The 144179-nt window shown below is 35.7% G+C and overlaps 1 protein-coding gene across 4 annotated transcripts; it reads right to left on the reverse strand.

The window, feature by feature from the left end:
* Positions 1 to 34994: 34994 nt before the first annotated feature.
* On the reverse strand, positions 34995 to 114194 carry LOC149543000 (nuclear pore complex protein). Of its 4 annotated transcripts, XM_089797927.1 has the most exons (11): positions 113676 to 113814; positions 113500 to 113588; positions 99469 to 100096; positions 99284 to 99337; positions 99047 to 99106; positions 98783 to 98893; positions 72647 to 72712; positions 72463 to 72549; positions 35901 to 36002; positions 35582 to 35728; positions 34995 to 35494 (listed from the first exon to the last, which is right to left on the reverse strand). In XM_089797927.1, exons 3-11 carry the CDS (start codon positions 99991 to 99993, stop codon positions 35306 to 35308), a joined length of 1341 nt encoding a protein of 446 aa, XP_089654053.1. In that variant the 5' UTR covers positions 99994 to 100096; positions 113500 to 113588; positions 113676 to 113814; the 3' UTR covers positions 34995 to 35305. The 4 variants fall into 4 exon arrangements, with proteins under 4 accessions (XP_089654053.1, XP_089654054.1, XP_089654052.1 ...); XM_089797928.1 differs by lacking the exon at positions 113500 to 113588 and having other exon boundaries at positions 35582 to 35725; positions 113676 to 114194; XM_089797926.1 differs by lacking the exon at positions 113500 to 113588 and having other exon boundaries at positions 113676 to 114194.
* Between the last annotated feature and the right edge of the window lie 29985 nt (positions 114195 to 144179).

Raw genomic sequence — 144179 nt, forward strand, 5'->3', positions numbered from 1 at the left:
CAAAGGGCTAGTTTGCATTTGCACCTGATAAAGTTTCATGAACCTAAAACTTTTGGATTTTTTAACATGCATATCAGAGAGCTTATGTTTCCATTTTTAGGTCATTACCACATACTCTGATAGGTTTTGTATCTCCCCAAAGTCAGTTGTTCATCATTCTATCTTAGCAAGATTTTATTAGCAATTTTTGGGTCGACATGTTGTAACTAACTATTACCCTAAAGTGGAAAAATCTTGTATAAAATAGGTTAGGGTTAGGGATTTCATAAGTGTGATGTGATAATAGCTCTTGTGGCGGTATTGAGTTGTAAGGGATTACGTATTGTAATGATTGGAAAATAAAAATATTGCACTCAATTTTTAGTAGACGTAGCCCAGAGATTAGGTGAGCCACGTTAAACCTTTGTGTCTTGTTCTCTTTTGTGTTCCTTATTATTTTTTGATATTGGATATATTTTCATGTAATTTTTATTTATGTCTTGTTAATCCTAACAAGTGGTATCAAAGCCTAGTTGTTTCAGTTATCCTCTGCATGAAAGTCTCATGGTTGAGTGGGAGCCTTATTATTGAGTGGGAGCGATGGAAGATGAGGGTAAGCTTAAGGTTGAGAAGTTTAATGGAAAAAAAAAATAGTTATGGAAAATTAAAATGGAGGACTATTTTTATTAGAAGGATTTATGGAGACCATTATAAGGAAAATCCAAGAAACCAATCACTATGATAGATGAGGACTAGCATATTTTGAACAGAAAGGCACTTGAAAATATTCATTTTTTCCTAGCACAATTGGTGGCATTTAAAATTATAAAAGTAAAGAGTGGTATTTAATATTATAAAAATAAACATGAAATAAGTGTTGATGCAAACCCTAGCAAGGTTGTATGAAAATCCATCCACTTCAAACAAGGTATTTCTCATCAAGCAAAAATTTAATATGAAGGTGGCAGAAGGTAGATCTATTGCAGATCATTAAAATGAGTTTAATATAGTTATCAATTATTTATCTTCTATAAAAGTTAATTTTGATGAAGAAATTAGGGCTCTCTTAATTATGTGTTCTTTCCTTGAAAGCTAGAATGGCTTTGTAATGGTTGTGAGTAAATTATGTTTTTGGATCTAATACCCTAAAATTAGATGATGTGCTTGGTGTTATTCTGAGTGAGGAAACTCATAGGAAAACCTCAGGTGGATCTACATTAGGAAGTGTTTTAAATGCACAAGGCAAAGGCAGGACAAATGAAAGAGGAAATAATTCTAAGAATTGTGGAAAATCAAGAGAAAAATTGAAGGGGTAGAGATCTTAATCTAGAGAACCAAGAGATTTTTGGCACTATAGGAAACTAGGGTAGAAGAAGAAATATTTTTGGACTCAAAAGTATAATTAAGGAGACAAACAAGAAGGGAAAAAGGAGGCAAATGTGGTAAGTAATAAATCTAAAAAGGATGATTTTCTTCTTTCTTTAGAAAGTGTTGATGGATAATGGGTTTTAGATTCAGGGGCTTCATTTCATGCTACTCCCCATAATGATTATTTCCTTGATTATGTCCAAGGGGATTTTGGGCTTATTTATTTGGGGGATAATGAACCCTGCCAGATTGTTGGAAAGAGAAAAATTAAGATTAATTTTTAGAATGGGAATCATTGGCTACTACAAGATGTAAGACATGTTTCAAGGCTGAGAAGGAATTTAATACTAGCAAGGCAACTAGATGATGAGGGTTGCATGATTACCTTTAATGATAAAAAATAGAACATTTCAAAAGGTTATCTTGTAGTAGAAAAAAGTGTGACAGTAGTCACGTTCTATCTTTGTATAGGTCATATTGTTCCTTCTACTTTAATTATTTTAAAGGAAAATGAATGTTTAGGAACAATTATTGTGGTTAAGCAAGGAAAACAAACAAATATTGTAGGTTCTGATACACCACTATGGCACAAAAAACTTGGGCACATGAGTGAGAAAGCTATGAAAATGTTTCATTCAAATAAAGTTTTATCATGTCTTAAATGTGTCAATATGGATTCCTATGATAGTTGTGTGTATGAAAAACAAAAGAATTAGTTTTGTGAAGAGTGCAAATTAAAACAAAAATAAGAAATTAGAGCTTGTGCATATTGATGTATGGGGACCAACTCAAGTATCTTCCCTAGGTGGATTTCATTATTATGTTACATTTATTGATGATGTAACTAGAAAAGTAGGGGTTTATTTCCTTAGACAAAAATTTGATGTATTTATAACTTTTAACAAATAGAAATGTTTGGTTGAAAATGAGACTAATACAAGATTCAAATATCTTACATTTGATAGTGGTGGTGAGTATTGCACTAATGAATTCAAATATTATTGTTCTACTAATGGTATTCATAGGAAGAAAACTAGTCCAAGGACTCCACAAGAAAATAGAGTGGTTGAATGCATGAACAGGATAATAATTGAGCATGCAAAGAGTATGAGGTTTCATGATGGGATACCCTTAAACATGTAGGTGGAGTCTTTCAATACTATTGTATATTTTATTAATGGAGGTCACTCTACTCCTTTGGGTTGTGGCGTTCAAAAGGAAGCATGGATTGGTAAGAAGGTGTGTTATTCTTTTCTTATGACCTTTGGTTGTGAAGCATTTAAACATATGGGTATGTGCAGGATCATGGTGTAACAAACTATGACTTTAAGTGGCAGTGAAAAATTAGCAAATCAGGGTTATGTCAACTTGACACATGATTTTTAAGTGGTTATGGACTTTATATCAAAAAGTTGTAAGAAAATAATCTGTAGTAAATTGAATGTAGTTTATAAACTACTAGGCCTTATCTGGAGAAAAAAATAACTGATTGGCCAAAAGTTTGGATTTTAATGTAGTACTACGAAAATTTCAGGGCGAAAATAAAAAGTAGGTGTATATCTAACCATCTTAATCAAAATCAAATGATAATATTTTTTTAATATAATTATAGATATAAAAAGTAGACTCATGCTTGGATGTGACGCATATTTTTGAGTATTTTTATTCCAAATAAATAATCAAATATGAATTTTCTACTAAAACTTTTTTGAAAAAAAGAAACTCCCGTGTCTGACCACCTTAACTAATAAAAAATTTTACCAAATTTAATTTTTTTAAAAATTTTCTTATACTAGGCAAAGCATAGAATGTGACGCAACTTTTGGATTTAAAAAATGTTATACCATTTGAAAGTTATAGCTATTTTTCAATCAGTATGTCAATCAGCACTTTACAATAATCTTCATTGAAAATTAACTAATAAATACTTATCGAACTTAGAATTTGATAGCAATTATATCGATAGAATCTCAAGAGTGATATAAAAAAACCCTTTTCATTTTATTCAATTTCGATGAAAATAACATTGTCAAATGGCTACCAAAAGTCTAAGTGCATTAAAACCCTTCTCAAACACCTTTTTTGGGTTGACCGAATAGGCTTGGTAAATACTAGGCCAAATTGGATATCTGATCAAGCCCGGCAATTTTCCACACCATTTTGTAGCGAAATTTGAGAGGGGGGATTTTTTTCAAGTTTAAATTTAGAGGGAGAGAAATTTAAGAGGAAATAAATTTAAGAGGGAAACATTAGACTATTTTAGAGAGAAATTTATTTCAAGAAAGTGTGCACATTAATATTATTATTATATTATAGTAATATGTATGATTATTATTATTAAATATAATATAGTTATAAATATAATTATTATTATAACTAAATATAATATAGTGATATATATTATTATTATTAAATATATATAGTAGTATTATAAGACTAAATTATTATATAAAATAATATATATAGTTATTATTATTATTAAATCTATAATCTAGTAACATATATGATTATTATTGTTATATAATCTAATATTATATTATTATTATATTAAAATATAAAATATTATATAATTATTAAATATAATATTGTCATAAAATGCATCATTTCGACGCATTCCAATCTGGTCCCTAGGGGTCCTAGGGATATACATTGTCATGGAATGTGTTGAAAGGGGTCATAGATCACCCTATGACCCCCTTTGACCCATATGAACAATTATAATATGTTCTTAGGGGTCCTAGGACCCCTCGAGACATATGTCATCATGTAATGGGTCGAAGCTTCAACCCATATGAATGATTCTAATATGTCCCTAGGGGTCTTAGGACCCCTAGAGACATATGTCATCATGGAATGGGTCAACCTATGACCCCCTTTGACCCATATGAACGATTCTAATATGTCCTTAGGGGTCCTAGGACCCCCTAAGGACATATGTCATCATGGAATGGGTTGACGGGGGTCATAGGTCATCCTATGACCCCCTTCGACCCATATGAACAATTTTAATATGTCCCTAGGGTTTCTAGGACCCCTAGGGACATATGTCATCATGAATGGGTCGAAGGGGGTCATAGGTCTCCCTATGACCCCCTTCGACCCATATAAATGATTCTAATATATACTAGGGGTCCCAAGACCCTTGGGGGCATATGTCATCATGGAATGGGTCGAAGGGGGTCCCTCCCTCAACCCATATGAACAATTATAATATGTCCCTAAGGGTCTCAAGACCCCTGGGGACATATGTAATCATGGAATGTATCAAAGAGGGTCATAGGGTGACCTATGACCCCCTTCGATCCATATCAACAATTCTAATATGGGGGTCCCAAGACCCCTAGGAAAATATGTCATCATGAAATGTGTTGAAGGGGGTCATAGGTCACCCTATGACCCCCTTCGACCCATATGAATGATTCTAATATGTCTCTAGAGGTCCTAGGACCCCTAGGGACATATGTCATCATGTAATAGGTTGAAAAGGGTCATAGGTCACCTTATGACCTACTTTGACCTATATGCACGATTCTAATATGTCCCAAGGGGCCATAGGACCCTTAAGAATATATGTCATCATGAAATGTGTCAAAATGGGTCCCATTTGACCCATATGAACGATTCTAATATGTCTCTAGGGGTCCTAGGACCCCTAGGGACATATGTCATCATGTAATGGGTGGAAGGGGGTCATAGGTCACCCTATGACCAACTTTAACCCATATGGATGATTCTAATATGTCCCTAGGGGTCCTAGGACTTCTAGGGACATATGTCATCATGTAATGGGTTGAAAGGGCTAATACGATCACCTATGCCCTCTTTCAACCCATATGAACGATTCTAATATGTCCCTAGGAGTCCTAGGGCCCCTAGGGACATATGTCATCATGGAATGGGTCGAAAGGAGTCATAGGTCATCCTATGACCCCTTTCGACCCATATAAACAATTATAATATGTCCCTAGGGTCCTAGGATGCCTAGGGACATATGTCATCATGGAATGTGTCGAAAGGGGTCATAGGTGATCTTATGACTGCTTTCGACCCATATAAACAATTATAACATGTCCTTAGGGGTTCTAGGACCCCTAGCAACATATGTCATCAAAGAATATGTCGAAAGGGGTCATAGGTCATCATATGACCCCTTTCGACCCATATAAATGATTCTAATATGTCCCTATGGGTCCTAGGATCCCTAGGGACATATATCGTCATGGAATGTGTCGAAGGCGCTTAGACCCATATGAATGATTCTAATATGTCCCTAGGGTCCTAGGACTTCTAAGGACATATGTCGTAATGTAATGGGTCGAAGAGGGTCATAGAATCACTTATTACCCCATTCGACCCATATGAATGATTCTAATATGTCCCTAGGGGTCCCAAGACCCCTAGGAACATATGTCATCATGAAATAGGTTGAAAGGGATCATAGGTCACCCTATGACCCTCTTCAACCCATACAAATGATTATAATATGTCCCTAGGGGTCCTAAGACCCCTACGGACATATGTTGTCATGGAATGTGTTGAAGGGGATCATAGGTCACCCTATGACCCCCTTTGACCCATATGAATGATTCTAATGTCCCTAGGGGTCCTAGGAACCCTACGGACATATGTTGTCATGGAATAGGTCAAAATGTGTCATAGGTCACCCTATGACCACTTTCAACAAATATGAACAATTCTAATATGTCCCTAGGGGTCTCAGGATCCCTAGGGACATATTTCATCATGGAATGTGTTGAAGGGATTCATAGGTCACCCTATGACCCCCCTCGACCCATATGAATGATTCTAATATGTCCCAAGGGGTTCTAGGACCTCTAGGGACATATGTCATCATGTAATGGGTCAAAGGGGGTCGTAGGATGACCTATGACCCCCTTTGACCCATATGAATGATTCTAATATGTCCCTAGGGGTCCTAGGACCCCTAGGGACATACGTCATCATGGAATGGGTTGAAAGAGGTCATAGGTCAACCTATGACCCCCTTCATCCCATATGAATGATTCTAATATGTCCCTAGGGATCCTAGGACCCCTAGGGACATATGTCATCATGGAATGTGTTGAAGGGGGTCGTAGGTCACCCTATGCCCCCATTCAACCCATATAAATGATTCTAATATGTCTCTAGGGGACCTAAGATCCCTAAGGACATATGTCATCATGGAATGGGTCAAAAAAGATCATAGATCACCCTATGATCCCCTTCGAGCAATATAAACAATTCTAATATGTCCCTAGGGGTCCTAGGACCCCTAGTGACATATATTATCATGGAATGGGTCAAAAGGCTTCCACCCATATGAACGATTCTAATATGTCCCTAGGGTTCCTAAGACCCCTAGAGACATATGTCATCATGGAATGTGTCAAAGGGGGTCATAGGTCATCCTATGACTCCCTTCGACCCATATGAACAATTTTAATATGTCCTTAGGGGTTAGGGGTCCTAGGACCCCTAGGGACATATGTTGTCATGAAATGTGTCGAAGGGGGTCATAGGTCACCTTATGACCCCCTTCGACCCATATGAAAAATTCTAATATGTCCCTAGGGGTCCTAGGACCCCTAGGGACATATGTCATCATGAAATGGGTCAAAAGGGATCATAGATCACTCTATGACCCCCTTCACCCATATGAATGATTCTAATATGTCCCTAGCGGTCCTAGGACACCTAAGGACATATGTTGTCATGGAATGGGTTGAATGACCCCTTTTGACCCATATAAACCATTCTAATATGCCCCTAGGGATCTTAGGACCCCTAGGGACATGTCATCATGGAATGCGTTAAACGGGGTCATAGGGCACCCTATGACCCCCTCAAACCCATATGAACGATTCTAATATTTTCCTAGGGGTCTTAGGACACCTAGGGACATATGTCATCATGGAATGTGTCGAAGGGGGTCATAGGTCACCCTATGACCCCCTCTGAACCATATGAATGATTCAAATATGTGCCTAGGGGTCCTAGGACCCCTAGGGACATATGTCATCATGGAATGGGTCGAAAGGGGTTATAGGTCATCTTATGACCCCCTTCTACCCATATAAACGATTCTAATATGTCCCTAGGCATCCTAGGACCCCTAGGGACATATGTCATCATGAAATATGTTGAAAGACATCATAGGTAATCCTATGACCCCTTTTGACTCATATAAAAAATTATAACATGTCCCTAGGGGTCCTAGGACAGCTAGCAACATATGTCATCATGGAATATATCGAAAGGAGTCATAGGTCATCCTATGACCCCTTTCGACCCATATGAACAATTCTAATATGTTCTTAGGGGTCCTAGGACCTCTATGGACATATGTCATCATGGAATGTGTCAAAGTGGGTCATAGGTCACCCTATGACCCCCTTCGACCTATATGAATGATTCTAATATGTCCCTAGGGGTCCTAGGACCCCTAGGGACATATGTCATCATGGAATGTTTCGACCAGGGTCATAGGTCACCCTATGACACCCTTCGAACCATATGAACAATTCTAATATGTTCCTAGGGGTCCTAGGACCCCTAGGGACATATTTCATCATGGAATGTGTCGAATGGGGTTATAGGTCCCCCTATGACACCCTTCAAGCCATAAGAATAATTCTAATATGTCCATAGGGGTCATAGGACACCTAGGGACATATGTCATCATGGAATGGGATGAACGAGGTCATATGTCACCCTATGACTCCCTACAACTCATATGAATGCCCCCTTCAAGCCATAAGAATAATTCTAATATGTCCATAGGGGTCATAGGACCCCTAGGGACATATGTCATCATGGAATGGGATGAACAGGGCCATATGTCACCCTATGACTCCCTACAACTCATATGAATGATTCTAATATGTCCTTAGGGGTCCTAGTACCCTTAGGGACATATGTCATCATGCAATGGGTCGAAAGGAGTCATAGGTCATCCTATGACCCCCTTCAACCCATATAAATGATTCTAATATGTTCTTAGGGGTCCTAGGACCCCTAGGGACATATGTCATCATGGAATGTGTCACAAAGGGTCATAGGTCATCCTATGACCCCTTTCGACTCATATAAACAATTATAACATGTCCCTAGGGGTCTTAGGACCCCTAGCAAAATATGTCATCATGAAATATGTCGAAAGGGGTCATAGGTCACGCTATGACCCCTTTCGACGCATATGAATGATTTTAATATGTAGATGTCATCATGGAATGTGTCGAAGGGGGTCATAGGTCATCCTCTAACCCCCTTCGACCCATATAAATGATTCTAATATGTCCCTAGGGGTCCTAAGACCCCTAGGGACAAATGTCATCATGGAATGTGTCGAACGGGGTCATAGGTCACCCTATGACCACCTTCGACCCATATGAACAATTCTAATATGTCCTTAGGGGTCCTAGGACCCCTAGGGACATATGTCATCATGAAATGGGTCGAACAAGGTCATAGATCACCCTATGACCCCCTTCAACCCATATGAACAATTCTAATATGTCCCTAGGGGTCCTAGGACTCTTAGGGACATATGTCATCATGGAATGTGTCGAAGGGGGTCATAGGTCACCCTATGACTCCCTTCGACCCATATGAATGATTCTAATATGTCCCTAAAGGTCCTGACCCCTAGGGACATATTTCATCATGTAATGGGTTGAAAGGGGACTGATATGAACTATTCAAATATGTCCCTAAGGGTCCTAGGACCCCTAGGGACATATTTCATCATGGAATGGGTCGAAAGGGGTCATAGGTCACCCTATGACCCCCTTCCACCCATATGAACAATTCTAATATGTCCCTGGGGTCCTAGGACCTCTAGGGACATATGTCATCATGGAATGTATCGAACCCTTCGACCCATATAAATGATTCTAATATGTCACTAGGGGTCATAGGACCCCTAGGAACATATGTCATCATGGAATGTGTCAAAAGGGGTCATAGTTCATCCTATGACCCCCTTCGACCCACATAAATGATTCTAATATGTCCCTAGGGGTCCTAAGACCCCTAGGGACATATGTCGTCATGGAATTTGTCAAAAAAGTTCATAGGTCATCTTGTGACCCCCTTCGACCCATATAAATGATTCTAATATGTTCTTATGGGTCCTAGGACCCCTAGCGATATATGTCATCATGAAATGTGTCAAAAGGGGTCATAGGTCATCCTATGACCCCCTTCGACCCATATAAATGATTCTAATATGTCCCTAGGGGTCCTAGGAGCCCTAGCGACATATGTCATCATGAAATGTGTCGAAAGTGGTCATAGCTCATCCTATGACCCCCTTTGACCCATATAAATGATTCTAATATGTCCCTCGGGGTCCTAGGACCCCTAGGGACATATGTCATCAGGGAATGTGCTGAAAGGGGTCATAGGTCATCCTATGACCCCTTTCGACCCATATAAACAATTATAATATGTCCCTATGGGTCCTAGGACCCCTAGAGACATATTTCGTCATGGAATGTGTCGAAATTCGTCATAGGTCATCGACCCATACAAATAATTTTAATATGCCCTAGGACCCCTAGAGACATGTGTCATCATGAAATGTGTCGAAAGGGGTCAGAGGTGATCCTATGACCCCCTTCAACCCATATCGATGATTCGTATATGTCCCTAGGGGTTGTAGAACCCCTAGAGACATATGTCATCATAGAATGTGTCGAAAGGGGTCATAGGTCATCCTATGACCAACTCTGACCCATATAAATGATTTTAATATGCCCCTAGGGGTCCTAGGACCCCTAGGGACATATGTCATCATGAAATGTACCAAAAGGGGTCATAGGTCATCCTTTGACCCCCTTCGACACATATAAATGATTCTAATATGTCCCTAGGGGTCCTAGTACCCCTAGTGACATATGTTGTTATGAAATGTGTCGAAAGGGGTCAGAGGTCATCCTATGACCCCCTTTGACCTATATAAATGATTCTAATATGTCCCTAGGGGTCCTAGAACCCCTAGGGACATATGTCATCATGGAATGTGTTGACAGGGGTCATTGCTCATCATGTGACCCCTTTGACCCATATAAACGATTCTAATATGTCCCTAGGGGTCCCCTAGGGACATGTCATAGAATGTGTTGAAACCATTCGATCCATATAAACAATTTTAATATGTCTCTAGGAGTCGTAGGACCCCTAGGGACATATGTCATCATAGAATGTGTCAAAAGGGGTCAGAGGTCATCTTGTGACCCCCTTCGACCCATATAAGCAATTCTAATATGTCCCTAGGGGTCCTAAGACCCCTATTGACATATGTCATCATGGAATGTTTCGAAAGGGGTCATAGGTCATCTTATGACCCCCTTTGCCCATATAAATTATTCTAATATCTCCCTAGGGGACCTAGGACCCCTAAGGACATATGTCATCATGGAATTTGTCAAAAGCCTTCGACCCATATAAAAGATTTTAATATGTCCCTAGGGGTCGTAGGACTCCTAGGGACATATGTTGTCATAGAATGTGTCGAAAGGGGTTATAGGTCATCCTATGACCCCCTTCAACCCATATAAATGATTCTAATATGTCCCTAGGGGTCCTAGGACCCCTATGGACATATGTCATCATGGAATGTGTCAAAAGGGGTCATAGGTCATCCTATTACCCCCTTTGACCCATATAAACGATTCTAATATTCTTTAGGGGTCCTAGGACCCCTAGGAACATATGTCGTCACTGAATGTGTCAAAAGGGGTCATAGGTCTTCCTATAACCCCTTTCGACCCATATAAATGATTCTAATTTTTCCCTAAGGTTCCTAGGACCCCTAGGGACATATGTCATTATGGAATGTGTCGAAAGGGATCATAGGTTATCTTGTGACCTCCTTCGACCCATATAATGATTTTAATATGGCCCTAGGGGTGCTAGGACCCCTAGGGACATATGTCATCATGGAATGTGTCGAAAGGGGTCATAGGTCATCCTATGACCCCCTTCGACCCATATAAACAATTATAATATGTTCCTAGGGGTCCTAGGACACCTATGGACATATGTCATCATGGAATGTGTCAAAAGGGGTCATAGGATGACCTATGACCCCCTTCAACCCATATAAACAGTTTTAATATGTCCCTAGGGGTCGTAGGACCCTTAGGGACATATGTCATCATGGAATGTGTCGAAAAGCATCATAGGTCATCCTATGACCCCCTTCGACCCATATAAATGATTCTAATATGTCCCTAGGGGTCCCAAGACCCCTATGGACATATTTCATCATGGAATGTGTCGAAAGGGGTCAGAGGTCATCGTATGACCCCTTTCGACCCATATAAATGATTCTAATAGTAATAATATAGTGAAAATATAATAATATTGTAAAAATAATAATAATATATTATAATAATCATATATATATATATATCAATATATATATTATATTTATAGATTATAATAATAATAACATTATATATTATTATATATTAATAACATATATATATATAATATATTACGTTATTATATTTAATAAAAATATAGTAAAAATAATAATAATATAATATAATAATATATATAATGTTTATAGACTATAATAATAATAACATAATATATTATTATATATTAATAGATTATATATTATATCTTTACGTTACGTTATTATATTTGTATTATATATTATATTACTTAAAATAGTTACGTTATTATATTATATATTTATAGATTATATATTATATCTTTACATATTTCATAACTCAAATTAGTCACACAACTCACAAATTCATTTTTCCCTCCAATTTTTTTGCCGCCAGTATCGAATATTTGATATGAGATCAGATATCTGATCTAATATTGGATATCTGATCTCTGATTGGATATTCGATAAGGCTTGGGCCTTACTTTCCAGGTTTGGTACTTGGATAGGTGAAAAAAAGTCAGAGCAGATTTTGAGACACTTTTAGACATCTTCAAACTCTATTTTTTTCACATCGCCACTTTTTAGCACATCATGATCCTACACATACCCATATAGATTATGAAAATAGAACCAAGTTAGAAACTAAGTTGAAGAAATGTGTGTTTGTTAGATATGACATTTATGAATTTGGTTATAGGCTTTGAGATTTTGAAAATCATAAAATTGTAAGAAGTTGGGATGCCATATTCAATAAGTATTGTACAAAGATTTGTTGCAGCAGCATGAGAAGAAAGAAAATAATTATATAGTGTTGCATGATGTTCCAACAGTCCCTCATATTCCACAACAACCACAACAATACCAGAAACCCCATTGAATGCTAGATGGTCAACAAGGCTAAGTAGACCTCTAGAAAAGATTTTCTCCCTCTTTATATTCTATTCTATTAACAAGTTCTGGTAAACCTGAATATTATGATGAAGTTTTATGGGTGGATACAAAGATTCAGTGGGAGTTTGTAACGATAGAAGAAAGGGATTCCTTACTGAAAAATCAGATTTGGAACTTATGTAAGTTGCATGTAGGTAAAAGGGTTTTACAGAATAAATGGGTCTATAGGTTGAAAGAAGAGGATAGAGGAAAGAAAATATTTTAAACTAAGTTATTTGTAAAAGGATTTCCATAGAAAAAGGGCATTAATTTTGATGAGATATTTTCTCATGTTGTTAAAATAATTTCTATTCACATTAATTTAAGTATTATTCCTATTGAAGATTTTCATTTGGAGAAGCTTGATGTTAAAACAACTTTTCTTCATGGTGATTTAGATGGAGAGATATATATGACATAGCTACAGGAATTTGAGGTCAAAAGTATGGAGAATTTAGTGTGCATATTGAAGAAAAGTTTATGCGGCTTGAAGCAAGCACCTCGGCAATGGTATCTTAAATTTGACATTTTTATGCATGAGAATTAATATACTAGGTGTCATTCAGATTGTTCTATTTATTCTAAGAGGTTGGATGACAAGAGTTACATTGTTTCATGTTTATATGTTAATGATATGCTTGTAGATGGGCCTAGCACGGATCACATTAAGGTATTAAATAATAGTTAGCATATTCATTTTCAATGAAGGATTTGGGGCAGCAAAACAAATCCTTGGTATGAAAATTTGCAAAGATAGAAAGAAAAAAAAATTGACATTATCTCATACTGATTATATTGAGAGGGAGTTGCAATGTTTCTCTATGGAGAATGTGAAAGTTGTCAGCACACATTTTCCTGGTCATTTAAAAATGACTAAGGAGATGAGTCCAAAGACACAAGAAGAGGAGGATAAGATGTCTAAGGTACCTTTTTCTTTATTATATGGGACATCACAATCAATCTAAGGCTTACTAATGTTGGGTATCAGGAGATATTGATGAAGTGTACAAGATAGACATTTTGAGGTGGTACCCACTCATCTTCAACCAATCAGAGAATTTTAGTTTTGTCATGGTATGTACTAGGTAAGATATTGCACATGCAATGGGATTTATTAATAGGTATATGAGTCATCCTGGAATTGAGTATTGGAATGTAGTCAAATGGATTATCAGATATTTGAAAGGAAAATTCAGTAAATATTTACATTTTGGGGGCTCTACTACTGATTTACAGGGCAATGTTGTCTCAGATTTGGCAGGGGATCTTGATACTAGGCCGAGTACTATAGGTTATGTATTTACTATTGGTTGGGCAACAGTGAGTTGGATTTCTCAGTTATAGAAGGTGAATGCTCTATCCACTATAGAGGCAGATTATATTTTTTCTACAAAGGTAGCCAAGGAGATCATATGGCTTTAATTATTTTTGGAAGAATTGGAACATCCACAAATAGATAGCTATTTGTATATAGATAGTCAACATGTAATTCATCTTGCTAAGAATTCTTCTTTGCATTGAAAGACAAAACACATACAATTGTGGTATCATTTCATTCAGTTTGTTTTGGATGATTGACAGTTAAAGCTGGACAAGATACATACAGATAATAATCCAACAAGTATGTTTACAAACATAGTGACAAGGGATAAGATGAATTCCTCTTCGGCTTTTCTTACTCTTCTAGACTAAATAGAATAAAGGAACATCTAAGTCCATGGTGGTTCGACTCAGTGGGAGCATCGTGGAGTGTCAGTATTGCTATAGGGTTAGTCTCCAAGTGGGAGATTATTGTCTAGAGTGGAGCCTGATCAATCCCCAAGTGGGAGATTGTGAGTTTGTGGTGACTAATCAATAAAGTACTATACACTATCCATAGTTTAGACCTATTTTATCGATAATTTTTTGGCTAACATGTTGTAACTAACTATTACCCTAAAATGGAAAAAATATTTTATAAAATGGCTTAGGGTTAGAGATTACATAAAAAGTGTGATGTGATAATAGCTTCTTGCAACAATATTGAGTTGTAAGGAATTACAGATTATTATTAGGTAGTAATCATTTGATAACAAAAAAATCGGACTCATTGTTTGGTGGATATAGCCCAGGGATTGGGTGAACCACATTAAATCTTTGTATCTTTTGTTCTCTTCTATGTGCATTATTATTTTCTAATATTGGATATATTTGCATGTAATTTTAATTTATGTCTCTTTAATCCTAACATGATGTGTTTGACAAGAAGATGAGCTACTTATTGAGGGATAAAGAACCTAAGACATTATACCGAGCATTTATGACTACAATAGATATTGAAAACAACATGAAGTATGGGTTAATTAGAAGTCACTTTTCTAGAAGTATTTTCTAGAATGATGCATCTGAGGGTAAGTATCAATTTCATGTTGATGCTTCAGCTACATGTCCATGTGATACTACTTTTTTTGTGGCTCCTAATCAGGTTTTAAATTTAGATTTGGATAGGGATTCATTCTTGCAAAATAGGGATGCTCCTAGTGTTGATGAAAATGTGTACATTCATAATGTTATAAGAGTAAATGGTATTTCCAATCCTAATCTGTATGAACCACATAATTAGTATCAAATGTATGAAATATTTGCAGTGGTTTCTTCTCCTTTTAATGATTTTTGTTATGTTTACAATATTACTAATCAAGAAGTTTTAGCATATATACCACAGTCCCATGATGAAGAGGATGTTTGAACTTCTTATTCATGAAGTGAGATTAATGACATAGATGGTGTTAATTCATCTTCATATGAGTCAGATGCAATGTGGGAGGAAGATATTAGTTATAAGAATGAATCTCTCTCAACAAGCAGATATATGAGTCACTCATCTAAATTTGAAAATGCACTTCCATCTTTGCATTTTTCAAATCAGCTTCTAGTTGAAAATATTGAAGAGGTTTTGTTTCCTAAGTATGAAGATAAAGAAATGATAGGTGAGTGCATTATACATGAGGATGATTCACTTAATCTTGTAGAGGAGCCTCATGAGGTTATGCATGAAAGTCATGATCTCAAACCATTGGTTGAATCATTTTTAGCATGTGGTAAAGTTTCAAATGAACATACTTCAACCTTGTCATTCTATGATGCAATTCCTACAGCAAATGGTTATGAATTTCAACAATATTTGGTTTCAAATTTGTGTACATCAGCATATAGTGATAAGTTGAAGGATGATTGGTACTCTTTTTCAATTAGTCATATTGAAGAAGACAATGAAAATAATTCTGATTTATATTCTACATGCTTAATTGGTAAAGTGGATGTTGCGTGTTCATGTAGTGATGATTCTGATTTTTCCTCATGTGGTGAAAGTATTCATGACAATGATTTTGAAAATGACTTCAAGTAATTTGATAATGCTTTGTATGATGAAGATTTTGATACCAATCATCCCAATGGTATCTTAAATTTGACATTTTTATGCATGAGCATTAATATACTAGGTGTCATTCAAATCATTGTATTCATTTTAAGAGATTGGATGACAAGAGTTAAATTATTTCATGTTTATATGTTAATGATATGTTTGTAGATGGGCCTAACATGGATCACATTAAGGGGTTAAACAATAGTTAGCACATTCATTTTCAATGAAGGATTTGGGGCAGCAAAACAAATCCTTGGTATGAAAATTTGCAAAGATAGAAAGAACAAAAAATTGACATTATCTCATACTGATTATATTGAGAGGGAATTGCAATGTTTCTCTATGGAGAATGTGAAAGTTTTTAGCACACATTTTCCTGGTCATTTAAAAATGACTAAGGAGATGAGTCCAAAGACACAAGAAGAGGAGGATAAGATGTTTAGGTATGTATTAGGTCAGATATTGCACATACAATGGGATTTATTAGTAGGTATATGAGTTGTCCTTGAATTGAGCATTGGAATGTAATCAAATGGATTATCAGATATTTGAAAGGAACATACTGTAAATATTTACATTTTGGGGGCTCTACTACTGATTTACAGGGCTAGGTTGACTCGGATTTGGTAGGGGATCTTGATACCAGGTCGAGTACTATAGGTTATGTATTTACTATTGGTTGGGCAACAGTGAGTTGGGTTTCTCAGTTATAGAAGGTGAATTCTCTATCCACTATAGAGGCAGAGTATATTTTTGCTATAGAGGTAGCCAAGGAAATCATATGGCTTTAATTGTTCTTGGAAGAATTGGGACATCCACAGAGAGATAGTTGTTTATGTACAGATAGTCAACGTGCAATTCATCTTGCTAAGAATTCTTCTTTGCATTGAAAGACAAAACACATACAATTGTGGTATCATTTCATTCAGTTTGTTTTGGATTATTGACGATTAAAATTGGACAAGATACATACAGATAATAATCCAACAAATATGTTTACAAACATAGTGACAAGGGATAAGATAAATTCCTCTTTATCTTGTGTTGCTCTTCTCAACTAAATAGAATAAAGGAACATCTAAGTCCATGGTGGTTTGACTCAGTGGGAGCCTTGTGGAGTGTCAGTATTGATATAGGATTAGTCTCCAAGTGGGAGATTATTTTCTAGTGTGGAGCTTGATCAATCCCCAAGTGGGAGATTGTTAGTTTGTGGTGACTGATCAAGAAAGTACTATACACTATCCATAGTCTAGACCTATTTTATCGATAATTTTTGGGCTGACATATTGTAACTAACTATTACCCTAAAATAGCAAAAATCTTTTATAAAATGGCTTAGGGTTAGAAATTACATAAGAAGTGTGATGTGATAATAGCTTCTTGCAACAATATTGAGTTGTAAGGGGTTATAGATTACAATTAGGTAGTAATCATTTGATAATAAAAATATTGGACTCATTGTTTGGTGGACATAGCCCAAGGATTGGGTGAACCACGTTAAATCTCTGTATCTTGTGTTCTCTTCTATGTGCATTATTATTTTCTATTATTGGACATATTTGCATGTAATTCTAATTTATGTCTCTTTAATCCTAACATGATGTGTTTGACAAGAAGATGAGCTACTTATTGAGGGATAAAGAACTTAAGACATCATACCAAGCATTTATGACTATAATAGATATTGAAAACAACATGAAGTATGGGTTAACTAGAAGTCACTTTTCTAGAAGTGTTTTATGGAATGATGCATCTGAGGGTAAGGATCAATTTCATGTTGATGCTTCAGCTTCATGTCCATGTGATACTACTTCTATTGTGGCTTCCATTCAAATTTTGAATTTAGATTTGAATAAATATTTGGATAAGGACTATTTTTGCAAGATAGGGATGCTTTAGTGTTGATGAAAAATGTGTACATTCATAATGTTGTAAGAGTAAATGGTATTTCCAATCCTAATATGTATGAACCACATAATGAGTTTCAAATGTATGAAATAGTTATAGTAGTTTCTTCTCCTTTTAATGATTTTTATTATGTTCACAATATTACTAATCAAGAAGTTGTAGAATATATGCCATAGTCCCATGATGAAAAGGATGTTCGAACTTGTTATTCATGAAGTGAGATTGATGACATAGATGGTGTTAATTTGTCTTCATATGAGTCAGATTCAATGTGAGAGGAAGAGATTAGTTATGAGAATGAATCCCTCTCAACAAGTGGATGTATGAGTCACTCATCTAAATTTGAAAATGCACTTCCATCTTTACATTTTTCAAATCAGCTTCTAGTTGAAAAGCTTGAAGAGGTTTTGTCTCCCAAATATGAAGATAAAGAAATGATAGGTGAGTGCACTATACATAAGGACAATTCACTTAATCTTGTAGAGGAGCCTCATGAGGTTATGCATGCAATTCATGATCTCAAACCATTGGTTTAATCATTTTCAGCATGTGGTAAAGTTTCAAATGAACATACTTCAACTTTGTCATTCTATGATGCAATTCCTACAGTAGATGTTTATGACTTTCAACAATATTTGGTTTCAAATTTGTGTACATCAGCATATAGTGATAAGTTGAAGGATGATTGGTGCTCTTTTTCAATTAGTCATATGGAAGAAGACAATGAAAATAATGTTGATTTATATTCTACATGCTTAATTGGTAAAGTGGATGTTGCATCTTCATGTAGTGATGATTCTAATTTTTCCTCATGTGGTGAAAGTATTCATGATAGTGATTTTGAAAATGAATTCAAGTAATTTGATAATGCTTTGTATGATGAAGATTTTGATATCGATCATCCCATTATTTGTATTCATGTTCATAGGGGTGCATTGCATGGAATTAGTAACCCACTTTTTGAAGAGCGCATCTAAGATTCAAATTCAGTTAGTCCTTATATTAATGGTGACACATTGTCATATTGTTGTGAAAAATCAGGTTGCTCTTCTGCTAAATGTGACAATGACTTAGAGGTTGATATTGTGTGAGTCTACTAATTAAATTTATGATGAGGATTCTGATATGGATCAGCTAGCACTTTGCAATGGTTGTAATATTGAATATTATCTTGAGATTGGTAATCCATTGTTTGAGTGTGAAGACGCATTGGGATACCTTGAAGTTGTTTTAGACTTTGGTGCTAATGACATTTGTGAGTACAAGTTAGAATGCTCATTCATATGCCAGTCAGTTATACAATAAGAGATGCAAGTTCATGGTAAGTATGGCATACATCATGAAGTTGAGTATGAGTCCTTCATTTTCTAGCTTGATAGCATGCATGAATCATGTGTTTAAGAAGATTTTCACTTTGGGTATGATGTCTTTGAGCATGTTGATCCACACTTTTATGATCAATGCCATTTTGAAGTTGATCCTAGTTTGTATGTACATGATGAAAATGAAGAGGATAATGTCTTTTTGCCTAATTAATTAAATGAAGGAGTTGGTGTTTTTTATGGTATTGATGTGAATGAAATTTCTAGTTAATCTCAAGAAGATATGAATGAAAATCAGGTTTATGACAAAGGTAAGAAGTCTCTTTGAAGTTTTGGTGGCTCAGGGTCATCATTTGTATAGTTAGAAGTAGATTTCTTGCTTTCAATAAAACTATTGTTTAATAAAGTCTTTTGGAGTGATCTACTTCAACCAAGAGACTTTGAATTTTTTTCATGCTCGTAAGGGGCATGCATCCCCAAATAGAGCCAATGTTGGGACTCGAAAATCTATAAGGATTTCCAATACCATATTTGAAAATTTTACAAATAGAACCCCTATAAGAGCTTTAATGCCTATGTACCTGAGCTATCATTTTGAGGCCTATGATATGTTTCGGGTATTCCACACCTTGCATTTATTATGTCCAAACATCTGAGGTCATTGGTTTCAAATTTTGAGTCATTCAGGGAGATGTGTTTCTATGCACTTATCAAATCTACAAATTTGCCAAAGTGTTAAACATTGTTTGAAGGGCTAGTTTGCATTTGAATAGCTTGCATCTGGTAAAGTTTCATGAACTTCCACTTTTGGATTGTATACAATGCATAGCGTAGAGCCTATGTTTCAATTTTTTAGGTAATTACCACATGTTTTAATAGGTTTTGTATCTCCCCAAAGTTAGTTGTTCATTGTTGTCATGTTGTTGCATTTTGTTTAGAAATCTAGGAAACCATGTTTGACTGAATGTAAATTTGACCCCATTGACCCAAATGTAGAATTTCCTTCGCCACTACATTCTAGAGGTCAGAAATATGTTATGTTCCATATTTGAGATCTTGATGAGTCTGTTTGATTAGTGTTCAAACGTGATTCTATTTACATTTTTTTATGTTTTACTGATGATCACTTTCACAGATTGATTAATAGCCCTGTTTGAAATATTATAAGTTTGAATCCATGATGGATGAGCCTAAACCAATTATGCCACTATGTCCTACACTGAAAATACTCGAAGTATGACAATTTGCAAGTTTTCACCAATCCATTTGCACACTTTCCCGAGTCCATTCCATATGCAAAAAAATTGTTTTGTCAAGTTACCTAAATCTGCAATTTCCAGTAGCCAACTTCAAAGGCTTTCCAAACTCACCCAGTTATTTTTCATGAGACCAAAACTTGTTTGCATGCTATCCATATAAAAGATAGCATATGTCCTAGATTTCAAATCCCCACGTGTTCATTTGACCTATTTTTTAAGGTCATTCCAGATGCATTTTCTTGTTTTTGACAAGTTGTTTGCAGGATGTTTTTTAGATAGGAAACTTCAGTGGTCAATGTCTTTTGACCTAAATACTGTAATCATCTGAGAACTTCCAGAATGGATCTTTGTGAAACTAAGAATAGATGTGCCTAGTGTCAAACTGTGATTGTTTGATGTTATCAGTTTTTGAAGTTAGTTCGAGATTTCCTCAGCACAAAAGTGGCATATTTTTAAGAGAGTAAAAAGGTGATTTTAAGTGAGCAACCAATTTTCAGACTTGATTTCACGAGTGTGGGTAGGTATTCAAATGAGTTTTCCTAAAATCTAGTTGTTTGAAATCATTTTTTTAAAGTTGGGTCACTGATTGACCCAACTTGCTTTTAGCCTGAATTCATTTTCAAAGACTCATTTACAACCAGTAAGAATGGCATCTTTTAAGGTGATTTGATTATTTTTAACATGTGGACGAGAGAAATGGTTCACAAGATGAGGAATACAATTTCCTTTTGCAAGTTAATAATGAGTCAACGGTGAAAATGAAATTGAATACACCAGTGAATCTCCAAGGCTCGTAATTGTGAGAACATCTTCATGAGCAATATTCTCCTATGTTTAATGAGATGAGATGTGCAAGGTACGAGTCAAAGAAGAACAGTAAATGGTGAATTGTATCTTCTTCTAAGTTGGAAGCTTGTATATGGTAAATAAATCAGGTTGGAAGACAAGACTTTCAAATAAATATTGACTTCCAAGTACACTATGAAGAATAAATATAGAGACTCCAAATATCAAGGAGGAAAGTATTCTCCCTTAAGGCATAGAGATCCACATTGGATATATGTGGGGTACTACCCCATAATCAAGTTAAAGAAAGATGTTATGAGATAGGAATAGTCAACATCGGAAGAAGCCAAATCAGAAGGACATTATTATGAAGGTTGTGTGTGTCCCGCTCGGTGAACTTTATCATTGAAGTTATAATATGAGTGATGCCAATCCTGGAGCGGCCATGTCAGATTGAGGGGCAATTTGTGCAGGTACAAAATACTATCTAGAGCACTCGTTCTCATTCTTGAGCAATGCTTGGTATTTGCTATAAAAGTTTGAAGTTTCTTTGGTTAACGCTGGCAAAGTTTAAAAAGGTGAATTTTTTGATGGAGCCCAAGCCAGGCAGTCGCGTGTCACCCTTATTGTGACATTGACCAAAGTTGAATGCTTTTTTTTCCTGAATTATCTCCAATCTGCTCACGAAAGCACACAGAATGAATCAATTGTTTTAATTATTGCCCAAACTCAATTTGCCAGATACACCATCTTAGTGTTTTGCAAAACCTATTGTGGAGAGCGATAGTGTTGACTTCTTATAGTCACAGGAAGATTCTAAGGAATCCACGAAGGATAAGAGTGTAAAAAGGTGATATGACAGTGAGGCGACTTGGGAGGCACCTCCGATTTTAAGCGGATGATACGTTTTTCTTGTGGCAAAGATAGGTGAATGTGCACTATTCTTGATAATGTGTCATCCAAATGCTTAAGATATGGCGTGATCGAACTATTTTTATGGGAGACTCTTAATAAAATCAAAGGGCTCGCGTCTAGATAAAGCACAGGGTAAGACTTTTTCTGAGTTATCACACATTCGTTGTGCACGGGAATACAAAGTTGTGTTTATACATGGGAGATAACATAAAAATGCTTGTGTGGGTCCCAGCGAGCCGAGCACATATAAGTAAATTTTCACTACCAACAGTATGAATGTGATGTAGCGACCAACCAAGGAGATAGAAGGTGATCCTTTGACTAGTCAGGCCGCAACATGTGGCACAGATCTTGAGAAGGCGAATAGGACATGTGGCACAGATTTTGAGAAGGCCAATTAGGCGAATAGGACATGTGGCACAAATTTTGAGAAGGCCAACTAGGTGAATAGGACATGTGGCAAACAATCGTGTTTCAGTAGGAGTTGAGGTAGGTGTGGCAAGGTGGTGACCAACTAGCGACAAGGCAGAAGAGCCGGCAAATCGGAGAGCGATACATCGCGGGAGACCTTGTGGATGGTGATGCCAGCAACAGATACATGGCAAGATCTCATGATTTTTCAAGAACATGTGACATCATCGTGAAAACACGAGATTGTGACAGATCTTGAGAAGGCCAACTAGGCGAATAGGACATGTGGCAAACAATTGTGTTTCAGTAGGAGTTGAGGTAGGTGTGGCAAGGTGGTGACCAACTAGTGACAAGGCAAAAGAGCAGGCAAATCAAAGAGCGATACATCATGGGAGACCTTGTGGATGGTGACGCCAGCAACAGATACATGGCAAGATCTCATGATTTTTCAAGAACATGCGACATCATCGTGAAAACACAAGATGTGATAGATCTTGAGAAGGCCAACTAGGCGAATAGGACATGTGGCAAACAATCGTGTTTCAGTAGGAGTTGAGGTAGGTGTGTCGAGGTGGTGACCGACTAGCGACAAGGCAGAAGAGCAGGCAAATCAGAGAGGGATACATCGCGAGAGACCTTGTGGATGGTGACGCCAACAACATATACATGGCAAGATCTCATGATTTTTCAAGAACATGTGACATCATCGTGAAAACATGAGATTGTGACACGTGGTTGCAAGACCCAAGTGGTTAAAGCTAAGGTGGGCATGACGTGTCCAGGTCAACCAATCAGGGGACAGCACATGGCATTAAGATGATGCCAAAAGATGGTGACACGGATATGACTAGATTTCACAAGCCAGTCACAGAGCAACACATGGCACCTATAGATTGACTGAGGGTTCGACTAGGTGATTAAACTAGAGGGAAATCCAAAGTTTGAAATCAATGTTCCTCCAATGGTGCACATTTAATTTATTAATGCCCAAGTAAGTTGAGGGCTCATGTATGGAGCAAAGACATATTAAGGAGAGGTGGATCTCACAAAAAATGTAACCAATACAAAATAAGATTCTTCTCCACCAATCAGAGCACATGTGCAGACCTGTCGTCAGTTTCTTGAAGGGAAATGAAATTTGCATTTTGTATAATTCCTACTATACAATAAATTGGAAATATTTTGATGAAGGGGCCTACACATTTTTTTAGTTAGATTGATTGTCTTTCCAAGAGGGTTTCTACGTCACATCTTGAGTAGTATATCAAAATCATATATTTTTGGAAAGGTCTCAAGACAAACTATTCATTTTTGTAGGTAGAATGAGTGTAGGTCTTAGTGACAGAGACATATTCCTCGATTTGTTCAGCAAGGGCTTTTTCCTTGGCATCTTTGTGGTAGTTAGAGGCATCATTTTACAAATCCCCCGTTTGGGTTGGAGAGGAAAGTGTCAACACCATTAATTTACCATTGCGTCCATTTGGTAGGCATTTTAGTGGGGTTTTTAGCAGCAAATATGGTATTCTTCCGGAAGGGTTTTCTCATCATTTTGGGGATATTTTCTCAATTTGTTGCAACCAAATGATGAGATCTTATCCATTTTTAGTTAAGGAGAGAGGAGAGAGGCTTTGTTTCAACATACGGAAGAGATTCAAGTGGACAAATGACATTATTAGATCATATCTGGGATTTCTTCTTCTACTACTTATTTTTCTCTTCTTTCTTTCTCCAAGGTTGGTTCCAGTTTGTTAGCCAAGTTTCCACAACTTAGTTTTCCACCATTCTTCAACATTTTTCTTGTTTTGAACAGCAGATGTATTTTTCCTTGAGCAAATGAATGAAGCAATAGTTACAATCCTAGTTTATTTTGTGTTGCTTTGAGTTATCAAATGCATCTTGATGTATTTAGTTTCAAATAAATAAATACAAAGTAGCTATCAGCGTATTCTCATTTGAATCGTGTCTCTTGTCTTTGAGTTGTGCAATTTTATGTATAATGTGGACAAAGAACACAAATCTCAGTTATAGCTTGTTTTGAGTTGCATGCCATAGTAGATTTTGGTGTTAATTCAAAGGATTGAGTAAACGCTTAACATACTTTCACAAAATTGTAGATCTCATGGAAGGATTTTGATGAGTAGAGGAATTATAGTGAAAGTTGATGTCTCATTTACAAAGTAAATGGATAGATCATACGGGTCATGGTGTATGTTATAACTTATGTAACACTCAATGGATAGGACCTGCTCATGCAGGATCTACATTTTTCTTATTGTTTGGTTCATGATTCTTACTAAAATCTTAGAATTATCAAAATGATTTTTCCTTTTATGTTGAAGAGCTAGAAGGAATACCCTCACTTAGCTTGTGAATTCATAGGTTTTGTAACTAGTTATTGCTTACCTATTGTATTACATAAGTATAGAAGAATCGATGTATTATCTGCTTTGTTTGGATTCTAGAATATGTTTTACATTGGTCATGTTTGTGTGAATCCAAGGTAAGCCAGCCTAAATCTTGTAGAGTTTGAAGTGGAGAAGGAATTGTTCCCTAGTTAGTTGGCCCAAGTTATATTCAAATGCATCCATCCTTGGAATTAACTACCCTTAGATGTATTTTGTTTCAATGTCCTGATTATTTAAACATTGTTAAATTAGGAGCCAACATAATCTTTTTCCCACACCTGCTTTGATACCATGTTAAAATTTGGTCAAATTTGTATTAATAGATGCAATCTCAATTTTATAAGATTTGATGCAGGAGCATCCAGAGGTATAAGGGCAATCCTGTGTCACCCAAAAAATGTACTTAGACTTAGTTTCTATTTTATGTCTTTGCATTTTTGGATACCCATTTGGCTCAAATAAAGGTTCCAACTCTCATAGTTCAACTATCAGTGCATTTAAAAATCTCGAAAAAATAGGAGCATGCAATTTGACCATCATTTTGGTGACCTAGAAGGTGTGACTTGGCCAGATGAATGTAATCGAGATTTAGAGCATTCCAGAAAAAGAATCAGGTCAAAAGGCCCCACGGTTTGAAAGTTATTGCAGTTTTTCGAGTTTTGGAGACCCCCTAAGAATGCTTCAAAGTCAGGTTTGGGGCATTAAATGACCTCGAAAAGGGTCGAAAAATGGGGGACGAGCGAAGCTGGTCCATAGGGCTATAGAGTGCTTCGAGAGCTTTCCGAAAATGTAAACGATTCGTCAATCGGAGTTACGGTTCAAAAGTTATGCCTCCCGAAAGTTCGGCTACCGTTTCTGGATTCTTCTAGAATTGCACCGACTTCTAACGCAGCTTCCGGAACCTTCTATTTTGTCGGTGGATGCCTACTAGCACTTTCTAGAATGTACTCCTAGTCCTTAACCCTCCGAGGTCTATTTAAGGAGATTTCTGGCATTGTAAAAGGCAGTTCAGATTGGAGCTTGAGAGGAGGTGCTAAAAGGAGAAATATTCTCCAGATTTATGCTATTGTAAGCCCGCAGGGAATGTTTTGAGTTTATTTTCTCTGCACTGTTTGTACCAGCTTATTTTCTCAGTTAATATAGTTTTCCCCTTTCTATTGTGGCTATTCTGGTTGTTGGGTTGTGTCCCCATCAAGTGGTATCAGAGCGGGTTTTCCTGAGTGTGTAGACAGAGCGCCGATTGTGAGGCAGTTTGCACCAGGACTGTGTGGTTGTGGGTTCGAGTTAGAAGATGCCTCCACGAAGAGAGCGTGGTGGAAGGGCCAGAGCTGTTGATCCTGAGGAGGTTAGAGCCCTCCAGAGACAGGTACAAGCATTGCAAGAGGAGCTTCGTAGAGGAGCAAATATTGCCGCAGATGACAATAGTGAGGATGACAATGAAGAGGAAGTAATGGAAGTTGACGGGGAAGTTCTGAATCCTGTAGAGGAAAGGCTTTTTAGGGCCATTTCTAGGTTTGGGAAAAGACCTACAATTGAAGTGGGTATATTTTCGGGAAATTTGAAACCAGATGAGTTGATCGATTGGATCAATGAACTGGACGAATACTTTGAGTATGAGGATATAAGGGACCCAGATAGGGTTAAGTTTGCAAAGGCCAAACTAAAAGGCCATGCCAAAATCTGGTGGCAAGAGATTCAACTGGAAAGACTTAGACGAGGAAAGGAGAAGATCACAAGATGGGATCGCATGGTGGACAAATTGAAGAAGCAGTTCATTCCTGTGGACTACGAGCTTGATCTGTTTAAGAAGATGCATGGGTTAAAGCAAGCAGGAAGATCAGTCCAAGAATATACATAGGAGTTTTACCGACTCCTGATTAGAGCGGGGCATGCAGAAGCAAATAAGGAGAAGGTTGCTCGTTATATTAGTGGGTTACGACCTAGCATCCAGGAGGAATTAAGTCTGGTAAGAATGACCAGCGTTGAAGACGCATACCAGTTTGCCCTACGAGTTGAAGAGAAGCTGAGTAAAAGGTTTGAAGGAAGACAAAGAGGGCGCGGCCAAGGAGGAAGGGGAAGCGGTAGATCATCTGGAGGCCGCAATGAAACTCAAAAGAAAAATGAAGATGAGAATACTAGCAGGAACCAGAGGAATGAGGGTTTCAACCGCTCCCGCGATCAAGACTTTGGAAATCAAAGAGGAAGAGGTAGAGGACGTGGGCAAGGAAGAGGAGGCTTCCGTGGTACCTGTTTCCATTGCAATGAAGAAGGTCATCGTGCCTTTGAATGCCCTCAACGACAAGGAAGGATAGATAGGAGAGCTGAGGGCCAAGCTAGGGTTGCTCATGTGGATGAGGATGCACAATCATCACATTCAGAGGATGCAGAAAGAGGAGAGACCTTGGTAAATGAAAGAGTCCTACTAAGTGGTGAAAATGAACCAGGACAACGGAGGAGTTTGTTCCGTACCAGATGCAAGTGTGAGGATAAATGTTGTGATGTGATCATTGATGGTGGTAGCACTGATAACTTGGTATCCGAAGAGATGGTCTCTAAGCTGAAGCTCAAGAGGGAGAAACATCCCCAGCCCTATCGGATTTCTTGGGTAAAAGATGATCATAAGGTCCTGGTAAGTGAACAATGTTTAGTAAAATTCAAAATTGGGAGTTACCATGATGAAGTTCTTTGTGATGTTATTTCGATGGATGTTTGCCATCTATTGTTGGGTAGACCATGGCAGTTTGATAGACATGCAATACATGATGGACATGCAAACACATACTCTCTGACAAAGGATGGAGTTCGCCACAAATTGAAGCCCATGAAAAAGGAAGGTGAAAAGGTATGTAGCAGTGCTAGGATTTGTCTTGTTGATGGAAGGAAGTTTTTAGATGGCATGAAACATCAGCGCATGTGCTATGCTTTGATTCCTAGAAAAGATAAAGAAGGTAGTAGTGAAATACCATTTGAAGTTTCAGATTTACTAGGAGAATTTGGAGATATTATCTCTGATAATGTTCCAGATGGATTGCCACCAGTAAGGCAAATCAGTCATCAAATAGATCTGATTCCAGGAGCTAGTTTGCCTAACAAGGCTGCTCACAGGATGACTCCTACTGAAACAGAGGAGCTAAATAAACAGGTTCAGGAGCTGTTGAGGAAGGGCTTGATTCGAGAGAGCCTGAGTCCATGTCCAGTACCTGCAGTACTTGCACCAAAGAAGGATGGAGAGTGGAGGATGTGTACAGATTCTCGAGCTATAAATAGGATAACCATCAAGTACCGGTTTCCTTTACCAAGGATGGATGATCTTATGGACTGCTTGAGCGGAGCTCAGTACTTCACAAAGATAGATCTGAAGAGTGGCTATCATCAGATACGGATTCGAGAAGGAGATGAGTGGAAAACAGCCTTCAAGACCAAGGAGGGTCTTTATGAGTGGTTAGTCATGCCCTTTGGATTGACGAACGCCCCAAGCACCTTCATGCGGCTCATGAATGAGGTACTTAAGAAGTTCTTGGGAAAATTTGTTATTGTCTATTTGGATGATATTTTAATTTTCAGCAAGACTTTGGAAGAACATTTACTGCATATTCGTAGTGTCCTTGAAAGGCTAAGGGAAGAGAAACTGTTAATTAATCTAAAGAAGTGTGTCTTTGCAAAAAGGGAGTTAGTCTATTTGGGATTTGTTATATCACCTGAAGGTCTCAAAATGGATCCAGAGAAGGTTAAAGCCATCTTGGAATGGCCTACTCCAAGGTCTGCTACTGAGGTAAGATCATTTCATGGTCTGGTTAGTTTTTACAGGAAGTTTATTAAGAATTTCAGTGGCATATGTACACCTCTAACTGATACAATAAGAAGGGATAGAAAAGAGTTCAAATGGACTGCAGCAGCTGCGAGAAGTTTTGAATTGCTGAAGAAGAAGGTGACTGAACAGCCTGTGTTGGCACTTCCAGATTTCAGAAAAGTATTCCAGGTGGACTGTGATGCTAGTGGTAGCGCTATTGGGGCTGTATTAAGCCAAGAAGGTAAGCCTATGGCATATTTTAGTGAAAAATTGAATGATGCAAAGAAGAAGTATTCTGTTTATGATCAAGAGTTCTATGCAATAGTTCAGGCCTTAAAGAAATGGAGGCATTATTTATTGCCAAAGGAATTTGTTTTGTATACTGATCATCAGGCATTACAGTACCTAAATAGCCAAGGTAAATTGAATCAGAGGCATATGAAGTGGGTAGAATTCTTGCAGAGTTATACATTTGTGTTGAAGCATAGAAGTGGAAAATCTAACAGGGTTGCAGATGCATTAAGTAGGAGACAATTGTTGCTTACAACAATGCAGGTTGAAGTAGTTGGGTTTGATGAACTCAAGAATTTGTACCCCGAGGATCCTGATTTTGCTGAAGCATGGAAAGCTTGTAAAGAACCTGTTGCTGTAGATAGAACCAAGTGGTTAGACTATTTGATTCAGGATGGCATGCTGTTCAAAGGTAGTCAATTGTGCATTCCAAGGAGTTCCATGAGGGAAAATCTGATTAAGGAGAAACACAGTGGAGGGATGGCAGGACATTTTGGTCGGGATAATACCATTGCCATTCTTAGAGAACATTATTTTTGGCCTCAAATTACACAGGATGTGAAGAAGTTTGTACAGAGTTGCCAGGTTTGTCAAGTTGCCAAGGGTTTTAGTCAAAATACTGGCCTATATCAGCCACTGCCTGCTCCATCAAGGCCATGGGAGGACATAAGTATGGATTTTGTTCTTGGATTGCCAAGGACACAAAGGGGTAATGACTCAGTATTCGTGGTGGTTGATAGGTTCTCCAAAATGGCACATTTCATTCCATGCCACAAAACTCATGATGCTGTCCATATTGCAGACTTGTTTTTCAAAGAGGTGGTGAGACTACATGGTCTTCCAAGGACTATAGTTTCTGACCGAGATACTAAATTTGTGGGGTATTTCTGGAGGACATTGTGGAAGAAGTTGAGAACAGACTTGAAATTCAGTTCCACGCATCACCCACGGACTGATGGTCAAACAGAAGTGGTAAATAGAAGTCTGGGCAATTTGCTGAGATGTTTAGTTGGAGATAAGCCCAAGGGATGGGATTTGATTCTACCACAGGCAGAGTTTGCTTATAATAACTCTGTAAATAGGAGTACTGGAAAATCACCATTTCAAATTGTATATGGGAATAGCCCAAGGACTGCACCAGAATTGAGGAAGATAGAACAAGGGGAGAGAACAAGTGCTGAAGCTGAGGAATTTGCTGAACACATCAAGCGTCTACATGAGGAGGTTCAAGCACACATTATCAAGATGAATCAAGAGTATAAAGCTAGGGCTGATGCAAAGAGAAGACATAAGGAATTCCAAGTAGGGGATCTAGTCATGGTGCACTTACGAAAAGAAAGATTTTCAGTTGGTACTTACAACAAGCTGAAAATGAAGAAATTTGGTCCCTGCAAAATTTTGAAGAAACATAACTCAGGAAATGCATATGAGGTTGAGCTGCCAGATGGTATTCACATTTCTCCCATTTTCAACATTGCAGATTTGACAGAGTATCATGATGATGGTACTGATGAGGAGCTGGTTTTAGAGCCATGTCCAATTCCTGCTTCTAAGAAGGAGGAGATAGAAGACATTCTAGATCATCGTGTGGGTAGGAGTACCAGAAACAGGCAGTATGAAGAGTATTTGGTCAAATGGAAAGGACGACCGATCGAAGACTCAACTTGGATTTCAGCAGCTGAGGTTTCCCATTTGGGATTTCCTCTACCATCCATAAAGTGACAGGGTCACTTTTCAATCTACCCTGGGTGTCTGATGCAGGAGCATCCAGAGGTATAAGGGCAATCCTGTGTCACCCAAAAAATGTACTTAGACTTAGTTTCTATTTTATGTCTTTGCATTTTTGGATACCCATTTGGCTCAAATAAAGGTTCCAACTCTCATAGTTCAACTATCAGTGCATTTAAAAATCTCGAAAAAATAGGAGCATGCAATTTGACCATCATTTTGGTGACCTAGAAGGTGTGACTTGGCCAGATGAATGTAATCGAGATTTAGAGCATTCCAGAAAAAGAATCAGGTCAAAAGGCCCCACGGTTTGAAAGTTATTGCAGTTTTTCGGGTTTTGGAGACCCCCTAAGAATGCTTCAAAGTCAGGTTTGGGGCATTAAATGACCTCGAAAAGGGTCGAAAAATGGAGGACGAGCGAAGCTGGTCCATAGGGCTATAGAGCGCTTCGAGAGCTTTCCGAAAATGTAAACGGTTCGTCAATCGGAGTTACGGTTCAAAAGTTATGCCTCCCGGAAGTTCGGCTACCATTTCTGGATTCTTCTAGAATTGCACCGACTTCTAACGCAGCTTCCGGAACCTTCTATTTTGTCGATGGATGCCTACTAGCACTTTCTAGAATGTACTCCTAGTCCTTAACCCTCTGGGGTCTATTTAAGGAGATTTCTGGCATTGTAAAAGGCAGTTCGGATTGGAGCTTGAGAGGAGGTGCTAAAAGGAGAAATATTCTCCAGATTTATGCTATTGTAAGCCCGCAGGGCATGTTTTGAGTTTATTTTCTCTGCACTGTTTGTACCAGCTTATTTTCTCAGTTAATATAGTTTTCCCCTTTCTATTGTGGCTATTCTGGTTGTTGGGTTGTGTCCCCATCAAGATTGTAGATATGTGTCCCTAAAATAATATTTCATAATCTTTTAATGTTTTCATAAAACCTTTATTTATCCTAGAGGTAAATTATATTTAAATACTAAACTTGGATTGAAGACAAAAGTAAAACATCTTGAAGACCGATATCTTATGTGTTTGTTTGTAGTTTTACTCTAGTCGCCGGATGCAAATATATATTTGTGGAGGATGTCATTCGTGGAGACACGTCAACAAATGAAGACATGCACATCAACATGAAGGACCATCATATGTGCCACCAAATGAAAGCATGTTAGGTGGAGTCTAATTACAGCATAGTTATGGACAGTTGGAGAAAGATTAACCATTGCCCACTCATCAACAATGTTGTTACACATTAGACGACACATACTTTCTCAAGGGAGTTGATTGTTTGACACATCACAAAGATGTTGATTTTCAATTTGGTTGAACCTTATGGAGACTATTGAAAAGATTAGGCTACAAAATGAGGTCCAAGTAGTGATAGACGCAACACGTGCAAAGCTACAAAGAAGATTATTGAGGCAACCTACAAACATATATTTCGGACTCCATGTTTAGTGCATATAATGAACAATGCACTCAAATGCATGGGAAAGATTGACAAGATTAAAGTAGTCAAGAATGTAATAGATACCCAAATGCTTATCTACATAAACACCACACTTCACATGCACAAGCAATTCAAGAAAGAGATCTTAAAACTAGTTGATACTAGATATACATCTTCTTTCATTCTCTTGGAGAGAATGATTGAGTTGCAAGAGGCACTACAACTCATGGTTATGACTTTAGAGAGAAATTGGTGGGTCAAGGCCAAGACAAAGAAGAGGAAGAGGAGATAATCAAGAGTGATATATTTTGAGGTGATGCAAAAATACAATCTCTATCCTTGCTCCAATGCATGAATCCAACAATTCTATGGTTGACCAAATGAGGGTTGTTATGTGAAAAATTGACCCCACTTTAGCAATCTACAATGTACACATTCAGCCAATCATAGCACATGGCACAAGTTGAATACCCCCTTAGATGTGGTTGTTGATGCATTGAATCCCCATTGATAAATGTCTAATACTCGTAAAGTTACACAATTTAGAATGATGACATGGAGGCAAAGTTATTCAAGTACATTTGTAAGATGTATGATGCCAATACTACAAGCATGATTCAAACTGAGTGGATGAAATTTCTCATAGAGGTATCTATAAGTCATGGCTTAACCGCCTCCTATGTTCTATAAGTCTAGTGGTTGTATGGGCATTGAAAGGTCGATCTTTTTGGTGTAACGACAACTCTAGCTTGTATCAAGTGATATCAGAGCTTGGTCGCAAGTTCAAATCCCCTCGAGTAACGTTGAATAGAGGAGTGTTGGACTAATCGCCAACGAACCCCTTCGGGATTCATGACATGGCTTAACCGTCTCCTATATTCTATAAGGCTAGTGGTTGTATCAAGCATTGAAAGGTTGATCTTTTGGTGCAACGACAACTCTAGCTTGTCACAATAAGAACTATGGCACACAAGGACACAATTTTTTGGTGGACCTTTCGTAGATAAAAATCAAAGACTATTACACTAAGCATTCATTTTCTATCCCAAGTTTCTAATTCTTCAGTTCGAAAGAGGGACTAGTCTTCTAGCTTCATCCACTCTCTTGAGAGGAATAGACTTGCCTCCTGTCAAGTAGAAAAACTCATGGCTTCACATAGCGTCTTGTGTCTCATTGACTGAGACATACATTTGTAAAGAAAGTCGAGCCATACATTGGGATGTAGAGGCATAGGAGCCATTGCAAATTGACAAGGATTAAGATGTTATAGATTCACATGTAGGATTGGTTGTTGTTCCTTTAGCAAATCTTGAATGTGAGGAGTCCAATAGTTCCAATGATGAAGAGTTTTCCTTCGAGGAATATTAGAGTTTTCAATTTTATGATATTTTTTATACAATAAAAATAATCCATTCATTTTTGTCAAACTTAAATTTACAAAGAGAGTAGAGCTATATGTAAGGATTAGAGCCATAGGAGCCATTGCAAATTGACAAGGATCAAAGGTGTTATAGCTTCAAATGTAGGATTGGTTAGTGTTCCTTTCGCAAATCTTGAACGTGATGAATCCAATAGTTCCAATGATGAAGAATTCTCCTTCGGGAATATTAGAGGCCTCTACTCACTAAATTTTATCGTTTTGTACTTGCTCTAATATCATGCTACTTATTGTAATCATTGTCATGATATTTTTGATATAATAAAAATCTTCCGTTCATCGGCTCAACAATTTCATTTGTCAAACTTAAATTTTATTCAGTATTTTATTAATATTCAATCTTCATCATTCAATATTCGAGTATTGAGTATTTACAATTTTGTTATTGTCTTATATATCCTTTTAGGCCATTTGTCCCTCCATCCCCAAAATCTGTACCCCCGTCCAATTGTGTAGCACTATATACAAGTAAAGAAGCATATTATAGGATCTCTAGTAATTACAAAATGGCTAGGGAACAGTAGAGGAGGATGGAGATTCAAGAATATTCTAGCTAAACAAAATTATGTTGTAAACCCATGGCAGTCAATGAACCTCAAATATAAGCCTGCAGGCATGTTGATATTCTATTTTCAATAACACAAGTTATTGTATCCTTGCACTCAATTTCTCTGACCGTGTTTTGTGTGTTTGGCTGCAAGGTTGGGCAGTCTTCTGAAACCTCTAACCTTTCATCCATCCTTGAGTCCACCAGTTAAAATTCTAGTCAAATAAGTTATTTGACAGCTTGCATGTTCTAGGGTAAGATACTAATCTCAAGCCTGGGTTGCATATCAGAAACAAGTCACTTTCATTTTTGTGCTTAATAATTACTAATGACAAACAATAACATGTTCAAATGATATGGAGTTGAACAATTATTTTTTGCAGCTTTTTATTTGCATGTTACAAGGAATTTGTGGGAGTCGAGTTTGATCCAGGTAGTTTTACCTATCTAGAAGTTCCTTGTCTGTTGTTGAATCAAAAACATTACTATTTGAGAGAAGAATGCTGATCCAAAGCAAAGATGACTGCACAGAGTCATCGAGTCAACAAGAAGCCACTCATATTATGATGATAAAAAGTTCAAATACAAGAGTGGAAAACTAGATCATCAAAGAATAACATTCAGAACCCATTCATTGCTTACCATGGAGACACCTACTGGAATAGAAAAAATAGGAAAGAGTTGCCAACAATTTGCATTCAGAAATGGAAATTTTCACTGGATCTTTTGCATGACAGTAAGATCATCTAAGTTGTTAAAATGACACTTCAGTCACTTTTGTTTGAGACAGAAAGGTTTTAGAAAACTACAATGCATGCAAAATCAAATATCAAGAAAACCACAAATACCTGTTCTAAAATATTACAGATATAATTATTGGAACATTTAATGCAACATTCTGACACTTTCTCAGAACCAACTTAACCATTGTAAGAATGCAAGCACAAAAGTAGCATTCGTCAAAGATTCAAATTCAATAGCCATTCAAGCTATTTGTATTATAGGCGTGCAAAGTTCCATTTCTTCCAGATCTTCTCAAATCACTTTCAGCACCTTCATCTCTCATCTCAGTATCTTCTGAAACTAAAATTTCTATATTTCTTGTATCCTTCCTTAAAATGCTAGCAAGACTAGAAATAGCATCTGTTTGCTGGCGCAAGAGCTGAAATGTCAAATAACAAACAAGTCAAATTTCACAAATTTCTCATCTCCAAAGAGACATCAGTTTAAAATATCAAATTGCTATTACCTCATGCATGTCACCCAGACTTTGTTCATCTATTTTAGCCAATCCAGGGAGCAAGGTCTGTGCTCCTTCAACTTGAGATTGTACTCGAGAAATCGACATAAGAGTATAGATCCTGCGTGGCAATTCTGCACCAGGTCCTTGAAGCTGCTACAATATTTAGTCTTTTAAACTAGAATTATATTCATATTCTGAAGTCCAGATACTAAAAAAATTAAGCTACCCTATCAGGATAATTTCTGCAAGCAAAATTAAACTGTGCATAAGAGAAGATATTTAAAAACTGTACAAACTAGAGTCAGTCTCGAAGGTCAAAACTCACTTGTCGGGTTAGTGTACGCAATTGCACACCTAAGTAGGTTTCCCCTCTTGTGGTTGGAATATGAAATCCTTTTCCCTCTAAAGCCTCCACAATCCTCATAGCCTGCTTTTTCATTAAAATGTTTATTCATCGCAGAAAAAACATACATACATTATATTATTAAAGGAAAGAAATTTGTTGTGTAGACAAATAATCTGAGACAATGATTTCATGGCCATAATAATTTAACCATCAAGCAAAAAGAAAACAATATCTGCAATATCAAAAGTAAAAATATATTTATAAATAATCAATACACATACTTCAGGTCTAAAAGTATGACAAGGCGGAAAAGTAATCCCGGAGCTCATAATTCATAGCCACTTAAATCAAAACTCAGTTTAGATAAATGGCTGGAATCAGGAATTTTCAGAACACCAGATAGCACTCTACAAGTTTCACAGAGTGCAATAGCCTTATCCTGATGTTTCATATCCACTTGAATCAACTCTAGGTTTCAGTAAATGGCACCTAGCTTCCTAGCAAATATCATGCTTGGCATATTTTTATGTAATTATGTTTAACATTTGCACCTATCCTCTCGCAGGTCCTCAATAAGTATGTGTGATTACCATACACACTAACACAGATTGTGGACATGAATTGTGCCATTTATTTATGCAAGACAAATACAGCAGGATATTTTTGGCAAATAAACTGTTTGATTTTTATCTGTTGACCTAGGAACAACCACCCAAGGAGCTTAATAGTTTGAGCCAATCAAATCGATGCCATCGTGAAGATCTCATTGACAACAGGAAATATACAGGATTACACATGCCTCTTAGAGAAGATGGACGGCTTCCCAAAATATTTAAATAAGAACAAAATCCAACCATTAAGTTTTCCAACAAAGAGTTAATTCCCGTATTAATGGTCCTCTGAATCCTATGCAATATATATCTATATTTGATAGAGGACATCTCAGTGAACCAGACAGATCGCACATATCCTTATGGGGATCATGAAAATTCAGACCAATTCATGGGAAAGGGTTATCTTCTATAAACTTTTGGCTCTGAAATGTCAAGAAAGGTATCCATAAGATTTTGTATTTGAAAAATTCTTCATAAATTTGATGGATCTGCAAGTGAATTGAAAAGAAGATCAATTCTCTGACACTAACCCCATTATCAATTTTCTCTTTGAAAAGAATATCAAAACCTTAGTTCTGCCATAATGAAAGAAATCCTATAAATCTTTCTCCTGATGCAGACTCTCCAGATGCTCAAAGGGTACCCAAATAATGATTTCCATAAAGCTATTACAGATTATCTTGAGGAATAACTTAAATGCTATATTCCATGGCATTTTGGGGACTAGAGATGTGTTTCAGTGATGGCAATCAATATAACTAACACTATGACTGCTAACAAACTCAACAACAATGTAACAGAACTATGTCATATAATGGTGTCATTAAGACAAGTTATGCTTATATTGAATAAGCAAGGTTAGCGGGAGACGGAGAGACTTGGAGGTCTCCAGTACTGGTACCAGTATGACTATTTTAAAAAAATAGGAGATGGGGGTACCTAGGGACTAATTTTTTTTTAAGCTTAAAGAGTCTCATACTAAATACAGAATAGTAAAACCGTAAAACTAAAAGACTAGAGTAAATACAAATAGTAATGTCACATTAATATAGAGTCAAATAGTTCAAAACTCACATAATCACATTCATGTATCTCATAGTCGTATCTGATTTCTGAATATCGCATTGATCATAATCATATCAGAATAATAACCACTGAGGTTATCATTACATATTCAAATTTTAAATTCAAAGAAGTATAGTTTTATGCTAAATTGCTGATATGCAAACAAAAATGAAGAAACTTAGCACTATAAACAAAAATCAGAAATCTATCTAGTATCTAGTATAATGATGATGTTAATCATGAATGTTTAATATTGTTGTATGGGGAGTTTGTCAACATGCCAAAAAGATGATTAAGTACTTATGTGTTGCATTCATGATAGTGTTTGCCATTAATGTCAACATATTAATTTTCTGAAGAGTTCAACCAGAGTTGCAGAGGAAGATTTGTTTGGCAAGGTTCGTGGTCAGAGAGTTTTGTTATGCGCACTAAGAGGAGTATTCAGGAATGTGTTTGAATGTTGTGTCTATGTTCACAGAAAGAGATATGAAGATTTGCGAGAGTCGCAGAAGATTTCATGGAGACTACTCTAAGAGCGAGTTTCTGGTAAATAGTTTCTGGTATTTGTGTTGTATCTTTTCAGTGAGAGTGAGGATCGTTCAGCGGGCTTGGATTTTGGTAGAAGACATGTTCAGGATGCTATTGTTAGCATGGCAGAATCAGATGTTCATTTTGTGATGAGTAGTGAAGTCTATTCAGCATGTTGTTCCCAGAAAGCCAACTTATGTTAATATCATTGTGGGAAGTGTTTTTTGTAATGTAACATGTAAATGTAATATCTTAATGTGGATTATTCATTGTAATTGAGAAAGCCTCAAGGCCGACTCAATTAGTTATTAGGACTTGGTATAAAGGAAAGTTTGTTTCCTTGTGGTAAAATGTCCATGTGATCTAGTGTGGATGGTTATGTTATTCGAGCTTTGGATGCGAATTATGTATGATCAAAGCAGAAATTAATGTTGTTGATGTGTTGTGAGCTTCAAAGGAACTGTATTGGCAAAGGAGGAGTTGTTTAGTCAGTTCAAGAACTTGGATATGTTATCCTGAAGATTGTTTAGTGAAGACAGTCTAAAGCTATTTGAACAATGGGATTAGTTGTCCTCCTTTCAACTCCTAACAGGGTTGGAATCTCCTGATAGGGATTCAAAGTCTCCTAATAGGGACTCATATGTCATGATTGTATTTCATTTGACTCCTAAAAGGGTCACATCCTTTCACAAGGAACTTAATTTTATCAATACATCATTTTGTGGGCATTATTCCCACCGGGGTTTTCCCTCTGATCAAGGGTTTCCCTAGTTAACATATCTAGTGTTATTGTGCATGGTTATCTTTCTATGGTTGTTGCATCTTTTGATTTGATAAAGTTATTATGAGTTGTTTATAATGGATTAACAACCACCACCTCCCCGCCCCCACCGCTCCTCCCCCCCCAAGTTATTTTCGTGGACTTTATTTTCTAACAAAAAATACTATCATCTACTCCACAAGGTTGTAATCATTCATCTCAAAGTTTTCAGCTATCATTAAATTGTCGTTGGTTTTAATTTTTGCATTAAAAAAGAATAAACTGAGGGCCAAAATACATAAAATAATTTAATATTATATTTTACATTGATTCTTTTATTAGTAGACTCCAGGGAGAATTTACTTCTTGGATTTGGACACTATGAAACTCCAAGAGATTTCATCATGAAGTCTTCAAGCTTTTATGAAGTCTCCGGAAATGCAAAAAGTCTTTTGAGACACATCTCCTAGGGGGGAGAGAAATCTCCCCGTAGCACTGTAAATAAGTAAAGTTTCTACAAGTGCAAGTTCAAGCACAACATTATAACTATTAGCAACATAACTATAGTATAATAGAAATATTTTGGAAAATGCTGTCATTAATACGAGACTAAATGTGTCTTACATAAAACGCACACGCACATGTGTGTGTGTGTGTGTCAGATTTATACAAGTTTGAGATCAAAAACAACATCATAACTGTATATCAGAAATATATTGTATAATGCTGCCACTAATACAAAAATAGTTGAGCAGCACAATGGGATGTATAGCATGAAGAGTCAACACAAAATTGATAAGAACCAGGCTACACATATAGGGTTAGTGAAGGTCAAGTTACAAGAAGATAAGTCAAGAGAATCCAGCAATGAGTATGTCACAGCATTTTGACCAGACAATGACTTAAATAAGCCCCTTATTTTGTGTGTTACTTTGTACATTGTATCTTTCAATTCATGAATAATATAAATATTATACTCCTTGCCATTGTTCATTGGATCAATTGATTGTTAAATTGTCAAACTTGCATAAATTATTATTTGCATCCTTTTCTATTGCTTTTGGTGATAACTCTTACAAATATTAACTTTCATATAGTTTTTTAATAGTTGGTAAGGCCCACCTATGTTAGCTCCTGCCCTGTCCTGGTCTTGTGTTAATGCTTAAGCTAGAGTATGATTTGGGAATTGCTCTTTAAGCCTTTGAAGGGCTATCTATGTCCGATTCAAGCAAAGTCACAATTGTCATTATATACTTGTATCTGTAATGTTCCCTCCCGGCACTTAAACAATTCAATTCAATTAATTAAATGTTTTACCCTTTTGACATTTAATAAATCAAATTATAAGGTGTAAGTATATTTGCAAGCAAGTTGGAGTTAGTGTATGATGAAAATACAAATATATTTACAGTAAACTTTACAAAAGGGACAAAAAAGACAGCAGGTAACATCTACGTGGATATGAAGAAGGCAAGAAGGTTTTGACAGCTATGGACTGGCAGGAAATAAATGGGGGGGAGGACCGCTCAGAGAAAAGAGGAGAAATTTAAACAGAGGAAGAGTACATGCATGTGGGAAGATTGGCCTGCCTTCTGCAGGGGCAGAGTCTTGTCAGTGAAGACTATCTTTAGTGGTGAAACATATGCTCAGGATAGCCACGTTTGGAAGGTTATGAATTGAGTTTCAGTCCCAAAGGGAAATAACAGGTTATTAGAAGGGTTGGCAGAATGGGGTGAACCAAAATATTGTTAATTGACGCAAGGGAATAATTAGAACATTGCTCAGATATGATGTGTCACTGTTTCTAAGGGACGATAATCTTTAAAGCATTGTTACAGAGCTGAGAGATGCTCTCTGAACAAACTAGGGAAGTGCAACATTTCTTTTAGGAGAGGAAGTTTGGTTAGTGGTTTTCTGAAGTTTCACGAAGACCTTTCCAGGAGGTGCAGTTTGAAACAGACTGAGAAAAATTTCATAGTTTTTCTCTGAAAGCTGGAGTATGTAGTCCAATACGGGAGTTGTGAAACACACATTTTCCTAATTTCTGGAGATGTCTTACATGAAGTTGGGAAAAAAAGGATTAAAATGGCATTCATATCTTCTCAGAGCTAACTGAGAACTGTCATCAGCCAAGAAGACGAGCGTGGGTGAGATTTTTTGAGTTTGGACAACATGGATAAGCCTCAGTGTAGAAGGAATGTGTGGCATACACAGGAGATAGTCAGCGCTCTTGGTATTTGCTTGAATACCTGGTTTGTTATGAGGGAAGGTTGAGATTTGTGCCAACAAGGCACATGGAACACCGACATTAATTTGGGCAGAGAAGACAAGGAATGTCTGTTGCAGTTGGGAGGTAGGTCTTTCACACAGTCTATCTCACTGATTGGCTACTGAAGACTAACGTTGTCCGAAGGGAAATCAGACTTTAGTTCAGACAGAACCATTTGGTTCGACATCGTGACACAGCACAAGTATGGTTAAAAGATCAAGTGCCTTTTACTCCAACAGTCAAGTCAAGAACTGTGAACTAAGCAGTGAGTGATTCAAACTGCCCATTTAACTAGCTTTATATGCAAGAGTTTCCTTATAATTACAATGAATTAATAAGGAAGTGGTGAATGTCTTAAGCTCCATTGGTGTATTAATGTCGGATGATTGAAAATCTTTTACCAATCGATTACCTTTCTCAAAGATACCAGTTAAGATATCTTGGGATTTTGATTAACATTCTGGAGCTATTTTCTGTTTCTTTCTCTCTATCCGTCTTAATTCCATTGTCATTCAAATTCTATTTTGATTTTTTCTTTCCAATATATTCCTCTCGATCATCTTTTGTCTGTACATAATCTTTATATGGCTTTTGAGCCATTGACCATATATATGGTTTGTTTTTCTCTGCATTTTTGTCCATGTTTCTTTGTTAGATTTGGTGATAGAGCTTGATCTCGATAGTCATCTATCTGCATATGTGACTGCACATATTTGTCTATAGATGCTTTATCATCGCCACTGAGCCCTTTTTACTGTGTGTTTTTTATCTGTGCACACTCCAATTGACCCATCAGCCTCTTACCATGATGTATTTATGAAGGTAATCATTCCATATTTGAGCGCTGGCCTTCCTGTTAGTATCTGCAGTTTGGGAAACTAATAGTAATGTTTATATTATCTTTTTTGCCTCCCAAGAGTGGACCTGCTGAATGTACACTGCCAAAACAACTTTACTCATTCTTCACATTTCCTCCTTAGTTTGCTACTGAATATTAGCATTATAAGATCTCATTTCTTTTATTTGATATGAATTTTTTTTTTCTTGTCTGATACAAATAGCCTTTGATATGAATTTCCGACATTATTTCACAAATGGAGACCCTTATTTTTGCAAAAAATTAAGGCTCCATCAGAGTACTCAGATGATATGTAGTTTTCTTACCAAAATTCCTCTATTATACTCTATGTTCCCCCATTGATTGAGATTGAACTTAACTTTTATATCTTCCAAACCAAGAGGTGGCAGCTTTTGGAGTTGAAAAGTCATTTCCATTCATTATATTTGGTTCTTTCATTAATTATATTATATTATAATTGGTTACTATTCATTTATTTTTTATATTCTATATTTATTATTATTCAATCTTCTTTTCAAATAGGGGACATCACATTCTCAAACAACTCCTAGTGTTGAACCTCAGAAAGGTTGATGTCTTTCCCCTCTACCACCATCTAATATGCCACATTATTGGAAGGTGTCATGGCACAATCTTCAATCGCTTTAGTATACTTTGTATGTGATACCCACAGTGCCATATATTGTTGTAGGGTTTATGATTTTTATAGCATTCAAACCCTATCCATCATAGGTGGCCCCAGTAGCTTTGTGTTCTCTGCATTCTTTGTTTCATTCTTCCGTGGCAATTCCCAATGTGCATATGGCCTTGTGACAATTTGAATGGCCTCCTCTATTATCCGGTAGGGTTAGTCTAAGTAGTATTCATCATGGATCCTACTCAGGATTATCCAGATCCATCCTCCTTTTGTGAAGTTGAGGAACTCCATCAACAAAATGAGATTCTTTTCTACTATGTAGCTATATTGTAGTCAATAGTCTTGTATCTCAATCTCTAATAGTGTGAACCTTAGGGTTTCAAACTTTGTGTGGTCAATTTTTGTTAAGGAACCATGTATCTATTTCCAAATGTCTATAGTGTAAATGACATCAGCAAGGACTTTAAAAGACACTCCGGCTAGGTTTGTCTCCATGGCTTTGTAGCAAAATATTTTATATTTTGGCCTTGTCTTCTGAGAAATATCAAAAAGAACAAGAGCTACCCTTGCCATGCAAAAGCTAGGAAATGCAAGGATTTTTTATTGAAATATGGCATAATGCAAGGATATAAAACTAATCGGAAAAAAGTCAACTAGTGTGACAATAACCCTCAATATTTACTTATGTGAAGCTTAAGGGAGTGTATTAAATCTAGTAGCCATTTGTTTGCCCATTGTTGGTAAACAATTTGTTCTCCTATTATATTTGATAATCTTGACTCTTTAATACCCAATGTTTGGAGAAACAAAAGGATGTTTACCAACAAATGGGTCAACATATGTATCTGTTAGGATTAAACCACGGACAAAAAATAACAATTACACGCAAATATAACCAATATCAGAAAATAATAAATCACATAGAAAAGAACACAAGACACCAAGATTTAACGTGGTTCACCCAATCCCTTGGCTACATCCACCAAACAGCAAGTCTGATATTATTATGATCCAATGATTACAACCTGATTACAATCTGTAATCCCTTACAGCTCAATACCACCGCAAAGACCAATTTTTGCATCACAACTATGAAATAATCCCTAACCCTAAGCCCTTTTATACAAGTATTTTTACCGCTTTAGGGTTACAATTAATAATTACATGTTAGCCCAAAATCCCAATAAAATAGGGCCCAAAAAAAATTTTTATGAAGTATGTACAATACTTTCCTGATCATATGCCACTTGTTAGGATTAAACCACGGACAAAAAATAACAATTACATGCAAATCTAACCACTATCAAAAAATAATAGATCACACAAAAAAGAACACAAGACACCAAGATTTAGCGTGGTTCACCGAATCCCTGGGCTACATCCACCAAATAGCAAGTCCAATATTATTAAATCCAATGATTACAACCTGATTACAATCCGTAATCCCTTACAGCTTAATACCGCCGCAAGAACCAATTTTCACATCACAACTATGAAATAATCCCTAGCCCTAAGCCCTTTTATACAAGTATATTTACCGCTTTAGGGTTACAATTAATAATTACATGTCAACCAAAAATCCCAATAAAATAGGGTCCAAAAATATTTTTTGGGGCCCAAAAAATTTATGAAGTATGTACAGTACTTTCCTGATCAGTCATCATAATCTAACAATCTCCCACTTGGGGACTGATCAGGCTCCACACTAAACAACAATATCCTATCACTACCCTCTAAATTGATTAGGTACAACTCCCTATGGTTCTTGCAATAATATGCAATGAATATGTCTTTATGTGATCAGAAATTCTTGATATTATAAGCTCTTAACCTGGGAGCAATAAACAATAACCAAGTTGTTTGTAAGCACAAATAGCTCAGGCAAGATGTATATGAAAACCTATCACACTCAATGGAATGATTGTAGTAGATTATCTTGATATTTTCTGACTTCTAATTCTATTCTAAATGCAAATTACTCATCTAAATGCATAAGTAGGAAAGAAAGGATTATACATATGAGGGCAAGTAGAATTGCTTTGGCTATTAGCCTTGACTATAATGGAATTCAACAAATATCCAATAGATTCGCATACATTATCCTTTAGTTCCCAATGAAATATCTAACATTTATGAAACTATCAAGAGAAGAAACAGAACCATATATCAAGCAGCAAATGGAATTACTGTACTACAAATATCAAAACGAAGTGGAATCCATCTAATTATTTACAAGATCATACAGATTTGTCTTTCAACTCTAAGTGCAAAGCTATCCAATGCATGGACTACAAAACATGAAAAGAAAAAATTGTAAATGGAATTACAGAACCATTCCCTCTCAAGTTTGCCGACCCCTGTTATGTTAAATGAAGTTACATTTATAGTTCTCTATCATTTTTTAATTCTGGCAGAGCAATAGTCACAGAATAAAAAGAAAATCAAATATGAAATTGTCCAGTCATACGAACAGATGGCATCTTCTCCACGACTGATTTTGAATCCATTATGTTTCTAAAACACACGATGACCATTCAGCTTCTTGCAATCTTCAGAAAATCCTGTAGAAAAATCACTTTTATTTTATTTTTTGTTGTTTCACACCAAACTGCTTATTTCATATTCCAACGGTCAAATTCTGACCGTTGATGTTAAATCAATGATCGTGATTTAAACATCAAGACTTTCCTTTATAATTTCCACCGCAGGTCCCTCCTTGTACACGTGTTGGATTGTCGCTTTGTCGCATAGAATAATGACCGAGCAACTTTTTATAGTGAGATAGTGACGATGGTGGATCCATCTCAATTTGACGATGGTAATAAAACAACGTTATGTCTCTTTGTTTCGTAGCGTGGGTCCCTTTTTCCAACTAGGCACATCGTGGCAAACAGTTGGCACCATTTCATTGCTTGGAGAATCTGATGTTGACTTTCTTTCATGGCACCTCGTGACTAGATTCTGACTATGCTTCAAAATGTGATGGCCCACCAGACACGTGTCTTCACGTTGCTTTATCGCATAAATTAACAAACGAGCATCTTTATATAGCAACATTAGGACCTCTGTAGATCTTCTTTGATCTGACGGCTGAAGGCATCTAACTTTCGTTTAATATTTTGAACGGGACCCAATATGACAGGTAAGCATCTGAGTTTCAACTTGCTAATAGCATGCATTCTTTCATTCAACTAACTTTTCAGCTTTGTCACTTGTACGTGCAGATCAAATATTAACCGTCGATTTTATTTTCAAAAGGAGTCATATCACCTTTGACTTGTTTCCTTCACCATTTCTACATTTTTAAACATTCATTCTGTATTGAATTCAACTAAACTTGATTCTAGTAAACCCCGCAGTGAAGGGGGATTGGGAATCCAGAAAATCAAAGGTATGAATAAAGCCCTTTTAGCCAAACAGGGGTGGAGAGTTTACCATGACAACAAAGAATGGAGTACCATGTGGAAACATAAGTACCTCTTCAATGCTAAATCCCTTCCTGATTTCTTCGCCTCTCCTGATGTTATTCATTCTTCCTCCATATGGGGAGCTGTTCAGGGGACCAAGAAAACTTTAGAAAAAGGATGCTCCTGGAAAATTGGTAATGGGCTAAAGGTGAAATTTTGGGAGGATATCTGGCTTAAGGACCATCCCTTGATTGGAGACTTTCATGACAAGGCTTTAGTTGACCGATGCAAGCAAAGATTTGGCTTTCTAGTAAGTCATTATTGGTAGAATGATTCGTGGGTGACTTTAACTAATGCTGATCAAGGTTTCAGTAATATCCAACTATCCCTAAATGCTGTCTCTCTTTACCCTTATCTGGAGGATGAGATTATCTGGCATGCTGATCCTAGTGGTCAATTTAAAGTCTCTTCTATCTTTGCTTCAAAGGATAAGGGTAATCAACCTTTCTGGTCACATGCTTGGATTAAGGGTCTCATACCCAAAATTAACATATTCTTTTGGATTCTTCTCCAAAACAAAATTCTGACCCTTGACAACTTGCAAAAAAGAGGTCTAATTGTGGTTAATAGGTGTACTTTATGCAAAAATGGACTTGAAGATAGAGATCATATGTTTTTGAGTTGCTCTTATACCCAAGAAGTTTGGACTGAGATTTTGAATTTTTGGGGCATGACATGGGTCCATCAAACAATGTGGATCTTTCTTTCAAAAGTTGGAGCTGCCCCTCAAAGGATCCTGATGCTCAATTTCTTTGGAAATTAACCCTCCCTTACCTTTGGTGGGGCATCTGGAAAGAAAGAAATAATAGAATATTCAGAAATAAAGATCTTCCAGGATGGGTGCTTGGTCAGAATATCATCAGAGCCTTCAACGAAAATTTTAAATCCCAGAGGAAGTCTGGTCAAACCTTCCAACTTGATAACCCTTTATGATCTCAAGGATCTAAGTTGAAAATTGATAATCCTAGATTGATCATAAAATGGTTTGTTCCTCCTAGTGGATGGATCAAAGGGAACTTCAATGGAGCTGCTAAGGGAAACCCGGAAAGAGCAGGATGTGGAGGTGTTCTTAGAGATCATGTAGGAAATGTTATTGATGCTATAGCAATCCCTATCGGTCACTCGAATAGCCATATTGCTGAAGCTACTACAGCCCTCTATACCATTAAATTAGCTGTTGATTTGGGGTACTCCAAATTATGGTTGGAAGGTGATTCTCTAAATATTATGAATACCCTAAATAATAAAAATTCTATCTCATAGTCTATAGAGGCTACAGTTATGGAAATCAAAACCTTATTTCAAAAATTTGAAAAAGTGGTCATTTCCCATACATATAGAGAAAGCCAGTGGGGCCGCTGACTGGATAGCCAATCATGCAGTTCAAACGAGGCATAAGGTGAGGTGGCTTGATGAATTAAACAAGCACGTGGATCTTAAAGCGATTATTAATTATGATGCTATTCATTCCAAGGTGGGAAAGATTTGCTTGGATTAGAAATTTAATGATTGGGGGGAGTGGCCTTATGACTGCTAGATTACCTTCCCCGAGGAGGTACATTCATATGAAGGTTATGTGCTCTTTGCACGTATCATTGAAAAGGCGACCTCGATCATGAGTTACAAAAAACTGATCTCATTTCAAACTCTGCTATCGGTATCTGGGTGTCTCTGGTTTTTTGTTCGCTCTGTAAAATGGGGGGTGAACTGAGGAAGCAGGAGCCCAAAAAATTTGATGACTGAAAGGCTAGGCAGGACGTTTGGAAGATCCTCCAGAAAGGGAAGGTGGTCAGTTTTCTGGAGCATTTGCATGGATTCAAACCCCATGTCACCACCGCCTTCTTCAAAAATTGGGTCGATGACAAAGTTACTCTCCATGAAGTCACTGTGAAGCTTACTGAGGAATTCATAGCCGAGGTTACTGGGCTCCCCATGGAAGGTATTAAATTCTCAAAACAAACCAGCATTTCCAATGCGGCCTACAAAAAATTCTCGAAGAGGGATGATGAGGAGAAGAAATTGGAGAAGAATGGAGACTTCTTTGATGTGCAATAGATTAAAGATATTTGGCGTGATGTGCTCGGCTATATCCATGAGTACTTTACCTTGATGGTAGGAATAAAAGAGTGCACAAATTCCACTTTGTCTTTCTTAACCATTTTAGGTATAAGGACAGAATTTCCTTCCCTTTCTATTTGCATTTCTCTTTGCTTCAAAGCTTGTATGCCCATAGAAAGAAAGAGTCACGACCCATTCTACATGAAGGTCTGATATTGCTCATAGAGGGTTTTTGTAAAAATAAATCCATTGCTTCGTCTCCCTCCACTGGCAAACATAAGGATTCTCAATCCATAAAATGTAAAATTGATGAAAATGTTAAAGAGAAAGATAAGGCAAAACTGAAACCCTCTAGCTCTCAAAGACAAATTGTTGAAGAGGATTCTGAGGCAGAGAGTACTGAAGGCTCAGATAAGGATGTCCCAAAGGAAGAGGAAGGGACGGATGTTGGGGAGTTTAGCTCTAACCTGGAAGGTTATCTGGAAACGAAAGGCAAAAATGAGAAAGGGAAAAAGGAAGAAACAACTGAGGATAACTTGGAATAGAGCAAGTCTGATAATGAGGGTACTCACACTGTGTCCGAGGGAGGTGATAAAGATAAAGATAATTTAATTAATGATCCAACCATTATGAGTGAGGAGGAAAACATGGGGAAGGCTTCCACTCCTGCAAAGGAGACTGAGGGACAAGATAAGGAGGCCCCTAGTCAACAAGACCCTGTGGAGACTGGAGAGAAGGAGATGTTGGATGGGGAGGAACAAATTGATAAAGTTGTGTCCCCGCCACATGCCATTGCTGAAGACGCGGGTGACTCCCCGGAGAGGGAAACCAAGCTTTCCTTCCTGCATTCTGCCAAACTTAAAGCTGATTCTTTCCTCCAAGTCGATTCTTGGATTTATAATGAAATAATGGGGTTGAAGAAAAAAGTGGAAACTTTGCAACATAACCAAGAGGCTGACCGGGCTATTATCAAACACTTGGACGTGCAAATGGGAGACATCCCAAAAAAACTTAAGGATTATGAGCAGAATCTTAGAATGCTTATCAAGGAAAGTGGAACAAAAATGAAGTAGGTTACTTCAAGCATCTGTGCTGCTGCGGCAAGCCTAGGCAAAAGAGCAAATGAAGGAATCATATCTTCAAAGGGTCCTAGCAAGAGGACAAGACAGAGTTCGAGGAAGAAAGCCTTGATTGTTGCTGCTTCTTCGACCGCTAACTCCATCCAAGATACGGCTATGATTGGTAAGGAGGCAGTTAAGATGATCACGGAACTGCAATAGTTTCTTTGGGTCTTCTTTACTGGGTGGGATTCTGTTCAGGTCCTTTTTGCTGGTTGTTACATCCGGTTCCTGTGTTTGGTCCTGTTTTCTGGTCTTTAGTTTAATACTGTATTGGAGGTTCCAGGTCCTTGTAAAACCTGGGTACTTTAATTGGACTATGTAAGTGGTTTCAAGTCCCTGTAAAACCTGATTTTGGTGCTGCTTCTAGTAGGTTTAAGGACTCTTTTCCTGATGGCTGTCTTGCTTTTTCCTTTTTGAGGATGTGAAAGGGTTTCGGGGTCCCTTCAAAACCTGTTTTTACCGTAATCTAAAACTAAACTTGATTCTAAACTATTCTCACAATCTGTATATCAATCTTCAACTTCAATCTTTCGTGTTCTATTCTGCATTTGCTCTATATATATCTTTGAAAATGTATCCTTTTCTAGATATAGATCTTTGACCATGGAGTTAGAAACTTTCAGAGATGAAGAAATGCTTTCATAAAGAATTGCTTCTCAACATGAATCTTGTATTCAACATGATTAGGAACAAAGAATATGAATCATTAGAAATATTCAGACCTTCTCATCAGGAAAATGCATAACAAACCCTCCCAAACCTAATCACGTAGCCAAGAATCAATGTATTGCTCACATGATTTTCCGCGTTAGATTATCTCAAAAGGAAGATGAGAAGAAAGGCCATCCTATGGGCAATCTAGACTCAAACTCAGTACATTGACACTTGACTTTAAACCCTAAAGCAAAAACATATGGACTGAAACTTAGGCAACACCCATTAATTTTATTATAGCTCTATTTTGGCCAGTTACTTTTGTTAGATTATGACACCCTTGTCATACACTACTACAAATATTGTATTCCATGTGTTATCATCATGTGATATATTAAGGTGTTTTTAGAATGTTCTTCAATGCCTTGTTTTATGTCCTTAGCATTAGGTCAAGGAAATGGGTGGTCTAACTCAGACCTAACTGCTAATATCCACCTCATTTGGAAGTGATTTGTATTTGGTGGGTAGTATATGGTTTGCAACCCCTGTTATGTATTCTCTTTAAACTTTTCTAATAGCTATTTATCTAGATGTACCCGTTGCTTATATGCTACCTGATTCAAAGGACGGCAATATATGTGCTCTTTTGTCTTGGCATTTGTGAGGAAGTGACTAACAATGTTGTATTGGTTTTAGGTTTTTGCAGCGTCATCTATCTTTTTACGCCAATTTACAAAAGAGTTTTTATACTAGCTTTGCATCAAAAATGTTCTCCCAAACTCAAATACTTTCGAAGAAGATATCTCTAGCGTTGAACACAACTAGGTGTTGAGATTGGATGGATGAATCAGCACAATAGTATTTTTAGCAATTCTATCTCAGCTTAAAGTTAATCCACTCAATAATCAACAAAAGATTAAAAAGTGATTCTAGCAATGCATGAAGACCGGATTTGCGTGGAAAATGAAAGATGGAAAAAACCACAGTGAAAAATGTACTCACTATATCCAATTATCTAATTACAATGTTTTAGGCCAGAGGCCAAGGAACTCGCTGTCCCTAGTAATTTAGGCACATTCTGAAGGATTACATCTGTCCTAAATGAACAGAAATATAAAATCACTAATTCAGCAAGGATAAATCTAAACACCTAATCAACTGTAATGACTTTCCAGACTGATTCTTCAATCACCTTCTCAGTTCAGCCTTGTTCAAACAGACTCGCCTTCACACCTGAGTCATACAAACTTCGCAATTCTTCTCACTAGTATTCTTTTCATTCTCAATTCTTTCTATCAAAATGCATAGTGACTTGTGCATTGGAAAAATCAACAAGGTCAGCCACAAGAAAATAATAAAATATACATTATTAATACAAGGTTGGCCACCTTGAATAGAAATACTCAATGCGGTCCACTCCAGGAAATAGAGTGGACCCAAGTACATCCTAAAAAATCTTTATCAAACGATATAATTAACTGATAAGCATCACAAGTCCTTCCAAAGCCAGTCCAAAAAGTAACATGTGAAAATGTATTAAAAAGAGGTTACTCGTCAGTTCAAAAACATTCTCCAATGCATTAAGTGCAATCTGAAGCACAACGTGTAATGGCAAAAGCATCTTTTATCTCTAAGCTCATGCCAAAGACACAACAAAATAATCATGTCAAAATCTTCAGCATGGGAATGCTTGTATTGAATGTAATGATAAAAGATCACAAATCAGCCTGTAAAAAGGAAGGGGTTGGATCTATAAACCACAGACCCGCCATGTAAGAAGGGGATCAGCAATAATAACTTTTAGAGTTTAGGAGATTAGAGGATAGTATTATAACATTTGAGTTTTTCAATATCTGGCTATGAGCCATTGTTTATCAGTTTGAGATGTATTTTATAGCATTTGTAATCTGTAGCTTAATTTCCAGCCTTAGCATGTTTTCTCTTAATAACATTTGGAGACTGTGTTATGCTACTAGCCTTTTTCTTCAAATTTGTGAAACTGTTCTATACTGATATCTTTTGTCTCATCCACTTTACTCAATCTTTTTTTGACTTCTACTTACCTTGAGGACTAGTAAGTCATGTAACCTTTTTCCCCTCACTTTTTCCTTTAAAAAAGAAGAATTGTATAGTTTATAACCCGCTTCTCAGAAGGATAAACCTCAAGGGTGTTTGTGCTCTCATCTTACCCTTATAGGAACTGTTTCTGTATGGAAATCAGAGATACTTCAGGGTGTCATTTGTCATGTTAGTGGAACCCAAAGAAAACGACTCCAAAGTGCCCTCAAAAACATCTGCTCATTCGGCATCTCAAGTCGCATAATTGAGGGCAATGGCTCCATGTCGTATGGACAACGGCCCCATGTGATATGGACAACGAATATTCTCGAACACACATCATTGGAACCTGGTATGTTCATCTCAGGAGTACCTATAACATTGGCTACCCATGATTTAGTTGATAATGATGATGACATGATTAAAAACAATGCTCCTGTAATCCATATGACAGTAACTGCTGAAGAATAGGAGCTAATGAATGAAGAAAATAATGACGATATGCAGATCATTGATCAACCTGAGGAGATATAAGTGCACAAACAAAAGAAGAAGATAGTGACAAAATAAAAGATCATGATGAAAAGGAAAAGGACAAAAGGGTTAATCAGATAGAGACACATGAGGAGATAACCAAGCACATTTTCAGATTCAAAAGATGATATATTGGAGGCAAAAGAAACTACTGAGACAGTGAAAGACTTCATGGATGATGAGAACATAAACCTGGAGGACATGCAGATAACAGAAGGTGAAAGACTTCGTGGATGATGAGAACATAACCCTGGAAGACAAGCAGATATCAGAAGGTCAAATTCAATTTGACACACTCAGTCCAGTTCAAATGATGAAGCTTGAAGAGGTTGCACAAGCTAAGGCAAGGAAGAAAATTTTGCAAACTCATATGAAGGACAGTGAACTCTCTTGGAACATGCATCCAGTGTTTTGAACAGAATAATGATGCTTATACTCTCAACAAATGAATCTTCATCAGAGCAACATGAAATTTTGTTGAAGGCAGTGTTGGTTCCCAAAACCGCAGATTGGAAATCCAAGAGCCTGCCACTTCTCCAATAGGATTCTGTAATCAGTTCTAGTGAATGAACAAGAATCACCTTGATTCCCCTGCACTTCAGGTTCTGCTACACCTAGGTGGGTAGACCTTCTCCTCGAACCAAATCACTTGGTTCAAAGCTTTTCTAAAGCGAATTTAAGCTTTGGAGAGTTCTTTGGTTGGAAAAGTCCTTGAACTCGATTAAAATGATACTAAATGCTGAGTGTTCAAAATGGTTGGATGTTTTGTATAATGCTTATCAATAATGAATTTGGTGCTTGTAGGAAGGAAGATATAAATTTTCTAACTTCAATAATAAAAAGACCAGTTCTCTGCTTATCCAAGCAATAGAGTCAACTAAAATGAAGATTTTCACGTACAACTTTATAAAATTCTACGCATTTATATTGTCAACAATTAAATAATCAAGATGCGACAGATCAAATATATATGCAATCTTAAATTAGTCCAGATTGAACTTTAACTCCTTTGGTAGGGAGACAAACTGGACATAGAGACGGAAACAATTTGATATTTCACAATATCTATGATAATTGAGTTTAAGATGCTAAATCATTGTGTCCACTTATCTGACATTTAAATTGTACACAAAATTGAAAAAATAATTACAAAGGACGAATCATCTACAATTTAAATCTCTATGCCATTTAAAAACAAACAAAGGACCTTTTATTTTATTATTAAAATTAAAATATGAATTTACACTATGAAGCCATATTATAAGCACCTTTTTCCTCCTTGCAAATAAATATATTACATCTTTTTATAATTGCTCGTTGGAATTTGTCTTCTTGTTGTTTTGCAAATAATGCAGCTTCCTTTTATATCTTCAAAATAGAAAGATATGTCTTTTCATTTTAAAACTTATATCCCTTCATGGATTAACCGCACCTCTTCAAATGAACTGAAACACTAACAATGTTAATCACACCCTTAGTTTATTCTGGATTGCGATAACTATTCTTTGAAATAAAATATGAATTATTGTGCCATGTTTTAAGATGATTTCGCAAAGACTTGTCCTATTTCCCCTCGAAGCGGTGTGTCAAGCTGCTCACGATGCCATATACTCTGTTAATTATGTAGCGGCACTCACAAGTATAGTTTGTTGCATTGTCCTCATATCCATTTCACGTTAATTCTGGTGGTCAAGCACCACATTTCTAATGTTCCATGTTTAAACTCAAATCGCCAATTCAAATCTATTTATATATTTCCATTGTATTGATATGGCTTCATGTATTAAATCATTGCTCGATATTATGGTTTGTGTTATCTCTAGCAGGGCTCCGTTCACACTCACTATGGCTTTCATGTCTGCTTCATACATCCAATGACTGCTCAAGAATGGATGATGCGTTTGGCCTGGATTGTCATCGCCAATCATCTCTACATGCCAACTTCCTGCCATATGTTTCTGCTTTATAAGATTATCGGGTTTCTATGTTTCTCTTTATAATTTCTGAAACCGTCGTTTTGCTTTCACATATCACATTTATTAGGTATCATCCTAAAGATGCCATTGCCACACATCCTGATGTATCCCTGACAGATATCAAACCTCTAGTGAAGATACGCTACCCAGTGTGTCGAAGTCTAGCCCGTATGCAATTTCAAAAGCCTGATGTCTCACAACCTCCCATCAATTATTGATCATGACCAATGCGTATAAGTGTTTGTTGTGTATATATTCGTTTATCAAACTCCAAGATGGTGATGATGGTGCTTCTGTGTGGTTATAGAAATGGCACTATAGATTTTGTGGCGGGTTTGACTGAGCTGGGCGATCATTTTGACACTTCAGTGATTGTTGATGTCACGATGTGTGGAACACTTCTTAATCATAGATATAGCAAGTGTTTATAGCAGAGCCTTTATTATGTGCCTAATTAGTCATGTTCTTACTGCATATTGTCAATGACTTCATAAATTGTATCTCCAAGTTTGCTACCTGTCATGCCACTTATCCATACAAAGTTGGGTAAAGATGAAACTTCTGTAAAACACTGAAGGCTCTCTTAGGCCATGGACACCTCTGATCACAGAGTTATCCTTGCTCCTATCACATACGCACAAACACAAATATAGGCAGTAGAATATAGGAAGCTCCATCAGCAACTCTAACTGTAGGAGCAATGTGCAGAATCTAATGCGGGTGTGATTGATATCTCCTGCTGCTGCAAAATATTAATTAGAAGTAGGGCACACATAGGGTGTAGTATACTGATATATTTATAGGAGAAAGTAGCAAAGAAAATATAGGAATATGAGGAAGGTAATTAACAAAGGTAGGAAGAACAATGATTATGCAGAACATAGAAGGTTTATATATATAATGTAAGAGATAAGTGAGCTGGGACATAGAGGTGAGATGCTTCTATAAATTTAGGCTCATCATTCTCCATCTTGAATCTGTAACAACACTTCTTAAATGAAGATCCTAAATTTTGCTAAAAATTTTGGCTCCATCAGGCAGTAGACTCTCATTTTGAATCATTGGAACAATTGGCAATGTTGAAAGTACAGAGTGATTTTGATGGGAAAAGGTGCAGACAACTTATAGGTATGATCTCACATGACAAAATTTCATTGGGTGTTACAATTGAACATTTCAAAGATGCTCTAACTGAAGGAAGCAAAGTATACAAATCCTGCATAGAGTATCCAAGTGTCTACATGATATTGAGAAAATAATAAGGGAAGTGAAGATAATCTATCAAAAATATCAATGGCATATGATCCGGTGACGACTTTGGCATCCAGTCATGCAGTCCACGTGGTGGCCCTCAATCATAAAATACAAACACTACCGACTGAGAAAGGAAGAATGAAGGCAATAATCAATGAGCTGCAAAGTTTGATTACACCTAAATTGGATATATTACTCAAGGGTGCAAAGGCAGAAGAGGCAGTGTAGACACAGACAGATCCAGCTGATCTAATTAAGGTAGAGAAGATGGCCAGCAAGTTTCGCAGGCATATTGAGATAGCACAAACAATTAAAGGAGAGTTGAGATACGGATTTTGCCCCTTTGAGAAGTAATTTCACAAATACTTTCAAGTTTTGTAAGTATTCATGCCTTGTATATATGTGGAGTTGCATACTTCGAATTTTGGTAGAGGATTTTGGTGTTTATCCCACCTTTGTTGTTGATGTCAAAGGGGAGAAGTATGAGAGAGAGAAAAAAGTTATTCATGAATCATGTCAGAGGGAGCATAGATTTTTAGGTAATAAGCAGCAGGATTCCAACAATTTTGTTATAGACAATCATTTTTCATCAAGTATAGCCATCAATGAAAAAGGGGAAGATTGTTGGCAAGAGATTTTGCATTATGGCTTGTAAGTTGTCATTGATGGCAACATTACATGTCCATGGTGACTTATCAGTATGAAGAATTACAGAAGGGTTACTGAAGGTCTGAAGACAAATTCAGAACAGGGGCACTGAGAAGGGTATAGTAAAAGCTTCGATACAAACAAATGCAGATGAATTATGAAGAGTGAACCTAGGGTGAGCTTCAGGACAATCTACTCTACCAGATTCTAGCTTAGTTTCAGTTGGGGACGATCTGTAAGAAAGTTATGACAGTTTGAATATAGGTGTTGCAGAGAATAGTGGTGAACAGAGAGTCAATTAATAACTCGATTATCAATCCTAACAGGTCGAGGATCTATGTTGTTCCTTGCATTTGATATGATAGAGCTGACCTAGTAGAAGAGGCATGTGATGATAAACAAGGTTAGGTCAATGTTGTTTAAAAATATCTAATCGACTCTTTACACACATTGCGATTTGTTATTGGGTCGACAAAGTAAAGAATATTATCTTAATGAATGGTATATAAGATTGAGTTTTTGGGTTGATCAAGGTATGCAAGTGTGGGATAAAATAATGTAATGATGGATAATGTTACTAGTGATGCAAGAAAGCAAATGACCAAGGATAGAGGCGCAGAATCGAAGAGTTTTGGAATGTGATCAAAGCATATTATTCTATGGAACTATTCAGGTAGAAGTGATGTTGCCATCCAGTGCATCTCTCTACTTGTAATCCATATTTGTAGTGTAAGGTAATGAGACTTCCATATTGTGATCTGAGCAGTGAGCCTATATGCAAGTACATACCCCTTGTGTTAAGGTTGTAGCTTCAGTCGGATTGAATTGACCTGGAGATACTTCTTTTACGGTTATTGGTAAATCATCATTTAGACAAAGACTCTTATATATATATATATATATATATATATATATATATATATATATATATATATATATGTTCTCTAATGATGATTAACCATAGAGACATGTCTCCTCTTATATTTATAAGTCATTTAAATCTGCATTTGGAATACACAGAAATAAAATGGCAGTGCTTAGCACATTTGTAGCAATCTTTTTACTTAACATAGAATTATAGCCTAGTTACAATCTAGGGACTTGTGAGGATTCCTTCAGAGATCGACTTACGAATTGTGTAGCAGCTCGTATAATTTTGATATGCAATCAGCAAGAATTATTTTTATATAAAAGTCTATACAAATTTGATCATCCAAAATTTAGAAGAGACTCTAAAACCATGTGAGACCACCATCATATATTTATGACTTGATGAAGAATTATAATAGGTTGTCTTCTAGCCATTGGATCTAGATACACATACATCTAATGGAGAGAGTATAATTAGCACCTCATTGCTATAAAAATGATCATCATTGCATTTTACTAGAAGATATGCTATTGATGAGTCTTCATTAAGTATCATAAGTGTGTTATGAGAATAGGAGAAATCTTGATCGAATATCATCATCGTGGAATAATAACCAACAATCAACATAAGGACAACAAATATCCAAATTGCTTTAAGGAAGATATTCTTTGAAAATCTTGGGCATGATATGTTAATCAGATCAGAAATTATTTGATTAACAGAGGCAACATATGGTGAGATGTGATTTAATTAAGTAGAGTTTGAAAGAAAAATTAGAGATAGCACCTTTGTTGCAAGAACATAATAGCAACATATCAATATAAGCGATATTTCCATACATATATTGCATATACTGAAGGAGTGAATTAGAAATAGCAAGTGACTATAAGATGCTATTATAGAATATCTTCCACTATCAAACCAAAGAAAGATATTGAATATCAAACTCCAATAAGTCATATCAGATATCACAACAATTACCTTATTGAAATGAGTGCAATTATGAAGATCGATTCATCCAGCATATATCAAATTGTTCAATCAGTGGTAGTAGTGATATTGATATTAACCATATAATAAGAGAAACTATCCTACAAGTGATATCATTGATGAGTGTCACAGATATTTTCATTAATTCCAGGGTGATATGACCTTCATTGGAGCAACTTACATCAAGAAAGATATTGACTTATGTTTTCATTGTCAATTCTTTCAAAAGAAGAACACAAAGAAGATTGTCACGATTGATGTAATGCGAAATTGTTCAAATAATATAAGAGTGGGAATTTTACATTGTTGGGGGCAATAATATTCAATGGTCCATTCCCAGTGTTTGACAAGTGCTTATATGGAGGCATTTTCTGGCTTGATGGATATGGACCTTCATTAAAAGAAACTTGTATCAAGGATGCACAAATAAGTATTCGTTAGCTTTGAGTATTACATTTATCTACTTACTATATTCTCTCTCCTTATTGTATTCCTACTAGAAGAGTTATTTGCCTTGATCTTTTCTTTTATGTGTAGGGATGTTCTTGCAAGAAAAGAAGGTTGGTACCTTATAGATGCTACCAAATATTGTGTAGACTCAATCTTAAGACAATAGTTTCAAAAGAAGTTTTGATCTAGAATTCACTTGTCATCTAATGGTCTAGCCGGATTAAGAGACGCTCATGAAGCAAATATCTTCAATGATTGAGATTATGAGCATCCTTTCGTATCAAGAGGGAGTCTGTACTTCATCAAAAATAACCTTATACGAGGAGCTCAAAAGATTGATATTTAGAGGGAGTCTAAATATACATGTGTGTGATTGCATGATTTTGATGGGCCTACCCCTGTGTACATCATGAGGAAGTGAGGACTTGTCACTAGAAAGATGGAAAATTGATATCAGATTTAGAGAGAATTTGACAGTTTATCATAGGCATCCTTGGACAAAGAGAGTCTTCAAGGGAGTAGCTAGAGGATCTGACTTCCTCGGATCTTTTCTTCAAAGGGAGAAATTAAAAGGTGCAATTCCTTGTCAATGAGTTCTCTACAAAAGGAAAGTTTGAAGTGAAATTTCTTGAGGGAGAAGTTTTAGGTGAAAACCCTTGTTCCACCCTCTAGGAGCAGCTATGGTGGATCCACCCTCTGACTTGGTTCATGGTGAATATCATATCAGTTACTACATGATGTTGTTGTGATTTATGTCATGAAAGGTGACAATCTTTCATTTGATATATGTGTGAGGTCGTTATTGTAAGGTCATCGACGATCTTAGTAATAGCTTCACCGTGTTATCATGATAGACTTCATTAAGTTGTTATCTCGCAATGTGCTGGTAATCATGTTCACAAAATGTATCATGATTGACTACATTAAATTGTTGTCCTGGAATGAGTCAGAAATCATGATACTAGTGGTTATTGTGTTGTATTCTTGATCCATTGTCATGATAGACTACATTAACTTTCTGCCCTAGACTATGTCAGAAGTCATGACAATAAATAAATCATGATAGTCTTGGATTGAGCCAAAAATCATGAGATCAAGATTAACTATCTGATCGACTATATTTGTGTCCTAGAATGTGCCAAAAATCAGATAGTCTATAATCTTAAAAGGATATAATTAAGTATAAGCATTTTTTCAATGCAAACTCGAATATGAGATTATTGAGATTAAGAAATTGATCATATCCTCTCTTGCCAAGAGGGAGTGTTGAAGTAATAGCTTCGGTTGGATGTAATATCGATATATGGAACACACATATATGTATGTATATGTACATACATGCATATGTAAATATATATACATACATATATGTATAAGTTTGAATTACTTCAGATATCATCACATACTGATATCTCATGTTATTTGACACTTTATGACCGTGCCCGGATCGAGCTATATATATTACTATATATGTTATGATAGTTCCTCTCATGTATCAAGCATCGATTCATGACATTAACGATACTATATTTGTTGCTCTTGACATCTTGATCCAAAATGTGTCGGAGATCATGATACTTGTCATAATGGAGACTACTTTGTTGTCTCGGAGCACCGGAGATCAAATAACACATATCTTTCTAAGATGTAACATATTCTTGTTGAATCATACTTCGAATTATATTGAAAGATAACATCTAAGTTGATGGATATATATTGATATCCTTAAATATGTCATTCTAAGAATATCTTATTGAGATGATATCTCTCCATATGCTTGAGAGCATAATGTGTTATATAACAATCTTCCCTAGCTAAGAGGGAGTGTTAAGGTTGTACCTTCAGTAGGATTGAATTGACCTAGAGATAATTCTTTTGCGGTCATTGCTAAATCATCATTTAGACAGACTCTTATATCTACTTGTGTGTGTGTGTGTGTGTGTGTGGATATTGTCATATATATATTATTGTTAATATATTATCTAATGATGATTAACTATAGAGACATGTCTCCTCTTATATTTACAATCAAACAAATCTGCATTTATAATACATAGAAATAAAATGGCAGTGCTTAGTACATTTGCAGAGATACTTTCACATAACACCTTGTACTAAATGCCCTAACATATTACTTTCGATAGAGCATTTTTTGGGTTCTATCCTCACCGTGTTTTCCCTTAATAGTGTTTCTACAATAAAAACCAAGGTGTCATAATGTTGTGGATGCATATTTTATGTGTATGCTATTTAATTCTTATTGCATTTGGTTTATGGTTAAAACATCAGACTAGTAATTGATAAAAAGTGTAGAACATTGATTCACCTCCCTGCCCCCCTCACCTCTCAGTGTAACTTGATTCCAACAATCCTATGCAAAAAATGAAAGATTCAACAAAGAATGGAGATGAAGCCAAGAGATAAAATTTGACAAAACATTAAGGCAATGAAATTTCTTGTTGGGGGACATAGATTCCGAGGGGTGAAAAATGAGAAATAAAAAATTATAAGTCTAAGACAAAATTTTGAACTATTAAGGGTATTTCCACCTATACTTGAAATTCCAACCTTACATTTCCACCTAAAATGAGAATTTGAGCTCAAAAAACTTGAGCATTTCCACCTAAAAGAGGAATTTGTGCCCTAAATAGGATCAAATTCAAGGTCAAATGAGAGAAGGTAAAGAAAGAATATAAGGTTTGAAATTCAGAAGGATGGAAGGTGAACGAAAACCCAAAGCAAACGAAGATTAAATTGTGAATCAAAGAAAAGCAACGGGGAATTTTGAGACAATGTTATAAGAAAAGATGAATGGCAAAGTTGATCTCCACTTAAAATCTGGAAACATGCTCCCCTTTGAATGTGATTTCCACTTGAAAATTGCAAATGTGCTCAACATTTAACATTTCCAAGTAAATTTCTCAATTGTCCCTAGCTTTTGTTTGCATTTTAAGCTAAACATGAGATTTCTACTCTCCTTTTATGTCCATTTCCACCTAAATGGTCAAAGTCCAACCTTGACCATGCTTCATTTCCACCTGAAAGTAGAATTTTCACCCTTAAGCTAGATTGAAATTCAAGGTTTTAAACATGCAAGGGTGAAGGAAACAAGGATTGAATGATGAGAGGTCAACAAAAATCCATGGAAAATGAAGATTCGACTTAAACTCCTAAAGTGAGCCTTGGCAAGAGGCCATTTCCAATACAAATTTCAATTTCCACCTAAAGTTTGGATCCGTCGAGCCACTATGATGTATTTTTATGGAAATTTGGCAAGCTCGCATTCCCATGGGTCAAAGTCCACCTAAAATGAAAAAACCCGCTGGCACTCAATTTCTAGCTAAAGTTGTAAATCCTGCCAGCATTACAAGGAATAATTTCCACCTAAAAGGAGAGTTTCTGCCCACAGAGTAAGAGCAAGGCAGGTTGTCTGCAACAATCAATTTGATCCCAAACAAGGTTGGCTAGAAGGCAAAATCAGATTGTAATTCAAGAACAAAACATGAGGGATCTCTATGCCAAGGTGAAAATCTTCACATTGACAGATATAAATAAAGACCCCATTGTGCCTTCTTGGACACAATTCAAAACAAAGCAAAGACAGATCTGATTAAAAGGAGCACAAACTAATGTGGATTCAATCAATTTGATCCCAAACAAGGTCAGCTAGAAGGAAAAATCAGATTGTAATTTAAGGATAAAACATGTGGGCCCTCTATGCCATGGTGACCATCTTCAAATTGACAGATATAAATGAAGACCCCATTATGACTTTGGACACACTTCAAAACAAAGAAAGAAAGATATGATTAAAAAGGGACACAAAATAAGGAAGATATAGACTAAATTCAAGGAATTTAAAGGCAAAACTCAGATTTGAAATTAAATTGCAAGGATAGTTTACTTAGTTACCGATTCCTGAAATGAATCCGATTTGGACATGTGAATCGGATCCATGGATTCATAATTTCTTTTTTCCATTTTATGATCCATGGAGGATTCGCGTGTGTATATATATATATACTAAAAAATAAGAGAAATATACATAATTCTAAAACTATATCATTTCAAAGTATGAATCTATGATTCTAAATCATTTTATAGTATGAATCTATGGATCAAATCCATTATGATTATAAGAAAATAATCAAAAATTAAAATTTTTAAAAATAAACTTGGAAGAATCCAGACAAATCCAGCCACGGATCTGGATCCAAATCCGGTAACTAAGATACTTTAAGGTGCCTTGAATCTGATAGGTGCAACTTTGGGCAGAAAATCAGAGATAAGGGGAATTGATTGCAGATAGCAGTAATTTTGAGCATAAGTCTACCTTTTACAGAGAATTGTGTGTCCAAGATCCAAAGTTTCTTTAAGGTTTACAAGTGCAAAAATCAGAAATTTCATAAGTTGGGATCTTATAAGAAGAATAGATACAGGTTTTTGAGATTATATCTTAAAAGCACTTTTCTTTCAATGCAAATGCTTTCTCTTTCTTTGCAAATACATGAAGATGACAATCCGATGAAGGAGGGGGAGCCTTCACAAACCATGCAAGGAGGAGAGAAGACATCAATATGTTGGAGAAAGTCAACTCAGGCATCAAGTTTGAAAGAGAAAATGACAATGGACCAAAAGCACTTTGCAAGTAGAAGATGCTACATGGAAATCAACATGGAGGTAATTACAATTCCAAGGATTCAACAAAAAGTTCAAGAAAAGGGCAACTTCAAATGGTTTCCTCTGGCTCTCATCTTGATGATGGATCATGGAGTGTGATTTGAAATGTTGATGCAAAAAATACTATACACAATCAAATCCAGAAAGCTGCATCACTTTACTATTATGGATTGTGGAAATCTCTTCACAATATTCAATTGACTTATCAAGTAAAAACTGACGATCAAGGTTAAGGTCAAAAGTGAAAATCAGATATGGAAAAAATGCAAGCACAACGATCCAAGCCAACAACCACATGGAAAAATCGAAGTCAGAGATGTTTAAGATGAAAATACATGATGAAGGCAAATTCAATTTGGAGGGAAGTCAAGGGAGATTATCACTCAAAGGAACACACCACCACGACAATCAAAGGACAATCTACAAAAGTTATAAAAGTTATTCAAAGATGCAAAAGTTGAGTATCAAGAGATATTGCTTGAAATATAAAAAACCACTTTAAGATCAGCAAAATAATGCAGACTCTGCCAATTTTATATCAATCAAATGATTCCGCATAATCAAGATGTCTAGATGCATTGACTTTTCCACCAAAGAAAAAGATAAGGGAAACATGCTTCTCTTATGATTTTATGATTTTAATGTGTGGAAGTGATTTAAAAATTATTCGCATATTTTTTGAAGATTGCATCATCCTTTGCTTAGTTGTTGCATTTTCTGAAGCAAGGATTGGTTTGGTTTCACAAGTCATCAATAATCTCTTGCATTAGAAGTGTATTAGATTATTGAACTCAAACTCTTTTATATTTTGTTTCAAAACCATTCTTAGGATTAGTTGAAGAGCTTACATTGCAAAATCATTTGTCATTTGAAGGAAGCTAATAGATTTAATGAAAGAATAGCATAAGTCCCATTCGTGATTACCAACATATCGCATCATTAACTGACTTGTATCCAACGTAAAGTTGCAAGTACACATTGTAAACCTCGGGCTTACTTTATTTGATCACATATTTGTTAAATTGTTTAGCATTTAAACTTACATTATTTAAGAGAGTATAGCACACTTCATGTTTTATTTTGTATGTTGGAGTGGTCACAAAACCCACATCAAGAAATCCAATTGTCAATGCATCTCTTAAAAAAGCGTGAAATAAGATGATCTTGCCGAATGAAAATAAATAGTGTGTGAATAAAGAAGTTTGACCATTGAATTGTCAGCTAACTCGTGTTTTTGCATATTCATTAACACTATCACTGTATTTGTGTCATGCACAATGGCCTTCCTCTTCCCACTATCACATTGAAAAGCACACAATTATATTGAGAGGGGGGGTGAATCAGTATAATAATAACTTTGCCAATTTAAAACTTTATCCAAACAATAACTTCAAATACTGAAATCAACAATTATGCACATAAACACAATAACACAAGATTTATGTGGAAACCCAATGTGGGAGAAAACCACGACAAATAATTGCTTTATATATAAACTTGTTCTTTTACAATGTATTGTAGACTTCGACCTACTAGAGGTCCCAACCTCTCTGTTTATGAGCACCAACTCACTGGAAGCTCCAACTCTCACACTTCGTAGGCTCCAACCTATTAGAAGCACCAAACCCCACTGCTGTCTTTGTGAGCACCAACCCACTGCACACAAACTTCTTTTCCACCTTTGTGATGTTGCTATCTTCAACTGATGATGGACACTATGTAGCTGTAACTTCAAAGTCAGCCAAACACCTCTTATATCCTTATAAATATTTAATATCAGATAAAAATCTGATTATCTATTCAACCTCAGCTCTCTCTTTCTATATATATATATAGACACACACATTCAGATTTTAAAATATGAATATATGTGTATTTTTATATTTTGCACCCTTACTAATATTTCTTCATTTTATTTTTTAATATCCGCTCATACTTCACGGCACTATACTTTGTCAAGCGCTTCATTTATTTTTCTTTCTATCTCTTATTCATCTCACTCACTTCTATTCACACTTTTATTCTTCTCTCAATCGCTTACATCTCCATTCATCGCTTACTTTATTTCTTGTAAATGATACATCTTCTATTTATATAATTTCATTCCAAGGAAATGATGTGACTCTTGGTGGTAAGGGAATGTGACCTTTTAAATTCAAAAATCACATCTGTTCAAATGAATAACTAATATTTATTTTATTGCCAATAGTGGCATGTTGTGATGGTCAAGTTGTTGCGTTGTTATCCTTGCCATCAAGGTTCAAATCTCAAGGGGATGAGGTCCCTCGTTTGTGGCCTCATTGGTTCATAGCTCCAAGTCAAAGCGTTTACCCCTCTTTTTATATTAAACTATTATTTATTTTATTATTTTTATATATTGCCAAACATCCTAATAGGACCCTTATTTCAACTTGCACCACTTCTTTCAATCACACCATATACTGAGATTATTAATCCTCATCTTATCATTTTGTATTAAGGAGCATTTTAATAACAAAATATAATTATCGAGCATGTCTTTGTTTAATAATATTGTAACTTGTACTCCATAAGGGATTCAGATATCTTCTGCATATATTATTAAAACAAATATCAGGCTTTGTGCATAGTCGTGCGGTGATTTGTCAAACTATTTATTTAGTACAATCATATTTGATCATCTTTCTTGCCATGTCTCTCGCTGAAATTATGAATTCATTTTTGTGCTTTATAAAACTTTGACTTGTATCAGGTTCTTGTTGTCGCATATTCATACAGTTTACAAACCGTTGATGTGTAGTTTGATGGAGGAATTCGTCCATTCATCATTTTCGCTCCATGGTCTGGATATCATAATCGACACTACCTTTGTCATCCAAAGAGCTGGCAGATCGCTCTGCACTTCTTTTTGTAGTCCATCACACTTGTATTCTAAAAGCAATCAATGATTCTATATTGTATATCTTTTACAAATCTGAAAACAGAGTCTTTGCCATTGTTGATTTGCCTATTCACGTTAAAATACATCTTAACTGTATTTCCATCGTATGTCTTCCTGGAAACCTCATGTAAAGCCAAAATATATATTTGACTCAATCTGACACGTAGGATATTCATCTTCTTATGCGTCCATATCTTCTGAGTCTGGAGGTTTACGGTGAGGATGAGGACATGTGTCCTTGTTTATGTTTACGTTTGCTGCATCATATGTTATCTTAAAACCATTGTGCTTTTTTATTCTTGATATCTGATAGCAAATTGTTTCTTTCTAATGATGTGGCACGATTCATAAGCTCATCATCTTTGAATTGCCTCTGGCAATGACCTGGAACATTTTGCCATTATCTATGTCTGAATATATGTTTCTGATTAAGTTGTCTTCTTTAGGATGATGTAAACTTCACATCCACCACTGATCCAACTTGTTTAACTACAAATGTTATTTGGTCGCTGGGTATTATGCTGCTGTGACCACCATTGGTCTGTGTACTTTTCTTCAATAATATCTCTGTCCTATAAAGTTTCTGTACTTTGCAATATAGACTTCCTGTAGACTGCATCCTTTCATCGGGCTTGTTCTTTGCTGTTATATTGCCCAAGGTTATCCCACCAATAACCATTAAGTAATGCCTTTGTACCATCATTCAATCTGCTAGAAACGTTCCAGTTAATTACTGCTGCTCTATGTAACATCACATACAGTTTTAGCTATATGACATCCATGCATAAAAATTTGATGGATAATCTATTCCTTGACTCTTGTTGTTTTGTTTCTTATTCCACAACATCCATACTAAGAGTTTCTGTAATGACAAATCTGAAAGTCACTTTTCTTTGATCTACTTACCTTTGTTACTTCTCAATATTGCTTTCTAGATATAGATAGATGGATAGATTTGCATTTTGTTAAATGCTTCATATTACCATCTTGACATCAATGACAATATTCATCAAGTATTACCAAGGTTTTGGGACAGAGACGGGATGGGAAAAGTTTCTAGGATGACAAGTGTTTTTTGCCAAGTTTGGGGACGGTAAGGGGACAACTATATTAAATATAGGGAAAATTTTAAATATATAGGAAAATGTCAGATATGCTTTACATTCATATGAAAATATGTATAAAGCATTCTATATAAACATCATAGAACCTTAACATACACCATTTCATTTTTTCAATACTAAATACTAAGCAGTCAACTATTCAATGTTCATTCATAGTTTGGAATTCATAGTCAATATGCATGTGATAACCAAAAACAAGTTTCGCATAAATAATGCCCAAAGGCTAAACTGTTGACATATAGTTTCACGCTCAATATAAAAAGAAAAATACCAAAAACCAAAGCACATTGCTTCTCCTATTCACCTTCTACCAACAACGCATCAAAATCGGAGTCATCTAAGTCATGGCCATTGTCATGCTCTACTACAAGCACATCCTCATCCAATAGAACCCCAACAAATCCCAATGGTGTCTCTTACTCATCAACCAAGGCCACATTTTCAGGATCAATATCCAACCCGAATGTTGGAATTTGCCTATACTCTGGTGTTTGACAATCCTAAAGACAAAGAGCATTATGCCCAAGCACTAGCTTCTTTGCTCGTCTAGAGATAAGCCTATTCCTCTTGACCGAGAGGATAAAGGAATATGTAGACAAATACATCTCTATAGAAGAGGAACTAGCAACCTGTGCAAGGAGGCAAGACGCAAGCATCTTTAATTGTAGTTTATCCCTCCCATGCCATATCCACCATCGAATAGGATCTCTCTGTACTAGTATGACTCCATCCAACCTTGTTTATAATTTACTCAATGTTGAGCCATGAATTTTTGTTAAGTCAAGTATTTATGTGTGAAGTACGAAAGCCGCCTCCTCTGGAAACATCGTATCAGTGGCTTGTGTGAGCCCTTCTAACATCTCTAAATCATCACATGGACGCATTCTTCCATCCATATTTGCATACCATTTGAGATTTAGAGTATAGGATGCCATATCAAGGGGACTATTCATTTTGTTCCACCTTTGCATCATAATGGGCCTAATATGTTGCCCATATAACCCCAAAGTAGTACCCTTCAACGAAATTTGTTTCTTTATCTTCCCGAGCATACTATCAAAACTCTCATATATCTCTCCAACACTAGAAGGGTTTGTATCATTGTATCTAATGACATCTACAATGGGTGAGATGAGAGTGCACAAATATCTGCAAAGTGCAAACATAAGTTTGAAAGAATTATAAATTTATAATCAGAAATTTGATATGGGAATCAACCATCTAACTATTGATATTTAATTTTATATAACCTTAGTAACTTACCTCATTGTGGTCCACCAATTGTCATCAAGGATCTTTTGCTTGACCAAACTTCCTTCAACAAAGTTAGCATCAAACAATCGAGTCCACTATGGATTCACCACCCTCAATTGTAGAGGCTCATGCACATCGAACATTCTCTCCATCAAAAGATGTAGTGCACCTCAAGTATTCTCTCCATCAAGATGTAGTAAGTGGAATATCTTTAATATATATAAGGCTCAGTGTAATTGGAAAACACATGTAACAATAATTTAAATAATTTATTAATTTCATAAAATAATGTAATTGGCATAACTTGTCTTAGTTGGTTTGAGGAACTTCTTTGTAGAGGACCTAAAAAGAGCAAGTGAGGTGTCGTGGTCACAAATGAACATTTGAAACTCTCTAGCTTTTAACACCACTTGCTTCATCCAATACATCTTCCATGTCTTTCAATGTATTGTTCAATGCATGAACAGAAGGAGTCCAAAAGATGTGCCAGCACACACCCTCCACCATCAAACCAAGTGTTTTGCGCAAATGTCAAATTTGTGATCACCTGTGCAACATTAAGAGGCCCAATCTCCTCTATGATATCTCTCAAAATGGTATACTGAACTCTACATCGTTACGCCTCCTTCAACAATCTACGGCTTTCGAAAAATAAGAACCAACAGGGGTTGTAACAATGATATTTATTAGTGATGACTCGTCGATGTCTAACACTAGTCCACCCATCCATCACAATAGAGCACCTTGTCCTCACCCAAGTCCCTCTCATATCCTCCAACAAAACATTAACCTTGGGTACTCTTTGTACACGAGAGTAGTCCATAGCTTATGATCACTAGGGGGTGTGTGTGAGGGACCCATTGTGGCTATATCTTTCACCATTTATTTGAAATAAGAGGAATGGACCACACATTAAATGTGAATAACATTAATAAAAAAGAATTTAGTAATGGATGACTTTGTAGCTTCCCATGCTTGTGCATTAAAAATACTTTCAATATTTCCTCCTTTCTCACCACCACTCGCCTTCCTCTTTCCTCTTGTATCAATAGGACTAGTACCAATAATGGATGACAATGGTCTAGATGATTGTGCACTTGAAAAAAGTGTTGGCATTGCCAAACCTTATTTCCCCATTTCAGCCTCCATGTGCAATTTATGGCACTCTAATCTCTACTCTTCAATTAAATCTAGACAAGTTATAACCCATGCCATGCAATAGCCAAACGTTGAGACTCCACCCTTATATAGCTGCCCCTAAAGTCATCCAAACAAACTTGACAATCACACACTCTAGTCCCCCCTGATATTTTTTCCTTTTGATACCTAGAAGTAACAATTTGGAGAAGAAGAATTTTCTTATTGAGAGAGCCATTAGCATATTTAATCACGATTATTGAAGAGCACTTCAAAAAGTCATCACCCACTACTAGCCTCATGATTATTTTCACCACCCATTCCCAATTCATCCTCACTGGTACTACTCCTGCGGCTGATTTTGATTTGCTTTGAGATCGAACAATAAATAGTAATAGTGATAACAATGCAGAAAATTGAAAAAAAAAAAATCAGACTTTTTCAAGCTTCAAACTTTGAGAAAAAGTGAAAAATAAAAGCATGGAAGGATGTCACTCAACTCTTCCAAGCTCTTGCTTCTTTTTATCACTTGAACAGTTGCGCTCTGCCCTTCTTTCAAACCCTTTGCTGCTGCTCCTTCAAACCCTCTTTGCTGCTATGAGAGCTCAAGCAAATAAAATATAAAACAATGCCTTTTAGCCTTTTTTGGCAAATCGGATGTGTGGGGGTGGGGTGGGGGGCACATAGGATTTATCAACTATTCATGTATTTTTTTAACTGTCGAAGCTCATCTCCGTTGAGGACAGTCGAGGGCAGCTAAGGTGTTCCTGGCCATCCCTGAGACGTACGACCCTTACCACAAATTTTGGCTGACATCCCCAGTTTCCAAGGCCTCCCCAAGCTGTCCCACCCCTGCAACCCGCCCTCCCCCCACCCCTCCTTCTTGGAAACCTCCCTGGTACAGTGACAGGGGGTTTTAGGTTGGGGACACATCCACAAGTACCACTGCTCTATCACAATTCCCTCCAACTGATACATTTCAACAGGCATGCAAATCAGTAGATGATTGTTCTTATTGTGAGTTGTACCAATGATTTTGACCTCAACCACTCCAACCAATTTTGCCATTTCAACATGTTGATCTAATGCTATTTCCTTAAAAACTTTTACACCATGTCCACTCTCACCCAATAGATGGACTCTAACCCTAGTAGATATCCCATAGTAACAAGTGTTGCAACCATGACAAAGCCATTTCCTATTGCCCTCCACATTTTTAGCCTTATTGGAGGTCACATTTGTGGGAACCTGAAGTAATGGTTTCTAGGGGTTGAGAGGGCCTTTTGCACATTTATGAAGAGAGGGTGAAGGGCATGCATAACGGTCTATTGGAATAGGAATTGGGATTGGATTTTCAAATGTAGAAGGGCCTACTGATATTGTGTTCTCTTCAGTTACACTTTCACTACCCCCATGACTGTCGCTGCTGCTGCTGCTGCTCATTTTCTAATGTGTTTTTAGTGATTGAAAGTCTAAAACCAAATCAATGAAAATATTTGTCATTTTACAAACTTACTAACAAAATAAAATCTTAGAAAACTAGGAAAAAGGACATACCTTAGTTATAGCTTCAAATTTGCAGCTGATAAATTGTTTCAGACTTGAAGCAAAAAGGAAAATCAGCCCAATCGCTCCACTAAATCAGTCCTAACTTTTATCCAAGGACCAAACTCTCACAGCAAGGAGCAAATTTCTGAGTGCACGAACAAAACTCAGCAGATGAAAATGATGATGAAGTTTCAAGTTTGCCATTTTAGTGTGTTGCTGTTAGGGCCAATTAGGGTTTTAGAGTGGCATGGGAAGACATGCGGAACTCCCACGCCACTTTGGAATCAAAAGATTTTTTTTTTTAATGAATCTACCATTGCTTTTAATTTGAGTGAGATGTGCCTAAGCTGTCTAAGTGTCCCTGTGCAGAGAGGGGGCATTTCCAGCATTTCCTACGATTTCTCAAGTGAAAGGGGTGGCAAGGGGGCATCCCCCAATGTCTTATCATCCCCAAAATGGCAAGAGGGACAGGCACGCAGGCTCCAGGGGCAAGGATGTGTGTTCATGGAAGATTGATATTATCTAGAAGCAATATGTGAAGCTTGAAACAGTAATGCAAGAAAGAAATATGTGAATAAGCTTTAGGTAGCCATTGACCAGGAAAATAAGGAAACAAATCCTTTTATTTCAATTCCCTATCAACTGAAATATCTTTTGTCGAAACTTGCGCAAAAATCACTAAATTTTGGCACACCCAATACTCAGCCAAATTGTCATCATCACTTGTAGAGAGTACTCTGAAATTGGAACTTCCCTAGCGGTTTCATTAGACACAGCAGTGTGTTTAGTAAGATTACCACTGAAGATGATGGCTCGAGAAATTTTACCAGAATGCCTCATACCTGGATCTTATTTCAATAAATGAATTATATTTTACATTTAATAAGCAGCTTCCTTATGAAGACAATTGATATTCTGAAATGCTATTGAAATTAACAAGATTTTACTATGGTACTATGAAATTCATGAGTAACTGAAAAGCTGCATGTCCCATAATTTTAATATATTGCAGTTCAATGCATGCAATATATTAGTAAATTGGTAGAAGATAATAAAAAATATTACCCTTAAGAGGCGCCGCTGTAATTCTTTTTCCTTTTGCTTCAATCTTTGAATCCAGGTCAGAGTGTCGACTTGAAAATGTCGTTCTAGCTGCAAATAACAGGCACAGTCCATTCTTAAGGTGACTATCTTGATAAAATGTTCAGGAAAAACACAAATACATAAAAAATCAAATAATGAAGTATACCATCTTAACGTTTGTTTGTGTTGCTTGGAGTCTCTGTGCATCAGCAGCTATTACCTCATCTTGCATCTGCCTTGCCACATTCCAAAGGACAAAATATTCATCCACATTTTCAAGTCTTCAAATAGTCAATGTTCATTCACAGCCATAAACTCAAACAAAGCAAGCTCATTGATAACCAAGGCCAGTGTCGTTCAATTCCAGAATATATGCACTTTTTACCAAACTACTGAACCTACTATAACTCTATAAAACTAATCACGAATTGACAAAAATTTCAAAAACATCCTGCAAACCTACAAAAGACACCCTTTCAAAAATAACCGGTGCACATTTCAATTCCCCAAAATCCAAACAACTCACCAGGGTAACATCAACAGGATTTGTCATTTTAATAAGAGTTACTGAAATATTCTATTTTAGAGATGGTTAAAATATTCTATACTAGAGATGATTAATGGTAAAGAAAGATCAGAAATTTATGCACAGCAGAAAATTTATCTTTCAAGCACAGATTACTGCACAAATTCAATATTAGCATAGTTGTCATAACTCCTATGCAACGTTATCATTCCTTAGTCAAAAGACCTCTTCAACCAAATAGTTTACAAGGAAATATTCAGTATAGCCAGAGAAACCTCGAACCTACGTTGTTGGTTCAGGTTCAGTTTTGACGTTTGCGTTTGCAGAAAAGAAAAAATTCCAGGTTCAGTACAGCTGGGTTTGGCCATACAATACATAGAAAAATAGCTAGATGTGTTCATGGGGTCACATCCCTGGCCCTCAAAACCCCCAGCCCCATGCCCAATGGTGTAATCCCTAGCCGTCACCATTTCAAATCTTCAAAACATTTCTGAAATGTTTTGCATAAATAGGAAATACCGAGGAAGTGTCCGGCCATTGCCAATATGGTCAGAGACATCTGATATGTCCCCCAACCATCTCACAGTTGACCAGATGTCCCTGATGGCAAGGCATTTTTTTATGATGTTTAAAACAAAATCATTCATAACATTAAAAAGACTATTAGATATATAATGGCAGTATCATAGCAGCAGCAAAAAACGATATCGTGATAGCTGTATGTATAAAAAAAATATCTCCTACGTTATTCTATTTCTATTTTAATGGTCACTTCTACATATTGTAAACATCTTGTATAATAGATTCTTTCTATTATTTATATGTTTCTATTCAGAAACATCTTGATTGTAAACTCTATAAGAACAACTCTTTCTTGTTAATAATCATTCGATTATTCTACCATTTACGTGTGTAACATGGTACCAGAGCAGATTATATTTGAAATTTTTTCTAATTTCTTCAATAAAAGTTTTCTGATCTAAATTTATTGAACTCTTTTGGGGGTTTGTTCTTCATTGTGATATGTTTTTCACGAGTTCTTGCAACACCCATGTAGGGTATTCATCATTGCATATCAAGATCAAACAATTGTCAAACAGCATCTGCATATCTCCCATGCCTAAAGTTTTCTCTGATTTTCGTGGATTTTTTGCCTCCATTATCATTGGCAGCCCTTTCTCCTTCAATGTCGAGAGTCTTTGGTGGCCTCTTACTCACTTTTTTCTGGTTCAAAATGACCATTATCATGGTCGTTCAAATCTTAACCAATCTCAGAACTCAACCTTGTCCGCATTTTTTTATCAGTCAAAATCGCACGATGTGTTTGTTTTTTCCAATGCATGTACTCAATCGTGCCTTTCCTGCACATTTTCATTGCTCTAGGTGGTTGCTTTTTTGCTTAATCATGATTTTGGGCTGTCTGTGGGAAGTATCTTCATGTCCCAGGCTTTATTTCTGCCATTTTTTTGTTGTTCTAACTGAATAGCTGACCCTCCAGCCAGACGACTTGGGTTTCCTTCGAAACTTCTACTTTGTCCACCCATCCCTAATTAAGGCAACATGTTTTTGGTGGATTTTTCAAGATCCCAACTAGCTTATCATCAGAATTTTCTAGGTCTCTCAATTTTCATGCCTTAAATATTGTGCCAGCCAATATTTTATTTTGTTTATAGAATCTTGGTGGGTTTTTTGAGACCTCAACTAGGTTGTCTTTCAATTTTCTGAGTCTCATTTTTGTGCCTCAATTTTTGTGTTGAACAGCTCACATTGTTATCTATGATTGTACCTACCTCTGTAATCAGCACATTCAAATTTGTGCATTCAACCATCTAGGTTTCTCATTTTTCGTGCCTTGAAAGCGTCCAATGGCATCTTTGACCAACATTTAATTGGAAGGCAGTCAAAAATTCAATGGCAAGAACTACAATGCCTGGAAACAGCTAAAAGATAGTGATTCTTGAGTGCATACATCTCAACAAAATTGTGTTGGGCATAACTAATCAACTTGAGGAAGCAGCCAAAGAGAAAAATGAATGTGATGAGCAGAATCGAGAAGCTTTCTTACTCATTGAACTTTTTGTCACTGATGATCAGCTCTCACAAGCTCCTTCTAGTAAAACAGAGACAAAAATTAGCAGTCATCTAAAAAGTCTGCATGAAACCTCATATAAGAATCCTGCATTCTTCCTGAAGAAAATGCTCTTCTCAATCATGATAGACATGATGGATGATCAGGTATCCCTTAAGACCTTCTCAGTAAAATCAAGGATATTTGAATTCAGTTGGAAGTCACTGGATGCAAAATGGAAGAAGACATAGTGGTAATAACGCTAAAGAGTCTTCCATCTTCCTATGAGCACTTTATTGAGACTCTCAACATTGCCTCCACTGATTCTGATGTTTTATTTTTCCGATCTCTATATAATGCTTCTCCAGCAAGATTGCTCGAAACAACAATTCGGTAGTGGTACCAGCTCATCTTCAAACACGTAAGCCTTCTCAACTAAATCCATAGGAAACTATTAGTTCTCTTAGTCTTCTCAGCAGAATCCCTCTGCTCAATTGTTAGAAGGCCCAAGAAAAATATTCAATGCAACTACTGCCACAAATTTGGTCACATGAAGTTAGCGTGTGGGAAACGCTTGGATGCTCAAGCCAAGCAACCTAGTTCACAACCAGCACAAGTTGCGAAGCACTCTGAGCAATGTGAATCTACCTTTTATGCCTTCATGGCTAAAACACTTGTAGATCATATAAAATCCTATGTCGTGTAAATTGATTCAAGTGCCTCTCACCAGTTCACTCATGGTCGGGATTAGTTCACACACTTCCATCAATTCTCAAATTCATTTGTCTTTGGTGGAGAAGAGTACACTTTTGTAGGCAAAGGCAATATCTAGATTCAATCTAAAGGAAGGAAACTGATTTTCCTTGATGTGTACCATGTTCCACACATGCTCCTTGGCTTGATATAACCTCCAGTTCAAATCATTACAGTATCATCAACTGGGAAACTCAATCCATAGTTGTTGTTTTTGTGTTGAAGATCATGGCCTTTCCAGACTTGTTGACTCGAGGGATTCTCAGGAGCTCACTATGACACACCCATTGCTCCTCTATTAGTACACTCTAGCATCAGCAGTATGGGCACTTGAATGTGTACCATCTTTCTCAACTCGTTTGAGCAGATTTTGTCATTGGACTGCTGACAATTCAAACTAGGAATCTTGTAGTTCCCATAGCATGTCAGGTTGGGAAGCAACATGGCTCTCCTTTTTCGGATGGCAACTCCTAGAGAGGGACTAAGGTACTACAATTGGTCCATGTTGATGTTTGTGGACCTATCATTTACTAGGTCCAAGTATATTTTACTTTTTGTTGATGATTTCAGTCATAAAATTTGGGTGTATTTCATTTGTCAAAAATGAGGTGTTTGTTGTATTTCAAAAGTTCAAATCATTTGTCGAAAAAGAGTTTGATCAAGATATTATTACTCTTGGAACCGACATTGGGGGTAAGTTTTGTTCCTCTGCATTCTCCCATTTCTATGATCAACATGGCATTAAGTGCCAATTAACAACACCCTACAACCTGTTGTGATGTGGAGCCTAATTAGACTCAAAGGTTTATTCGACGCAGTTTCCTCCCCATATTATTTATACGAGGGTTTGGGGGCAGCACCCCCAAGACAAGGTGAAGGGGTAGTGCCCCAAGTGCGCTCCTTGTCACAGTACAGGGTGGGGTCGAGGGGCAACACCCCTGCAAGGGTTTTAGGGGGCAATGCCCTTGAAGCCAAAAATGACCTTATATTGTATAAGGCTGCTATTTTTCCTATTGGACGAATTATTCTAGCCCTAATTTTGTAAGCAGCAAAAGCTTGTATAAAAAAGCTTAGAGTTAGGGATTTCAAAATGTAATGATGATATTATAGCTTCTTGGTGCGATATTGAGCTGTAAGGGATTGTGGATTGTAACCATTGGATAATAATAATATAGGACTTGTTGTTGGTGGATGTAGCCCAAGGATTGGGTGAACCACGTTAAATCTTGGTGTCTTGTGTTCTCTTCTATACAATCTATTATTTTCTAATATTGGTTATATCTGCATATATCTATTATTTGTCTAAGGTTAATCCTAACAAATCTCACGGTTGAGTGGGAGCGATGGCAGATGATGGTAAGCTAAAGGTGGAGAAGTTTAATGGGCAAAACTTTCAATTATGAAAAATGCAAATGGAGGACTATCTTTCTCAGAAGGACTTATAGAAGCTGTTGGAAGGAAAATCCAAAAAACAAGGAACTATGACAGATGAGGACTGGGAGATTTTAGACAGAAAGGCACTTGGAAGCATTAAATTATGCTTGGCACCATCAGTGACATTTAATATTACAAAAGCGAAAACGATGGAAAAATTGATGCAAACCCTAGCGAAACTGTATGAAAAGCCCTCCACTTCAAACAAGGTATCTCATGAAGCGTTTATTTAATATAAAGATGACAGAAGGTAAATCTGTTGCAGATCATTTAAATGAGTTTAATACTATTACTAGTCAGTTATCTTCTATGGGTATTGATTTTGATGAAGAAATTAGGGCTCTCTTGATTTTGTGTTCTTTGCCTAAAAGATGGAATGGCTTGGTAATGGCTGTGAGTAATTATGTTTCTGGATCTAATACCCTAAAATTTGATGATGTGATTAGTGTCTTGTAGGAAAACTTCAGGAGGATCTACATCAGGAAGTGCTTTGAACGCACAAAGCAGAGGTAGAACAACTAAAAAAGGAAACAATTCTAGAAATCGTGGGAAATCAAGAGGAAAGTCAAAGGGAAAGAGGTCTCAATCTAGAGAACCAAGAGATTGCTAGTATTGTGGTCAACCAAGTCATAAGAAGAAAGATTGTTGGACTTGAAAGAACAATGAAGGAGATAAACCAGAAGGGAACAAGGAGGCAAATGTAGTAAGTAACAAATCAGAAGAGGATGCTTTGCTTCTTTCTTTAGAAAGTATTGATGATTCATGGGTTTTAAATTATGGTGCTTCATTTCATGCTACACCCCATAGAGGTTATTTTATTGATTATGTCTGAGGGAAAAGAGTAAATTGCAGAATGGGAATCATTGGCTACTACACAAGGTAAGACATGTTCCAAGGTTCAGTGGGACTTTAATTTCAGCGGGGCAACTTGGTGATGAGGGTTGTGTAGTTACTTTTAATGATAAAAATTGAAAGGCTTCAAAGGTTCCCTTGTAGTAGCAAAAGGTGTGAAAGTAGGCACCTTATATCTTTGTACAGGTCATATTGTTCCTTTTACTCTGATTGTTTCAGAGAAAAATGAATGTTCAAGAACAATTGTTGCAGTTAAGCAGGGACAACAAACTATTGCTGTAGATTCTGATATAGCGCTATGGCACCACAGACTTGGGCACATGAGTGAGAAAGGTATAAAAGTACTTCATTCAAAAAAAGATTTACTAGGTCTAAAATATGTTAATATGGATTTATGTGAAAGTTGTGTGTATTGAAAACAAAAGGGAGTGAGTTTTGTGAAGAGTGGAAAGGAAAAGAAAAATGAGAAATTAGAGTTTGTGCATACAGATGTATGGGGACCGACTCAGGTATCTTCCTTTGGTGGCTTTCATTATTACGTTACATTTATTGATGATGCAAATAGGAAAGTATGGGTTTATTTCCTTAAACAAAAATTTGATGTATTTTAAACTTTTAAGAAATGGAAATGCTTGGTTGAAAATGAGACTAGAAAGAAATTAAGATGTCTTAGATCTAATAATGGTGGTGAGTAATACAGTCATGAATTTGAAAATTATTCCTCCACTAATGGTATTCATAGATAGAAAACTGTTCCAAAGACTCCACAGGAAAATGGAGTGGTTGAACGCATGAACAGGATTATAATGGAGCGTGCAAGGAGCATGAGGTTGCATGCAAAGTTGCCCTTAAACATGTGGGCAGAGGCTGTCAATGTTGTTGTATATTTAATTAATAGAGGTCCCTCTGCTCCTTTGGATTGTGGTATTTCAGAGAAAGCATGGACTGGTAAGGTGAGTTATTTTTTTCTCAAAACCTTCAGTTGTGAAGCATTTGCTCATATAGATTCTAAAAATAGAACCAAGTTGGAAGCTAAGTCAAAAAAATGTGTATTTGTTGGATATGGCGTTGATGAATTTGGTTATAGGCTAAGGGATTTTGAAAATCATGAAATTGTAAGAAGCAGGGATGTCATATTCAATGAGAAAGTGTTGTACAAAGATCTATTGTAACAACATGAAAAGAAAGAAAATGATAATGTAGTGTTGGATGATACTCCAAAAGATGATGTTTCAACAGTTCCTCGTGATGTGCAACAACCGCAACAACAAATACCACACACCCTAGTGAATGTTAGGCAGTCAACAAGGCTAAGTAGACCTCCAGAAAGATTTTCTCCTTCTTTGTACTCTATTTTACTTACTGATGCTAGTGAACCCAAATGTAGTTGTCCAGGTGGATAAAAAGATTCAGTGGGAGTCTACAATGAAAGAAGAAATGTCTTTGCTGAAAAATAAGACATGGGATTTATGCAAGTTGTCTGCAGATAAAAGGGCTTTACAGAATAAATGAGTTTACAGGTTGAAAGAAAATGATGGAGTTAAGAAACGATTTAAAGCAAGTTAGTGATAAAAGGATTTGCACAGAAAAAGGGCATTGATTTTGATGAGATATTCTCTTCAATTGTTAAAATGACTTCTATTCGTACTGTTTTGAGTATTGTGGCTACTGAAGATTTGCATTTGGAGCAACTTGATGTTAAAATAGTCTTCCTTCATGGTGATTTGGATAAAGAGATATATATGGCACAGCCACAGGGATTTAAGGTCAAAGGTAAGGAGAACTTAGTGTGCAGATTGAATAAAAGTTTATATGGCTTGAAACAAGCACCTCGACAATGGTATCTAAAATTTGACAGGGTTTATGTATGAGCATGGATATAGCAGGTGTCAGTTAGATCATTGTGTTTATTTAAAGAGGTTGGATGATAACAACTACATTGTTTTATGTTTATATGTTGATGATATGCTTGTAGTTGGATCTAACATGGATCACATTAAGGGGTTAAAGGAACAATTAGCACATTCATTTTCTCTGAAGGATTTGGGGGCAGTAAAACAAATCCTTGGTATGAAGATTTACAGAGATAGGAAGAACAAGAAATTGACATTATCTTAGGCTGATTATATTGCAAAGGTGTTGCAATGTTTGCAAAGGTGTTGCAACATTTCTCTATGGCGAATGCTAAAGTTGTCAATACACCTTTACCTGGTCATTTGAAGTTGACTAAGGAGATGTGTCTCGAGACATAAGAAGAAGATGATAAGATGTCTAAGGTACCTTGTGCTTCAGCTGTAGGAAGCTTGATGTATGCTATGGTATGTACAAGGCTAGATATTGCACATGCAGTGGGAGTGGTTAGCAGGTATATGAATCATCCAGGGCTTGAGCATTGGAATGCAATTAAATGGATTCTCAAATATTTGAGAGGAACATCCAGTAAGTATCTACATTTTGGGGGCTCTACTACTGATGTACAGGGATATGTTGACTCAGATTTGGCAGGGGATATTAATACCAGGCAGAGTACTACAGGTAATGTATTTACTGTTGGTGAAGTAGCAATGAGTTGAGTTTCTAGGTTGTAGAAGGTTATTGCTTTATCCACTACAAAGGTAGTGTATGTTGCTACTACATAGGAAGCCAAGGAGATTATATGGCTTTAGTTCTTCATGGAAAAGTTGGGACACCCACAGAGGGATAATTATTTGTTCACAGATAGCCAGAGTATCATTCATTTTGCAAAGAATTCAACTCTTCATTCAAAGACAAAACACATGCAGTTACAATACCATTTTATTCAGTCAATTTTGGATGATGGACAGTTAAAGCTGGAGAAGATACATACAGATGATAATCCAACAAATATGTTTACCAAGGTAGTAACAAGGGAGAAGCTGAACTCCTCTTCAGCTTCGGTTGGTCTTCTAGACTAAACAAAATAAAAGAACAGCAAAGTCCAAGGTGGTTTGATATATTCTAGTGGGAGCTACTAGTTTAGCAATGCTATGATCAGTCTCCAAGTGGGAGGTTATTGTCGTGGAGTCTGATCAGTCTCCAAGAGGGAGATTGTTGTGATGTGGAGCCTAATCAGATTTGGAGGTTTATTCGGCGCAATTTTCTCGTCATATTATTTCTACGGAACTCTGGGGCAGCGACTCAGGTTCGCTCCCTGTTGTAGTACAGGGTGGGGTCAAGGGGCAACACCCTCGCAAGGGTTTTCGCGAAGCCAAAAATAACTTTATATTGTATAAGGCGTCGGCTGTTATTTTTCCTATTAGACGACTTATTCTAGCCCTAATTTTGTAAGCGGCAAAAACTTGTATAAAAACGCTTAGGGTTACGAATTTCAAAATGCAATGGTAATATTGTAGCTTCTTGTGGCGGTATTGAGCTGTAAGGGATTGCGAATTGTAATCACTGGATAATGATAATATTGGACTTGGTGTTGGTGGACGTAGCCCAGGGATTGGGTGAACCACGTTAAATCTTGGTGTCTTGTGTTCTCTTCTATGCGATCGATTATTATCTAATATTGGTTATATCTGCATGTAATTGTTATTTCTATCTGAGGTTAATCCAAACACAACCCTTAGTAAAACGGTGTCGTTGAGAGTCAATACCACAAGATCATTGAAATGGCTTAGTCTATGCTTAAACACAAGCAAGTTTTAAAGAAATTTTGGGCTGAATTTTCCCACACTATCATCTATCTTCTCAACTACGTCCTATGAAGTAGACTCTAGAAAACACATTGTCAAGTCGTAAGCTCGAATCAATCATCTCAAAGTTTATGGCTCTACTATATTTGTTTAGATCCTTGATGCTAAACCCTAAACCTTAAATCCACCAAGTTAGATGCCAAGAGGCAAAAACTTATGCTAACTAGCTAAAGTGATAATCACAACGCCTACCACCTAGTCGACATCAAGACTAATCATCTCATCTCAAGTCATGATGTGGTCTTTGATAAGGAACGAGGGTCATCTTAGCTATCTCCTCTAGTTATGAATTCAAAGAATCACTCTCTTATCTCAAGATTTGGATATTTGTCTCCCATTAGCTCCACCTGAGGGGAAAGCTTCAGCTGCAAAGATGAGCACCGTCAATAAGTCCTTGAGATAGTAGCTCAGTGTGAACGGAAGGTTGGTAGAATTGACACAAGTGTGATCTTTAATGGTAAGTTATAGGAAGAATTGTGCATGACACAACCTCCTAGACTCAAATTGGTGAAAACTCTCTATGGCCTCAAACAAGCTCCTTGGGCAGGGTACATGAAAATTGATAAGTACATCACTAATTAGGCTTTTTAGAGGAGTCCTAACTCAAATTTGTATGTCAAGACTATTGGTAGTAATATCATGATTCTAGTTATATATGTTGATGATTTGGTTAAAACTGATAGGTTCTAAATTGTTGATTCAGCAAATCAAACAAAATCTTTGTCAATCTTTTGACATGACCAACCTTGGACGTCTTCATTACTGCCTAGGTGTTGAGGTTTTGAAGCAGCCACATAGCATCTTCATCTCTTAGTCTAAGTATGCACAGGCTCTACTAGATGAATTCAGAACTCGGGATTGGAAACCTAAATCTACACCTATGAAGTTTGGTCTCAAGCTATCGACCAAATTTGATTCTCCTATTGAGAATGATACCACAATCAGATAACTAGTAGGTAGTTTGATATATCTTGCCACCACTAGACTTAATCCCAACATTGGAGTGAATACATATCTCACTTCATGACTATTAAGATAATATCTTGTACTTTCTATAATAGTCAACTACTTGTCTGTAGTCCGTCTTTCAGTCTAGATAGGAATGTTTCCTATCCCGTCTCTTTTTTCTTCAGTCCAGATAGGAATGTTTCCTATCCTGTCTCTAGTTTTGTTTCTAATTCCGTCTTCAGTCTACGTTGTTTCTTTTAGAAACAACGTCCTTGTAATTCTTTATAAGGAACACATTTGTTCCTCTATTAAAAAATGAATCATCCAGAAATTCGTTAATCTACCAACTCTTCTTGAATCTTGTAACATGGTATCAAAGCTAAAACTTAAATTTTTTTGGAAAAATTTATAATTTCTTCTTGAAATTATTTGTTTAAATTTTTTCAAAAAAAAATTTCAGTTAATTTCTCTGAAACCCACCTAGGATTTTCTGCCTAGAGAAAATTTGAAAATCTCAAACTAGGGTTTTACGGATTCGTGACTAGTACAAATCGTGATTTTTTGGCCGAACTCCTTTGCAAATCGCGTCTGACCTCGTGCCCACATTCGTTTTGGCTTTCTCTGTTGCAAATCATGGTCCTTTTTTCAAGTATCTGCAAGGAGCTCGCAGATATTCCTTGGCGTTTGTTTCCTTGAAAAATCGTAGACGTTCTTGGCTGTCGTTTTCAGACGGCTCTACTCTTACTGAATCTGCATTATTTGAGATTCGACCTCCACGACCGCCGCCTGAATTTTCGCTCAAAACCCTAATTTTTGGGGTCGAAAAAATATTTTGTTTGCAGATTCTTGATGGATTTTTCGAGAGCTCAACTGGGTTGTCGTCCATTTTTTTGGGTGCCTCGATTTTTGTGCCTTGATTTTCGAGCCAGCGGATCCAGAAAACGACAACAGATTCCTTTTGAGTTTTTCAAGCTCTCTTCTGGGTCATTCTCTGATTCTTCTGGGTCTTTCGTATTTTTACCTCGAAGAACGTGCCTTCACAGATTTTCACAATTTTTCATTGAAAAACGTGCCATGGCATCTCTGACAAATATTCTGCTCGAACATAATTCCAAATTCAATGGTCACAATTATGGAACCTGGAAGCAGCGCATCATCACAATCTTCGAATATCAAAACACCGATCAACTTGTTCTAGGTGTTAGGCAGCGTCCAACTTCTCCAGATCCTGATCAAGGCGAAGCTGCATTTTTCGCCTTCTGAATTTGTTTCTGTTTTTATGGGTTTGTTGATTTTCTCCTCAAAAATCATTTCAAGTTGTCTGTAATATGCAAGATTGTGTGAGATTCTGGGTTTTACCGTTTTTTCCACAAAAACGAAGTTTTGTAATTGCAACTTATTTTGAGTCATAGCACTCTTCTGGCAAAGCTTCTTGGTTTCAGCATTCTGTAGATCCAGGGAGGGTCTCAGTTATCACAGAATGTTCCAATATTTGTACGTTGACCATTAAGGGAGGGTATTAAGATAATATCTTATACTTTCTATAATAGTCAACTACTTGTCTGTAGTCCGTCTTTCAGCCTAGATAGGAATGTTTCCTATCCCGTCTCTTTTTTCTTCAGTCCAGATAGGAATGTTTCCTATTCTGTCTCTAGTTTTGTTTCTAATTCTGTCTTCAATCTACGTTGTTTCTTTTAGAAACAACGTCCTTGTAATTCTTTATAAGGAACACATTTGTTCCTCTGTTAAAAAATGAATCATCCGGAAATTCATTAATCTGCCAACTCTTCTTGAATCTGTAACAATGACAACTAACATTTCGGATCATTGGGCTGCAATGAAGTGCATCTTGCGCTATGTCAAGGGAAGCCTTGATTTTCGTCTCCTCTGTGGATGAACCAAATATGCCAGACATATCAATTACACAAACTTGATTGGGGAGGCTTAGTTGATGAAAAAAAAGTCTATTTCCAAGTATGTCTTTAGTTGGACATAAGTTCTACTACTTGGACCAATAAGAAGCAATAGGTCATATCTCTTTCCTCAAGAGAAGTTGAATATGGGGGAACAATCAAAGTAGGTTGTGAGGTTATTATGCTTTGTAGGATGCTTTCTAACATCCATATGCCTCAGGCAAGCCCTTCACCCATCATTTGCAATTTTCAGTGGTTCTCAAACTTGCCAAAATTCTAATCTTTCATAAGCACATTGAACATACTGACATTCATTGTCATTTTATCTGTCAACTGGTTGAAGATGAATACGTGGATTTGCAGTCTGTTCCTACTGCTAACCAGACAACTGATATTCTCACCAAGTCCCTACATCTAGAGAAGTTTGTTGAATTCAGGGGGCAGCTTGGTGTCATTGATAAGTTGATCATTAAGGGAGGGTATAATATATCCTTCTATTTCTATTTTAATGGTCACTTCTAGATATTGTAAATATCTTGCATGATAGATTCTTTCTATTATCTATATGTTTCTTTTTAGAAACATCTCAATAGTAAACTCTATAAGAACATTTTGTTGTTTGTTAATAATTATTCGATTATATTGTTTGTATGTTTCACTTATTAGATTATTAATTGTTTGTACTTGCCTTTTCTGCCCTGATCTGTGAGAGAACGCAGATCCTACTCACAAGGCTCCGGTTCCACTCCCTCTACCTTGCAATGGAACTAAACTAAATTATAAAATACCAATGGAATGTACAATTTATCATTATATATAATGTAGAAATGACATGTGTTGATAATAATTATTCCTTTAATTGCTTTTCAAAAAAGGTAACTCTAATAAGGATTTAAAACAATTAGGCATTATGACAATACTACCATTTATTAAATATATTTAATATTAACATTATTGTTTAAATAACAAAAGAGAATATAATTAAATAAATCAAATTTAAGTTCATCACTAAATTAAATCAAAAACATAACCCATGCCAAGTGATGGGCCACGTCCCTAGAAAAGCAAGAAAGCAATTATTTTATACGACCACCACAAGGTAAAAAGTAGGAAGGCATTAAGCTTTGGATTGAGAACATACATACCATCGAAGGCACCACATCCAATCAAGAGCACATCGTTAAAACCGCGGGACACACACTCAATGAAATAAGGACAAGTCGTGACATGAGCAGAAGGACAAAAACCCATGGTGGGAGGTTTTCAAGGCCGAACAGTACGATAGGTTCCCTTAACAAGACCGTGCATCGAGGTCAGAACCAAGTCAATCATGCCATTAGGTTGAGTATAAGTCTCGCTTATGTAAAGGCATCAATTTTTCAAGAAACATTATTATTGTTTCTTGTTGACTCCATAGAATATGATATTTATTAAATTAAGTAAAAAAATGTTTTATTTTTTTAGGAAGGCTATTGAGAAAAATGATCTTTATTTATATGGTTTATAGATTTGATATTTGACGAGGGTTACCAATTCTTGTACTAGTATCACAGATAGGAGTATTCATATTTGGCTAATGCAAGAAAGTAAATTCAATTCTTAATGTCAGTATCATAGATGGGTATACTACCCATTTCGCTAACTTAATAAGGAAGGGTATATAAGTGCTGGTATCAGAGATGGGTACCATACCCATTTGGCCAAACACAAACTAAGGATACAATCCTCTATAATGTTGGTATGTGAGATCTCTCTCCATCTGACCAATATGCTTGAGGAAGACTGATGGTAAGAATATTATGATGGTGTCAACATATGCATATGTGAGTCTTAAAGGTTGCACTCTAGAAAAGACGGTTCCATAGCTAAGGATTAGGAAACCCAATCTGTAGACGTCTTTAAGGCTTGGGTCTAGAATAGAGGGTAAGAAAGTATGATAAGGTTTGTTGTTTAAGGTAGGGTTTTGATTACTATTTTTGCAGGCTTTTGCTAACTTCAACAATGGGAACATTACATACCTATTCAAGACACCTCCATCAGCACCACCCACTACCACTACCACTACCACTTCTATGGGTTACCCCTCTGTTTTGAGGGTTTCTCTGACTCTTTGGCTTCTTGCCTCTATCTTGCATGGTGGGGTTACTATCTTACCCCTGTCCCATCCACCCCCTAGACTTGTCGAGGTCTCAATTTGTTCCTTCCTTCTCTCCTCTCCTTTCTTGGTTTCCGGTCACTGTTTGTGCTCCTACAATTGGGTTTCCTCAATTTGTTCCCTTGGTCACTTTAACCCATTTGTGGTCACTCGTTGGATATTAATAAATTTTATCTTTATCTTTGTCTGCCATTTACATGTGTAAGAATATGTAATGTACCCTTTTTGAAATAGGATTTAATAATAAATAGCAATTATAAAATTAGAATATAAAAAAATTGAGTTAAAAATTCAAAAGAAAAAAATTAAAAATATAACATAATCAAAACTTAGTTAATAAATAGTCAAAAAGCATGAAATAAAAAGTTGTGACTCCTTCAATCATGAGATACAAAAGGGAGAAGAGAAAAGGAAATGTGTGGATCACAAAAGAATTAATGGAAGATGAAAAAGGACTGAGATGAAAATAAGAAAGTGACTCCTTCAAAAGGCAAATGTAATAAAGGGTTGTGTCATGTTGTCATCTTGAAATAGGATTAAATAATAAACGAAAGTTATTAAATTTTGATCAAAAATATATAAAATATAACATAGTTCAAATTTAGTTAAGTTAAACAAATGGTCAAAAGACATAATTGGAAAAGTTGTGCCTTCCTCAAACATGAAGTATAAAAAGGAGATAAAAGAACTTAAATTGAGAAAAAAATGGAAGGAAGAATAAGAGGAAGCATAAAAATTATGGAAGAATTAAAGAGAGAAGGAAACGGAAGAAAATAATTGAAACACTCGTTTAAAAGAAGTGTTGTGACCCTTTCAAAGGGTGGTAATTGTGAAAGGGTGTGACCATTGAAAAGGGCAGACATGGTGAATATGTTACAAGCTAGGGTTGTTGTTGAACCAAAAGACTGAATTGTTAATGCTCGATACAACCACTAGACTTATAGAACAGAGGAGGCGAATAAGCCATGTCACGAATCCCAAAGGGGAACGTTGGCAGTTAGTCCAACAATCCCCCCCTTAGTGTTACCCAAGGAGATTCGAACCTGTGACAAGCTCTGATACCACTTGTTACAAGCTAGGGTTGTCATTGCACCAAAAGATCGACCTGTTAATGCTCGATACAACCACTAGACTTATAACACAGGAGGCAGTTAAGCCATGTCACGAATCCCAAAGGGGAATGTTGGCAGTTAGTCCAACAAAATAGGTGTGACCCTTCCTCACAAAAGATACACAAGGAAATAAGGATCAAATATAATGGAGAAAAGAGAGTACAGGAAATCTAGAGCATAAGTATAGGGAGGGTTTTGAAACAATAATTGAGAAGGAAAGAAGAAAATAAGATATGTAAATCTCGGAGAAGAGGATATGCATATCTTAAATGGGATATGTGCAGATTTGAAGAGCATGAAAGACAGATTTGGTAAGTGAGAGCTAGGTGAAGATTAAATAAGAAGTGAAGGTCCAGCAATTGTTTCCAAACAAAAGCATATTTTTATAACCAAAGAGTGTGACCCATTCATAAGGGCATTAACAAATGAAAGGATGAGACTCCTTACAGTCAAAGAAGATATAAAAGAGAGGAACTTCATTTGAGAAGGGCATCCAAGGGGGATCAATTTTGAAATAATATATTATTCTCAAAAGCAACATTAGAAAGTGGTGTCTCAAATCTTATGAAAGGTAGTGACCCTTTCACCAAGAAAGGATAAGAGAGAGCTCATTCCAAGCATTAAAGGATCACCTATCAATCATCGCTCATGAATCCATCAAAGAAAATCCTTCATTCAACCAACAATCATTAACCCCTCATGATACCAATCAATCAGCAAGATCAAGCAAACAATCATCAAATCAATTTCAATCATCACTTCACCTTAGGGTCAAGGATGCAAACAATTCAGCCATCAAGCATCAATCTACTGAATCAGCAATCACCTAATCATTGCTCACCAATACCTCAAAATCGTCGAAAAGAGAAGACATAAGAGATAACAAATATTAATTCAAAACTGCAATCTAGGTATGAATATTGTGTGCACGTATTACATAAGAATTATATTTATGACTCTCTTTATTGACTTGTATATGCAGTTCAGAAATATGATATTATGTGATTGTTTATATATAGATACATATACAGACACGTGTACAGATAATCTGCATGACTCTGATTTAATATATTGCATTACTGATTTGGGAATTTTTTCGTGGAGGATTTATTCTGTGAAATACAATATATACTGGCTGCTGTAACCAGCCATGATAGGGTAAATGAGGGGATCACAGGCGGGAAAGTCATGCTGAGGTAAGCTTCTAAGCACACTCCTGGTATATGACTAAAGAGTCTTGTGGGACCAAAGGGGGACAAAGGGACTACCTTTGGGATTAGGAAGAAAGAGCTATTTGGACACCCTATTGTAAAGTTCCTCATGACCTCTACCATGGTGAACAAATGCTTAGGGATGCTCAATCATTCGAGGTAAGATAAAAGTGACAAGATAGGAAATTTGTGATAGGACACTGCACTAGGTACACCACCTCATATGGATGGTATATCCACTTTTGGGCCTTGGGTAGGGGGTCACTGGGGCACATCATCAAGTCACACTATCTAATCACTATTGTGGTTGAGATATCTTAAATCTGATCGAAGCAATCTATTGGTTTGATCTACATTTCCAATAAATGTTTATTTCCAACTCAAGCATGTCTAATTATGAAATATGATATAAATGATTCCTAAATTGCTTGCAAAGCCTCAATCAAAGCAAAAAGCTATCTCTAAACCCTGCTTGCTTTAATTAAAAATTGTAATATGGGGCAAATTTTGGGTACTCATAATTTGGGGGCATTACAAGTTGTGACTCTTTCAAAGGTGACAATTATGAAAGATTGTGACTCTCAAAGGTCAGTGATGATAAAGGGTTTTGCCTCTCTTTCAAAGAGTGACAATATAAAAAGTCAAAGGGTAAAAATGATGAAGAGTTGTGATTCCTTCAAAGTGTGGTAATTATGAAAGGTTTTGACTCTTGAGGGGCAGCAATGATGAACGGTTGAGACTCTCTCAAAGAGTGACAATTATGAAAGGTTGTCACTCAATAAGTGTAGAAATGATAAAGGATTGTGACTCTTCAAAGGGATGATAATTGTGAAAGGTTGTGACAACTGCAAAGGGCAGACAAGATGAATAGATGCAACCGTCCCCAATACTGGAAGATATAAAGGGGAGATGGTTTCATTTAAGGAGCACATTCAAGGGAGATCAATTTGGGTAATAATATATTATTATCAAAGGTAACAATGAAAAGTGGTTACTCAATTCTTATGAAAGACAGTGACCCTTCCAAATATAAAGTTTAAAAGAGACTTCATTCCAAGCAAATGGACTTATCAATCCTCACTCATGAGTCCATCACAACAAATCCTTCACCCGTCAATCATTAAACCCTCAAAAAATCAGAAAAAACATCAAACTACAAAGATCAAGCCAAAAAATCAACCAGCAAATCAAGCAAACAATTATCAAATCTACATCAACCATCACTTCATCTTAGGATTAAGAAAACATACATGTTGTAACCTTTTTACAGATAACCCCATTGCAAATAAGGACCCCCTACTATTTTTATCCACTTGTCATTTTTGGCTTTGGTTCTTGGCAACTCTAGCATCAATCTCAGAGCCTCCTCGTGATCCAATTGAGAAGTGATGAGTTTCACTAAAAGTTTAGAATGAATAGTTATTTTCCAACCCTTGAGGGTTATAGCTTTTGAGTCTTTCCCAATTAAGAACTATGAACTTGTGTAAAGCATTGAATTAAAACCCCTATGAAAAAGCATGAAAAACGTGAAATTTCATTATGTTGAAAAAGCATGAAAGCATGAAATTTTACTCAATCTGAAGAGGCCCCTTGGGACACCCAACATTGAAAAGTGTGAGGAAAACAACCAAGTGATGTTCAAAATAGGCACGTAAATTGTAAAAGTTGATTAAGTCATGGAAAATTCCATGAAATCTTCTCAATTGTGCCCACATTTGATAAGTATTGGAAATGTATATAAATAATTGAAGAAAATTGTTAAGTGTTGGTCGAAGATGTTGAATATTGTAGGTGTGATAGAGATCTTTATCTCTGGTTTTAGAAATATGGTCGTTATAACCGTTATGGTCATCTTCAGTTAAAGAAGTCAATTGTGATAATAATTGAGATAATATTAAATATAGAGACATGTGTCTTACGACATGTGTTGAGGCATGCATATGGAGATACGAAAAGTTGTGTATTGGGAAATTGAAGACACCTTAGGTTGTAATGTGAAGAGTCTCTCTATTTGTTATATACATCACATCAAGCAAAAAGCATTGTTCACTTGAACATTTTATGATCAATAAAAGTGGTATTTTGTTGTGTGGTTGGGTGTTTCCCTTCATTTCAAAGGGGCTTTCCCAGGATAATCCTGTGTGTCTCTTGTATCTATTTTTGCTCTTCCTTATTGTCGACATGGTATCAAAGCCGAGTTAGATTAATAGCACTAAAAGGAAGTCTCTGCATTACATGTGTTGAGAATTATTTCTTTATGGCAAGGGAACTTCTAGTTTATGGTAGAGGTGAGAAGATTTTGAGAAGGTTGGCAATCCGAATCTCTGGAAATGAAAAGAAAGCTTTAAGCCTTTTAGTCGCTCAAGTCTGCTTCTGGAAGTGGGAATTGCATGTTAAATTTAACTGTATTGACTACATTATTTTTTCCAACGAATACATTGAAATGTTGTTGTTTTCTATTGTTTGTAGAAGCACTAAAATATGTTTGTTCAAATTTTGTTGTTGCAATTCTGATTTTGAAAGGTCCCAAGTTCAAGACTCGCTATTAGCAAGCTTGAATTGAGTGGTTGAATGATGAGAAATGGTGCCCTTGGTGGGAATTATGTGACCACCTAGACATGACTTTCCATGCTGCAAGGAGAAAGCCAAAAAGTTGCAAGACCAGTTTGTTGTTAGCATGAATCATGTCTGAACTTTGATCGTACTCATGTCCACTTTCCACTTGGGGATGATTCTTTCAGCTCTATATCAGGAAGTATTTGCAATGCATACAGTCTGAAATACATTCCTACACTTCTCATATTGCTAGGTATAAATTCAAACTAGCATAGTTGGGAGAATATTGTGAGCACGAAATATGAAGCAGTGCAAAGTTGTAATGGACAGTTGTTGGCAAAGCCTCTGCACGTGAGCCATGGTCATGGTTTTAGGCGTTAATCTGTGGTGCAAAGGTGGTTTGCATGGAGCCCATTCTGGAAGGGTCTTTCTTACGATCTTTGTGATCCTGTGTCATCCTGCTTTGGTTCAACTACAAAGAGTTGGCGTAATTCTCTTCATACTTATGTTCACTTTAAAGTTTACACGGTTATTTTTACGTGATCCTGCAAATCATGGAGCCACAAAGGAATGTTGGGCCTATCGATGAATCTTTGCAAGGAGGGTATTAATGACTATTCTAAAATAAGTGAACAATGGAAACAAATAGGACATGAAAATAAGAAGGTACTAAAGTTTATTCAGAAATAAAGCATATATCACATCGTCTAAACAAAGTCTTACAACTTAAGTCCGACTGAGTCAGAGATATTTAAGAAAATGATAATGTTACATGGTTACAATGTTTAATGACTTAGTGTTGTCATGGCACATCTTTACCGCCTATCTAATGGCTTGACAAGTCCCCTTTCATTTGTCATTTTCCTTCTCCACATCAGTCGGGTGACTTTGCTTTATGGCAGCGATTAAGAAATGTTTGTTCCATGTGCACGTAGGATATTGAAGAGGCGTTGAGCGCTCTTCTATCTGATTGATATCTATGGCCGCAAAGGTTTTTTTACTGAGCATATCTCAAGCATTGAATATAGGTGAAAGAAATTCCAGAAGGGCTTGAGTTGTGTGTTTCCAGATATATGTATAAAGTAGAAGAACAATTCTGCACATTTCTACGATTTGATCGCCAAAACTTGGATATAAGTACTACTGTACAATGCTCTTTTTCTATTCATGTAATGTTAATATCATATTTTTAACAGTAAAATTTAAATTGATGCCATGAGCATTACTTTGGTTGTAGAGGCACAAGTCAGAATCTCTTCTGTGTATATATATATATATATATATATTTGTGTGCATGTTGAGATTAGAACAAAGAGATAATATTTATGATTATATCTCTTGACTATTGATTGTAAATAGTGATTTCTTTTAGCATTGAACATTAATTTATTAATCTCTATTGGCTGCAGGATGCACTGGGATTATGCAGTATGGATGAGGATGTTGCTTTAGAGGGAGAAGTTTTAGCTTCAAAGGGAGGTTTCATCTATTGTTTTATTGTGATGATCAAGTTATTCCTATTGAGAGGGAGTCTTTATGAAATCCCCGCCATTCTTATACTTGTCCTTAATGAGGTTTTCCTTTGTGTCAAGACTCCTGCTGGATATGAGTCTCAGCTGCAACTTTATTTCTTGTTGATTATAAGTTCTTAATTAAGTTGTAAGGACAGCTATGAAAACTTTTTCACTTATAATGGAAATCATAGTGAACATCATGTAGATAGAGTCCAATTTGTCATCACGTTGAGAGATTTTGTGATGGGAGTTAGATGTCTTGTTGAGAGATTTCATGACAACATCACATTGAGAGAGTCTGTGATGTAAGTTGGTTGTGAGCGTTGCAGGCTTGTCATGTTGAGAGACTCCATGACAGCATCACGTTGAGGAAGTCCATGATGTAAGTACCTCACAGGCTTGCCATGTTGAGAGATTCCATTTTAGCATCATGTTGAGAGAGTTTGTAATGAAATTTAGCTGTGATCTTGCAAGCTTGTCATGTTGAGAGATTCCATGACAGCATCACATTGAGAGAGTCTGTGATGTAAGTTGGCTTTGATTCTTGCATGTTGCTCATGTCGAGTGATTCCATGTATTATGTGATTCTGAGATAACATGATTTTTTATGAGAACCTATGAGTTTATCATTAACATTTTTGGTTGCAGCTATGTGTGACTGCTATGCTCAAGATCTCTCTCTTGATAAGAGGGAGTATTGACGATTGTAGCTGTGATAGAGATCTATATCTCTAATTTTAGATATATGGTCATTATAACCATTATGGTGACCATCAATTGAAGAAGACATTTGTGATAATAATCGAGATAATATTAAATATAAAGGCATGTGTCTTGCGACATGCATTGAGGCATGCATATGAAAATACAAAAAGTAGTGTATTTGGAAAGTGAAGAGACCTTCGGTTGTAATGTGAAGAGTCTCTCTATTTGTTATATATATATCAAATCAAGCAAAAAGCATTGTACACTTGAACATTTTAAGATCAATAAAAGTGATATTTTGTTCTGTAGAAGGGTTTTCTTAGGATAATCTTGTGTCTCTTGTATCTATTTTGGCTATTCCTTATTACTGTTTATCTTTATTTATGGGCTAAACTTAACAGAAAGAGAAGAAAGTTGGCAAACAACTAAGTCTGTCAAAAAAAATTCACAAGGCTTAATGTGTGCCCAAGAATGCCCGACTTACAAATATAAGGAATCAATCTAAAAGTGAAAATCCTTCACCATCCCTGATTTGTACACATGATCATTATGCACAGATTTCTTTCATGGGATCAAAGTTGCATCCCCAAGCACAATCAAGGAATCAGGAGACAACAAATAACAGGAAATGTTAGAAATTGCGGAGGCCCTTCATCAAACAATGACCACAAATATTGCAGAATGTAGAGCCCTTTGTTAAGGTGTATATGCGCTCAAAGGTACTAATCAATGAATATCATGACATTTATTGCAGATGTTGAAGTGCTCCAAGATGTCACACCAATGATCTGTAACAAGAAACTGTAATCTCCCCAAGAGTTGCACCTAGGTGTACAAATCCACTAGCAACATGGACAATGTTCAAATAATCTGCTACAAATGTACTAAGTATGCACAGTCACTAATTTTCATGTGACTAGGACACATCAAAGTTAGAAAGCTGTGTCATCATTGCTCCATGAGCACGCACAGGTGTAGATTGCACTCAACCAAGGAAGCTCATTCAAGTTATGAAACCCCTCACCAAGTGCGAGATACACTCTGCAACGCAATTTTTTTGCCTGTGGAAAGAAATCTTTACCCAATAATGGAAATCCACGACATGGTCGGGTTTACATCCATGAGTGAACACCTCACTTAGAGCCTCCATTCATCATGAATGCAAATACTCGTGTAACTTAGAAAACGTTACAAAGTTGAAATCTAAGGCACAAGAAGATATGCACTCATTAGCATTGTTCTCCAGAAGAATGAAATATTGCTTGAACATGAAAATTTGCAAGGTCACTTTTGCGCTCATCAATGCATTTTTCATTGTCTTGAAATTCTATAAATATGAAAATCCTCCTTCAGTGCTAATATGCTCTCAAGAGATTATTTTCTCGCATAATCACGAAAACTACTCCAAAAATCAAAATCCCTCACAATGCTTAATATGCGCTAAATTGCTATGCACAAGGAAAAGTTGAAGTGTTTAATAATCCACTACAAAGGATGAAATGTGCTTGTCAACATAGATCACACCTAGTCATGGAGACTAACAAAATTCAAAATCATCCTTCAATACTTATATGTGCCCGTGAGTGCTAATGTTACACGGGCATGGAATTTTAGTAATATTAAAAACATTCCTTTCAATGCTAAGTTTGTAACCAAGGAATAAGGTTCATGGGGGTTAAGGAACTTTTTGAAATACTTTAAAATTCTTTTGCTATGATTAATCCACACACATGAAAGGGGTTGAAATATGTGATTAAATTTTGATTGAATAAAATCTTTGAAGCTCTAAATTCTTCTTCTATATAATCATGGGGGGTTTTAAAACTGATAAAAAGTCCAAAATTCCTATTGTGTGTGAGCACCCATGGAAGAGAAAAAAAATATTTAAAATCGTGATAAGAAATTTTAGAAATCCAATGAGGAAATTGTGAGGAATTTATTTAAAGTTTGAAAATCCTCAACCATGTCCAAATTCACACAGAGAAATTTAAGTTGAAATAACGAATTCAAGGTTCAAACAATCCAAGTTGAGATGAAGATTTAATTGAAAAATATTGGAATTATTTGTGTCCAATATTTAATTGGTGAAGCGTTTGAAATATCTAATTGCTTAAAAAATTTAATTCTAGCCCATTCAAGCACATGCCCATAACGAAGCTGGTTGATGAAGTTGAACGCTCAAAGAACAATAGAAACTTGAAGACAAGTGGCATTTTTGTGAGACAATCTCTCAAAATGGCAACATGAAAGTGTATTAAATGCAACTGCCTAAAATTAAACCACTAGCACTTTAGCAGGTTGGAGAGTCTCACGTTAAAATTGAGACTTGAAAGCCAAGAGCGAAAGGTAAAGATTTTGAAACATTTGCAAGTAAGTGTGAGTTTTCAAGAGGAAGTGTGCAAATTTTGAGAGAGAGAGAGAGAAAGAGAGTCTTTTTGGAAAGAGGTGAAGTTGCATTGAGTTAAAAGATCAGGAAAAGAGACTGAAATTTCGAGAGAAATAGTTTTGCAATAAGTTAAAAAAATCTGAAAATAGGTATAAATTTTTGGAGTATTTTTCTAGAGAGAGAGATATTCTATAGCATATTTTTTAAATCTTCTTCTCCAAAGTCAGAATTTGTTCCACAAGTCAAGAATTTTAATCTATTTTTTACTCCTCGGATCTTCTTATGTTTGTTATTTTGTTTTGCAAGATGGAGAATAGCAGAACCCAAAGGATTGGGTTTGTCCAGATCAGCATGGATCAAGAATGAACAGAGGGGTTTTTATCCAGAGTAAAAGATTGTGTCGAAGTGAAAAGATGTCAGTGACACAAACTTAAGTGGCCTCAACATGAGTGAATTCAATAAAGAATGTTCGGTTACAAGGACATACTCCCACATAACTGGCCAACCAGATAGTCACGAGTGGGATTGAAGCAGTTGTTGGATTTCTTCTAACCCTCCAGCATGCAGAACTGATCATGGATTATTTAAAGCATTATAATTCAGAAGATAGAACAATCGGAGGCCCAGATAACAAAATAACAGCTAACATCTCTCCTCCGACGATTTCAGAAGCTTTTGGAATCCCAACAAACAAATCAATGATGTGGTAGACGAAGGAATAGGCACTCAAGGTCTACACTTGTGGGATTGACGATTGTGATGGAGTGGTCAACCGAAAAAGGCTATGGAAAATCAAGGCTCATCATTCAAAATTACCCAAACACCTTGCTTGGATAGACCTTCAGTAAGAATAAAGTGATTTGGTGATGATGTTAAGTGGGATATTTAAAGTTCCACAATCCTCTACCTTTAAGCCCAGATGTTGTACTTCATTGGCATAGGTGATGGAGGAATCAATGTCATGGATTGCGTTCAAACGATCTGTGATAATCTGGACAAGCAACTCGGAAACTTAGAGCACTTAGAAGAGTTCTACATGAGCTCTCATGTTGTATAGATGTTAGCTTGAAGATGAGAAATGAAGGATTGAGTTGCAAGGGGCCAAAAGGAAGTGGTCCAAACCATGTGAAAGTGCACTAGTGTTATCCCAAGTTGCAGATCTATGCTAAGGATGACTTCATGAGGGCTAACGGCACCTTCACCATGCACATTGTCAAAACGTTGCAAGAAGGTTTCCATACAAGGCTTTCAGCTGAGGCAATGAAATTAGTAGAGAAGTACACAGCGTGATTCATCCAGATGTCGACTTTCTCCTATATTAGGCTGCAAGGATTTTCATCTTAACAGTACAGACTTCTGAAGTATCTGACCGATGACATGGTGTTCTTGGAGGTCACTAACCAACTGTGTAGACAAGATCCAGAAATAGAAGTTGGAACTTGAATTCTCAATCACCATAGGAGATGAGGTAAAAGGGTATCATCTTGAATATCTCCTTAGTTTCATCAAATCCATTTTCTATATGATTTGTTAAACTTACATGGAAAGGCCTTGTTTAGAAGGGTTATACGATGGAATTGACTCAACGAGTAAAAAGATAAAGACCCCACAGAGAAATAGAAATCGATGAAGACCATCTACGTGGAAAACCAAAATATTCTTGCGTCAACGTTTAGGGCATGTTGCAGCAAGCAATATTACCATCAATCACTGTGGCAGTACTAATTATAGTTTGAAAAATTCTCATCAAGGAATGTCTACCTAAAAAGAATCTGCACCTCTACCAGACCCAGACAAGTACAAAGGGGAAAAAATGAAGGGCCTGGTAGCACAAGGTAGGAGTCTGCATTGGTAAAAGCTAGGTGCTCATTGTTGTACCATGTTCTAATACAAGGTTTGTCAATCCCCAACACTGCCAAGTCCAAAGACCAGGATCATCGCTATCAAATGCCATGGCATCTAAAATAGCATATTTTAAACAAGTATTCTATTTGCTAACAAGGCTAACACTATAATGGATCCTTTAAGAAACATATTATGAGGCATAAAGGTGAGTCTATAATTGCTGTCCTAAAGTTGTGTGTAGGCCATTCCAATCCTTGTGGGCATTAATAAAAATATTCCATTATATCATGTTCCAACAAGACATGGTTTGCTTGACCTCTCAGAATCACAAGGAAAGCCAATCAAACATGTATTTAAATCAGGAAAGCCTATATGAAGCTTCATCAGCTAACAATTTGTGCATTCCTTGCTAATGCTAAGTAAAGGAATAATGGCCTCAAAAACTTACTGGGACCAAACACACGTGAACTTTATCTATTTGAAATTAATCATCAGTATTAAAGAATAAAAGAGAGAAACAAAACATTATTCAAAATGGTATCTACTGAATTGATGATAAAAGAAAAGTCGTACCTTTAGCTAACATGGAATAAAGGTCTTACCTTTAGCCGGCGTGAAAGATCTTTAAAACCTTGAACTGATTCAGGCCACAGCCTTTCACGATCTCCACTCTCCATGCCTTCCAGCTTATTGATGGCTTCTGCCCATATTATCTGACAAAATAAATGAATGATTGGATATGAGGTACACATTTCAAATTATTGCCAAAGTTGAGAGAGCTTCAGAAATCTGAACCAAATAATGAGGATAACTTAAAATAATATTGAGAACAATCAAAATACAATGATGCCTCTAAGAGAACTTACATCAGATACACCAACTGGCTTGACGCGCATTGATGGATCAGTCACGCTGAGCAAAAGGTGCTGCAAAAGCACGTAGAGTCAATAAAATCTTAACATAGAGCTACACTTCCTTATCTTGTAATTTGATGATCTAATCAACCATAAGCACTAAATAAAGGAGTAAGGGGCTTTCAAAAGCATAAGGGGCGTTTTTTGTAGAAGTTATAAAAATGAAACAGTAGAGTAAATGGCAACAACCCTAAAACTGTACTTGTGATTCCCCGCATCATCCTTATATGCATCAACAACTGCCTGCACCAAAATCATTTTTTTATTATGTCAATCATTAATTGAAGCAAATAAATCCTCAGCTATATACCCATAAACTGGTGAAGATACTGTGGATGCATCCAAATCAAATTTAAAAAAATTATAAGCATAACCTGGATATCCCTGTCAGGAAGAGGTATTGTCACTGGTGCAACTGGTGCCATCTGAGTTGTCAACTGACTGCCACTGAAAACAGGCTGTTGAGTGCTACCGAACATTGATGGTTGAGTTTGCCCAAAAGCGGATGATTGTGCACCACCAAAAGGAGTCGTCTGAGCTTGACCAAAAGGAGTTGACTGTACTCCACCAAAGAGAGAACCCTGTGTTAGCCCAAATGATGGGATCTGACCAGAAGAGGATGACTGTTGCAGGGTGGGCTGCCCTAAGAAAGATGATTGTGTCTGCCCAAACGCTGGTGATGATGTTGACTGACCAAAAGGTGAAGACATGCCTCCTTGCAAACCAAAACCAGACTGGGAAGTTGAAAAGCCAAACAAGGGTTGTGAGGAGCTAGCATTAAAAGTAGAAGCCGAACTGGAGCCAAACAGTGGACTAGACGTAGAGCCAAATAACGGACTAGACCCGGGCATTGAAGAAAAACCTGCTCCAAAGGCAGGAGATGAACCAGACCCAAACATGGATGGAGTTTCACTCTATAAAAACATAAAGGAACCAAATATTGACAGATAAAACGTATCTAAGACCAGAATTCAACTGCAACCATGTAGTAAGCCCAGAAGCCTGCAATGAAAAGGAATTTGAATCAAAGGATACAATTAATATAAGATGCCTTGGAAAGCTCATAATTCAGATTTTTTGAAATACATCATCAATAGGAAAGAATTTGACATCATTAGATAGAAATAAGTGGTTAACAATAAATGTAGACTTTAATGCATACTAATAAATAGATTAGGAAATTAAAGTTTTAAAACTCAGGCTCAGACTTGACCAGGCAGCCAAAATTTTCACTCGAACTCAGAACTCAGAATGGACTAAAAAACTTGGCAAGAAAAGAACCATAGAATTAGACCCAAAGAAATCAAAACTTAGTTAACCTTGTTTGTTGATTCCACTCCCAAACCCCGCCATTGTAATCAGTTATATGACAAGAGATCCCAATAACTAGTGGGGGTTTGCAAGTAGACACCTAATGGGTTTGAAAGGTGGCAATGATAAGTTGCACAAGGTGATAGTCATAGATGTGAAAAACAACCGACAATAGCAAGGGTTTGGAGGCTATGCTCCCAGGTAAAAAATGATTAAAAAGATGAAGCAGAAATGGAAAAACAATGCTTTTATAAGGCAAAATATACAACTTCTTTTTACTGATTTTTCCACTTCCTTTTTCAATATGGAAACATATCTCTTCTTTTAATTCACGAGGAGCATATTTAAGAGAAGAGAATGATACATTCAATCAATCAGAATATGAGAGATATTGCCTCTCCTATCAATGTCACTAGTTCTGACTCCAGCAGTGACCTCCCAGATTCTACTCCTGATTTTCCCATTTACCATGCACTGGCAAAATACCTTATATGTATTTTGAACTCATTGATACCTGCTACTCTTTATTTTGATGCTCAGATTTCCTATTTGGTATATGTTTTAGGCTGAACTATTTTTTGGTTCCTCCTATGAGCTGTCTAGACAGATGATGTAATGTTGATTAATTATATTCAGAGAGAGAGAGAGAGAGATATGTATATCAGGATACAAGAGAAATTAGCATACTCTAGCCATTCCTTAACCACTTGTTATAGCCCCTTAAGAGGATAGATCAGTGTTGTGTACAGAAAGGGGGAGTAAATCCTCACAAGGTAGATAAATCGCAAGACAGAATTGGGACAGGCTCCTCAAGCTTTGAGGGGGCCTACTTGTCAATTAGTGTCAAGTGCCCTATGACAAGTAAATCCCCATCCAGCTTACGGTTGAGTTTAGGAGTGAAGTAAGAAAGCAGGCTTAACTATGTTAGCTACCTAATGAAAAATGAATTATTCACTGTTTCTCTTAAATTAAGTTGATTTGGATGAATAGTAATGTAACATTGGAAATTGACAGCCTCCTAGTAGGGGACATTCTAATTGGTATCGGAGCTTTGATCCTGCCATCTTGCAGTGTACAAGATGAAATGAGGAATTGTTCTAGTCAATAAGAAGGAATCTAACAATGCGTGTATTGTGTGCATACCTTGTATCTACTCTGTCTTCATTAAATATATTTCATATTTTCAAGTGTATACTCCATGTGTGGTTGTACTGTGGTTAATCTTGAATAAGAGAATAATAAGAGGGACCCTAAAGATGGACTTATCTTTTCTCTAAAAGATGAGAAAATCTTGTTTTAAAATTCCAAACCTTGCAAATTATCAATGCACTGGTTAATATGTGAGTTGCACAGTACAAGCTACTCGCACTGAAAGATTTGAATAAATTGGCATCGCTCGAGAACAAGTAATTTTGACGTAGTGTAGACTTTAATGTCCCCCCTTTTGAAAGAGCATTTAATAATAACATTAAAACATAAAGCAGAATATATATAAAATTAAAATTAAAATAAAAAAGAATCCAATTAAAATATAACAAAGTTTAATAAATGGTCCAAAGGCATTAAAAATGAAAAGATCCATCTCCCTCAACTATGAGATATAAAAGGAAGAATGGAATTTCATTTGGAATAAGTGAGGGAGAAAAAGAAGAAAGAAGGTAGCATGGGAATTGTACTGTCTTAAATTGGAAGTATTTCAATTTAATGATGGTTTGGCACCTATTTAATGCAAGATCATCATTCATTCGCATCTCTTCTCCTTTCTTCCCCTTTCTTCTTATTTCTCCTCGGCATAATAAGGGTAGGACCTAACAAATCCTCTTTAAAGCTCTTATTTTCATGGGGTAAAGCTCGAGGAAGGATCCAATCACCTAGTTCCTCTCTTTCCTTCATCCAATCAGTCGGAATCTCTTTTCCGCACCGCAACAGTCATATCTCAAAATTTGTACTTGATTTCTGGGCTTTGGGACCTGTTTTGGGACCCCAAAGGAATCTTGAGGGTTTTGGGCCATGGTTGGCAAGGACACATTAAGGACGTAGTGTGTCCTTGCTTGGGCCCTATTTTGGGACCGTCCCTTAGTTGCATGTTCGAATTGATTCCCAGAGTTTATGCAAAGTATTATCTGCTCGTTGAAGACGATTAGTTCCAACCCCTTTATAAACCCATCTATTTGCTCCATTTTACATCCATAATCTAAAAACATCCGCCAAAATCATGATCAAGCATTCACGCACTCAAGTTCTCAAGCATTCTTCAAGTATTCAAGTCATTCAAGCAAATTCCTCCATTGAAGATCAAAGATTCAAGCATTCAATCAATTGAAGGAGTTTATACACAAGATCTCCTACAATCCATTCAAGGTCTTTTTTCACATCTTAAACATCCTTTCATCTGCATTCTTGATCCGATTCAATTGGTAAAGAGAGCTCATTGCATCTGATTCCAGAGGTTCTATTATTGTAAGGGGAATTCATACAACTACTTTACATTTCTGCAACTAAATATTCAAGGTTAATTCCTAAACCGGGGTTTGAATAAGGCAAATCCCCCAAAAGCAAACAAAACCCTTTTTATTGCAGATTTCGAATCTAGAAAACACGAGCAGGTTGTGGATTCGGATACCCTTTTCGTCATTCTGCAGAACTGCAAAATCAAAATCAGATTCAAACACGTGCTCCCCTACTTTAGGAGAAATTCACCCTCGCGCGAGAGTCACCCTTCCCAGTTCGCCGAACAATTTCTGGGTTTTGCAGATTTAGTAGTTTCAAGCTTAAATCCAACGCTATTTGTTGATGTGGAGCAGCACATTAAGCAGAAAATCAGATTCTTTACTACTAAGGTGAGTCTTCTAATTTCTTTCTTTATTTATTTCAGCAAATCAACTTATTACGTCTAGTGTCTTAATTTCATTTCCGAGCTCTTATTACACTAGGGTTTCAAGGACTTTTGCTTCTTTTCCCTTATTCTACAACCACTAGATTCTAGTTTGCATTAGTAGTCCTTTTTCACTTGGTTAGCATTAATCTTTCTAGATCTAGTCATTTTAGAATTAGGATTGAAAGGATCAATTTCCTTGACTCCCCCTTTAAGATGTGTTTAGTTATTTGATGAACTTAGGTTTACTTTCCTTGATTCACATTTTCCACCCAACAAAGACTAAGGAAGGACTAATGGAAGAAGACTGGAATGGAAAGATCTCATTAAGGGTGGTAGTTATAAAATGATGGGACACTTTCAAGAGGATAAAGGATGAAGGGCTGCGACTCCCTTGAAAGGTTGTGACTCCCATCAAGAAGATATAAATAGGAGAAAAAGTCGTTTGTTGAAGGCATGGAAGAAAGGATCATGGTAAGGAAGGTAATTATAGTAAGTTCTATTATGTTTAATGAGACAGCTTTAATCTGCTTAAAGGGAGCATAGGAATTAAAGAAGAATTAACTGAAGAAGAAGGAAGTAACTTCCAAAGAGCCAGAAATGATGGAGAGTTGTAACCTTTTGAAGGGTGGTAATTGTTGAAGGGTGTGAAAATTGTAAAAGGCATGCGTGGTGAAGAGGTGTGACCTTTCCTCACAAAAGATATAACAGGGGGAAAAAGGATCAATATGAAATGGAAATGGAGACTTCTCTTCAATTAATTCATAAAGATCAATATTTAAGAGAACGGAACGAGACAGTCAATCAGAATAAGAGGTAGAAATGTGAATATAAGCAGCAGATCAGACTGCAATGCGACCAACAGACATATACTGATATAAGTAAGAAAGTGGGCTTACAGATGTTAAATATCAAATGTATAATGAATTATTCACTGTTTTTCTTAAATTGACTTAGATGCATAGTAATATATGCTAAACATTGAAAATTGATAACCTATACTAATAGGTGCCATTCCAATTCCAGAGAATCATTATAGTCAGTAGGAAGGAATCTAACGACGCGTGTATTGTGTGTATACCTCGCATCTAATCTATGTCTTCATACATTGATATGTATTGCCATGCCCAACTTTACAAGGCAAAACACAACCAACAATTTTTGTTTTGAAAGGTGAACTAAAGATAATATGTATAGACCTATACTTTGTTATGAATGTTCTATCGAACTAAGGAGAGGGGTTTTTTTTTTTTTTTGTTTTCTAACATTCGTTGAAAATCTAAGTTATAACATAAGGGCTAGAAGATATTATCACTTCGAATTCCACGTCCTATCTTTGAATTAAGACATTACGTATATAAATGTGAAGTACAATTTCTACACCAATGTAGTTGTAATGATTCAATAGTTTGCGAATGTGAAGATGTTTTATAATTGTCCTAAATGTTCCGATTTCGGGTCATCTAACCATATATATACACAACCTCAACTTGCTACATTCTATGTCCACTTCTATTCTGGTGTATTATTATATAGGTACTACTATTTTAAGGAACAACTTACATTTTATCCTTTATAAACTTCAACTAAATTGATGTCTTATGAACTAGGTACTACTAACTAGTTTTTTAAATCCATTATCAAATATTTAATCTCCAGATTACTATAATGTATTACACTACATACAATTTATCAACAACTTCCTGTACATTTACTAGTTGAATGGTACCTCAATCCATTTAAAAGATTATGTTCATATGTTATGAATCTATAGATTTACATAGCAACAAGAGGTGTATATGTTATTTTATACATTTTAATATATCCTAAGTACATATTATTAGTAAATACATACTTACTAACACATATCCTACATAATACTCAACCCACATAAAAAAACCATGATGAATATAAATTTATATTTAATTGTGAAATGTAATGTCCCCTTTTTCTGGGACATTATAATTCTATGTGGCCAACTCACTTCGCCTAGGTTTCAGGGGGCGAAAAGGTTCTTTACAGGGTTCAATTCAAGATTTGGCCTAGACATTTCCAGTTCAAGACCCATCGGAGTAGTTTTGGCAGGTTGTCCAAATGTTTACTATTTTTAGTAAGTAATTAGAACTCAGTGTTTTTGGTACCTCAGTGCTGGGTTGGAAGCGTCTCACTAAGAGCTTTCCAACTAGCTTTTGCACATGCTCATCAGAGTTCATTTGGTTAGTTATTTTAATGCCTGATGACTATATGGTTTATTGACTAAGTGAATATTAAAGTTCATTTAACTTGTCACTTTATTTTAAAAAGGTACTATGTTCACTTAAGTAACTAAAGGACAAAAAAAGTTGCTTTATCCCACATTGCTGAAATGAGCATGCATCTCATTGGGAAAAGTAATAAAGGTACAACAAGCTCCACTTGAGAGAATATATGAAGAATATAATATTCAAACAAATATTAAATCTGGGAGTTGGAAACAGTTGCTGGTTATTTCTTTTAGGACGCAAACCTTTGAAGAAGTATTTGAAGGTTGGACGCAAATCTAGCCTTCTTACAGGTTAATCTACATTTCCAATCTGACTATTATTTCTGTTTATAAGATTGGTTTTCCTGGATCGTCGCGTGTTATTGTATTGCTGATGTATAATACAGTAATGTTGTTTGGCAACAATTTGTATTCATTGCTGGTTTAAATATGTACTTTTTGATTATTAGAGGAATAAACAAGCTTTTTTGGGTTTTCTCGTATGCACATTTGCTGGTTATAAAGTGGATTTAAGTTCTGGAATTTATATCAAATATGGGTTTATTGTTCGGTTTAAAATTTGTAAGTTTTATATCAAGGAATTTAGTAAATATCCGGAAAGGGACACTACACTAAACTACGATGATTTCCAAATCTATCACTAACTAATGGTACCTTACTCACCCCATATCCTACTAAGAATCATACCATTACTATTTAATAAATAAAGATATAAATTTTAAATAAATAAAAAATTACTAATCTATATTCCCATCCCTTCCTAACTTACTAATATCTAATCTAAACAACACCCTAATATTTATCACCTACTAAACTACATTAATACTAACTTCTAAACTAACCTATACTTCCTAACCTACTATCTTAATACTTTACCCATGACTTAAATATTTGTTACTAACACACACCTCAATCTATACTTACCTAACTTCATTCCCAAGCCACTTTATCTTCTTCATACCTACCCATTCCCTCCTTCAAAATGTGGTCCCCCTCCTTTCCCAAGACTCACGTGACATGGGAGGAGGGGCCCTTGATTTTCCTTTGCCCTTTTTGAGCGTTTTTTCCTAGGTGGAGATTGGGTAAAGTGCAGATTTGAATGTGATGACTCTTTTTGACTTGTCCCCATCTATTCACCTTTCATGCACTTACCAACTGCGCCTTCTAGCTTGTAGGTTGGGTTCTCCATGTGTGAGGGAAGGAATTAGTGTGGGAGGCATCCGAGGTGGTCGACCTTGGATAGACTCCCAAGGATTTAAGCATGTGCCCAGTCAAAAGTTGATGTGAGGTGTCTTTTTATATATTTTAATTATGAAGGAATATGTTTGGTTTAAAGCTTGGTAGAGTATGTGTTTAATTACCCAAGGCATACCTACGCTAGGTGTTAAGTTAGGTTATCCTATTTGTAGGTAATTGCATAAATTAATTTTTTTATTTTTTATTTATATATATATATATATATATATATATATATATATATATATATAAATTATGTGGATTGTGACATGTAGTCACATGTTTGACACAACCATAATATTCTTACAATTTTCTTTTGTTATACAACCTTATTTGGTGTATCTCTTTGGTCGACAGGACATGGTACTTGGGTTAAGCTTAAGACTAGGATTATTTTATTGTCTGTAATTGGGGAGAGGAATTATTTCCTTCTCTCATACAATTTCCAGAGAGTTAAAGTGCACCTACAACATACTCTCCCATATGAATTCTTAAACTATAACATATGAGAAATTATTTTCTTCTATAACAACTATGATGTCAAGGTAGCTTGTTTGATGATGAGTTAATGTGATTTCTTACATCTATATAGTCTAGAGATTAATTGGTTTAAGCTAACTCAAGTTTTAACAAACTAATGTACAAGATTAATTATAAATGTTTTCTACTATGACTTGGCTTACATATGGAACTGCTTGTTATTGAAAACAATTTGAATCATTTCTTATGATCTATTTGAAAAGCAAGAACTCTTTTTTCCATGACAGCAATTACATAACAGAAAATCCTATAATGAAATCACTCAAATTTACAATAAATGTTCATTACAATATTTCTCTCACATGAGAATTCCATAGGCTTATTGAAAGAATACAAAAATCCAATCAAGAACAAGGAGTTAATCTACATAACTTCAATATGTTTCCCCACAACATTAGATATTCTTTTACATGAATTGATCTCCTCCTTCCTACACCACTATAGTAGTGCTACAATATATCTCTTGCAAAAACAACTATATACAAATTTTCAAACTTCACTTTACACATTTGCAACAATATACAATAGGGAGTAAATCCCTTTCACATTACAATGAAAAACAACAATGGAAAAACTTAACATCACAACACATTATGAGATGGCATGGAAAATATTAGTCTCTCCACAACACTTGATTTCTCAACATTGCTAAGGTGAACCCAAATCTCTTCATAGGATCTACTTTCTCAAAACCTGCAAGACAACACAAAACTTGGAACCATGGAGGCTCACTTCCCATCCTAGGCTTCTATGAAGCCACCCACCGAGTAGGGGAAACAAAGCCCAAACGGGATACACACACACAACATTTGCTAATGCATGAAAATACACAACACAACACAAAACAATTCCTTCCATGGCTTGCACATTGATTCACCATTGGAATCATAAATACATTGGGTGAAGGTGGGCTCTTCAAAGAGGAGATTTGCCATGTCAATACAATTCACACACATTAAATTTCACCATGCCTCTACAAGGCTTGCATCATACATGCTTCTCTTCACAATTTCCACTTATCACCCCCAGATTCACAATTTCCGCTTATCACCCTCAAATCATAATATCAAGACAATGGTTGTTGAGCCCAACTAACCCCTTCACCCAAGACTTCTCTTCCCTCCCAAGGGTGAGTGAAGCCTTCACACCCATGAACAAATTCAACATTCAAACAAAACAAGGAGATCAAGGAAGAAAACCAAGGAAATACATGAAACACAATGCACAATCACAACACAACACAAAGATTACAATAACAATACATGATCCCATAACAACACTCCATACTTACAGATTCATTATGCAATGCTAAAACAAAATGGTCATGGTTTGAGCACCAACCTTGGTCCACGCTAAAGGCAATGATAGTTGATGAAGAGCTCCCTTGGCCTCCCTCCAATACCCTAGCTGTCTCTAAACTTAGAGAGTGGGTGAACACTCCACTAGTTTGTCCAAGACTCTCTAAAAAGGCTTTTCCACTAACTATTTTGGCAAAAACACCAAGCCACTTCCTCTTACAACCTTATCTCCCCCTAAGTTTGCTATATTTGATTTAGTGGGAACATGGGGAAGAACCCATGTAACAACTCCATTTTCGAATTGGAGGAAGAATGCATGGGTAAAGGGGCCCCTTAGGCTATCTAGGCATTAATATTGTCAAAATTAAGCCTCTAACATGTTATACTATCATATGGGTAGCTTATTTTCACCCAAAGGGCACTTTGGGACCACCTAATGACCCTTCAAACCCTAGGTCAAGTCTAAATTCGAATTTCCTTTGATTGTGACCCATCCTATCCCTTGTCTAGTGGGTTTACTTAATCATTAACAAGGTAATTAGTTTTAAAGTAAAATGCCACCATGACCAAAACCCTAGGTGACATGTCATTAACACACAAAAATCTGCAAGTGTCAAGTGACACATAAAAGCACATTCCACATCATCATGACATGTCCCTAATGCATCTTTGAGATTAAAAATTTCACACACAAGCAAGCTTACATTTACGAAATAAAATACATCACAAAGAGGCTTTTGAATCTTTCAAAGATTCGCCTTGGCTAAACCGTGTTTACATAAGTTTGGACCTAGTTTCCCCCAAAATTTTCCATGGTTCCACTTCCTCCACACTAAACTCGACCATCAATAGTCCAAGGAGGTCATATAAAATACATAAATACATATCATAAATGCATATAAATTCAAATGTTACGTAATCCATAATAACATAATTCAATTAAATTTCTTTTCCTAATCATTTCAAATAAATCATTCAAAATGTTAAAATATCAAAATTTGCATATCACATCGTAAATCATCATCATAATCAATTTAACATTTTGTATCACATCATAATCTAATTCTATTCTACCATGTGTAAAATTGCATCCATATTTGTTCGATCATCCCATACACAATATTAGGTTCTTAGTACATATCATAAATAAAAAACACTACTGTAATGTCAAGATCAATAGATAAAACAAGCCATTGTCCATCTAAGTCTCGAATAAATGTCAAAATATCCAAGTCTCAAATATCAAAATGCAAGTAAAAATATCTATGCTATGACGGGTCGGGGTGAGGCCTCACATGTATGTTACATGTCTTCATATATTCATGCATATATTTCATATTCTCAAGTATATACTACATGTGTGGTTGTATTATGATTGATCTAGAATAAGGGAATAACTAGAGTGAACCGTAAGAGATGAATTTATTAACAAGGTCGGTCAATTTCTAATCAGTTTTGATGGCATTACAAAGATCGCCTTGCTCCTTTTTTCTGACAGATGAGAAACATGTCTTAAAATTGCAAAAATTGCAAACTCTCAATACATTTGTTAATATCAGAATTGCGCAATAAAAGCTACTTGCACTAAATATTCATATAAATTGACATTGCTTGAGGACAAGCAATTTTGAGGAAGTGCAGACTTTCATGTCCCCTTTTTGAAATAACAATTAATGATAATAGTAAAACATAAAAAGAATATAAGTAATATTAAAATTTAAATATAATAGAATTGAAATATGTGTCTCCCTAAAAAATAAGGTAAAAATGGAGAATACAATTTCATTTGGAAGCAAAGAGGGAGAAAAAGAAGAAAGAAGGTAGCATGGAACTAAGGAAGGAGTAGTGGAAGAAGATTGGAATGGAAAGATCTGATGAAGGGTTCTGAATCTTTCGAATGGTGGTAGTTATGAAATGTCGGGCCACTTTCAAAGGGCATAAAGGATGAGGGGTTGTGACTCTCTTGAAAGGTTGTAATAATGAAAGGTTATGACTCTCCCATCACGTAGATACAAGAGATCATCATAAGGAAAGTAATTATAGTAAGTTTTGCTTTGAGAAAAGAGACAATTCTGATCTGCATGAAGGGAGCATAGGAATAAGAAAGGATTAATTCAAGAATGAAGTAACTTCCGAAGGGGCACCAATGGTATCAGTGGTCTACAGTAAGCAAGGTAAGTGTTGTTGTACAGTTGGATGGTGAAAGTATGATGGTGCAAGGTTGGATATGTTAGTGACAAGATAACTTGGTGTGAGACTCAGCGATGACAAAACAAATATGAATCACTAAATGCCACAAATGCACGAATTATTAGCCAAACACAAATAGTATGCCAAACACAAATATGTATGCCAAAAACATAGATATATGTATGCAATTTGTCGCCGAAACACATGAATATATTGAGGATTTTGGGATTTGGATTACATTATGGCGCTCAATAGCGATGGAGAGTGGTGGTTGAAGGCACTACAAAAGATTGGCAAAGAGCTCAACGAGGGTGTTAATCTTCCATTAGATATATTGGAAGTATGTTTGTGTAAGGTGAACCGATTACCTTCAAGATTTATTCAGTGGATCTTTTCTCTAATTAAGGATGCCTTAAGTCAACATAGGACATTGAGACACCATGACAAGGAAATGAAGTTGGCAACTGCAACATGTCTTGGTGAGATCTTAAGAATCTCGGCTCCTAGAGCACCATATGATGATAACACCATGATAGAGATATTGCATTTAATTGTTGACAACTTTCAAAGCCTTGATGATTTCAGTGGTGATCCTTTTGGCATGAGATCTACAATATTGGAGAGTTGTGCAAATGTCAAAGTGGATAACCTCCTCTTAGATCTAAAGTTGCAAGACCTGACCCATGATATGCTTCATCACTTCTTGGTCACAATAAAGCAGTGTCATGATACTAAGGTTTCGGTTGCTATAAAGAGCCTAATGATTTTGTGCATTTAAAAGATGGATGAAATATCCCAACCCATCATATCTATGTTTATGGGTTGTTCGTAATCTCGAATGTGTCCCTTCTATGGCAGCATGTACAATGGTCAGTGATGTATTCAAGCATTTTGAAGAAAAACTAATATCTCATTTGCACAAGTGGGAGAAAGTGGATGACGGAAATAAGGGTGATGCATTACATGAGGAGGACAAAGGCATGATTACAAGGCTGCTCTGGAAGACTGCGCAAGAATTTTTTGCAAGAATTCTTCTTATTCCTTTCAAGCATCCTCCGCCATTGATCTTTGCAATCAATCTTGAAGATTCATTTATCTCCTTCCAACCCTATAAATCCAATCCTTTACCACTGTTATTAAACTCACCCACTTTTGCACTTGAAGAATCTTGAGTGAGCACATACCCAACCAAACATCCACTGACAAATTGTTGCATCAAGGAGGTTGTGGGTTTGTTATTTAGTTTGCATTCTTGTTTTTATAGCTTCCTTTTGTCTAATCTTGTATGTTGCTTTACATTTGTGTTTTGAGTGTTTATACTTAGCTATTTGTATTCCTCCAGATCACATTTCATTGTATCACACATAGATTTTTACATCTTTTAAGTTTTTATCATGCTTATTTTAGAAGGAAGAAGCCATTTTGAAATAGGAAGAGTTGTTTTTTAAAATTAAGAGAATTCAAAGCCCAAATAAAAAGCACAGGGTAACTTAAAAGACCCTTAAAGATTTTTCAAAGAAACACAATTGTCAGGTGTAAAGCAAGATTCAACAATCTTTCCAGCTTCCTCCCTATCACTATGTAAATGGGATCCTTGGAATGGGGTATGTACACCCATCAAAACATAAAGGACGAGCAATTTTTTTAGATGTATTTACAACTATCCTTGTCAACATGCATGGACAATGTGGAACTGTCGAAAAGGCACACAAAGTGTCTAAAAAATGCTTCTAAAACATGTGGTCTTGTCAATTGAGATGATTTCAGACTATGCATGAAAAGATTTGCCAAAAAGCATCTAGAAACTCTCAAGCAAATGCAATTGGCAGGGTGTAAAACCAGACTCAACAAACTCTAATGGCACTCTTCCCACCTGTGCCAAAATAGGAACTTTGTACAGTGTATGAGCATCCATAAGATCATAATGAAAGAGGGTTTTTTCTCGTGTGTTATTGGGCAGCTAAATGCAATAGATGCAGCTGCTCCGCTAGAAACGCATGCCAAATATGGAACGATATGCCAGGCTTAAAGAGCTTAGGAATTTCAGGACAACAGTTTTTAAAAGGCTACATAAAAAGATGCAACTGCCCTGCATGTCACAAATGCCAAATCCGGAACCATATGCAGGGCATGAAGCATTCCAAAGGAATTTCAGGACAGCCATCAATAGAAAGGCTACATAAAAGATAAATATAAAACTGAAAACCAGTTGAAAGTCGTCGAATATATATGAAATTTTGCTTTCTCTAACACTAATTCCACAGAATTTCAAATCCAGTCCGAGTGAGAACCAGCAGCACCCGTGTATGCTACACATTGTATGCATGAATTACATTAATTTTAAAGGGATTCTATAAACATAGATGTATGAGCTCTTTCCTGTCAATATGCATATCAAAACCATTTTGCTTTTGAACATCAGTATAAAGAAACCCTAAAAACACTTTATTGTTCTATTGTGACACAAGTTCACCCATATTTTAGAGAAAGAAATATGACTACATTTCATATTTAGGGTTTTGCACAAACTGCAGGACAGTTTACATACATTGCACCAAACACATGAACGAGACCTCATATTATCTATTTTTGTTTTACAATAAATGCAAAATAGAAAATAAATATAAAAATATTTTAAATTTTTAAAGGATTTACTAATAACTAAGTCAAAGGATGCAGAACAGAGCAAAACGTTTAAAAGTGAAACGCACAACGCTTTAAACTGACTATCAGAAACCCTCGAACGTAATGCACAATGCAAATGTTACAATAGTCCCTGATCTGAAAATGTGAAATTCATAAAATCATAAAAACAAACGTAGGAATGCATAAAGTCAAATTTATTAAATATTAAGTTTACAGAGTTACCTCTTTTGGCCAAGCGCAGAAGACTATTTGGCCTCTGCGGCTTCTCTTGCCCCGGAAACGATAACAGGGACAAAACCGAAGACTTGCCAGAATCGCACGGGAGTTGTGGGTAAAATCGTACAAAACAGTGGCAAGTTTAAACTTCGAGCGTTCACTGTAAGCGCTATAAGATTTTAAAATCGTTTATCTAATGTTGCAGAGCAAGCAAAAATATATCTTCGTTTACAAAAACAATCGAACTGTGACTGTCTGCACTGGCGCGGACCCATATTTTCGTTCCAGATAGCAAGTAGTCGTATTGTTTAATACACTCTGATTATTTTGGCACTCACTCTATCGTGCTCAACTTCAAACTCATAAGGTGCAACACTTTGCAGGCTTTGCAAATGGAGTTAGTAAGGAAAGCAGAGTCTGATCAATCATGTTCGAGGTAAAGTAGCAATGGAATGGGAGATTTGTCAAGAGTCTCGGAGTAAATTGAGGGAATCCTAATGAGGATACTATTGTTTGATTCAATTCAATTGACCTATCAAATTCAATTCAATTAACCAAAAAGAAATTTCAAAATTTTTTTTCTAATTTTTCATTATTTTATAAATCATATTTTTCATTCATTTTATTGGATTGTAAAAATATAAGAAGAAAATTCAATTTTCTTCAACAAAAATATAAATATTTTCTAACAATTTATCATTCATTACAACTTTATCTTTTCCACATTTGTGACAAGTAGACTAGATTTTCAAAAAAATATATATATTTTTATCTTACACCTCACACCACTTAAACTTAATGTTTAATCAATATTAATTATCACAATTTATTTTTCTTACCAAGTTCAAATATAGAGTTAAATGTTTTATATTTCTTATTTTAAATATATATAAGCCGATAGGCTTATTGTGGGAGCTTTGCTCCCAATTTTTTTAATTTCTGACGGAAATGTTGTAAGACTCGCCGATTTTTAAACTTTCTGATTGATTTTCCAATGATATACTTAATTAATTAATTAAGCCGATAGGCTTATTGTGGGAGCTTTGCTCCCAATTTTTTTAATTTTTAACGGAAAAGTTGTAAGACTCATCGGTTTTTAAACTTTCCGATTGATTTTCCAATGATATGCTTAAAACCAATTACTTTAGAAAATTTTTTAAATTGAAATATTATTCTTTCCATAGCAAAAATCAAAAAATAATATTTCATAATTAATAAGGAATCTTTCCTTAGAAGGGATACAGGTTGTATTGAGGATCTCATAAAGCTGGCAAATATTTTTGATAAATTTTATGCACTTATTGTCTAATATAGAAAATACTACTTTTCGATTGATTTTCCAATGATATGCTTAAAACCAATTACTTTAGAAAAAATTTTAAATTGAAATATTATTCTTTCCATTGCAAAAATCAAAAAATAATATTTCATAATTAATAAGGAATCTTTCCATAGAAGGGATACAGGTTGTATTGAGGATCTCATAAAGCTGGCAAATATTTTTGATAAATTTTATGCACTTATTGTCTAATATAGAAAATAATATATTGAATCTCAAATGTTTGTTCTCAAATGATTCATGCGATCATTTTGATTATCTGTTGCCTTTCTTGTTTTTCCTTTACATTATTTATGAAATAATTGTTTTGTTCAAGTATCTAATTACCTTCACATTTTGAGTCTTCTTAATTTATGAGAACAAATTCTGAGGGAGGACATTGCTGCACATAAAGACCAAGAAATGATTCATATTCATTAGAAATATAGTATACAAAATGACTATATTCTTGAAGAGGACCAAGAAATTTTGAAGTTGTATAACATATTTTAATGATAGTTTTGAGTTTGTTATAGTTGTTTTGGATCTAATTTTATAAGGGTCCCAGTTAAATTGAGCCTTTTGGACTATTGTATTATTTTGTTTATATATATTTTTTAAAACGAGTAATTTTATTATCTGATCACATGTCGTATACATAATTATCTATTTATTGATTTTAATGTTCTTATATTTAGATGTTCATGTGTTCATTTATAACATTGATAAAAATATTGTACACTTAGGTTACTATTATATTTCATATCTTCAAATATTTAAATATTTATTCATTGAACTTGATATAGATGCTCAAATCAGTATTTAAGTTATATTACATGTCGAATTTTTTTGTTAAGAAATTTATTTTTTGAAAAGAAATATTGTAAGACTTTATCTGTTTTAAAGATGATAAAATTCGTTTTTAGAAATTTAAATTTTCTTTTAGTATTTTGAATCCTAGAAAATATTTCTAATTTTTTGTTTTTCTTTACAAGTTTCTAATTTTCTCTATTTCTATAACATGTTTAGAGAAAATGTAAAATGCATACTACTAAATTCTTTCTAATATGTTTCTTATTTTCTATGGGAAATGTGTAAGATAGAAAAAACTTGCAAAACATGAAAAGTCTATGGATGTAAAGTGAGTAAAAGCATGTTTTTTATGAAGGAAACATGATTTTTATTAAGTTTAACCACTGTGCATTCGCTTCTTTATGGAATTATGTTTATCTCGATTGTTATGATCAATTTCCCACAAAAAAAATGGTCTTGAATCTTCCAATTATAATTCCTTTGTGGGTTTATTCAACAACTTATCTTTTAATCACTGTATCTTTCAAATGTTATACACAACTTCGTTCTCTGAATTAATTTGTTCATTTTGTTTGATCTTGTGAACTCTAAGTATTGTGTCCTTTGTGCATATGTTCATTCAAATTAAATGGTGCTAACTTATAGCGTATAGAGTTTTAAAAGAATGAATTAGTAGGTGAATTTTTCAATTGATCTACTAAATCTTTGAGTGCCTTTGGCAAAGAATATTAATAGAATCTTATTTAAAGTGTTTAATTTGGATAGTTTTCTTTTGATTTTTCATAAATTATCAAATATTATGTTTGTTTGTTTGTTTTTTTTTTAATTTGTTTTGTTAGTTATTTTTATATATTGAACATTTATTATCAAAAAATTTGTATCAAGTGTACAATTTGAGAAGAAAAGAATATATAATGAAATAGTTATCTTAATTTTATTACATTTAATATATTTTAATATTAAAAATTAGATTACCATTAGTAGCATATTTCTTCAAAACGTAGATAAAAAGGAAATAGACTAATCTAATTATTACATAAATATCTGTTTCTAAGATAATAAAATATTGAAAATAGGGAATTGTAAAAGTAATAAATTTATGTGCAAAATTTTGAGTAAAAATGCCTTAATGTAATTTTGTAGTCTGTAAATTTATTTTGTAGTCTAAATTTATCTTAATAAGATTATTTGTAATTTTTTATGATGTCAAAAAATCATTTTTAAAAATCCAAGTTTTCTTGCACTATCAATGTTGAGGAAATTTTTTAATTTTTTAAGTTTTAAGTCTAAATTACTCTTTTTTCTTAAAAAGATTATTTAGAATTTTCTTATGATAAAAAAATTATTTTTAGAAAATTAAGTTTTCTATTACATTATCAATCTTATTCTAAATTTTCATTCTTCTTTGTAGGTTTCTAATTTTCCTTCTATTTCTACAAAATGTAAAATGTTTAAGATAGTTTATGTTTAAAGAATAAGAAAACAAATGAAAAGATGACAAATTTTAAATAATTGTAAGACTTCACGGTTTTATGATTTTCCGTTGATCTAAAAGACTCAGTTAAAAAAATTTGGAGTTTCCTTTATCATTGTTACTTTTGTAGGAAAGTTTCTAACTTTTATTTCTTCTTCAAAAGTTTCTATTTCTTCTTCTATAAATAACTTAAATGTTTATCAATTAACCTATTTTTTCTCTCATTTCTGACATTGTGTAGGTTCTATTGGATTTCCTATCAACAATTTTGGTTATTCTATCTTCTGTGCATGTTCAATTTTTATTTTTCATATATGCAGTTATTATAATGCCATAAGTTTATATACTGGTTTGAATTGCTTGACAAGTTTATCATAATAATAAGTACATAATGAGTAGTTACAAAATGTATGCATATATATTATAACAAGTTTATATATTCGTTTGAATTGTTTGACAAGTTTCATATAGTAATAAATGCATAGTGAGCAATTACAAAATGCATGCATATTGATTATAGAGAAGTTGAGGAAGCAAATAGAAATGGTAATACATGCATGACAAAAAATAAATATGAACAAGATTAAATCATATTAGTTTTGTTTCAATTTATATATTGTTCAAATCATTTTTGATAGCCTCGATTTGATTTGCAAATATATCCATTTCTAAATATATGTACTCATAAATCTGTGTTATTTATGAAAGATCTTGAAAATCTATTATTTTTATTATCAAATATATTGGCAATGATTCATATTTTTTTCAATAAATCTTAAAAATAATAAAGATAGTTAATTTATATACACATTTTGATTTTAAAATTAAAAAATTAAATTATCTTAAATTAAAACTTGAAATGCATAAAGTAAATAGAATACAAAATTTTAAAAGACAAAAAAAGATTGCATTTGTATCTAGATTTTATATTTAGAACTATTGATTAAGAAAAAATATTGAAACATTGTTTTTGTATCAATTACAATTTGAAATTATATGCATGCAAAAATATAAAATAGAATACAAATATTTATATTGTTAAAAAAATATATAAAGTTCGCATTAAGTCTAGATTTTTAGTTTTTTGGTTTTAAATTTAAGTTGATTCATTTTAGAAAATTGAAAATATAATTTAATATAATTCTAATTTTTTAAATAATATATAAGGAAGAAGAAAAATTAAAATATATATATCTAGCACATATATATTTATATTTTTTGGATTTAGTAATTATTAAGATAAAAATAAAATTTATGAAAAAAATTTAGTTTACATATCTTCAATAGATATAGACATATTTCCTTTGTAAGTAGATTTTAGTTTTAAATTTGTAGTTTAATGTTATCATTTGATTTTTTACATAAAAATAATTTCAAATTTAGAAAAGTTTGTTATATACATAGATTAGTTTCTATATTTTTTATAAATTCTAATACAAATGTTGTTTAGAGTATAAATATAAAATAATTGTTTTCTTATCAATATGCATGCAAAAGCATAAAATAAAGTAGAAATGTTTTTAAAAATAAATAAATATAGAAAGGTAACATTTAAGTATAGATTTCAATTCTTAAGTTTTTAATTTATGTTGATTCATTTTGAGAAATAGATATAGAACTTTGTTTAGTTTTAAAATTTGAAATGATTTACAAACTAGAAGAAAAATTAAAATATATGTTATACAAATTTATTTCTATTATAAAAAAAAAATCATTTCTATTTTTTAATTTAGTAAGTATTAAGATAAAAATGAAATGCATGCAATTAAATATTGTTTACATACCTTTAATAAATAGAGAGATTTTATTTGTATCTAGGTTTTAGTTGTAAAATTATAGTTTAATTTTATAATTTGAAATTTTTTAGATTAAAAGGATTTGAAATTTAGAAATGTTTTTCATATATGTAAATTAATTTCTATTTCTTTTTTATTTTCATAATTTTCACAATTATTTATTTATTTAAAATAAATTATTTTATTTTAATTTCAACATAATACATAATATAAGCATTTATTTACCTATATTATAATAATGTATTCTAAGATCATTATATTCTCACAACTTATAGAGCTATCCATTATGTAAATCCTAGCAATAACCATAATCTCAATCCTAATTATAATCATAATCCCAATTTTAACAATAATCATTTTCCCAAACCCTTAACCCTAGGCTAAACCTTAATCCAAACTTTAACCATAATGTAACTACAATGTGACCTTAACTATGGCTTAAACCTTAAACATAATCTTAATCCTAACTTAATTCAATATTGTCTATAGATTGAAAATTGTATTCACCTACTAAAAATATAAATCCATCTATCTTAATAAATTAACCATTAACCTAAAATTAAGCTTTATTAAATCATACTTAGAAAGTGAACCCTTACTCTAGAAATAATGAGTTTTCAATATTGTCCAAAATCTTCTCCAATAAATTAAGCTTTTAACCTAACTTCAATACTTACACATTAACAAGTTAACCCTAATCTTACACTATGTAATTGATTTTAAGAAATGTTTGTGTACTATTGCATTAATCCTAAGTGATATTAAAAATTTAAGATATATTTAAATCATAATCCTAAATCTAATCTTGGCCAACTTGAAACATGTAACCTCAAACTTAACTCTAACCCTAATTAAATATTAAGTTAAATTGTAAACCTAATCTAATTATAATTCTAAATTTAACCATAATAGTTCTTTGTTTCCTTTCATTCAATTACACAAATCATTCCTATCAGCTAATCGTTGCACGTACATAAACGTGCAACTGCTAGTTATTAGTTTTACATTGATGTTTATTTTTGTCAATTGTAAAATGTTATTTCTTTATGTTTACACTATGTTTTACTAGCTACTATTTTACAATCTTGCTCTAATTTTTTTTAATACCATTTTACAAATTGTAAAACTAATACTACCCTTCAAACTTAGTAGATATTTTGGTAGTTTGAATTAAGTAATCAACAATTTATTTTTTTAAATTAAATATTTCAAGTTAGTAAAAATGAGTAGTTAATTCATATAATATAATTTCTATTGTTAATTATATATTTCTTAAAATAATATAATAATTAATATTTTTTTTTAATTCCCTTCAACTCTCTTTATTATTCTACCTTTACTTTCCTTATAATAACATATCATTCTTTCTTTTAGCTCTCTCTTTCTATCATTCATTTCTATCTATAAATCTCTATTTTCCTTCTTTTTGAATTATTGGCAGGAATTTTGATGCATTGTGTCGCTTGTTTATATTATGAATTTGATTAAAAATTATAAAGTTGAATCTTGTTTAGCAATATCACATTTCAATTGATTTTTTTTTAGTTTTCTTTGGACAAAAAAAAAATTTGGTTCATTTTTAAAATTATATATTTGAAGGCAATAGCCTGTAATAAATAGTAAATTATGAGCTTTTTATATGAGAGATCTTGAGTTCTAGTCTATTAGAGATTAATAAAATAATAATTACATAAATTCAAATAATCCTTCCCCATACACTTATTTTCATCAAATTTAAAAAAAAAATTGTGTGAGTTAGGGGCAATGAAAATATACATATGTATGTATAAGCTAGTAATAGATGCGAAGCAATTATGATTTTTAATTTTGTTAATGTTACTGTCAAAATATTTATTTATTTTATTTTTATTTTTTCATTTATACGTCGTATGTTATTTGTGTAACTTGAAGACATATTTAATTTTTATCTTTAATCTTTATTTTATACGTTGTATTCTATTTCTTTAAATAGATGTTGTAATTTGAAGACATGTTATGTTTTTTTATGTTGTTAAAGTTGGTGTTAATTAAATGGAACTTGAAACATTTTTGTACTTGTAAGGTTGTATTTAGGGTCAGGGTTACAGTTATGGTGAGAGTTAGGCTTATAATAAGGGTTAGAGTTAGGCTTAAGAGTAGGAGTAGGGTTAGGGTTAGTGTCGGGCTTGTGATAAGGATTGGTGTTAGCCTTATGATTAGGGTTAGGGTTAGGATTATGATTATGGGTACGGTTAGGATTAGGAATAGGGTTAGACTTAAGATTAGGGTTAGGGTCAGGCTTATAATAAGGATTACTCTTATCCTTATAATTAGGGTAAGGATCAAGATTAGAGTTACTATTATAGTTAGGCTTATGGTTTGGGTTAGGCTTATGATAAGTGTTAGGGTTAGGGTTAGGGTTAGGTTAGAGTAAGGGTTAGGGTTACAATTATCATAATAGTTAGGCTAACAATAAGGGTTGAGGTTAGGCTTACGATTGGGGCTAAGGTTAGGGTTGGGTTAGGGTCAGGGGTAGGGATAGGGATAGGGCTAGGGATAGGGTTAGGGTTAGATTTGGGATTAGAAGTAGGATTACAATTAGGGATAGGATCAAGCTTATGATAAGGATTAGTGGTAGACTCATGATTAAGGTTAAGGTCAAGGTTATAATTGGGATGAGGGTTAGGGTTAGGGTTATAATTGGGGTTAGGGTTAGAGTTAATATTAGAGTTAGGCTTATGATAAGGGTTAGGGCTAGGCTTATGATTAGGGATACAGTAAGGGTAGGGTTATGATAAGGTTACAGTTAGGGTCAAGATTAGAGTTGGGGTTAGGATTAGGGTTACAATTATGATTAGAGTTAGGTTAGGGTTAGAATTAGCATTATAATTAGGCTTACAAATAGGATCAGGCTTATGATAAGGATTAGTGTTAGGCTTATGATTAGGGTTAGGATCAAGGATAGATTTTGGGTTAGGGTTAGGTTGCAGTTGTTAGAAATAGGAAATACTTGGTAGGGGGGTGAATCGGTATTTCACAAACTTTTGCCCAATTATGGATATCTTTAACAATCATAAAATATGCACATGTGATTTAACTAAAAAGTAAACATAACAATAACATAATGCAACTCGTAACACCATTATTTGTAAACTGGGGAAACTTTGGCCAAGGGAAAAACTTGGTGGGAATGGCACCCACAAAATGATCCACTAATCAAAAGTATCATGTGAATGATATTGACCCTATTAGGAGTCTATTACATCTTTATAGCCTCTTTTTCCTTGTTAGAAGCCTCAACCCTGTTAGGAGTTGGTATTACAATTATACAAGTAGCAAGATGAGCCTACTACTCAAACATGCATATGTAATGATATATTTTGTACACAAAAGGAATAGATACAAAAACCTCTTAACTATGTTGATATCTGCAATATCTTATTTGAACTTTGTAGCTCTTTGTACACAAATTCACATATATTGTCACTTCTATGCTTTAACATAAAGTTCACATGACATAAAAAGTACATTTCAATGTCTAAAGACATCACACAACTTCACATATCCAAATCTTTCATTTATACCCTTATGTCTTGTCTTATCGGCCTTCAAGTCTTCATAGGTGTCCCAAACACAAAATTGGCTTTTGTTAACTTAGGGTTAACATCTAGGATGTCCTCCCTAATTAGTTAAGTAATTATTTTGGTAAACAAGAATAATTTTCTTTAACACAATTGATCATTTATTTCACTTTGTCTTGTTATGCATATACCTAACTACAACCAGTAAATTTTTAATATCTTTGTACATACAACTCATAATGGCATGTGCTCTAACATGTAGGATCATTATACCCTATTCTAATTTCCCTTAAGTGTGCACATTCCAATTCACTTTCTATGAACTTTGCAAACCAATTGAGTGTCTCTGTTGACAATTAGTCTTCACAATACTTAGACAATTTTCTAGGTCTCTAAACCAAAACTTTGTCTTCAAAACTTGTTGACTTAATATAGATGATATGTTACCATAAATGACAACCTCAATGTATTTCCATACTCACCTCGTAGCCAAATTGCCAGCAATATTCCCCTTTGGCATTGATGGCAACATATGGGAAAATTGGCTAAGTCTCAAAATTATAAAATTTCAAAATTTGTGACATTCTTCACATGGCCATACAAATTCTTCAAAATGTGGACCATTTCTATCATATACCATCTTTTACATTATATATACTCCCTCTTAGTCTATTCTCTACCTTATACCTCTTCATACTTACATACAATTTTCCATACAATACACTCCCCCTTTAACATCAATGATAAAGGTGGGTTTAAACCTATGTACAAGTCAAAGTTTGACTTTACCTTCTAAAGTTTCAAGCTGACTAGTTTTATAGGCATGAGATACAATTAAAAAAAATTATCTTCAAATTTGCAAATTATTTATCCCATGTGTCTAGGATTGCCTCTGATACAATAATTAGGGCACATAGTCCATAGGATGCCAATTCTACTACACTTAAATCTAAATATACAAACTTTTCATATGATGCCTTAGCTTTAAGGAATTCGTTCAATTTTTTTTTAATATTTCTAATTTTTAGAGTGATTTGTTCCCTCAACAATGAAAATACCTTTACTATTCTCTCCCCTCTCAGCTTAATCAAACTGATACCATCACTTATTTTCCCAATTTCATTCTCTAAGTCTTCAATCTGCACATTGGATAAATTGAGCTCATTCACAATATTACGCAACTCTATTTTTTTCCCCTTTAGTGCCTATGTGATATCTCTATATAATTGTATAATAGAGCACACTCTCCATACAAGGTCTTTCCTTTAGTTAAACATCTTCTTAACTCTTTGATGCAAGAGTCAAGAGTTATTAAGTCTTCTTTGATATTATTGTACATGGTGTCAAATAATTATGCATCATAAATAACTTGTGCTTGGTAGATGTAACTTCTACAAGTGTGTTGAATTGATTATCAAAAGCATTTTAATTACCTCTTGGGCTCTTATCTCTAGATTTTTTGCACTCACTTTAATTGGAATGATATCCTACAATTTGTTAGTCACTTTCTCAAGACTTTCTTGAGTTTTTTAATGCTTTTAGTCTTCTTAATACTTTTTCTTGTAGCAAATGTTGGAATCTAACTAAACATCTCAATCTTAGGGTCTCTTGATGCTGCTAAGCATTTGTGCTCACCATGCTTCCTAAGAATGATTCTAGTGGGCATTTAGACGAGCTAAGAGTTTCTTTTCTTTGCTCCTTGGTAGGAGTGACCAATTATAATTGCAAACTCTAACTTCCCTCTTTCTCTGTCATCTCTTTTCCTTTCTTTGTGGCTTCTTGTGGAGTAATAATTAATTGGCTGACCTCTAGAATAGGTGTGATCTATTGAGATTATGTAGCCTCTTCAATCTTTGTAGGCTCTTCTTTTCTTTCTTCTATTTCTTTCTCTTATTTTCCTTCTTGCATCTCTTTGCCTTTATCCTTCTCTTCATCAGAGCTAGGATAAACAACTAAATTCTTTGTGGCCAAATTGACAACAATACTAACTTGATCCTTGAATGGGTCCTCAGTCTCATCAATAATGATGTGTTTATTGTCAATGTTCATGGTGTCATCATCGATTTTTATTTGTGGTGGCTCAAAAGTTGTTTCTTCAACATTTTCTTCAAGTTCCTTATTGACTTCATCTTCTCTCATTTTGGTGTCCTTGGTCTCTGTCTCTATGGTACTAACAATTGAGGTTTATGTTGCTCCCCTTATCATCATGTTTCCTTCATCTTGATTAGACTCAGGTGCATCCAAGATTATTTTTTCCTTTGAAATCTCTAGTGTAGCTATAGGAGTCTCAATCTTTGATGTGCTAGGTGGTGTTACTTCATGTCCAACCTCTTCAATGTAGGCTCTAATTACTAGCTCATTCAATTTATGAACAACAAAAATTTCAATATCTTTAATTACTTATTCTTTTTGTCCTCCCACAAGTCTTATGACTCTCATCTTATCGCACACAAGTGGATTGAGTTTATGCATTATCATTTCCATTTGTGTAGTATTCTTCACATCATAACATTTTCTTATGACCTCATCTCTTAAAGTTTCTTCTTCATTCTTAGTCCTCAATCTGAGCTCATTTAATCTGTCATGTAACTCTTTGGGTAGTTCTCCATGAATTAAAAGTAGGGGTTTCTTAAATTTAATCATATATTGCAAATTCCTTTACTCATATATTGGGTATATGTCATAATTGTAAGAGTAATTAGATATTTTATAACTAACTCTATTTTACTTAAGCTAAAATAGAGTTCTCCATGTCATGTAACTCTTTGGGTAGTTCTCCATGAATTAAAATTAGAGGTTTCTTAAATTTAATTATATATTGCAAATTCCTTTACTCATATATTGGGTATATGTCATAATTGTAAGAGTAATTAGATATTGTATAATTAACTCTATTTTACTTAAGCTAAACTTTAGGCATATAATAATTAATAATTTTATTAATTGTTATCATACAACTTAGGTTTTACCTTTTAGGGTTTTGATCTTCTTTATAAGGATTGATCTCTTTGCAAATATTCATTCACTTTTTTATTAATAACAATTTCTCATTTTTCTCATCAAGAATGTATGTTATGTGGATCTATGAATTTCAACCTCCATATCTTTTGCTTCTCTCTTTCTATGATAGGTTTTTGCATACAAGTGACTCTTAGGAGTTATGGGGTTGATCTTTCATCAACTTCAATATTGCATTAGAGCTCTAAAACTCCATGCTCTCATTCTCTTCATGAGAGGTTTTGTTGTATTTTTTAGATATATTTTCTATAGAGGAGTTTGCATTAGGTATAGGGGTGAGTTTTAATGCGGGTCACTTTGAGCCCAAACAAGCATCATTGTTGAGATTAGAGTGCTTGAAAACCCCTATTTCCTTATAAAATTTGTCTACACTATTAAAATCTGTGGAAATGTTTTTTTAGCCAAGGTTGTATAGCCTTGGGCTTGAAAAACAAGGCAAAAACTTTTTATTATTAAAAAAAAGAAGGGTCACAAAAGTTTATTTTACAAAAAAGATTGATTTGTAAAAAGTATTTAATTATAATGCACGGTATTTTTTCAAGGAGCAATTTTTGTTTGGGCTCTGTATGCCTATATCTACACTACAAGTCTCTTCAACCCAACGACCTCCTCATGTTTGTCATACCCAACATTGTCATGGGAGCCTATTTGGGAACATGCTTGGTCTTCATGTGTACATGTGGGACACAACCTATCTTAATTGGTCTAGGTTTGTGTGCTTAAGGTTTGACCTATAATTGGGTCTTTGGAGGTGTGATTTCTTACAGTCTTGAAGGCTCTAGTATTTGGGTCACATGTCCCCTCTCTAGATTTGCACATGTTCAAGGTCTGATTTGATTTCTCTCTAATTGGTCTACAACACACATGGTTTTTTTGAAGTTTGGTTGATTTATGATTTCTTGGGTGGTTTTGGTATGACAATTATTCAGGCACATCTTCTTAGTCGAGCCTGCAAATTTGGATGCCTATTGTGCAAGCTATTCAGGCCCCACCTAAGTGTCACCTTAGCATTACAAATAGTCTCACATCATTGGCATATTTGTTTGGAAATTTTCAAACTTAGTTCATGGACCTTTTTTGTGGGGAATCCCACCAATCACACTACAACAATGCATCTTGGAGTGCCTACATCAACGTTCATTATTGGGCACATTTTTTTGGCTTTTATAGGCTACACATGGGAGGTTTTGGCTTGGAGATGGTACTTTTCTCCATACCCACAATGATGCAATGTTTTTGGGCACTTCTTTTGTAATTTTGGGCTTTTGTGGGTACTTGATTTACATGCTTTATAGGTGCACGCATTGTCTAATAGCATTGGTCATTTTTTGTACACCTACCATAAGCTTTGGGATCAGCAAAGTCAACTCCTATTTAATGGGGCACACAACATCCAAGTGAGGCTTGGTATCAGTGGGTCCACTTCAATGATTTTGTCATTTATGCAATGGTTTGATTTTTTTAAAAGAAGTTTCCCACTTTCCATATTCAGTTTCAATAGTGGTTTCTTGTTTCGATTGTTAATGGTATTTTTTGGCTTTCCATTTTCCATTAAACATATATTTCTAGGACATGTAGAATTTATTACCACCAACTTTTTTCCAGCATTGACAAATTTTTTGCAGCATTGAACTTTTTCCGATGTGCTTTTTTGGTGAGTTGATATTTTTTGGCAACCTAGATATTTTATTCTAGCATGGGGACTTTTTTCGCGATGACCATTTGACCATTAAATTTGGGATGGTCACTTGCTAACGTCAGCTTTGCATCATTTCCCATGTTGACCCTTTTTTCTCTATTTGGATATCTCTTCACATTTTTTCTCATATCTTGAATATACACAATCTATTATCTACAATTGAGATATCGTGAGAAAGCTAGTTCCAAGTTTATTGTATTGGTGTAGGTTGTCTTTGTATATGCTACTTTAGTATGTTAGAAACACTAAATTAAAACAATCAAAAGCATTTGCATACTAATTTAACATAACTTCATGAGAGACAAAGTGAAGTCCTCAAATGAGAATATGAGTCATGGATAGGCTCTCTCAATGAGGATGATCACTTGATGTAGAGGTGTGTCTAATAGCTAAGATGGCTTGATTATGTATGTATGCTCAAATGCTCAAATGGGCTTCAATGGAGGATTTTTGATAGATTTTGGTGAATGGATTTGATGTAAAAATAGCTTCTCAAAATGGCATTATGGCTTTACTTTCTAGATTGTATTAAAATGGCTTAGGAGAGGATTCCTTAAATAGGCAAAGGGCTTGAGGGATCAAGGGCTAGGATGGGAGAAAGCTTATGGAAGGTTTAGATTGAATGAGAGGAGAGCATATGGATTGTGCTTTCTTACAGCCAATCAGAGAGTGACACATGTCACAAGGTCATTAGTTAGAGCAAGAGAGGTTGAGGGGTCAACAAAGAAGGCTCAAAGCTCATAAAGACACTCATAATGGCTTGTAAGAGCAATGAATGGGCTTTGTAAGAGTCATTTATGGCTTTGTGGGCTTCATAAAGTTTTATGGTTGGGATATTTGTGAGAGAGTTGAGATATTTTGACTTGGGTTGGATTAAGAAAGTCTTAAGCTTGACTTAGGAATGTGCAAATGATTAAGGCTTGGATTAGGCTCGGGTTGAGATTAGATTAAGCTTGTTAGAGATGGCCAAGTAGATGGCATTTAATGAGGGTGGGTGAAGGAGAAGATATTTGTTGGCTTTGGCTTGGGTTAGCAAGTCTTAACCCATGTTTAGGAAATGTGACAAGGTTGGGGGGATTAGGATTAGGGTCAAAGATAAGGATTGACATCTTCTAGAAGAGTCTAGGCTTTGGATGAGAATGAAGACTTTCTAGAAGTGTCTAAAACTTCCTAGGATGAGGATAAATAAGGTTTTCAGAAAATAAATAAAGTTTTATTTATTTCAAGGGTTTGGGTTGAGGAGATATTTATTAAAGTATTTTTAATAAACATGAGGATTAATATTTAATCTTAATTAAATATTTTGAGTTGGGATTAGGGTTAGGAAATGATGGGATTAGCCTTTAATCAAAATTAAAGAAGGATTAGAAGATTTTGGAAAAAGTTAGTGGTCTTAAGGAAATTGGCCAAGTTTTGGGCAAAAAATAAATAAATTATTTATTTTGGGATTTTTGGTCAATTTATTAATTAAATAATTAATAAATTAAAAAATAATGTTTAAATAAGATTTAAACATTTTTGGGAGGGATTCCTTAATTAAATATTTTTAACTAAGATAAAGGGATTTAATGGCATAAAAATAAATAAATTAATTAATAAATGACGATGTCATCAGGGACTTTTTCAAAAAATAAAAATATTTTATTTTCTAAAGGATTTTTAGGTGTCTATAGTCTTCTATTTTGATATATTTTTATAGAATTTTTTTCTATCAAAGTTAGGAGTTCTATTTTCCACTCCAAGAGACATATCTTAAGCATCCAATCTCTAATTTTGGAATTCTTTATATTGTTGGAAAGCTCTTTCAGAGATCTTTTGAGTGATGATGGTTATTTTTTAGATTATACTACTAGCATGTGCTTTTTTTTGTATTTTTTCATTCTTTTGGATATATTAGTTGTTTCACATTTAGGGGTTAACTTTGTTGCTTTAAATGATTCATCATGGGTCATACTATCTATTGTACCAGCCTTATGTCTCTTCTAATCTTTATAGACATCATTTGTATACATTTTTCCAAACACATTGAGATAAAGTGTCATATTACATTTGCATTTTTATTTCCATTATTTTTCTTGATTTTGACTTCTGATTCAAGTAGTGTCATGTGAGGCCTTGCCCCAACCCATCATAGCATAGTGATACATTATTATTATTTTGATACTCACGACTCGAGATGTCGAGACATTATCTAATGCTTAGAACATATTATATTATTTCATGTTCCGTGATGTTATTTTCAGATATTTGATGTTCGTCATTTAATGTTTTATGCATATGTATGTGATGAATTAAGTAAAAGGTAGGATTAACATTTTTGGTTTAAGAGATTTTAAATGGTTAAGAATTGAGTAGGATGAAAGAAACCCTGATTGATGTATGTTTCAATTTATGTGAATTTCTTATACGTAAATACATATGTGCAAGTGATTTTATGGGACTACTGATGTGTGCAATGAGTGTGCAGATATTTTAGCCGAGAAACTCGATGGAGGAACATAACTGATCCCTATGTACTCATTGTGGAAACCTTGTTGTTCGTAATTCAAGTATTTTATTGTGAGATGTATGTATGTATTTTCCTGTGATCAGTAAATGTTAATATTCGTAACTATGTTCTTTTAGTGTCGCTTGACACTCATGAATTTTTTATGTTCTTCAGCATGCTTATTAGGGTTAGCTATGTAACCTTTGGACCTAACTCAGGTTAAGTTAGTGTCTCTTCGCTAATTTGGTTCTTAATCAAGTTTAGTCACCCTTAATCCAGATTAGTGCTTAATCTGCATTTTTAGAGTTGTTAGATGGTCCTAAATTATTTCCTAGCTTTTGTTTGGTTCCAAACCTATTCCTAAGGCTTTAAAACATGAAATAATTATACCCAAGCAATATGGGTATGGGTTGGGGGTCTTTTCCAACCCCTAAGCCCCTTTTATTGACTTTTGAGATCACTCAAAAAGTCTCTTTTTGCCTTTGTGCGAAAATTGACTATGGCTACCATGAGTTTCCTTACCTCAACTCCACTTAGTGGTTAACCATAGTATGGGTTGAGTTAGGAACTTCTAGATTTGTAGGTGGGTGGGAGAAATTATTGCTCTTTTTGGTGGCTGAGTTTGAGGCTTATTTAGAGGCCCTTCTTGGAGTAGTAGAGGTTGTTACCCAATCTCTACTTTTAGAGAGGAGACTTAGAAGATTAAAGGAAGGAGGGGAAAAGCTCTACTCAAAATTGTTCATTTGTCATTACCTCTTTGTGAAGGTAGGAATTTCCATCTCCCTTGTTTAGATGTTCATGCTTGTTTCTTGCTTATGCTACTTTGTTGTTGTTGGATGCTTGTATGTATGTGGGTATGTTGAGAAGGATTGAAAACCATTTTTTTGAATGATTTCCTTTCATGTTTATGTTTGCATTTTGAAGCTTTCTTGTATGGGTGTTTTGGTATTACTCACCTTTGGATAGGGCAGAAGTGACCAATTTTGGGAAAGGTCTTTTTAGTTGGACTCCAACCAGTGTAGAGTCTCTTCTCAGGATGAGAGGAGGGAGAGAGGGTAGGTTGTTATGGGCCCCTACCTGTCAGCACAAACCTCATATGAGTTTGGTATATTAAGATGGAAGAACGAAAGTTCTTGGTTTATAGCCTCGATTGGGCATCTATTTTGGTGTTGTGCTTGACTTCTCCTATTGGAAGAATCCACCTTTCCCTGGTTTTGATTCATTGTGAATCCTATTGTGAAAACCCTGTATGAATATGTATGTTTGATTGTCTCTTGGTCATGCTTGTTGCCACCTGATCAGATTGTGTTCTCTCCACGGTTCTTAGAAATGTGTTGTAGAAACTGTTATGGAACCCTTGATGAGGGCCATGAAGGAAATTCAATTAAATTGTTGTAATTCGAGATTGAAATCCTATGTAATTTGTATTTCAAACTTTGTTGTAATGGCAACAACGTCGAGTTTTCTTCCTGGTTCTTTCCCAGTTGAGCCTTTGAATCAGGTTTGTCAATAAAAATGGTGATTGAGTATAATTTCTTATTGTGTGATTTAATCATAATTTTTCAATTAGATGGATGCACATCAGAAATAAGATGATATGATGATGGTTTAATTAAGAAAAATTTTCAAGTTCTCCTTATATGTTAAATATGAAAACTATGTTGAGGAAAGAAAAATGGTTATGGTTGATAGTTCAATTCAAGTTGTTTAAGATATCAATTAATCTATGTTTTTAATCCATCAAAAAAATTACACCTTGAAAAAAAAAAAAAATACATTGCTATGTAAATCTATACTTAGAAAAATTTTGTCGAAAAAAAAAGTGTCTCAAGAGAGTAAAACCTCTCTGTTTTTTGTATGGGTTTGAAGATTTAAATGTCTCCTTGCAACAGAGAATATTCTTAAGAATATTCTTATATTTAAAATTTGAAGCAAAAAAAAATAGAAAGAAAACATAAATATATATGTTTAAAATAACTAAAGAAATTTCAAAAAAAAAAAAACTATCTTACCCTCCTAAATACCTACCTCACCTAATAAACTTTTTGGCTTCAATCCCTACTTTGACGTCAGCCTTGGGTTGCCTTTTTAAAATAAGTCAACAAATAATTGTGGGGGGGGGGGCGGTGACGTCACCCTACCCCCATGTCCCATCCCCATATGTTTTTGAGCGCTCACCTTTTTTTTTTCATAAATGGTGGACTTAAACAAAGTGGGCATTTTTGTTTTTTTTTTTTAAATGGGGGCTTGTGTTTTCTACTTGGGCAGCCACTTGGCCCTCACCCTTGACAAGACAGGTTGGGGGGGGGGAATAATGCTGATGCAGGGTCAGCATGGAGGGACAACACGCAGGCCTAGGGAGAGCTAGGGATAGAGTAGGGTGTAAGGGTAGTGTTAGGTGTTAGGTTAGTTATAGGTTTTAGTGATGCGTTAGTATAAATTTTGTATTATATAAAATAAGTTTAGAATATGTTTTAATAGGTAGTTGCTTTTGTTAATTTTTTTTTTTTTATACTTTTAATTAGTTAAGTTTTAAATGTAATTTTAAATTGTTAGTATATTTGCATAGTTTAAATAAGTTTAGATTGTGTAGGTTAGTTTATATTAGTAGTTAGTTAACTTATTAAAGTTTAAGTTAGTTATTAATTTTGTTAATTGTTTTAAATTATTTGTTTTAAAATTTAAGATATATTTAGTAGTATTAGTTTATTAAAATGTTGTAGTTAGTTAGTTTTATTTTGTTAATTAAGTTTTAAAGATATGTTAGTTTTGGAAAGTTTTAGTATACATTTTGTTAATTGTTAATAATTTTAGTTAGTCGTTATTTTAATATAGTTTTTTTAATTTTATAAATATAAATTTAATAGTTTTAATGATAAAGGCTAATTGGCTATTTAAAATGAGTTTAAATAAAGATTTTATTTGAAAATATATGAAAGAACATGACTAATGATTGATATAAATCTAATAACAAAAGTTCCAAAATCTTAATGATGTATTCCTCCACTAGAGTTTTAAACTTAAGATGTATTGTAAAGAACCTTTTTCTTAAACTGAGACCTCAACCATATCGAACTTAGAGCATTTTAATTATTAATAAATAAATAAATAAAAGATTTGTGTGTTTTTGCCTCATAGTTTGGGCATGACATTTTGGTATCAGAGCCCGTGTTTCAATACTAGGAACCTTAAACCATTGTGTTTCCTAACCTTAACTCAAACTTTTAATTATGTAGATGCCTCTTGTTACTCAAAGCTACCACCTCTACCTCCACCATCACCGAACCCAAAGAAAGACATTATAGATGCACTTTAGACTTTGATCGGTGTAGTTCAGCAGAGAGTAGTACCTGTAGTTCAGCCAGTTCAGCAGATTTTAGTAGTGGAAGCAGAGGGACCCAGAGTCAGAGAGAGGACTAGGAGTACCCAACTGAGACAGATTGAGGGTCAAGGTGAACATGAGGAAGAGTCAATACACTAGAGAGGACCCCCACTTGACATACCTCCTAGACATATAGGAGATGACATTAGGGAATTGATTCGACTCGGGCCACCATTATATACCGGTTCCACTAAGGGAATAGTAGCAGAGGCATGGTTGTAGAGCCTACATCGGTGCTTTGGATTGCAACCCTATGGGAGTAATCTAAAGGCATGCCTAGCAGTTCATTAGTTGAGAGGGGATGCCTCCAACTGGTGGCATCAGGAGGAGATCATAGGAGGAGTGAGGATGGACACCCTCACATGGGAATCATTCCTAGAAAGATTTCAAGAGAGGTACTTGTCAGAGCATTTTTGACATAAACAGATAGAGGAGTTTCATTCTCTTTATCAGAGAGGTCTTATAGTGGCTCAATATGAGAGCAGGTTTCTTGAGCTCCTTCCTTATGTGGAATACATGAAGGACGAGAAACTACGGGTGCATCACTTTATCATGGGTCTGAATTTCTCACTTCAGGGCCCAGTTCGGATGGCCTTCCCTACCACCTTCAGACAGGTAGTGGAGATAGCACTAGTTGCTGAGGATACTCGGGGTAGGTAGGAGTCACAGGATCGGTCTCAAAATCGAAACTCTTCCCAGCAGAAACCCCCTTGGAAAGGGAAACAGAACTATACATCAGGGTCCTCTAAGGGCCAACAGTCTTAGCAGTAGAAACCCCAGTAGCAGTAGCAGCAGAAACCTTCTCAGGGTTATCAGGGCTCCAAGTCCAAGCAGTGGCAGTCACAGGGTCCCAAGCAGGATTAGAAAGTACAAGCCCCGCAGTCACAGTCAGTGAAGACTCAATAGCCTTCTAGGGGTGGATACAGTGGATCTAGCAGGTCAGGAGGCCCATAGTAGTTTGGATCATAGGTTGCACGATCTTATACCTAAGGACCATGCTACACTTGTGGTGGCATGGGTCATATAGCTAGAGAGTGTTCGTAGGGACAAGCATCCAGTAGTCAGAGTAGGGCTTTTTCAGAGCCGATAGTTGGTGACATTGGTAGATCCCACAAAGTTTTTGCAGTGGTTGACAACCACCAGGCTGAGCATCGGGCCATAGTTATCGAGGCTACAGGCATTATACAGGGTTGTATGGTTATAGTTTTATTTGATTCAGGAGCTACTGACTCTTTTATATCTTCAATTGTGGTGTAGCGTTGCAAGCTAGTGGCAGTTAGACAGGATGTTAGTTGGGAAGTAGAGTTAGCCTCAGGAGCCAGAGTGTTAGTTAGTTCCATGGTGCAGAGTTGTCAGATGTAGATTGGAGACATGTCCATTAGGACTGATCTATGCATTACCCCTCTAGGTTCTTATGATGTCGTTCTTGGCATGGATTGGCTTTATGCCCACAGCACCAAGATGGATTATCGACAGAAGAGGGTGGAATGTGTGGATGATGATGATATCTCGAAGGAGATCTTCAGAGTGAAGAGACCTGTGTCCCTTCGTATGATTTCTTCTATGTAGCTTAAATGGTGCATGCAGAAGGGTTGTTAGTTGTTCGCTATCACCATTAGTGACAGAGAGGAAGATTCAAAGGGGGAGCCATCCCTCGATGATTTTCCAATCCTGCAGGAGTTTGTAGGTGTGTTTCCTTCAGAGCTTCTTGTTATGCCTCCACCTTGAGCAGTGGATTTTCACATAGACCTTGTGCCAGGAGCCGAGCTAGTTTCGAGAGCACCATATAAAATGACTACTCATGAGCTTATTGAACTAAAGGCTTAGTTGGAGGAACTCTTAGAGAAGGGGCATATTTGACCTAGTGTGTCACCTTGGGGTGCATCAGTGATCTTCGTCAAGAAGAAGGACATATCACTTAGGTTGTGTATTGATTATCGGCAATTGAACAAACTGACCATCAAGAACCGATATCCTCTTCCCAGAATCGATGATCTCTTTGATCAGTTGCAGGGTGCCCGAGTATTTTGAAAGATTGATTTGAAGTCGAGTTATCATCAGTTGAGGATTGTGGATAGTGATATCCCCAAGACAGCTTTTCATACTAGGTATGGTCACTACGAGTTCACCGTGGTACCTTTTGGCCTCACGAATGCTCCAGTTGTATTCATGAGCCTCATGAATGGAGTATTTCATACTTTTTTGGATAATTTTGTGGTTGTTTTTCTTGACGACATTTTGATTTATTCTCATGATAAGAAAGAGCATGAAGAGCACCTGAGGCAGGTATTGCAGAAGCTGAGAGAGAATCAGTTGTTTGGCAGCTTCTCAAAGTGTGCATTCTTCAGACCTAAGATACATTATTTGGGTCATGTCATATCAGGTGATGGAGTCTCAGTAGACCCATCAAAGATTAGGGTCATTATGGATTGGCCAACACCCACTAGTGTTACTAAAGTGAGGAGCTTTATAGGGCTAGCAAGATATTACCGATGCTTCATTTCAAGATTTTCTAGATTGGCACACCCCATCACATCTCTTCAAAAAAAAGGGAAGAAGTACGAGTGGACAGAGAAGTGTGATAGTGATTTTCAAGAGCTCAAGAGATCCCTCACGAGTGCACCAATTCTTGCAGTACCAAATCTTGTTGCAAATTTTGTGGTGTGCACTGATGCATCTTTAGATGGTATAGGTGCAGTCCTTATGCAGGATGGATGACCTATTTCCTTTGAGTCTAGGAAGTTGAAGACTCATGAACTCAATTATCCTACTCACAACCTAGAACTTGCGGCAGTGGTTCATGCCTTGGTGAGATGGCGACACTTCCTCCTGGGTCATAGATTTGAGCTTCATTCCGATCACCAGAGCTTGCAGTACATATTTTTGCATCCGAACCTTAATGCTAGACAAAGAAGGTGGATGGAGTTTCTGTGTGAGTATAATTTTGATGTTCATTACATCAAGGGTAAGGAGAATGTGGTTATAAATGCCTTAAGTAGGAGGTGTCATGAGCTTTCATCTATGACTACTTGCACTGACTTGAGAGAGCGAATCTTACAACACTTACCAGCCGATGAGCTTTATGCAGAAGTGAGTCAGTTAGTGCATTCTCAGAGACCCTTGGAAGGGAAGTATTCAGAGTATTTCTTGGAGTTCGACAAAATTTTGCATCATAGGGGACATATGTATGTACCTTTCATTAGGGGTTTGCGCGAGCTCATTGTACTTGAGGCTCACAGAGCACCTTATGCAGCGCACCCTGGTGTTAAGAAGTTACATGTAGATTCGAGGCAGTTGTATCATTGGCAAGGCATGAGAGTTTAGATTGCTAGAATAGTTGCGAGATGCCTTGAGCGCCAGAGGGTGAAGGCAGAGCACCGTCATCTTGGTGGGCTTCTTCAGCCGCATGAAATTGTAGAGTGGAAATGGGATACTATATCTATGGATTTCATTGTTGGTCTTCCTATGTCATCTCGCCACCATGATGCCATTTTGGTGATAGTTGACACATTGACCAAGGTTGCCCATTTCTCACCTGTGCATACTACATTCACAGCACGAGACATAGCTCAGGTGTTCTTGCGGGACATTGTCAGACTTCATGGTGTTCCCCATAAGATCATCTCTTATAGAGACTCATTGTTCACTTCTTCATTTTGGAGAGAGTTGCAGGCAGCTTTGGGCACTAGGCTCAATTTTAGTACAATGTACCATCCTCAGATTGAGCAAGTGAATCAGGTTTTGGAGGACATGCTATGCATGTACGTGATGGACCATCAGGTAAAATGGGAGGAATACCTACATCTTGTCGAGTTTGCATATAACAATGGGCATCATTCCTCCATAGGTATGCCACCTTATGAGGCCTTGTATGGGAGACTGTGCAGGATGCCCTTGAGTTGGGATAGGATCAAGGATGGAGTATCTATTGGTCCCCAATTAGTTAAGGAGATGGAGCAGCAGGTGACCCTGATTAGACAGTGCCTGAGAGAGGCACAGGATAGGTAGAAGAAGTATGCTGATGTGAAGAGGACTGATCGAGAGTATCAGGTTGGTGATAGAGTGTTCTTAAGGGTGCAACCACACAAGAGTCTGATTCAATTTGGAAAGGGCTCTAAGTTGGCACCCCAGTTTGTTGGACTGTTCAAGATCCTAGAGAGGATAGGACCTGTTGCATACCATTTAGCTTTGCCACCTAGCTTGTCACGCATCCATGATGTGTTTCACATTTCAGTACTTAGAGGATACATTTATAATGAGTCTCATATTATAGATTGGGATGCTTTATAGGTGGAGTCGGATGGATAGCTAGCACTGGAGCCTATCCATATTATTGCTTGACAGACCCTAGCACTTCGAGGCCAAGAGCTGGACCAAGTTAGGGTCCAGTGGGATTGTTACGATGAGGTCACGACTTCATGGGGGGATGCAGTGCAGATGTGATCTCAGTACCCTTATCTTTTTTATGAACTCCAGGAGGAAGTCCATGCCTAGTGGGAGAGGATGTGAGGCCTTGCCCCGACCCATCATAGCATAGTGATACATTACTATTATTTTGATACTCACGAATCGAGATGTCGAGACATTATTTGATGCTTAGAACATATTATATTATTTCATGTTGTGTGATGTTATTTTCAGATATTTGATGTTCGTCATTTAATGTTTTATATATAGGTATGTGATGAATTAAGTAAAAGGTAGGATTAACATTTTTGGTTTAAGAGATTTCATATGGTTAAGAATTGAGTAGGATGAAAGAAACCCTGATTGATGTATGTTTCAATTTATGTTAATTTCTTATACGTAAATACATATGTGCATGTGATTTTATGGGACTACTAATGTGTGCAATGAGTGTGCAAATATTTTAGCCGAGAAACCCGATGGAGGAACATAATTGATCCCTATGTGCTCATTATGGAAACCTTGTTGTTCGTAATTCAAGTATTTTATTGTGAGATGTATGTATGTATTTTCCTGTGATCAGTAAATGTTAATGTTCGTAACTATGTTCTTTTAGTGTCGCTTGACACTCGTGAATTGTTTATGTTCTTCAGCATGCTTATTAGGGTTAGCTATGTAACCTTTGGACCTAAGTCGGGTTAAGTTAGTGTCTCTTCGCTAATTTGGTTCTTAATCAAGTTTAGTCACCCTTAATCTAGATTAGTGCTTAATTTGCATTTTTAGAGTTGTTAGATGGTCTTAAATTATTTCCTAGCTTTTGTTTGGTTCCAAACCTATTCCTAAGGCTTTAAAACATGAAATAATTATACCCAAGGGGTATGGGTATGGGTTGGGGGTCTTTTCCAACCCCTAAACCCCTTTTATTGGCTTTTGAGATCACTCAAAAAGTCTCTTTTTGCCTTTGTGCAAAAATTGACTATGGCTACCATGAGTTGCCTCACCTCAACTCCACTTAGTGGTTAACCATAGTATGGGTTGAGTTAGGAACTTCTAGATTTGTAGGTGGGTGGGAGAAGTTATTGCTCTTTTCGGTGGTTGAGTTTGAGGCTTATTTAGAGACCCTTCTTGGAGTAGTAGAGGTTATTACCCAATCTCTACTTTTAGAGAGGAGACTTAGAAGATTGAAGGAAGGAGGGGAAAAACTCTACTCAAACTTGTTCATTTTCCATTACCTCTTTGTGAAGGTAGGAATTTTCATCTCCCTTGTTTAGATGTTCATGCTTGTTTCTTGCTTATGTTACTTTGTTGTTGTTGGATGCTTGTATGTATGTGGGTATGTTGAGAAGGATTGAAAACCATTTTTTTGAATGATTTCCTTTCATGTTTATGTTTGCATTCTAAAGCTTTCTTGTATGGGTGTTTTGGTATTACTCATGTAGTGCCTCTCCCATTTGACTTTTGTTAGTCATCTTGATGGATGCAACCTTGCTGATCTTTTGTTGTGATGGGATCATGATTGTGACCCTGAGTGGTCTACATTGTTGAGGTGTTTGGATTTATGTTGTTGTATTAGTTGCTTTGTTTATGCTTTTGACTGATCTATGAGATTATGTTGTGATTTTTGGTTCACTGAGGTTTGTGCCAGTGGTTACTAGGATCGATGTGGTATCATGAGGTTGTTTCGTGATTACCTTGAGATGTGTGCAAAGATTGCACTGTGTACTATTACCATGCTACAGTGTACTAGGTTCCTGTAGCAGTGATTAGTCATGTTTATGACTATGGTTGTTTATGTGTTTTTAAATGCCTCTTTTATGTAGAGTAATCAATCATTATTAAATGCTTAAGTAATTAGAATTGATTGTTCATGTTGGATTATTTGGTTGTGAGTTGCGGACATTTACCTTGTTATATTTTGATCAAAGAGATATCTGTGCTTATGTGATGCTTTATATCTAAGAGGACCTGAGGGTCAAATGTTACACCTTGATTCCAGTATCATAGATATTAGACTACTATGTTGTTCAGTTAATCATATTGCATGATGATGCCATTTTTTGATGACAATGTGTTTCTATGATGATATCTGGTTATCTGGTATTTGGACATACCTCTAATTATGTTATGTGATGGATTTATTGCTATGGTTATTTACTTCATTCTTGTGTTGCTATGCTTTATGCGAACGCGAGTGATGTAAATAGATTATTTTAATATAATTAATTAAATGGTTAAATTAGGTGATTTAAGGCATTTATTGCTTTGGCTATGTTATTATATGCAATTGCACTTCATCGTGTTGTTTAGTGTGCATGACTTATATCCCTAGCAGTGGCACATGGAGTTAATGATTCAACCTTTCATATTTTACCAATGTCGTCCTTATATGTTCGACGTATCCTTAATTAAATGTTTAATTTAAACATTTCAATGATTATTAAATCCGAACTCATTTACATTTGTGATTAGACTAGTGAGCGTGTTTGTGCATTTAGAGTTTCGCTTTGTCGCGAAAGGTTTTTAGGAGATTTATGTGTTTTTGAGTTTTCAGGCTTTTTAATTGATTTATTTTAATTTCTGGTAGCTTTGCCATAGATGAATTCCTATTTATAGGAATAGCCTGTTTTCGTTTGGGTCAATTTGGGGTTTAACTAGATTGGCTGGTTATTTGCCCTAATCGATTATTCACTCGAAAAGTGAATAAGTATCCAAAGAGGAATTTAATTCCTCACTTCTCACTTTTAAATTGAAAAGTTGGAGAGTAAAACCCAAAATCCTCTTCACGAGGATTTACTGTTTTGTTCGTTGTGGGAGCTACAGGCGTGGGATCATCATGAGGTTGAGCTCGTTGGATCCAGCTCTGGGAAATCTTGGATTACCGTGATTTTCAGCCACTTCTGCGAACATTTTATTTTTTGGTTTAGTTTTTTCGTTTTGCCCTTTTGGCTGTGAGGTAGGGCTTTCCCATTTTATTGTTTCGGCTCCGTTTTTGCTTCTGTTTTTGGTAGCTGTTTGGTTGGAGGCTGAGAACTAGTGTTCCCCTCTATTTCTGTATGTTAGTTCTACCTGGTTGGGCAGGTATGAACATTTCCTTACTTTTTGTAATGAGGGTTTGGGATTTTATGCCGTTATGCTGGCCATTTTTGCATACGGTGTCTGATTCTATTTATTTTTAGATTTTTAGGGTTTTTGAACCCAAAGGTCAAATGGGTTTTAATTTTGGAATTTTTCTAAAATTTGGAGTTTTTACCTTGTTTTGTGTGCCGCCCTATTTTCTCGAGTTTTCTTGGCACAATGTGGGTCGTGGACTTGGATGATCCATTTGGATATCAATCAAACCACTCCTGCACTTTTATGTTGCATTGGGATGCGTGTTGCATCTGTACTCCCAATGGTTTGTTCAGTTGAGCGATTTTTTTTTACCTAGTGTTATTGTTTCTTCTAGACCTTTGCTTTTGTTTCATGAGCGCTAGGATTTGTGTAGAATCCATACTCTTGGATTGAGGTCGGTTGAGTGAATTCATGATGTTTGGTCTTGTTGCATCATTGGGATTCGTGTAGAATCCATACTCTTGGATTGAGGCCGGTTGAGTGATTTTATGATGTATGGTTTATTGGCTTGGGGATTCGTGTAGAATTCGTCCTCTTGAGTTTCTTTCGATTGGGTATTTGTTTTGCATTGTGTTCTCATTGTTGTCCTTGTGTTATGATCTTCGTGATGGTGGTGCACCACACACGAGTATGTGCGCATACATTTGTTGGGTGACTTGCAAGCCCGATCTTCCATGGATTTGTCGGAAGTTATGATCATTGGGGTTGGGATGGGAGTATGCATGCCCACAGGTACTTGTTGTAGGATGAGCATGGGTAGGGTAGGGTAGCATATGGAGGGGGATTCTACCTCACAGCCTGGTGACCTTAGTCCCATAGGGTTGGTGGAGGATAGGAAGTTTTAAATAAGTGATAACTAAATAAAATGTGTGACTGTTAACAAAACTTAAGATAATAAAATGGTACTTTTATGTATTGGCCTTCCATTGAGGGAGTTGAGCTACACGGTGTATTGGCCTTCCGTTGAGGGAGTTGAGCTACATAGATCCGAGCTTGGGCTTTTCGATGCCAAGCGACTCTCCATGATGTCAGCCCCTACTTAGTAGCCTTTTGAGTGTCTGACCAGGACCTGTACTCCTTGCATTGTCTTAGGTCCTTGGTTCAGCCATCATACTGTCTGGCGTGAGTGTTATCCATGGATGTTGTTTTTGTGTGTTTGTGGTTGGATCTTTATCTCCATCAGCACGGTGGGTGTGGACCTATGGGTTCCATGTGGTTGGGAGGCGTAGCTACCTTCACCACTACTAGGGATTAGTGTACAAAGACAATCTTTTGTCCTAGTGCGACCGTTGCCGGATGTTTTCACTTGATACTACGAGTTTCAAAGTATGCTTTCTCATGATTTATGCTTTCTTTGAAATGCTTGGATATCATGTTTATATGATGTTAGTTTACTTGACACATTCCCTTATCATGATGTTTAGCATATGATTAGATGATGTTATTTGATTTAGTAGTATATCTATTGCTTACTGTTGTTTAGCATGTGATAGGTGATGTTATCTATTGTAGGATTATCTTATGCTTTACTACTAGCATGTTAGATTTCCTTATGCTTATATTGTTGCATGTTTTAGTAGTGACGTTCCTATTACGACAGTTTGAAAATTTGGTTGGTGGCTTGGGATGTTATGCGCGAGGGATGGCTAGGACCCACGATGGTCTTATGATGCTACTGACAATTGTTAGGAACCGCGCACTTAGTTTGGTTGTTCAGTTGTTGCTTTCAGTGTGTTCTTTGCTGTTGTAGTTCAGATGGATAGATGTTCTTCTTTCTGTGTTGTTCTTGCACTCGAGTGTTCATTCCTCGAGCCCTTGGTGGATCTGGTACTCCCTGGTGTGGAGGTTCTTTGGTCTATTCTTCGCCTTTTTGAGTTCTGGGAGTGTCTTTATTTTCTGTGGGCAACATTTGTTCAGCATGGTGTGACACTTTAAAAAGTATCACACACCCATGCAAACTATGTCGTACAACACTGTAAAGTATCGCACGCCTTCTTGAGAAATGTCGTACGACATTGGAAGAGTGTCACATGCCTTCTTGAGAAATGTCGTACAATGCTGAAAAGTGTCGCATGCCTTCTTAAAAAATGTCGTACGACACTAGAAGAGTGTCGCACGCCTTAAGGAGAAGTTTCGCCCTCCCTTAGTAAAAAGTGTCGCACGATTTTTGTAAAAAACTTGCACGTATCGACAGCGGGAATTTTTCTTCATGATCCAAACTTTTTGAGGGTTGATTTGGATACCCTTTTGGGTGTTCTTCAACCCTATGTTGTTGCATTTTAAAATTCTGTCAATTTCTCTTGGAATCAAGTTTTCGTGTTTCTGTTTTAGTCTCTTGGGGTTTAAAATATATCATTTAAGTATAAGTTTTAAGATATATTTTAATATATGTGATGAATCATTTGAGATAGGTTTCAGACCTCTCAGAGATAAGTTATGGATTCTAGAAAATTTCAGGGCTTCAGAAATCCAAACTTAGCCAATTTGCAGGGCTTCAAGATTTCAGGCTTAGCCAAATTTTAGGATTCTGCATTTTACCCTAACTTGGTGTTTTGTTGATGAGTGGTCTTTTATTGAGCCCTCATCATGTGCATTGTCGTTGTTGGCTTTGTTTGTGTGTGTCAGTTTGGTAGTGGCATTTGGAGATTCGTTGGTTGTCGGGATTGTGTTGAAGTCTTCCGTTGCGATCTTTGTGATCCCTGCATGATGTTGTCATGTGCATTCATACTTAAAAAAGAAAAAAAATTCCTAGCTTGTATTTCATCCTTGTTTCCAAGGATCTCCGGGCGGGGCATTACAACTCACCCTTGGATAGGGCAGAAGTGACTAATTTTGGAAAAGGTCTTTTTAGTTGGACTCCAACCAATGTAGAGTCTCTTCTCAGGATGAGAGGAGGGAGAGAGGGTAGGGTGTTATGGGCCCCTACCTGTTAGCACAAATCTCGCATGAGTTTGGTATATTAAGATGGAAGAACATAAGTTCTTGGTTCATAGCCCCGATTGGGCATCTATTTTGGTGTTGTGCTTGACTTCTCCTATTGGAAGAATCCACCTTTCCCTAGTTTTGATTCATTGTGAATCCTATTGTGAAAACCCTGTATGAATATGTATGTTTGATTGTCTCTTGGTCATGCTTATTGCCACCTAATCAGATTCTGTTCTCTCCACGATTCTTAGAAATGTGTTGTAGAAACTGTTATGGAACCCTTGATGAGGGTCATGAAGGAAAATTAATTAAATTGTTGTAATTCGAGATTGAAATCCTATGTAATTTGTATTTCAAACTTTTTTGTAATGGCAACGATGTCGGGTTTTCTTCCCGGTTCTTTCCTGGCTAAGCCTTTGAATCAGGTTTTTCAATAAAAATGGTGATTAAGTATAATTGCTTATTGTGTAATTTAATCGTAATTTTTCAATTAGATGGATGCACATCAGAAATAAGATG

This window comes from Cupressus sempervirens, chromosome 8 (genome assembly GCF_028749045.1).
Source record: "Cupressus sempervirens isolate cs-2001-9-10 chromosome 8, ASM2874904v1, whole genome shotgun sequence".
In the NCBI taxonomy this organism is placed as follows: domain Eukaryota; kingdom Viridiplantae; phylum Streptophyta; class Pinopsida; order Cupressales; family Cupressaceae; genus Cupressus; species Cupressus sempervirens.

Coding starts and splice junctions, on each gene's coding strand:
- LOC149543000 (XM_089797926.1), bottom strand. CDS start 99,993: ATGTTTGGGTCTGGTTCATCTCCTGCCTTTGGAGCAGGTTTTTCTTCA. Junction 36,003..72,462: donor TACAGCGGCGCCTCTTAAGG/GTAATATTTTTT, acceptor ATGAAAAAGCAG/GCTATGAGGATTGTGGAGGC. Junction 35,495..35,581: donor GTCTGGGTGACATGCATGAG/GTAATAGCAATT, acceptor TTGACATTTCAG/CTCTTGCGCCAGCAAACAGA.